The sequence below is a fragment of the Muntiacus reevesi genome, chromosome 1 (assembly GCF_963930625.1).
Source record: "Muntiacus reevesi chromosome 1, mMunRee1.1, whole genome shotgun sequence".
Classification (NCBI taxonomy): Eukaryota; Metazoa; Chordata; class Mammalia; order Artiodactyla; family Cervidae; genus Muntiacus; species Muntiacus reevesi.
The window spans coordinates 180,624,539-180,768,717 of NC_089249.1; the positions used below are offsets into that span (position 1 = coordinate 180,624,539).

At 41.7% G+C, this 144,179-nt stretch overlaps 2 protein-coding genes, 2 non-coding genes and 2 pseudogenes across 22 annotated transcripts; 3 read left to right on the forward strand and 3 right to left on the reverse strand.

Annotated features, from left to right (window-relative positions):
• Positions 1-1,829: 1,829 nt before the first annotated feature.
• On the forward strand, positions 1,830-4,252 carry LOC136155645 (tubulin alpha-1B chain pseudogene; annotated as a pseudogene).
• Positions 4,253-5,472: 1,220 nt separating this feature from the next.
• On the forward strand, positions 5,473-14,549 carry HNRNPH1 (heterogeneous nuclear ribonucleoprotein H1). Of its 11 annotated transcripts, none has more exons than XM_065917277.1 (14): positions 5,473-5,556; positions 6,015-6,170; positions 7,461-7,616; positions 7,826-7,969; positions 9,431-9,569; positions 10,517-10,695; positions 10,775-10,846; positions 10,903-11,036; positions 11,184-11,319; positions 11,700-11,759; positions 11,852-11,941; positions 12,612-12,704; positions 13,155-13,204; positions 13,795-14,549. In XM_065917277.1, the coding sequence occupies exons 2-13, from the start codon at positions 6,074-6,076 to the stop codon at positions 13,202-13,204; spliced, it is 1,350 nt and encodes a 449-aa protein (XP_065773349.1). In that variant the 5' UTR covers positions 5,473-5,556; positions 6,015-6,073; the 3' UTR covers positions 13,795-14,549. The 11 variants fall into 11 exon arrangements, with proteins under 11 accessions (XP_065773349.1, XP_065773351.1, XP_065773353.1 ...); XM_065917279.1 differs by having other exon boundaries at positions 11,852-11,911; XM_065917281.1 differs by lacking the exon at positions 11,852-11,941 and having other exon boundaries at positions 11,700-11,789.
• A 528-nt stretch (positions 14,550-15,077) lies between these two features.
• On the reverse strand, positions 15,078-80,657 carry RUFY1 (RUN and FYVE domain containing 1). 9 transcript variants are annotated; one of them, XM_065917264.1, is made up of 18 exons: positions 80,365-80,657; positions 67,365-67,538; positions 65,898-66,015; positions 61,904-62,005; positions 60,233-60,356; positions 54,458-54,519; positions 50,975-51,040; positions 48,637-48,706; positions 44,902-45,003; positions 43,924-44,040; positions 43,367-43,534; positions 31,602-31,699; positions 25,737-25,856; positions 24,942-25,071; positions 23,107-23,198; positions 20,406-20,454; positions 18,686-18,763; positions 15,078-17,807 (listed from the first exon to the last, which is right to left on the reverse strand). In XM_065917264.1, exons 1-18 carry the CDS (start codon positions 80,645-80,647, stop codon positions 17,661-17,663), a joined length of 2,100 nt encoding a protein of 699 aa, XP_065773336.1. In that variant the 5' UTR covers positions 80,648-80,657; the 3' UTR covers positions 15,078-17,660. The 9 variants fall into 9 exon arrangements, 8 of the variants coding, with proteins under 8 accessions (XP_065773336.1, XP_065773335.1, XP_065773340.1 ...); XM_065917263.1 differs by having other exon boundaries at positions 23,107-23,201; XM_065917268.1 differs by lacking the exon at positions 80,365-80,657 and adding an exon at positions 67,656-67,765 and having other exon boundaries at positions 23,107-23,201.
• LOC136155678 (keratin, type I cytoskeletal 18 pseudogene) lies at positions 27,917-30,606 on the reverse strand (annotated as a pseudogene).
• Positions 69,666-69,796, reverse strand: LOC136156479 (small nucleolar RNA SNORA11). The gene has a single exon (XR_010661027.1). It is a non-coding gene; the product is annotated as a small nucleolar RNA SNORA11 (small nucleolar RNA).
• A 45,808-nt stretch (positions 80,658-126,465) lies between the features above and the next one.
• LOC136156735 (U6 spliceosomal RNA) lies at positions 126,466-126,568 on the forward strand. Its single transcript, XR_010661219.1, has one exon. It is a non-coding gene; the product is annotated as a U6 spliceosomal RNA (small nuclear RNA).
• Positions 126,569-144,179: the final 17,611 nt, after the last annotated feature.

Sequence of the window (144,179 nt, forward strand, 5' to 3'; positions counted from 1 at the left end):
TCAGAGTGGGGTTGCCTGGTCCCCATCACGTTCTGAAGCAGTTAATGCTATGGTATTAGGAGGATGGGCGGAAACACATCCTAACGTTCTCAATCCTTACCACTCAGAAAATGGTCAAGTTTTAAAGCTACAAGTAATGTGTTTAGTATTGACAACTGAAAAGCAGAGAAGAGGAACTTCCCTGGAGGTCCAGGGGTTAAGAATCCCCCTTCCCACTGCAGGGTGCACGGGCCCAATCTCTGGCTGGGGAGCTAAGAGTCTGTGTGTGCGCAGTTCTGTGCACGGCCAAAAAAAAAAAAAAAAACAAGAAAAAGAGAGAGAGAGAGAGAAAATACATAGGAGAAGAAGAAAAAACTTACCCATGCTCCTTTCACCTAAAGTCCCTGTAAACATCTTGGATTATGTCTTTTCCATATATGTATAGTTTCTTTCCTATGCATGTGCATAATTATATTTCCAGGATGTTGAGCCATACTGTATTATTGCTTCATAAGTGAAGTTGCTCAGTCGTGTCTGACTCTTTGCGACCCCATGGACTGTAGCCTACCATGCATGCTCCTTCATCCATGGGATTTTCCAGGCAAGAGTACTGGAGTGGGTTGCCATTTCCTTCTCCAGAGTATCTTCCCAACCCAGGGATCAAACCCGGGTCTCCCGAATTGTAGGCAGATGTTTTACCCTCTGAGTCACCAGAGAAGTCTTAATAATGCATAATAATGTTTCACTGTTTTTTCCCATTCAACAAATATTGTAAATGTCTTTCCAAAAATATACTTTTAGTCACCATTTTTAATAACTGCAAAGTATTCTATTACACAGATCAGTTTTTCTCAACAATTTTTTCTCCCCAACGTGAAATATTAATAGCATAGGTACATTGTACCTCTTGTTTAGATTCTGTGGCCAAAAACCATTGTATTGACTTAGTCATATTCTCTCCTCCTCACACTCAAGAACCAATTTTGCCTCTGGTGACGATGCATGATAAAGTTGTACCAATACACCACTTGACATTTAGGTTGCTTCTAAAATTTACCTATTTCATGCTGTGATGAACATTCTTGTAAATATAAAACTGTGCAAAAGTGGAAATGGAATGTATGAGTCAAATGGGGTGTATTTTTTTTTTCAAACTTTAAACTTTTTATTTTGTATTAGGGTATAGCCGATTAACAATGTGTGGTAGTTTCAGGTGAATAGTGGAGGGACTCAGCCATATATGTATCCATTCTCCCCCAAACCCCCTCCCAAAGATGTGTATTTTTTAAAGACTTTGAATATATATTGCCAATAGCCCTCCAGTGTACCAGTCCAATGTGCATGGAATCCCACATCTTGGTGACTTCAGCCAAAATACCCTCTATTCTCCTCTAGCTCTGTTTGCAATTGAGGGCAAGCAGCATCATTCACCATGCTTGTCCCATCTGAGTCCTCTTCACACCCAGCAATAATTTTCCTTTTCAAACAAGTCCTATTGTGCCCTGCTGAAGACCTACCAAAGCCTTCCGTGTTTGGAGTTATGACCATTGCCAAGGCCTAAATGGTCTTTCAGGATTGGGCCTTGCCTACCACTGTGACCTTATCTTGGATTATCTTCTTCCTGTACTCCATTTCCTCTCCAGTTTTCTCAAACCAGTTAAAACTGGATAATGGAGTGTGTTACTTACCTTGACTCTTAGCTTGTTGGGGACGGTGACCAGGACCGGTGTCTACTTCTGTTGCCTGTTGATTCGTATCCCCCATGTGAGTGCATCTCCATCTGCGCTGGCCAGGCTGGTGTCCAGATCCACAGTGCCTGCTGGGAGCTCTACTGCCTGGAACACGGCATCCAGCCTGATGGCCAGATGCCAAGTGACAAGACGGTTGGGGGACAGGACTCCTTCAACACCTTCTTCAGTGAGACAGGTGCTGGCAAGCACGTGCCCAGAGCAGTGTTTGTAGATTTGGAATCCAGAGTCATTGATGAGGTTCGCACTGGCACCTACCGCCAGCTCTTCCACCCTGAGCAACTCATCACTGGCAAAGAAGATGCTGCCAATAGCTATACCCGAAGTTATGACACCATTGGCAAGGAAATCACTGACCTTGTCTTGGGCCGAATTTGGAAACTGACTGACCAGTGCACAGGTCTTCAGGGCTTCTCGGTTTTCCACAGCTTTGGTGGGGGGACGGGTTCTGGGCTCACCTCCCTGCTGATGGAACGTCTCTCTGTGGATCATGGCAAGAAGTCCAGGCTGGAGTTCTCCATTTACCCAGCCCCCCAGGTTTCCACAGCAGCAACTGAGCCCTACAACTCCATCCTCACCACCCACACCATCCTAGGGCACTCTGATTGTGCCTTCATGGTAGACAATCAGGCCATCCATGACATCTGTTGTAGAAATCTTGATACTGAGTGCCCAACCTACATGAATCTTAACCTCCTTCTTAGCCAGATAGTGTCCTCCATCACTGCTTCCCTGAGGTTTGATGGAATCCTGAATGTGGATCGGACAGAGTTCCAGACCAACCTGGTGCCGTATCCCCACATCCACTTCCCCCAGGCCACATCTGTCATCTCTGTCATCCCCTGTCATTCTGCTGAGAAAGCCTACCATGAACAGCTTTCTGGAGCAGAGATCACCAATGCTTGCTTTGAGCCAGCCAACCAGATGATGAAATACAACCCTCGCCATGGTAAATACATGGCTTGCTCCTCCTGTTGTACTGTGGTGATGTTGTTCCCAAAGATGTCAATGCTGCCACTGCCACCATCAAGGCCAAGCATAGCATCCAGTTTGTGGATTGGTGTTCCACTGGCTTCCAGTTCAGTTCAGTTCAGTCGCTCAGTCGTGTCCGACTCTTTGCGATCCCATGAATCGCAGCATGCCAGGCCTCCCTGTCCATCACCAACTCCCGGAGCTTAGTCAAACTCATGTCCATCGAGTCGGTGATGCCATCCAGCCATCTCATCTTCTGTCGTCCTCTTCTCCTCCTGCCCCCAATCCCTCCCAGCATCAGGGTCTTTTTTTTTTCTTTTTTCTTTTTTAATATTTATTTATTTGGCTGTACCAGATCTTAGTTGCAGCATGTGGGATCTGGTTCCCTGACCAGGGGTCGAACCTGGGTCCCCTGCATTGGGAGCACAGAATTGTAGCCACTGGACCACCAGGGAAGTCCCCAGGGTCTTTTTCAATGAGTCAACTCTTCACATGAGGTGGCCAAAGTATTGGAGTTTCAGCTTCAGCATTAGTCCTTCCAATGAACACCCAGGACTGATCTCCTTTAGGATGGACTGGTTGGATCTCCTTGCAGTCCAAGGGACTCTCAAGAGTCTTCTCCAACACCACAGTTCAAAAGCATCAATTTTTCGGTGCTCAGCTTTCTTCACAGTCCAACTCTCACATCCATACATGACCACTGGAAAAACCATAGCCTTGACCAGACGGACCTTTGTTGGCAAAGTTATGTCTCTGCTTTTTAATATGCTATCTAGGTTGGTCATAACTTTCCTTCCAAGGAGGAAGCGTCTTTTAATTTCATGGCTGCAATCACCATCTGCAGTGATTTGGAACCCAAAACAATAAAGTCTGACACTGTTTCCACTGTCTCCCCATCTATTTGCCATGAAGTGATGGGACCAGATGCCATGATCTTAGTTTCCTGAATGTTGAGCTTTAAACGAACTTTTTCACTCTCCTCTTTCACTTTCATCAAGAGGCTTTTTAGTTCCTCTTCACTTTCTGCCATAAGGGTGGTTCATCTGCAAATCTGAGGTTATTGATATTTCTCCCGGCAATCTTGATTCTAGCTTGTGCTTCTTCCAGCCCAGCGTTTCTCATGATGTACTCTGCATATAATTTAAATAAGTAGGGTAACAATATACAGCCTTGACGTACTCCTTTTCCTATTTGGAAACAGTCTGTTGGTCTATGTCCAGTTCTAACTTTTGCTTCCTGACCTGCATATAGGTTTCTCAAGAGGTTAGCATTAATTACCAGCCTCCCACTGAGGTACCTGTTGGAGACTTGGCCAAAAAAAAGTGAGCTATGTGCATGCTGAGCAACACCACAGCCATCACTGAGGCCTGGGCTTGCCTGGACCACAAGTTTGACCTGATGCATGCCAAGCATGCCTTGGTTCACTGGTACGTGGGTGAGGGCATGGAGGAAGGAGAGTTTTCTGAGGCTTGTGAGGACACGGCTGCCCTCCAGAAGGATTATGAGGTTGTGTGGATTCTGTTGAAGGAGAGGCAGAGGAAGAAGTAGAGTAATACTAATTACCATTCCTTTGAGACCTATAGCATGTCATACTCAGAGCTTCAGCATTAGCTAGCTGACAGGCATAAAAACTTTGACTACATTGTCCTCGCTTTCAACGGTGATCATGGGTTGACTTTTCCATGTGTATCTGTAAGACTCCTGTCCTGTCTCAAAAGTAGATCTTAAGAAAATACAAAAAACAAAAACCCAAAAACTGAATGCGGCTTCTACACCATTACAGGGGCGAAAACTTGTTTTACTTGTATCTACCCATGGTGGTACTCAGACAGACCTGTGCTGTGAGGGCAACTGGGATCAGACAAGGGGAGGGCTGGAGGCAACAGGAATGGTCCGTTTCTGCAGTGCTGCAGGAAATCAGGAATTATCACCAGTCTCGAACATCAAACTAGCGTCATATGAGCACACGGGGTGACCCACCTCGGGGGAAGCCATAACGGTTATCTGCTTAGTTTTGGGAAAATTAAGCGGGAACCTGCTCGAGAGAGGGAAGTCGGGCTCGCATCGGCGGCTCAACCTGCGCTCACGAGGCGCCCCACTCTCGTGCGAGCGCCCCGCCGGCTGACCCGAGGCGAGGAAGCGGGGGTCGCAGGGTGGGAGTTCGTTAGGGCAAAAGCGGGGTACGGGACTGAGGCACGGGTACGGAGACCCCGCGTGGGTCCAAGCCCCAGGCCCAACGGCGGCAGGTAAGGGGCAGTGGCGGCGCGAAGGCCTCGGATGCGCTCCGGGCGCCGCGGAGGTGGCTTCGGGTGCAGAAATATGCCGTTCCGCAGCGCCCGGTTGATCCCGGACTGAATCTAGGGAGGAGTACTGGCGGCGCGAGGGCGGGGAGCCTCTGTGCCTCCAGGTCGGTCAAGGACTGCGGATAACACGCTAGGGACACCACATCACAACCCAGAACCCGAAACTGTTACACAGTTCCTATAAAGAACTGGCCGCCGCCATTCCCCTCCCCCTTCTGACGGGTAAGTAGAGAGCAGTTTGAAGGAAGACGCACGCGCGAGAAACTAAATTAAACCGCTAAGGCTCGCTAATCGCGGTAAGGCGCAGGCGCAAAACAGCCCAGAGTGTTTAAGGAGGTGGGCGGGGCTGAACCAAATACGCATGCGAATAATAATTAGCTGGCTGGAGTGGGCCGGCTCGTAAAACTACGCATGCGTCCGAGCTCTGTGTGACGCAAGAGGGCGGTGCGGGCACCTGGGTGCGCGTGCGCAGAGCTTGTTCAAAGGGCCTTATTTAGGTTGCGCAGGCGCCCACTAGCCATTTCGTCTCTGCCGCGCCGAAGTTGTGTGAGCAGGTGAGTGTGTGTTGTTCGCTGTTTACCACCCAGCGTTGCCCGAGGCTGTCAGTTTTGCGAGGATTGCTTGTCCCTAGGTCTGTGTAGAGCGTGAGGGTCTTTGGCAAGGTGCAGGCTGCCGTTAGGAGCCAGGAATGGTTCGCCGAGTTGCGGCAGGCCGCTGAGGCCTACAGGCCGCGCCGACTCTATTGTGTGAGATGTCGGAGGAGGCGGAGCGGAAGCGACCGCCGCCATTTCCTAGCCTCCACGCTGGCGCTAGGCCGGGTTCCCCCTCGGCTTGAGGCCACGATAACTGATGCGCAGAGCAGCTTCGGGCGTCCGGCTGCTGGCAAGTGGGGCAATCGTTGTTACATTCGCCGGGGTCGGAACGTCCTCACGGGCTCGACCCATCTTGAGGCTCCGCGGGCAGTCGGGCCGTCTCGAGAGCGGAGGGCAGTTTCATTTTAACGTTTCTCCAGGTCTGACTGCCATCCCCCGTCTTGCAGTCTGATTCGACGCCAGCACCCACTAAGAGACGATGATGTTGGGCACCGAAGGCGGTGAGGGGTTCGTGGTGAAGGTCCGGGGCTTGCCTTGGTCTTGCTCTGCAGACGAAGTGCAGCGGTTTTTTTCTGGTGAGTCTGAAACAGAGGCTGGAGTTAAGCACCCGAGGCCGCAAGACGGGCGAGCGAGGAGGCGACAGCGACAACGGCGGGGCCGAGCCCGTGGCGCCCCCTAGTGGGGCGCGGGCGGCAGCTGTTCCCGTTGTCCAGCGCGCCCAGCCGGCTGCGGTTACGCAATGGAAATTGCGAAAGCCCCACCCGCCCGGCGCTCCTAGGGGGAATGCGGCCTCTGGCGGAATTTTTGTTTAATCTTTTTTAAGTATTTTTCTGTGGATGTTTTTTCTTAGAAAGGATAAATGGGGATAGACAGGATTTTCCCCGGAATCTTGGAAAAACTTGCCGAGCAGCTGATCAAATACCTTACAAATTTAACTGCTAACACTTTTCAAGTTTGGTTATTGATTTGAAAAGGGGCATTCTGTTTCGGAAAAAGAAAATATCGCTTCTTAATTTAAGACAGTTTTCCTGATCAGGATTTGGTAATTGAAGAGTTCGTGGTCGGCTCACTTTACAGTTGAGGGCACTGAAACCCAAGAAAGTTTTCTTGCCTGTGTAGCTTTTTTCCAGTATGTAGGTTTCCTTGAATGTCTGCCAGATGTCCTTGTTCTCATTATTAGTGTAAGATTAGACTGAAAGATAATATTTGGAAGAAATTTACAGGTTGAAAGGATATTTCTAGTATTGACTTACTATCTGAATTTAGTGTATGTAACGGAAAACGACATGTAAAACAAGAAGCAAGTACATTGGAAGCCACCTTGCAGTGAGCAAGACTGGGTTTGGCTTCAGCTGTGCGTTTGGAGCATTTTAGCTTGGTAACATTGATCCCCTTTCAGGTGAGTATTGGCCCTGCAGTTCGGATTTGAGCAAGAAACTGTGATGTTGCTTCTAGTAAGGTAAAACTGTCAAATACCCCGAATCAAAAGTCCAAACCAAGTGTATTCAGAAAAGACCATAAAATCACAAAGTCCAGATTGAAAAATGTGCTGAGGAGTTATTATTAAAAGTATGTTTAAGGGACACACTTGAGTAATGAGTTGGAGATAAGTTCGGTAAGAAACGGCTTTGAATATTGGATTTTCTTGATGGATTGGGAATGCATTTAGTGTAATAAGAAAGTTTGGTCATGAGAGGAAAACTGCTTAATTACTAAGACACCTTAGGAGTTAGTAATAATGTTGCTCATTCTAAGTTTTGCAAATGATTTGCTTTGTAGTGGGGGTATGTATAGGCATTTCATCTGTATCACCCAGAGGTGGTTTTTAGTTTTAAATTCTGTATTAACGGTTGTTTTCTTTCCAGACTGCAAAATTCAAAATGGGGCTCAAGGTATTCGTTTCATCTACACCAGAGAAGGCAGACCGAGTGGCGAGGCTTTTGTTGAACTTGAATCAGAAGATGAAGTCAAATTGGCCCTGAAAAAAGACAGAGAAACTATGGGACACAGATATGTTGAAGGTTTGATTTACATTGCCCTAGTAACAGTAAATAAAACATTAAACAAATAGAAATCTATCTTACCCCTTCTGAATTTTAGGTATTTGACCGCATGGAAATGGTCATCTAAGAGTTTATGGCAGCTCTTCCTAGATTATCTAAAGACCCAGGAAGTCTGAACGTTGTTCTATAAGTTTCCGAAGTTGACTAATTCTAAGCACCTCTTTCAGTATTCAAGTCAAACAACGTTGAAATGGATTGGGTGTTGAAGCATACTGGTCCAAATAGTCCTGACACGGCCAATGATGGCTTTGTACGGCTTAGAGGACTCCCCTTTGGATGTAGCAAGGAAGAAATTGTTCAGTTCTTCTCAGGTATGTAGTCGTGTTTGTTGTTGAGCAGTGAGTTCTGGCTAGCAGCTGGCAACATGTGATTGAATAGACTTAAGAGTTGAGAAGCTTAGCTATTTAAATAGGTTGTGAGTATATGCAGATGTTTTCTTCCTGGAGACCTTCAAATAATTTAAGCCCATCTTAAAGGTGGATTAATTATTTCAAAAATGCTAACTTTGCTTATATTTAGTATTGTAGTTCAGAGTAGATCTTTGAGGATTGTCCTCAACAACTTAACTACTTTCCTCACATTGCTGTTCAGCAAAATACTTCAAGTTAAAGGTAAGATCCCTTAACATTAGAATAGTATGTTAGGCTGTTGTAATTTATGGCAGGTGTCTATATTGTAAGACACAGTAGGTACTGGGGTCAGAAATGTCTCTAATGATCTCATTCTGTTTATGCAAGAAAGAAACATAGGGAAACAATTGGTTTTAGCCAGGGAATTAAACTTACTGAGAGGAAGTGTAGGTTGAATGTAGTTTTAGTATCTGAAGTACAGAAAGTGTTTTGAAATTGTTTTGGGCCTAAAGTATTTGAATGTTTAACAGAATGTTAGAGCGTATATTTTAAATATTGTTGCTTAATATTCATGATGTTATAAATTGGAATTAACAAATCCTTTCATGGTTTAGTGTAGTATGTATTAAAATTCTGACTATTAGATATGTATCAAGTCCTAATGTTTTGCCAGAATTTTTGAAATCAAGTCTATTTTTACTGTTTTTGTCTAAATTGGTGAGAATTGAATGCTATCTGTCAACATCGTTAAATATGAACATAATTTCATATCTTCTAGGAAAGTGCTTTAAGTCCTTTTTGTAAGCTTGGGAATGTATCCACGGAAAGGATTTTTCATAGACGGAATTTCCAGAAGTGAATCATACTACTGTTAGAGAATAAGAGTGCATGATTGTGCTGTGTTAGAGCAGTTGTTTGTTGAAAGCTTAGATTGTATGTTTGTCAAATGTATGACTAAGCAATGTTTCAATCTGTATATAAAATGTTTAAATATGTAATTTTTTAAAATTGAAGTTCCACTAACTTTAAAACATTGAAAAATATGAAATGAGGTAAAAGGTGTATCTTTGAATTTAGCAAAACTATTGTATTTAATGCTTGAAAATGTGTATAATTCTTGTATAATTCAACATTAAGTTGCATAGATAAATAAGTGTTCTTAATTGTTGAATTCTTAGTGCATCCTGTGTTCAAAGTTTTTTCTTGTATACCATGTCATGGGATGTGTTAAGAATTGAGCTATAGTTTGTAATAATGGAACTTCATATTACTGCAATGCTTTTTTTAAAGAGTACTTGTTGAAAGCATACCATTCACCTAAAGTTAAAATTCTGGTTTATTTAAAGCTATAAGAAGAATCATTTCTGGGCTTGTGATGTTAATATTGCCCCCCTACTGGGGTTATTTGTCCTTGGGTTGAAGGGTTGGAAATCGTGCCAAATGGGATAACATTGCCGGTGGACTTCCAGGGGAGGAGTACGGGGGAGGCCTTCGTGCAGTTTGCTTCACAGGAAATAGCTGAAAAGGCTCTAAAGAAACACAAGGAAAGAATAGGGCACAGGTGGGGATGGATGGTTGGTTGGATTTGTCACTTTTCTTATGGTAAACAATTAAATCCATATTCTCTCTGCTTAGAATCAAGGGAAAAAAATCTGATTTCATAGTCTATTTGATATTTTGCCACAATTTTCAAACTTTTGCAGTGTCAAAGTCCGATAGTACTTTGAGATTAAATTTTAGATTTAAAAATTGTCCCCAGTTAATTTGATCTACTTCACAATTTTGTAAGTTTCCTAATTAGCCCCAGTCGGTGGAGTTGAGAGACTATGGTTTTAAAAATGTTAATGCAAACCTGGCTTTAGCTGTAATAACACCCACCTAGTAAATTAATATTACCATAAGAAAATGTGATACTTTCTGATCTTGTTTTTAAAGTTGAAATGCAACAAACTTTTTCTTGCTGTATAAATATTCTGCATATGTATTAATAAGCATAGCTTTCAAGAAATTGTCACAAAAGGTTTTATTCTCTTTGCTTGTGACTATTTTTCATTGAAGCATGCGCTTACCTATGCTGATTCCTACTAAAAGCATAGGCTGGGGAATTTATTGGCGGAAGGAGATGTGTAGTGTGGGCTAGACTGTTGGTGGAGGCTGGCTTTTTAGCCCACTTGCTATACATGATGCCAATGGATTTAAGACATGAAATGTTGAAAGTTGAGTGGAATTCTTTCCCTCCTAAGACATTTACAGTGCTCCTCTCTACCCCTAAGGTTGGGCGCTCTGCCTCAGAGGAGGACATTTTTCTCCTGTAAAGTTTACGTTAAATCTTAAAATTGAGTGAATTTCTGGTCATTGCCTATTGCAAATATAAGAAATCTGGCTTTAAATATTAGTCAGTTTTATGGCTATGACTTCATTGTTTTCTTGTGTAACTAAATACCTGTATGAAATGAACTAATGTTTTCTCTCCCTTCCCCACCCCCTTCCTCATGAACAATGCTTTAGGTATATCGAAATCTTTAAGAGCAGTCGAGCTGAAGTTAGAACTCACTATGATCCACCACGAAAACTTATGGCCATGCAGCGACCAGGTCCCTATGACAGACCTGGGGCTGGCAGAGGGTATAACAGCATTGGAAGAGGAGCTGGCTTTGAAAGGATGAGGCGTGGTGCTTATGGTGGAGGTATGTGGATTCTCCAAGTGTCATGAGGTCTGTTCTTTATGAGTGTTTTCATGTAGTGATAGTACTTTTTGTCTTTCAGGTTATGGAGGCTATGATGATTATAATGGCTATAATGATGGCTATGGATTTGGGTCAGATAGATTTGGAAGAGGTAAGGTAAGAATTGAATTTCTCTTCTGAGGGATACTTACACTCTTGTTCATCTAGACCTCAATTACTGTTTTTCAGGAATGTCAGATCACAGATACGGGGATGGTGGCTCTACTTTCCAGAGCACAACAGGACACTGTGTACACATGCGGGGATTACCTTACAGAGCTACTGAGAATGACATTTATAATGTAAGTGGAGGATAGATTGATAAAATTGTCTCTTTCAGTATAGCAGTAAAAACATGGTTGTTATTCTACTTAAGTGAAGCAGCATGTTAAAATTTTGTTTCTTGTAACAAGGTTTGATTTTGATTCTTTGAAATACCTTGTATTTAGTTTTTTTCACCACTCAACCCTGTGAGAGTACATATTGAAATTGGTCCTGATGGCAGAGTAACTGGTGAAGCAGATGTCGAGTTTGCAACTCATGAAGATGCTGTGGCAGCTATGTCAAAAGACAAAGCAAATATGCGTAAGTGCGATTTAAGGATTTTGGGGTCTCTTTACAGATAGTTGTGTGACTAATGATTATAACAGGAATACTGAGGATGTGAAAATTTTTTAATCCAGTGATAGGGTTCTGTGGATCTTTAAAAAGTTCTTGGGTGGTGTGACTAAAACGAATTTGATAAGAACACTGACTTAAGGTATATGCTTGATTGACAGACTTAAGCAATATAGATGAATGCCTGACTGCTTTTTAAAACCTGCATGAAGTAAATCACCTGAGAACAAGCAGCTAGAATTTTTTTACTAAAAGTAATAAGTTCACAGATCAACTTAAAAGAAGTTAAAAGAGCTTATCTTTCTTTCACCAACAAACATTTTCAAACTTTTTTTTTCTCATTTCAGAACACAGATATGTAGAACTCTTCTTGAATTCTACAGCAGGAGCAAGCGGTGGTGCTTACGGTAGCCAAATGCTAGGAGGCATGGGTTTGTGTAAATATCACTTTAGTGTCTTTTTTTTAAGCTAACCTTGTATGCCTTTTCTCTCATTTCAGAACACAGATATGTAGAACTCTTCTTGAATTCTACAGCAGGAGCAAGCGGTGGTGCTTATGGTAGCCAAATGATGGGAGGCATGGGCTTGTGTAAATATCGTTAGTTTTTTTAAAAACCAAAACATTTATATTTATATAAGTCAATTTATATAAGTTAAGTTAATTTATATATAAGGGGTTTAGCAAAATTTAGGCAAAGAAAAGTTTTGATTTGAATAGTATGCATTAAATGTTTGTGAGTTACATAAAATGCTTAGAATAGATAAGTTGGTTTGAAGTACTTTTGGGGGAGGGGACTGTAGAAAGAAACTAGTTGAGTTGTTTAAGTATGATGTATAAGCCTAAGATATTTAGCAAAAAAGCACAGGATCAAAATAAATTGTTGGGCATAATTAGGTGTTCAGTGATACCTGTGTATTGAAACACCCTTAATATATGGAATCATGGGGGACAATCCCATTAAGTCCAATTAAGCAGTTTCATAAGGTGTTGTCAAAATGCCTCTACTACTTAAGGAAACGTGGATTCAGTCCTGCTGATGTGTATACTTTTTGACCTTGTGTTTTTTAAGTGTTTGACTAGCTCATATGATGGATAGAAAGGTAGTCTGATCATAGGTAATAGGCAGAAGGTGGTACAGTGGGTTCTAGTGATGTTAAGATCAAGACTGGAAAATAATAGATTTAGAATTACAAGCCGGGTACCACCAGGTACCACATTACATAAGAAACAAGGTTCTAATGTTCTCTTAACTTAACAGCAAACCAATCCAGTTATGGTGGCCCGGCCAGCCAGCAGCTGAGTGGTGGTTATGGAGGCGGCTATGGTGGCCAGAGCAGCATGAGTGGATATGGTAAGTGTTTTTTTAATATACTTAGAATAAGTTTCAGGCAGGTTTCTTTAGTTGGGAATGTTCAGGCTCCTTTTTTGGTAAAATTGGGTTGTTAAATGTATGTTCTTGATCCTAATATAAATATTCAAATAGCTTAATTTTCAGAATCAATCATTGGGAGGGGGAAGTATTCTATGAATTCAAAATAGTCAATATTGCAACTTTGAATAATGTTGAGCCAGAAAACATCTGCCTCCGTTTGTTAAAACATTAAAGTCGTTCTCTTTTTCTGTCTTTTTGTTAGCAGTAAATCCATGTTAGATGGAGGGAGAATTTAGAATGGTGGTTGGGTTCAAGACCGTATTTACTAGTCAGTTAACCTAGGATTGGTTTTATTAATTAATTTTTTCAGTTGGTCTAAAGAATGGTGATTTTGGTATTATAGTCTTACCCTACAAAATCCTTTTGCAGACCAAGTTTTACAGGAAAACTCCAGTGATTTTCAATCAAACATTGCATAGGTAAATATTTTCTCAAAAAATATAATTTAAATTCCCAATAGCAAATACTGATATGTTGTAATAACACTTTCTATAGCAGTCAATGGCTCTTATTTAACTCCATGGAGGCTGCCATCTTGGGCACAGTGAGTTGCCTTTAGTCCAACTCTGTTGTCTCACTTCCTGCCCACCATGAATAGGAAAAGCAAGAGATTGCCCCTGTGCTCCCTATTCATATGTGCCATCTGATGGACACATTGTGAATGTTTACGGTAAATTTTTTTAAAATGCTTTGTTTAGCTTTAAAAACAACATGAAGTAATTTTGCAATTTTTGAAAAACACTAGTTTTCCTTTAAACTTTTTTCAACGTTGATCCTGAAGCATCCAAGTAAATGGTAGCACACGAGTCTGGCAAGTTGGTACTGCAGAGAAAAGGGGTTTATTGAGACTTGTTTGGAGTCGGGAGTCCCTTTTCCCAAACATGCTTCTCGCCACTTGGACAGCAGCCCTTTGTACTCGTATACTTTTTAAACTTTTTTTGGAATGCTATATTTTAGTTGACTGCTACTGTGATACTTACCCTGACTTGTCACATTGATCTCTCTGCAGGCAGCCAAGGAGCAGTGAACAGCAGCTACTACAGTAGCGGGAGCCGAACGTCTGTGGGCGTGAACGGAATGGGAGGGATGTCTGGCATGTCCAGTATGAGTGGTGGATGGGGGATGTGATCGATCCTGATCGCTGACCTTGGTCAACGTTTTTTTAAAAGAAAAACTTAAGTTTTAACAGTTTTGCAATACAAGCTTGTGATTTATGCTTACTCTAAGTGGAAATCAGGATTGTTATAAAGACTTAAGGTTCAGTATTTTTGAACACACATTCATCTAGGATGTAACAACTAGGTTGGGTAAACTATTACTGTTAAATAATTTTCAGCTTTTCTCAAGTTAGTTCTATTGTAGGATGTACTTAAGCAGTAAGTGTATTTAGGTTAAAGCAGTTGAATTATGTTAAATGTTGCTCTTACATTACATTGAACACTGTCTGGATGCATGTTGAAAGACATGCTTTTTTGTAAAACTCAATATAGGAGCTGTGTCTACAATTAAAAGTGAAACATTTGGCATGTTTGTTAATTCTAGTTTCATTTAATAATCTCTATGGCACGTAAGTTTAAGCTTTTTTTTTTTTTAAGTTAATGGGGGAAATTTGACACACAATACCAATACTTTAGGATTTTGGTCTTGGTGTTTGTATGAAATTCTGAGGCCTTGAGTTAAATTTTTCATTGTATTGTGATTTTCCTTTTAGGTGTATTGCGCTAAGTGAAACTTGTCGAATAAATCTTCCTTTTAGAAACTGCACTTTGTCTGGTCTGTGCTTCAGTGTCATGTGGACTGTTTCTTGGTGCTTTATTGCTGCCTGGGGTGTAGGTGAACAGTGACCCGCGTCTCTGGCTGTGGCAGACAGGCTTGGCAGTTGTGGATGTTGTGTAGATGACTTCAGACTTCTCCTTCCAGTACAACTGAAGGTAAATTAAGCTTTGGGGGCCTGTGGAAGGTCTTTGTTTGGCCTGGCTGCACAGGATGTGATCTGAATTGCCTTTGACTTGCTAAGCACTTGCACAAGGCCAAGGGGGAGGCAGAAGTGTCCTCGTGCATGTCTGTGGAAGCGTTTGAGCATGGCTGAGAAAGTGCCAGAGGCAGTCTTGTGGCACCTTTTGAATCTTCTATGAGGTACCTTCTAGAAGGAGCTAGCTCATAGAGGACTTTGAAATGAGATTCAGTGTTTTATTTTTGCTTCACTCCTCAAGATCAAGTCTGCTTAGGAGCAAAATTATAAAGTATAAAACTATCAGGTACTTCTGAGAACAAACAAATGATTAGTTTAGCTCTGTAATTGAAATCTTTATTGTAGGTAAAACTCAATGGCATTTGCTAGGAAAGTAGTAAGCAATACAGGTATAGTTCTAGAATTAACCTTCAGACACTTAGCACTGGTAATTTGGGAATTTCCACTCATTCATCCTCCCTCTAATAGAAATTAAGTTTGCTGCATCGAGGTTAGAATTCAGAATTGGAGCTGTGAACATAGGCTTGTGCAGTTCAAAGCCATTTTTTTTCTTGCTGACAGTGCTGAAGGTATGATTAGTATGGTGAATGTAGAAAAACTGCTTAGAATGATAGCACTTCTTGAAGATTGCAGTTGGCAGCACTACACGAAGATATATTGAAGGACTCTGCAGATCCTCTTGCCCTTCCACATGCTCTGAAAACGGTGCATACCTTCAGTTGGGTTGGGGATACAGAAGTATTCTAATGTTATATAAATTATCTTCTGCAGGCTCAGAGAGAATTTTCTGGGGGTGTACTGTTAGAGCATTGGTGTTCTAAACCTAGTAATGCCCTTGAGATCTTTACTTGGTCTGTGTCTGGGGAGATCAAGGAGTGTTCCTTCATCCTCCCTAGTCCTTTATTTTTTTAACAACATCTTTGTTGAAGAAACTTGAAAAAACACCTAGAAACATTGTGTTTCTTGGAACACCGTACCCCATGGACCAGCGTCATCACCTGAGAGTCTGTTAGGAAAGGTCACAGTCTTCAACCTTGGTGTCATTTGTCATGATCCTTGCCCCTCCACAGTCTGCATTTAAGCTGGAGAAACACTGCCTTCTGTCTGTCCCTTGTTTGCTGCCAAACCGGAAACCGCTCCAAAGTTCAGGTGCATGATGGATATCTCAAATTCTTTCCATGCAGCGAGATACTTAGTCTCCAGCACTGGCATCCTCTGAATAATACTTGGGGCAGGGGGGCAGGGGCAGCTTTTAGAAATCAGGATGATAAAGGAAGAGCACTTGGTGTGGTAGTGGTGGGAACTGTCAGAACTGTCTTGAAGGAGGGAGGTACCCTGCCCCCCTTCTGTGTGCAGATGAGACACAGGCTGAGACGTGACTTAAGGCTCCCCAGCAAGTTGGAGTAAAAATTGGGTACACTGAAAACGGTACAAATCTAACGCTAGACCAGTTGGGTGAAGTGTGGTATGTGAACTTTGGGAAAAGCCTGGGCCCTGAATGAGGTTAAGAAAGCTGCTCAGATTAAGTTAGGGAAGAGGAGAAAGTCCCTTTTTGCTGCCATGTGCTTCCTTGGTTCAGTTCACTCAGTCGTGTCGTTGACTCTTTGCAACCCCATGGACTGTAGCCTACCAGGCTCCTCCATCCATGGGATTTTCCAGGCAATAGTACTGGGGTGGGTTGCCATTCAAAAATCTGCACTTCGGAATGAATGTAGCTTTGAAGCAGGGTACACAGTTTTGGACCTCACGTCACTGAACCTTCCATATTTCCCATCTGTAACAGGTGTGTTTAGGGGAGCAGATGTGGAATCATCCAGGCTGTGGGTGTGCCTTGTGCTAGGACAATACAGAAAGAAGAGAGCCAGGCTCTAAGCAGAGGCTGGACAGCCAAGGTCAGAACACTGGTGGGAGGTGGATGCGGGCACCGGAAAGAGGCCTTGCATGCAGAGGCCTTGCATGCAGATGGACTGACCTGTCTGGATTACAGTGCTTGTTACACCTCTGTAACCTGAAAACTCAAGGCCATTAACTGGTGGAGGGAATTTAGGGGTGTGTGTGTGCGCGTGTGTGTGCAAGCATGTGCTCAGGTGGGAATCCAGAGGAAGGCTCTGAGCCAGTTTTCCACAGCCCACAAATACCTTGAAATCCAAAATGACTGCCTGGCAGTGCTTCCCTACAGGTGCCTCCATCTGTAATTAACTACACTAACTCCCTATTAGATAAAGGAATACATTCTGAGCTTTGGCGAGATACTGCCGCTATGCCTGTTGAACTTTAACAGCTCAGCTTGTCCTTTATTCAGCTGGGCAGCAGCCTGCACCCCAGAACCCAGCAAGCTCAGGCCTCTACCTCAGGTGCAGCCACCCTCACTGAGGGCCTCTAGTCCTGAAATGGCGGTTGTCCTGGGCATCCTGTGATGCTGACATAAGCTCCTTCATTATTTATACCAGAATGAAAAATAGTTTTATTGCAGGGCTAATGATGGATATTCACAAGGGTGTGACTTTCTTGACTCAAGCAGGGAAGGCATGCTGGGGTGGTGGGGAGGAAAAGGAACTGATTACTACAACTAGTTGGGCTGTTGCAAAAGAGGTTAATGCTTTGGAAATTGAAAAATGATAATAGCAAAATCATGAAGTTACATCTGAACCAAAGCCGGTGGTGTCAAGTGAGAATGTCAATCCAGAGGAGTTGATTCCGTACAACTTGGAGAGGAGAGGCACAAGTAGCTTCCAGTCCCGTGTGCTGCGTCCAGAGGGCCCGCAGCCCGGCTTGGGAACCAACCTTCCAAGTCCCTGACTAACTCAAGACCCAGAGAGTTTGGCACTGTTCTGAGGCTGCCCACAGACATGAAGATAGTCTGGCAACTGGTCTAGAAAGCAGGCCCTGCTGAGGCCCCTGCCTTAGGAGCTGGTGGAGGAGGAGCACCGCTGAAGGAGCAGGGTGTGGCAGCTGTCACACACCCGGACTGGTCTGGGGTAGGAGGGCAGGGCCAGCTCGTTACTGGAGCACGTGTTGCAGAAGATGTGGCCACAGTTCCGGCAGTGGTGCTGGAGGATGGAAAAGAGGCAGTTACAGAATGCTGTGCTGCCTGGGTCTGCACACCCACTCTAGTTGACCAACCTTTAAAAGTTCAATACTCTAAAAATCCCTCCTCCAGAGGCTTGTGTCATTTTGAAAGGGGTTCTTCTAGACCTCGTGTTTCTACATTTCTGTTCCTGTAAAATCCATGGAGTGTTGGAGGGGGTGTCCAATGGCATGAGTAAGGTTCTTTTTCTTTGTGTTTTATTAGACTTGACAACTCTGTCAGTTGGCAGTCAATGATACGAGTGCCTGGGTATGTTCCCTGTAACTGCTGCATTCCATGGTGGTGACCCAAGGTTTCTTTAGCCTGCCACTCATGAGAAGTCCTTTAATAAAGGCTCTCTATTTTGTGTGACATCTATATCTTGCCCTGCCCAACTGGTCAATCAGGGCCTGGTCAACCTTGGACTGAAGGCTGGGCCCAAGACCTGTTCCTGGAACCTGAGGGCGGGCTACACAGGCAGAGGTAGATTCACTGGGTGCAAATGCCCTGCCCAGATCGCCACCTGGCTGCCTGTCTTAAGACTTACTGTCCATAGGTTCCCGGTAGATTCTGGTTTTGTCTAACTAGGCCAGATTCAGCTTATACACACACACCTAGACCACTTCTGCAAACAAGCAGCCCCAACTCCAAAATCACTGACAGGACTGTGGTGGAGACAAGGCCTGTGCTAATGGGCTGAGGTCCCTGAAGCGGGGTAGGCTGGGAAGTCATCTGCCGGCAGACCAGTGAGCATGAACCCAGTGCAGCGGGCCTAGTCCTACGGGCCTTCTCCAGAACCAGGGCCCAGGCAGGGTACCAGCTTAGTCCCTGGGCGAGCAAGTGGAGGGCTACCCCACATACCTTTCTCCGGGAAATGGAGAACTCCTTTTCACACTGCTTACAGTGTGTTGCTTCATCGTCTTTCAGCCAAGTATGGCCCTGAGGAAGGAAGAACACACAATCCTATTTTATGGCTTGGCTCCCGATGAGCCTTTAGCTATGTTCATCCTTCAGCCCAGCATCCACCGTCCCTAATAGCACCTGGTTTGCTTCTGAGGGACTGCCTCTTCTGCACTAGAAGTGGTCCCAGGATTGTCCCCCAACGCTGACCACAGCTGGAGCTTGTGTGCTGCAGCCTACCTGCCCTGTGGCCTCCTTGTCTCTGCAGGTTGCCAGATTCTCCATCCTCACATTAACCTGAGACTCTTCCAGTCCCTTTCACCAAGCGCCCTAGGGCTGAGGTGATTAGAATCAGGGTCTGGTGCTTCTAACTCCAACCCTGGCAGCCAGACTAGAAAATCTGTGGCAGCAGTCCCCACTGAGAAAGAAGGCCAACGTGCTGCGGAGACGGGAGGTGCTTCTCCATACACACTGACGTCCTGATTGTCAGAGCTTCATGGGGAAGCAGAGGAGGCAACTGAAGCTTAGAGAAATGCCTTTCTGGAGGTCTTTCTAAGGGAAAACAGATATGCATTTGCTTGTCTCGGACTGAGCTGTTCAAAGGTCAAGCGCCCCAGGCACTTTAATGGCGCCTTGGCTTCTGTTGACTATTGCTTTCCTGATGACACAGAGATTTGACTGGGAGGTGCAGCACAGGCCCGTCATGCTTTCAGCCTAGTGTTCCACAGCTCCAGGAAGCTCTAGGGTCCCATTTTATGACTTATCCTCCCACTAGCACTGTCAGCTGACATTTTGCGCAAACACTTGTTTATATCTGCAGGGGATAAAAACAGCTCACAGCAGTGACATCTAAGGAGCTTTTCAGTCTACAAGGGAGGATAAAATAAAACTGAATTGCAAGTCCAGGCTGCTGTTAGTTGCTGTGACAATTTGCTGCTTCTGACCTGAGGCGGCCTGGTAGTCAAGTGCCTAGAGACATAAGGGTCTCTGCTTTAGCACGTGCCACAGGGTGCCTTGGGAAGAGGCTGTGTGTACACTGCTGCCAGAGCGGGGCTGAGGCTGAGGGTCAGAAACTCCTGCCCTCTCCTACTCCACTCTCGGCCTCAGCAGGCTAGCTCAGCACCACACTGGGTCACCAGGACCACATGTTCCTGCTCTCTTAAGTGGCCTGTGCCATTCTGCCCTCCCCAGAATGGTTCAGAAACTTGGCTCAGCTGAGGGCTTAAGTAGTCCCCGGAAATGGCACAGGGCACTTTTATGGGCCAGTGTGGCCTCTAGCACCTCACCTGGAGGGAAAGGTCTTACTCTGATCATTTAAAAAAAAAAGGCAACCTGGATCTCTTTCTGCCACTTTTCATTTCCTTCATTAGGGCACCGATGATCTAGGTCTAATGTCAAACTGCAGCTGACAGCGGGGAAACCAGAACCAGAGGACCTCGGTTCCTCTAGGACCAGCTTAGTCCCTGCCGCTTGTCCGCATCACCATCTCACCATCACCAGGGCCTAGATACACAGCTCTGCGCAGCATTTTTTTTACCTGTAAATAAGTGATGGGAGCCAGGAACCAACCACATATTCTCACCTGACTGTTGTGAGAAAACCTAAGAGCATGCTAATATATTAGCGTGAGCTGACTGATAGCTACTAGTAGTGATTCTTAATAACACTAATAGTCCAGTACCTTCAGTGCCTTATTTACTTCTTTGATGTCTTCCATCTTCAGCTTTGATCTTAAAAAGAAAAGAGAGAAATTCACAGCCTCACTAAGAGGGACTTTCAAGCTCTCATGAAGTAAATCCACAATAACTTTTTGGCTTTGTGAGGGCAACAAGACTATAAGAGAGGAACGTGATAACATGAGTTCTTATAGAATAACTTGTTTCCACCTTTTTATAATCCCAGAGTCATCTCACTGTATTGGCTCATTTCTGGGTCAGTCTTGAGGCTGAGCCTCTGGACTGAATCTGGCCCAATATATAAACTATTGAGTTGCGGCAAGGATTTAAAAAGGCTTTGAAATAGCTGCAATCATTTAAAAATTGAGAATTACCTCATAAAAGCCCATGTTTCTGGCTTCTCCGAGCAACTATTCCCGCCTGTGACATGTGCGAGGAGCAGGTGCACTCCCTCATCAGGTGTGGGACCCTCATCTGTAGGCCTCTCACTAGCCCCTTTCTGGCTGCCTGCTCTCTCTAGATTGTTTGTTCTTGTTCCATTCTCATTAGTTGGTGGAAGAATAATTCCTTAGTTCTCCACATAGAAGACAGGACCGAACACGGTCTAAAATGGCAGAGTTAAAGCAGATAAAGCAAAACACTGTATATGTCAAAGCCCTTTTTTAAAAGCTGGGGTTAGCTTAAACTGTCACTGGATTGGCCTAACCTAAGTGTCAGAGAGGCAAGGCTCTGAGTCACAGGTTAGACTTCTAAGGAAGGACGAGGAAACCAAACATCAAAGCCTTTGAAAGAAAACACCCTGTGGCTTCCAGGAATGCTTGCAGAAGGGCTCCTCCCCTCCCCTGCCCGGCTACAGGGCTACAGAAGCAGGCGAGTAGACAGACAGGGCCAGAGGCTGCCTGAGATGGGCAAGGTCAAGATGGTAGTAGCCTCAACATATAAGAACTTCCCTGGGAAATACAATTTGAGAATCCAGATGTTCCCAAGATAAAACTGGGCACCTGGGTCTGCAGCTGGTGGAGGCATCTGAGAGTAGCTTTCCCGTCTCTGCGGTCCGGTGTGGGCTTGCGGGAAGAGGGGAGCGGGGAGGAAATGCGAGTCTGGCCGGCTCTGCTGACACAGCCCGGCCGGGAAGGGCACTGGCGGTGGGCTGGGCAGCAGCACTGCGAGGCTGCTAAGGGCAGGGGTGCCTTTCCAAGGCCAGAGTCTGTCTGCTTTTCCGAGGCCTCTGCCTCACTGGGAGTGTGTCTCTGACTCTGCCGTTTGTCCACGTGAAGAGGACAGGCAGGAGAAGAAAGATGGGACTAGCCCTGTGAGAAGGGGGAGGGCGCCCTGAGGATGCCTCCCTCTCCCTCTCTCTAAATGCTACCCAAATCCAAGAAGCTAGCACCACACCAGCTTCCACAGCTTCCACTGCTGGTTCTCAGCAGCCTCAGGGAGCCCTCAGAGCCGCCCGGGGCTCTGAGCGTGGGGCAGACAGCCGGCCTTGTCTGCTCTCCGAGGGCTCCCCTCAGGCGGGGCCAGCAGCACAGCACACTCCGCCTGAGAGGGACCAGTGGCCCTGAGCTGGTCTAGAAAGAGCCGGCGAATGGGAGAGGATGGCAAATGGGCAGCATCTTCACGTTAAACTCCTGAAAAGACCGCCTTCTCATCAGCCATAACATCCTTCCCTACGCTGTTGTGGGCCAGCCCGCTGCACTGCTGGAGACCTTCCAGCTTTCCAGACAGAAAACTCCCAAGTCTGCACACATGTGTGCTCCTTCAGCGGCTCTGGTTTCCTCTCCTGTGAGCTCCCGTCTCTGGTCACACTGTGCCCCGCGCCGGGCCTGCGCCGGGCTCTGCTGCTCACTGAGCCTGCACCAGACTCAGGAGGGAGCCGCGAGCCAACCTGGGATCTCTGTGGACTGACGGGAAAGAGGAAGGCTCGTTTCTCTGACAGACAGCCCTACTGGGTACCCGGGTGGGGCCAGACCCACCCGCGAGGCAGAGGAGGGAGGTAGACACTGACAGCTGGTGACTTTTCCCTTAAGCCAGTCTGAACTGGATTTCTGTCACTAGCAACCAAAAGAGCTGTGACTTGAGGAGAAAAAGCTACCCACTTCGTTTAAAAATGCAACAGTCACACAAACGGGCAAGTTACACCGTCCACGGTGTGACCTAGCAAACTGTCCAGAGCAGCGTGGCAGGACTGGGACGCCAGGAGGAGACCTGTTCAGTCAGAGGGCAGACAGCACTGCAGAGGGCGCACTCCCGCAGCATCCCTGCTGGCGGTGGACAGGTGGCCTCTGGCGAGGCGAGCATACAGGCTCCAGGGAGGGAAGCGGCGCCAGGCTTGCACCGTGGCGGGCCCACAGTCTCAGGCCACAGCACTCCCTCGAGCTAAACACACAACCCTCTATCACCCACCTGGTTCCCCTGGGACACAGACACTCAGTCTGTGACCGTAAGACTTCCGGTCACCACAAAAGGCTGTTCCCGATAAATTAATCAACCCAAGCCAGTGCTGTGTCCATGAAGCCTGACTTCCTGGGCAGGGGATCCCCCTGAACAGCTGGCACGCCTCCCTGATTGCCCTTCCCTCCTTGGACAAAAGGACACAGGCTTGGGGCTTGAGGGATGCAGTGGGCAGGCTGGCATGACTCTCTAGGGGGAGGTGGGCCTGGTGGCCCTGATGTGGGTGGTAGACAAGGGGAGTGGGTTTCTTACTGGCTGAGGTGCAGACCCATTTCCTGGAGGGCTTGTTCCTGCTCATCACAGATCTTCTGTAACTCTGCCTTCTCGTCCTGGAGCTCCCGCAACTCCTAAAACAAACAAACCAGACGCCTGACACAGAACTCAAAGTCCTTTTTTTTAAAAAAGGTTTAGTCATCACAGTGACAAGCAGGTCAGAATGTTTTTTTTTTCCTTTTTTTTATTTTTTATTTTGGTTATGTTGCATGGCATGCAGGGTCTTAGTTCCCTGACCAGGGACTGAACCTTCACCCCTCTGCTGTGGAAGCATGGAGTCTTAGCCACTGGACCACCAGTGAAGTCGCTAGAATGTTTTGTAAGAGCAAGAAACAGTTTTGTTGTATCAATCTCATTCACAACAGGGTTATTTCCAGTTTCTCTAGAATGGACAGATGGAAGGGAAGCGCTTCATGAGTGGCTCTGCAGTGTGGAATGTAGGGCAGGAAACATTCAAGACAGATCGGCACAGAGCAAAAAAAGTTTTTTCTGTTTCTGTTAAAAGACAGATTTGTATCAGGGAAAGCTAGTTTAGGAATAAATTGTTTTTTTTGGGAAGAGCTGGTCAAAATTTTCTGAAAATAAATGAGCAAGGCTGATGAAAGCCAAGATCTGGGATCTCCTACGTGGTCCTGAGGGTGGCAAGCCCTTCCAGGGGCCCTGAGCCACAGAGCGAAGCTCACTGGGCACGATGCTGGCGACTCTGTAAACTGGGGTCAGCACACCTTGGGGCCCTGAGCCACAGCGTGAAGCTCAGCAGGGACGATGCTAACGACTCTGTAAACTGGGGTGAGCACACCTTGAGGCCCTGAGCCATGGAGCGAAGCTCAGCAGGGACGATGCTGACGACTGTAAACTGGGGCTGGCGAGGGCAGAGACGAAGACCCGGAAAAGTAACTTGGGTTTTCAGGGCTGATCCCAGGGCAAGCAGTAGGGCTTACGGCCTGAGTGGTGGGCAGTGCCCACCTCAGCCACCCCTGGGCCTTCTGCCCCGGAGACCGTTTAACACGGGCTCACAAGGGCATGCTAAGACTTCCCGGTGAGGTTAGATACGCTGTTACGTTTCTTCTGCAGGGTATGTGTAATCTGAAGTGAAGGGGGAGTGTTCCATCATGCAGAACTTTCTAGAAGTTCTTTCCTCCCATCTCTGAGCTTGAGTGGCTCCTGGAAGCTCTCTCCTCACACTAGCAAGCCCCACGCTGGGCCTAGCAGGCTCTCCCATGAGGGACTCTAGCTACTTCCCAATAGAAATCAAAGGGCTTTTATCTCAGACTGCAGTGGTGCCCATTACTGTGCTCAATGAGACAAAACCCGTGTCTGGGAGCTGCCCCAGCAGCACGGGAAGGCTGCATGGGGCCGCCAAGCCCTCCCTTCCCTGCCGTCACATGCTGGGCACGCAGCCCTCCTCTCTGGCCTTGCACTGGGATGGCCCCTCACACTTCCGGGCGGTTCTGCATGGCTGGCCCTTGCTCACCACTCAGTTCTCTGCTTAACCATCACTCTTCCCAGGCCACCCTCCAGCCCGGTGTGGGGACACGCTCCTGTGTGCTCATCTTCATCGCCCTCATCACTGAATCTCTCTGGTCTGCTCGCTGGCTTATGATCTGTCTTTGCTTTTCCTCCTGAAGCAGAGGCTCTGAGGATGTGGGAACAGTGTCCCGGACCCAGAGCCGGCGAGTGCACAGCGGGGACGGACTCTGCAGCTGCAGACTGAACAGTCATGTGTGCGTCTCACTTGCTGGCTTGGGAGACTCTTGGGCAGGAGTTTCTGGAGATCTAGAAGCTCTTTTTCTACCCAAGACAGTCCATCTTACCTTTTTTAATCCTTCTACTTGTTGTAGCTCTGCTCGGAGTAAAGAGGAAGTGTCTTTCTCATGCTGTAATTCTCGCTGAAGAGCTTGTCTTTGTTCTTTTTCTGATTTCAGCTCTTTCTCTAGACTTGCGCTGTTTATGCACAGTGAACTTGAGTTAGTCTCAATGAGCGATCTTCATGGAAACGCACAATCCACAACCCAAGTCACCACATAAGAAACAGGGGATTCACAGCAATCTGAATTGTGATGTGAGCATACAGACCCTTCCACAAAGCATTGAAATAAGGCTCCCTCTCCTCCCAGGGCCATCTGCACCTCCATAAGAAAGACCAGGAACACGTCAAGGAAAGCAAGCAGAGGCACCCATTTGACAGTTACACAAACGGAAAGGGAGGAAAAGAGCAGCTAACACTTGTGGCTGCACACACAGAACCTACTACTGAGGTGGAGACATTTACTCTGCAACATGTATCCTGCTTTTCAAAGGAGCCAGCTACCAGTGGAGGATACTGGGGGGCTGGGGACAAGGAAAAAGCTACTAAGGGGTGGCAGTGAGTTTCAGTTGAATCCTGATGCCTTTCTCACCAGCTGAGTAGCCTGGGGGACTATACTGAGCCCCCATGAAGTCATTTTTCCCATTTGTGAAGCGGGGAATAGACACCGCATCTCTCCTAATCCTAATCCTAGCCTTGCAGGGGTCACCTGTGAGGTGGGACACTGTCTGCCCCACTTGGGAGATGGCCTCCCCAGTCCTCGCCACACCACGAAGCCACCTGCTGCCTCTGGGGCTCCTACCACTGCTCGTGCAGCTGGGCAAGCTGCTGCTGCAGGGCGCTGCTCCTCCCGCCGAGCTCTTGCTGCAGCTTGCGGCTCCGCTCCTCGGCCCCCTGCCTCGCCCTCTCTGAGAGCTGTAACCTACACCAAAGGGACCAAATGCTTGTAAGGAAAGGATCACTCCTCACATTGACCATATGATTTTTGCATAGCCTTGCTAGCTTTTTTTTATTTTTAAAAATTAATATATGATAAAATTGATTCCTTTGTGTGTATAATTCTATGAGTTTTTAGCATAGGCATAAATTCATGTAAGCATTACCACAATCCATTCTAACAGGTGACATAAACTATTTCCATCACCCCACAAAACGCCTTAGCACTGCCCCTTTGAGTCACACCTCTCCACCCCAAATGTTATATATTAATACACAGAATTATATTTCACAAAATCTTTTGAGACTGCCTTCTTTCTTTCAGCATATCTTTGAGATCAATCCAAGTTTTTGTGTGTATTAGTGGTCATTCCTTTTTATGGCTGGGTAGAATTTCATTGCGTAGATGTCCCGTTTATCCATTCGCTTGATGAAAGACATCTCAGTTGCTTCTAGATTTTGGCAATTATGAATAGAGATGATATAAGCATTTGTGTACAGGTTATTTTTGTGAACATGGGTTTTCACTCCTTTTGGGCAGTCAGGAATGGGATTATTGGATCACATGATAGGAGTATGTTTGGCTTTTTTCAGAGACTATTTTCCAAAGCGCATTCCCACTAGTAATGTATGAGTGTTCCGCTTGTTTTGTATCCTCACCAGCATCTGGTACTGTCATTAAAAAAATATTTAGTTGTTCTAATAGGTGTGCAGTGTCATCTCATTGTGATTTTAACATGTACTTCCCTAATGGCTAATGCTGAACAATTTTTTTAAATGAAAATATAGTTGATTTTGGAAGAAAAGTTATGACCAACCTAGATAGCATATTAAAAAGCAGAGACATTACTTTGCTGACAAAGGTCCATCTAGTCAAAGCTATGGTTTTTCCGGTGGTGATGTAGGGATGTGAGAGTTGGACTATAAAGAAAGCTGAGCATCCAAGAATTGATGCTTTTGAACTGTGGTGTTGGAGAAGACCCTTGAGAATCCCTTGGACTGCAAGGAGATCCAACCAGTCCATCCTAAAGGAAATCAGTTCTGAATATTCATTGGAAGGACTGATGCTGAAGCTGAAAGGCCAATCCTTTGGCTACCTGATGTAAAGAACTGACTCACTGGAAAAGACCCTGATACTGGGAAAGACTGAAGGCAGCAGGAGAAGGGGACAACAGAGGATGAAATGGTTGGATGGCATCACCGACTTGATGGACATGAGTTTGAGCAAGCTCCAGAAGTTGGTGATGGACAGGGAGGCCTGGCGTGCTGGAGTCCATGGGGTCGCAGAGTCGAACACAACCGAGTGACTGAACTGAACTGAACAAGATATTGAGTATAGCTCTCCCTGTACTATAAAGTAACAAAAAACCACTGTTTATCTAGTTTGAAGTGGTATATATCTGTTAATCCCATACTCCCAGTTTATCCCTCCCCCCTTTCCTATTTGGTAACCGTAAGTTTGTTTTCTGAGTCTGTTTCTGTTTTCTAAATAAGTTCATTTGTAACACTTTTTTTTTTTTTAGATTCCACATATAAGTGATATCATATATTTGTCTTTCTCTAACTTATTTTACTTGGTATGATAATTTCTAGGTTTATCCATGTTGCTGCAAGTCAATATTTCATTATTTTTTAAGACTGAGTAATATTCCATTGTATATATGTACGACATCTTCTTTATCCATTCATTAACTGATGGACATTAAGTTTGCTTCCATGTCTTGGTTATTGTAAATAGTCTGCTATGAACATTGGGGGTGCACATGTCTTTTTGAATTAGAGCTTTCATCTTTTCTGGATATATGCCCAAGATTGGGACTGCTGGATCATATGGCAACTCTACTTTTAGTTTTTAAAAAAAACCCTCCATACTGTTTTCCATAGTGGCTGCACCAATTTTTTATTTTCACCAAGCACAGGAAGGTTCCTTTTTCTCCACACCCTCTGCTGCATTTATTTGTAGACTTTCCATGTTGGCCATTCTGACTGGTTTGAAATGACACTTTATTGTAGTTTTGATTTGCATTTCTCTAATAATTAGCCATGTTGAGCGTCTTTTCATCTGTCTTCTTTGAAGACATGTTTATTTAGGTCTTCTGCTCATTTTTTTTTTTTTTAATGCACTAACATCTCAACTTTTACTGGCCTCCTGCTCCGCAGGGCATACTGCTTCTATTGATTCAATGCCTCAAAACTTCAGCGTCTGAGACTTCAGACACCACTTTGCTATCCACGAGCCTGAGGTTGGTGGTCTTCTGGATGACTTGCATAGAGTTGTTGCTGTCCAGAGCATCATCAAGACTAAAGTCTTCCCCATCTTCCAGCAGGTGCCAGGAGGTGTTGATCTCAGCCTCCAGCTTGACCTTGATGTTCAGCAGGGCCTCGTATTCCTGGGTCTGGCATTACCCCTCTGCCTCGGTCTGGGCTGGCTCTGACTCCAGGTGCAGGAGGACCCCTAAGGCCTGTTCCATCTGCATGGCATAGTGGGCCTCCACCTCCTTCAGGCTGTTTTCCAAGTTGGCCTTCAGATTTCTCATGGAGTACAGGACGATGTCCAGGGACTAGATGGTGTCTTAGCTCTGAGAAAGTCATCTCAGGAGCTCCTACCTCAGAATGTGTAAAGTGACCACTCTTTGGTGCTTTGGTGCAGATGAAGGTGCTCTCCTTCATCTGCTGGGACTAGTACTGGTCTGGCTCCTCCTGGTTCTCCTGAGCCAGCTCAATGTACAGGGCCCAATGTCTGCCATGATCTTGTTGAGGTCCTGAGGTTTGAAGGCATCCAATTCCATGGTAACCCAGAGTTGGCAGCCTGGCTTTGCAGACCCTTTACTTTTTCCTCGTGATTCTTCCTCATGAAGAGCAGCTCCTGCTTGAGAGCCTCAATCTCAGTCTCCGGCTGCAGCTGGGTGACACAGGTGCAGAGACTCAATAACCTGCAGAGTCTGTGGATGTCACTTTCAACAGATTGGCGCGTGGCCAGCTCTGTCTCATACTTGACTCTGATGTCATCAGCAGCAAGACGAGATGGGGCATTGTCAATCTGTAGAATGATGTGGGCATTGTCCACAGAATTTGGAAGAATCTGAGCCCTTAGGTCCTCAATGGTCTTCAAGTAATTCCCTCCCTCCAACGTCCCTGTCTCCTGGGAAACCTATATGCAGGTCAAGAAGCAACAGTTAGAACCAGGCATGGAACAATTGATTGGTTCCAGATCAGGAAAGGAGTGTGACAAGGTTGTATATTGTCACCCTGCTTATTTAACTTATATGCAGAATACATCATGCAAAATGCTAGGCCGGATGAATCACAAGGTGGAGTCAAGACTGCTGGGAGAAATATCAATAACCTCAGATATGCAGATGATTCCACCCTACTGGCAGAAAGTAAAGAGGAACTAAAGAGCCTCTTAAAAGAGGAGGGTGAAAAAGCTGGCTTGAAAAAGATTGAAAAAACTAAGATCATGGCATCCAGTCCCATCACTTCATGGCAAATAGAGGGGAAAAAGTTGAAACAGTGACAGCTTTTATTTTCTTGGGCTCCAAAACCACTGCGGATGGTGACCGCAGCCATGAAATTAAAAGACGCTTGCTCCTTGAAAGAAAAGCTATGACAAACCTAGACAGTGTATTAAAAAGAAGAGACACATTAATTTGCCAATAAGGATCCATATAGTCAAAGCTATGCTTTTTCTAGTAGCCATGTATGGATGTGAGAGTTGGACCATAAAGGCTAAGTACCAAAGAACTGACGCCTTTGAATGTGGTGCTGGAGAAGATTCTAGAGAGTCCCTTGGACTGCAAAGAGATCAAACCAGTCAATCCTAAAGGAAATCAGTCCTGAATATTCATTGGAAGGACTGATGCTGAAGCTGAGGCTCCAATACTTTGGCCACCTGATGCAAAGAGCAGACTCACTGGAACTGACCCTGATGCTGGGAAGAATCAAAGGCAAAAGGAGATGGGGGTAGCAGAGGGTGAGATGGTTGGACAGACAGCATCCCTGACTCAGTGGACACGAATTTGACAAACTCCAGGAAATAGTAGAGGACAGTGCTACAGCCCACAGGGCTGCAAAGAGTTGGACATGACTTATTAGCAACTGGATAACAACAATTTACATTTAAGTCTTTAAACCATTTTGAGTTTATTTTTGCATGTAGTGTGAGGGAGTGTTCTAACTTCACTGATTTACATGAGGCTGTCCAGCTTTGCCAACACTTGCTGAAGAGACCTTTTCTCTCCATTGTATATTATGGCCTCCTATGTCAAAGATTAATTGACATAGGTATGTGGGTTTATTTTTGGTCTCTTTATTCTGTCCATTGATCCATGTCTGTTTTTCTGTCAATACCATACTATTTTGACTACTATCACTTTGTACTATTGTCTGAAATCTGGAAGGTTATGCCTCCAGCTTTGTTCTTTTCCCTCAGATTGCTTTGGCAATTCTGGGTCTTTCATGGTTGCATATAAATTTTAGGATTATTTGTTGTAGTTTTATGAAAAATGTCATAGGTAATTTGATAAGGATCACATTAAGTTTATAGATTGCTTTGTGTTGTATGGTCATTTAAACTATATTACTTCTTCCAATCCAAGAACACGGGATATCTTTACATTTCCTTGAATCATCTTCAAAGTCTTTTACCTCCTTGGTTAGGTTTATCCCTAGGGTTTTTTTTTAATGTGATTTTAAAGAGCATTTTTTTTTCTTACTTTTTCTTTCTGACATTTCATAGTTAGAGTAAAGAAATCCAACAGATTTCTTGACTATCTTTTTGTGTGCTTATTTGTCCATATGTCCTATTTGATGCAGGGTCTTTTCAATCTTTCGTCCGTGTTAGACTGGATTGTTCATTGAGTTTTGAGAGTTCTTTATATATTCTGGATATGAGTCCTTTGTCAGATATGGGATTTTTATTCTCTTAGCTATATCTTCCACTGGAAAAAAGTTTTAAATTTTGAGGAAGTTCAGTTTATCAAGTTTGTCTCTTATGAACAGAGCTTTTATGTCACATCTAAGAACTCTTTGTCTAACCCAAGGCCACAAAGATTTTCTATGTTTTCTTCTGAAAGTTTTTAGTCTTAGGTTTTACATGTAGATTCATGATTCCTTTGAACTTAACTTTTGTATAAAGGTGTGGTCTAAATTGAGGTTCATATTTTGGCTTATGGATACCCAACTGTTTCCAATATCATTTATTGAAAAACCTATCCTTTCTCCATTGAAATGCCTTTGTACCTTTGTAAAAAAAAAAAACAAAAACCAGTCACCTATATTTGTATGAGTCTATTTTTTTTTTTTTTTCCTGTATTCTGATCCCTTACTGACCTGCTATTTATTTATTTAATTCTTATTTTTCGGTCACGCCGTGCAGCATGCAGGGTCTTAGTTCCTTGACCAGGGGTCAAACCTCTGCCCCTTGCAACAGAACTGCAGACTCTTATACATTAGACTGCCAGGGAAGTCCTTGACCTGATCTAAATGTGAGCTCACTGGATAGTTCTGACTCCCTGAGAAGTCAAAGTGATATAGTAGCCCAAAAGTTGAATAACTGAATACATGCTTAGGGAAAACTCGGGAATCCAGTCCCCTTTCCGGGCAAGACTAAAGACCTGAAGGAAAGTCATTCCAACATGTCTATACTTTTGAGAGAGACTCTGAGTAAGTCTCCAGGCTCAGACAATGCCTAGTACCTTCTAGGGAATATCTGCCAGGAGGAAGTGTTTACCTTTCTTCCATTTGTTTCATGTTGGACATGACTTGATTGGTTTTTTCTTCAAAAGATGTAATGACGTCATTCTTCTGTTGTAAACTGCTCTCTGCATTCTATAAAAGCAAGGAAAGAGGGTCATTTTCTGCTTCTGTCTCACCCCCCTGCCTGTTCTGGATTACAAGAGGGTTCAACTGTTCTCTTTGTACTTTTTTGATAATACTTTCAAGAGTGTTTCATTAATTGCTGCTCTTCGCTAGAGCCCTGGAAGACAAACTAGGTCAATGCATCCAGTGTCATCAACATAAAGAAGGGCAGAGCAGGAATTTCCTAGTGCCCCAATGATCAGGACTTGGCATTTTCACTGCTGTGGCCTGGGTTCAGTCCCTAGTTAGCGAATTAAGATCCCGCAAGTCATGCAGAGTGGCGAGAAAAAGGCAGAGAGGGAGGTAATGAAGCCCTGTGCTTGAACAGGCCAAGTCCCTTTTTGAAAAGGAACTTCAGAGTCAGATCTGACTCAACACTGCTGAGCCTTCTCGTGTGCCAGGCACCTCCATGAGTTCACACGAGTCCTGCAGGGTTCTCACGATGGGCATTGTGAGCCCCCACTGCTCTGAGCAAGAGAGGGAGGCTCAGAAGTTGCAAGCACCTGGGTAAAGGTCACAGCACAAGTGTGGTGCTGCTGGGTTCGTACCTACACCCATGTGACCTTCTCAGCCCAAGCTTTTACCTGTGGCAGACGCTGAGTGACCAGGCGGCCGCAAAACAAACAAGCAAACGTGTTTCTGTTTGTCTACAGGAGACACTCTTAAATACAAGGAGACAGAAAGACTGAAGACAGAAAGAAGCACTGATACATTCCTAGGAATACACAGACTGTATTTTCTGGCTTTAATGTAATAAAACTAGATGTAAGCAATGAAAGAATGGCTGAACACCTCACATCTGGAAATGGAATAGCATATTACTAAAACACACTGAGCTAAAAAAATCAGAAGAGAAATTATGAAATACTTAGAGCTGAAAGACAATGAAAACACTGCAGAATTTCATTACATTGAAGATGCATCCTAATTTTATATACCACTTTTCTTAGGAAAAAACTGCTACTTGAAATGTGTCATGACATTGACTAAAAGACGTGTCTCAATTTCCGAGATGACAGATATGAAAAATATGCTTTTTATTGGGTTGACCATTAAGGTACTTTGGTTTTTAGGTAAGAAACAAAAGACACATTTTTCAACAAGGACTTTATTGAACAATGTGCTATTTTGTTCCACTACCTTCTGCCATTTTTCAGGCAACTCCATGTTCCATCTTCCCCAAACTTTTTATCTTTTTGAGCAAAGAAGTGTTGCAGGTGCCTTTTACATTCTTCCAAGTAACTGAATTTTTTTCCATGAAGACAATTTTGTAAAGATTTAAATAAATGGAAATCCAAAGGTGCAGTGTCTGGTGAATACAATGCATGAATCAGAACTTCCCAGCCAGGGACTTCCCTGATGATCCAGTGGCTGAGAGCCCAATGAAGGGGGCCCAGGTTCGATCCTTGATCAGGGATCTAGATCCCACATGCTGCAACTAAAGATCCTGCATGCCACAATTAAGACTTGGCACAGCCAAATAAATAAATAAAACCAAACAAAACCTTATCTTTTTATTTTTAAAAGAAGAGCTTCCCAGCCAAGCTGTAACAGTTTTTGCCTGGTCATCAAAGAAACATGTGGTCTTGTGTTATCCTGATGGGAGACTATGTGTTTCCTGTCGGCTAATTCCAGACACTTTTCATCGACAGCTGTTTTCAGTTGGTCTAATTGGGAGCAGTATTTATTGGAATTAATCGTTTGGTTTTCTGGAAGGAGCTCGTAATAGGGGACTCTGTTCCAATCCCACCATATATACAACATCACCTTCTTTGGATGAAGACCTGCCTTTGGCGAGGTTGGTGGTAGTTCATTTTGCTCAGCCCACAATCTCTTCTATTCTATATTATTGTACAGTATCCACTTTTCGTTGCCCTTCACAATTTGTTTTTAAAAAGGAGTGTTTTCATTATGTTTCAGTAGCGAATGACACATGGAAATACGGTCAAGAAGGTTTATTTCGCTTAACTTATGTGGAACCCAAGCCATTAAAATGATTAACGTAACTAAGGGGGTGCAAATAATTTTCAACACTTAATTTGGATATTTTAAGTATGTCAGCTATCTCTCATGTAGTTTAACACTGTTGTCAATGGATGTCTTGATTTAATCTCTGTTGACTTCAACAGGTCTATCTGACTGGGGAGCATCATCCAGCAAGAAATCTCCAACATGAAACTTCACAAACCACTTCTCACACAACTGACCAGCACTTTCTCCACACACTGCACACACACATATTTTTGCATTTCAGTTGCATTTTTACCTTCTTTGAAATAATAAATAATAATAATATGCCAAAAATGCTTTTTTCCTTCCATCTTCAATATTAAAATAGCTTTACAAAAATTCACCAATTTTGCTGAGTTTTCTGAAAATGCAAGCCGATATGACAACTGTCATGATACAATCTAACAAAACTGTTTTGAATGAAGTTAAAGACTAAATGTTGAGAGAGCTGTCTTATGGAAAAAACCAAACAAACCTTTTGGCCTACCCAATCAATGAAATACTTTCATCAAAATTTCAGTGTTATTAAAGCAGTGAAGTGAAGTCGCTGAGTCATGTCCAACTCTTTGTGATCCCATGGACTGTAGCCCACCAGGTTCCTCTGTCCATGGGATTTACCAGGCAAGAATACTGGAGTGGATTGCCATTTCCTTCTCCAGGGGATCTTCCTGACCCAGGGATCAAACCCAGGTCTCCCACACTATAGGCAGACTCTACTGTCTGAGCCACTGGGGAAGCCTAGCTAAAACGGTACTTGTGGGCAATTTTAAACTTTTAGACTTCCCTGGTGGCTTAGACGGTAAAGTGTCTGCCTACAATGTGGGAGACCCAGGTTCGATCCCTGGGTCGGGAAGATGCTCTGGAGAAGGAAATGGCAACCCACTCCAGTATTCTTGTCTGGAAAATCCCATGGATGGAGGAGTGTGGTAGGCTACAGTCCATGGGGTCGAAAAGAGTCAGACACGACTGAGTGACTTCACTTCAAATAAAATATTTAATGAAATAAAAAAAAAACAGATGAGCTAAGTATGTATTTCAGAAGCTGAAAATGAGCCACAGAATAAATCCTAATAAATAAGAAAGAATATAATAAAAGTGAAGGTAGAGATCAATGAAATAAGAAACTATAACAGTACACAATAAGGAATATTAGAAAACAAGCCAGTTCTTTGAGAAGATTATTAGAACAGACACAGTTCTGGCAAGATTAGATAAAGAAGAAAGACAGAAAATGCAATAAGAAAACACTGAATTAAAGAGATTTAAAAATTCTGCAAAAGAATATTATAAACAATTATGAGCTAAAACACTTGAAAACCTAAATAAAATAAGACACATTTTGGGAAAAAGTATAAAATATACCAAAATTGGTCTGAGAAGAAATGGAAAATATGAATAAACCAGTAAGCATTCAATAAATTGAAATGGCAGTCATAGTCTCCTTGACCCAAAAAGCCCAGCCCAGATGAATCCTATAACATGGATGGGATTCTCAAAACTTTTGGAGAACAGATACTTGCTATCTTATAAGAGTTACTTCTAAGAAAGAGAGCAGGAAACCTTATTTTACAGTACCAGTCCAACCATGATTTTGAAGCGAAATAAGGATAGTAATAGGAAAGAAAGTTAGAGGTCTGTCTCATGTATAAATATACATATTAGCTACCTATTTAAATATGTCACAGTCAAGTAGGAATCCAAGAATATAAATCTATAAATTGCCACATAAATAAGGGCAAAAAAAAAATAAGGGAGAAAAAGAACTGTTCTATCACAATAAATAAAACATTTAATAAAGTTCAATATTTATTTATGAGAAAAATCTCTGAGCAAACAAGAAATAAAGAAGGACTTCACGGACTTCTCTGGGGGTCCAGTGGTTAAGAATCTGCCTGGAAATGCAGGAGACACGGGTTCCATCCCTGATCACAGAAACTCGCTCATGCCATGAGCAACTGAACCTGAGCGCCACACTGCTGAGCCTGTGCTCTAGAGCCCACGCACCGCAGCTGCGGAAGCCAACAAGCCCCTTGCTCCACGACGGGAAGCCACTGCAGTGAGGAGCCTGCGCTCCACCATCAGAGCAGCCTCCGCTCTATGCAGCGAGAGGGAGCCCATGCACAGTAACGTAAATAAATAAAAGAAAAAAGAACTTCTGTAATTCAGTAAAGATTATACACCAACCATCTAGTAAGCAGTACCCTTGATGCGGAAATCTTTAAAAAAAAAAAAAACAATTTTATTTATTTGTTTTTGGCTGTGCTGGGTCTCTGTTGCTGTGTGGCTTTCCTCCAGTTGTGGAGAACAGGGGCTACTCTCCAGCTGCGGGGCGCAGGCTCTAGGTGTGTAGGCGTCAGTAGTTGTGGCTCCCAGGCTCCAGTGCACAGGCTTAATGGTTATGGCACACGGGCTGAGTTGCTCCGAGGCACGTGGGGTTTTTTCCCAATCAGGGATGGAACCCGTGTTTCCTGCACTGGCGGTGGATTCTTTACCACTGAGCCACCCGGGAAGGCCTGATGGAGAAAGTTTTACATGCATTACTTTTAAGATCAGAATCACAAGTCTGCTCACTATTTCTGTTACTGTCTAATGTAGTCATGGAGGCCAGTGCTAAAAGAAACAAAAAATAATGGGTACAAGACTTGAGAGTGAAGAGACTAAATTGTCTTTATTTGCCTACAGTATGATTAATTACCACCACCAAGATCAATAGACAAACCATCAGAACTAGGTGGTGGGTGGGCGAGGCTGTCAAACACAAGATCAACCTATAAAGCACAAAAGTACTTCTCCATGTTAGTAAGACCTCACTAGAAGGTGCAGCCAAAATAAGGAAACAGCCATGCTGCCATCAAGGATGAGACAGAATCAAGGGCTCACCTGGAGAAAACGCAACTCTTATGGAACAAAAAGGAGTAAGCTTTGAATTCAACATAATTCCCACTTAAGAATTCAGCTGGAGTTTTAAAAAAGGAAGTTTATACCTTATTCTAAAATATTTATCAAGAATCAGACTACACTACAAAGTTACAGTAACCAAAGCAGCATGATGCTGGCACAAAATCAGACAGAGATCAATGGAACAGGAGAGAAAGTCCAGAAATAAACCCATGCAGTTACGGTCAATTAATTTACAGCAAAGGAGGCGAGAAAATGGAGAAAAGAACTGTCTCTTCAATAAGCGGTGCTGGGAAAGTGGGAAAGTGCACAGCTACATGTAAAAGAATGAAAATAGAACATTTCCTAACACTATATACAAAGATAAACTCAAAATGTTGTGATTAAAGATCAAGGTATAACACTGGATAGTATAACACTGGAAAACATAGGCAGAACACAGACATAAATTTTTAACATAAACACTGAGCAATATTTTTTTGGATCCACCTCCTAGAGTAATGGAAACAACAGTGAAAATAAACAAATGTGACCTAATTAAGCAATGGAAACCATAAACAAAATGAAAAGACAACCTATGGAATGGGAGAAAATATTTGCTAATGATGTGACCAACAGAGGGATTTTGAAAATATACCAACAGCCAGCTTTATCGTTGTTGTTCAGTCCCTAAGTTGTGTCTGACTCTTTGTGACCCCATGGACGGCAGCGTGCCAGGCTTCCCTGTCCTTCACTGTCTCCTGGAGTTTGCTCAAATTCATGTCCATTGAGTCAGTGATGCTATCTAACTATCTCTTCCTCTGCTGCCCCCTTCTCTTTTTGCCTTTAATCTTTCCCAGCATCAGGATCTTTTCCAATGAGTCGGCTCTTCACATCAGGTGGCCAAAGTACTGGAGCTTCAGCTTCAAGATTTATGTCTCCTCTTTGTGGCTTGCCTGTTCATATTTCTTGTCCCCTTTTCTTTTGGATTTCCTATCTTTCCCTTGTTGATGAGTAGTAATTCCATGTATAGTCTAAATATTAGTCCTTTACTGGTCTATAGATTGTAAGTATCTTTTCCTAGTCATCTACTATCCTTAAGTCCCTAGTTTTGATATAGTCTAATGTGTTGATTTTTCACATATGGTTTGCACTTTGGGGGTTTTAGAAACATTCTCATGCTTAGGTGACAAAGATATTCCACACTAGTTTACTCAACCTTTCATATTTAGGTTTGTAATGTATCAAGAGTTAACTTTTGTATATGGCATTTCCTAGGGATCCAGTGTTCTTCCAAAGAATATTCAGGGTTGATTTCCTTTAGGATTCACTGGTTTGATCTCCTTGCAGTCCAAGGGACTCTCAAGAGTCTTCTCTAGCATCACAGTTTGAAAGCATCAATTCTTTGGCACTCAGTCTTCTTTATGATCGAACTCTCACATTCGTACATGACTACTGGAAAAACCAGAGCTTTGACTAGATGGACTTTTGCCGGCAGAGCGATGTCTTTGCTTTTTAATATGCTGTCTAGGTTTGTCACAGTTTTCCTTCCAAGAAGCAAGCATCTTTTAAATTTCATGGCTGCAGTCACTATCTGTGATGATTTTGGAGTCCAAGAAAATAAAACCTGTCACTGTTTCCCCATCTATTTGCCATGAAGTGATGGGACTGAATGCCATGATCTTTGTTTTTTGAATGCTGAGTTCTTTTAAAAAAAATTAACTTATTTATTTTAATTGGAGGCTATTACTTTACAACATTGTGGTGGCTTTTGCCATACATCGACAGGAATCAGCCACAGGAAAGGGGGTTCAGGATAGGGGGACACATGTGCACCTGTGGCTGAATGTTGAGTTTTAAGCCAGCTTTTTCACTCTCCTCTTTCACTTTCATCAAGAGGCTCTTTAGTTCCTCTTCGCTTTCTGCATTAGAGTGGTATCATCTGCATATCTGAGATGCTGATATTTCTCCTGGCAATCTTGTATCCAGCTTGTGATTCATCCAGCCCAGCATTTTCCAAGATGTACTCTGCATAGAAGTGACAATACACAGCCTTGTTGTACTCCTTTCCCAATTTGGAACCAGTTATTCCATGTCAGGTTCTAACTGTGGCTTCTTGACCTGCATACAGATTTCTCAGGAGGCATGTAAGGTATTCTGCTATTCCCATCTCTTTAAGAATTTTCCAGTTTGTTGTGATCTACAAAGTCAAAGTCTTTGGCGTAGTCAATAAAGCAGATGTTTTTCTGGAATTTCCTTGCTTTCTCTATGATCCAATGAATGTTGGCAATTTGATCTTTGGTTCCTCTGTCTTTTCTAAACCTGGCTTCTACATCTGGAAGTTCTTGATTCACGTACTGCTGAAACCAAGCTTCATGGATTTTGAGCATAACCTTACTAGCATGTGAAATGAGCACAACTGACTGGCAGTTTGAATATTCTTTGGAATTGCCTTTCTTTGAGATTGGAATGAAAACTGATCTTTTCCAGTCTTGTGGCCAGTGCTGACATATTGAGTACAACACTTTAACAGCATCATCTTTTAGGATTGTAAATAGCTCAGCTGGAATTCCATCACCTCCACTAGCTTTGTTTGTAGTGCTAAGGCCCACTTGACTTCATACTCCAGGATGTCTGGCTTTAGGTTAGTGACCACACCATTATGGTTATCCTGGTCAAGAAGATCTTTTCTGTATTCTTGCCACCTCTTCTTAACCTCTTCTGGCTCTATTAGGTCCTTACTGTTTCTGTCCTTTATTGTGCCTATCCTTGCATGAAATATTCCCTTGATATCTCCAATTTTCATGAAGAGTTCTTTAATCTTTCCCATTCTGTTGTTTTCCTCTACTTCTTTGCATTGTTTATTGAAGAAAGTCTTCTTATCTCTTCTTGATATACAAAAAACTTACATAGCTTAAGATCAAAAAACCATACAACCCAATCAAAAAATGGGCAGAAGACCTAATTAGACATCTGTATGTCTCTGGAAGACATACAGATGGCCAACAGGCACATGAAAAGATGCTCAACACAGCTAATTATAGAGAAATGCAAATAAAAACTGCAGTGAAGAATTACCTCACACTAGTCAGAATGGTCATCATCAAAAAGTCTACAAATAGTAAACGCTGGAGAGGATGTGGAGAAAAGGGAACCGCCTGCACTGTTGCTGGGAATGTAAATTGGTACAGATGCTGGAAAACAATATGGAGATTCCTTAAAAAACTAAAAATAGAGTTACTGTAAGATCTAGCAATTCCATTCCTGGGCACATATCTAGAAAAGATGAAAGGTCTAATTCAAAAAGATATATGTTCACTGTAGCACTATGTACAACAGCCATGGTGTGGAAGCAACCTAAATATCTACTGACAGATGAATGGATAAAGAAGATATGGTGAGTATAAATATGTGTGTGTGTGTATATAAATGTGTGTGTATACGTGTGTGTATATATATAAAAATGTGTGTGTATACACGTATGTGTGTATATATATGTGTATGTGTATATGTATGTGTGTATGTGTGTGTATATGTGTGTGTATATGTGCGTGTGTGTATGTGTGTGTGTACATATATATAAATATGTGTGTGTATATGTGTGTGTGTGTATATATATGTGTGTATATGTGTGTATGTGTATGTGTGTATATATATGTGTGTGTATATGTATGTATGTGTGTGTATCTGTATATATATATAAATATGTGCATGTGTATATATATATGTGTGTGTGTGAATATATGTGTGTGTATATGTGTATGTGTGTGTATATATATGTGTGTGTGTGTATATGTGTGTATATGTGTGTGTGTGTATATGTGTGTGTGTGTCTGTATACACAGTGCATACTGACACACATACAATGGAACACGGCTGTTGTTTAGTTGCTGAGTCGTGTCTGACTCTTTGCATCCCCACGGACTGCAGCCCTCCAGGCTCCTCTGTCCATGGGATTTCCCAGGCAAGAACACTGGAGTGGGTAGCCATTTCCTTCTCCAGGGGTCTTCCTGACCCCGGCATCAGACCTGAGTCTCCTGCATTGGCAGGTGGATTCTTTACCACTAAGTCACCAGGGAAGCCCTACAGAGCCATAAAAAGAAAGAAATAATGCCGTCTGTAGGAATATGGATGGACCTGGAGATTATCACTCTAAGTGAAGTAAGTCAGCCAAATACAAATATCATACCACTTATATCTAAAAAAATGATACAAATGAACTTATTTACAATACAGAAACAGAGTCAGACTTGGAGAAAAAACTTATGGTTACCAAAGGGAAATTTATGGTTAACAGATACATATCACTATATATAAAATAGATAAAGACCTACTATATAGCATAGGGAACTATATCCAATAATTTATAATAATCTATAATAGAAAAGAATCTGAAAAAGAATCATTTTATACCAGAAACTAACACAACATTGTGAATTAACTATACTTCAGTTGAGAAGAAGATCAAAAAGAACAAACATTTATAAATAGATAAGTCAATCGGAAAATGAAGAGAGAAAGCAGGGGTAAACATGGGCAGGCTTGACCAACGTTCTGGGCTGAATCATGTCCCTCCCAAACCTGTTATGTTGAAGTCTTAACCCCCAGTATGACCCAGAACCTCATTTGGAAGCAGGGTCACTAACTACAGACATAATTAATTAAGATGAAGTCACAATGGAGTTGGGTGGGCTCCCAATACAATATGACTGGTGTCCTTATACAAAGGGGAGATGTGGACAGAGGCATGCACATGCTGTGTGAAGATGGAAGGCAGAGATGGGGTGGTAACTCCTTCAAGTGAAGGAAGCCCCAAAACTGACAGCAAGCACCAGAAGCTAGGAGAGACGGCTGGGACTGATGTTCTCACAAGCCTCAGAGGACACCACCCCTGCCAATGCCTGACGCTGAGACTCCTGGTCTCCAGCACTGTGAGGTGGTAAATTCTTGTTAAGCCACTCAGCTTGTGATGTTCTATTGCAGAAGCCAGAGCAAACTCACAGAACCAACCAGACAATAAAACCCACCACAAAGCTATGGCAATTAAAATACACAAACCCTCAAGCAGAATAGAGACCTCAGAGAGAGTTCCATTTATTTACGTAGGAACTTGGCACATGATGAAGGCGGCACCACATGCCAACAAGCGACCCTGAAGCAGTTTACTACATGGACAAAAAGAACACTGAATCCCTGGGTAATGCCATATACAAAGGCTAACTCTTGATAACAGTACAAACCTAATGTGAGAGGTTGAGACAACTAGTGTGGACTATCTCTGACACCCAGGCATGAGAAAGTTTCTAATACAAAACCTCCAAAATGCAAAGAAAGAAAGTGAAAGTGGAAGTCGCTCAGTCATGTCCAACTCTTTGTGACCACACGGACTATACAGTCCATGGAATTCTCCAGGCCAGAATACTGGAGTGGGTAGCCTTTCCCTTCTCCAGGGGATCTTCCCAACCCAGGTTTCCCGCATTTCAGACAGATTCTTTACCAGCTGAGCCACAAGGGAAGCCCAAGAATACTGAAGCGGATAGCCTATCCCTTCTCCAGTGGATCTTCTGGACCTAGGAATAGAACCAGGGTCTCCTGCATTGTAGGTGGATTCTTTACCAACCAAGCTATCAGGGAAGCCCCCAAAGTGCAAACCATATTTGAAAAATCAACACATTATCGACTACATCAAAACTAGGGACTTAAGGATAGTAGATGACTAGGAGAAGATACTTACAACCTGTAGACCAGTAAAGGACTAATATTTACACTATACATGACTACTCATCAACAAGGAAAAGAGAAAACCCAAAAGAAATAAAGGACAAAACATATGAACAGATAAGCCACAAAGAGGAAGCATAAATGGCTAACTGCCATATTAAAGGATGCTCAAACTCATTAGACTGAGAAATGAATATTAAAACAATTGTACACTCACTCACAGTACAGGTACCACACGCCACAGCTGGAGGGAGTGTATGTTGGTGCAGCCCTTCTGGAAAGCAGTGTGGCTGGAAGAGAGAAGCGTCTGGCTGGGAGGACGCTATGATTATATCTGCCAGAGAGATTCTCCCAGGTCTCAAAGGGAGATGGGTACACTACTTGCCAGGGTGTGGCTTGTGCTAGCATAGTGGAAGAAAATCGTTTGTCCGTCACTGGGCAAGAAAATGCAGTGGGCACACACATTGGGAAGCTAACCTGTATTAAGAAGCCAACAGCAGATAAGTATGCAGATGAACGTCATGCCGAGGCAGAAAAAGGAACAGGAGATCCACGGCATGATACCACTGATGGAAACTAAAATTTGTATCTCAAAATGATACACATTTTAGAATGATAAATACAAATGAAAAGATCAACACTTTCGAATGCTGGGCTATAGGAAAGAGGATGGCAGTGGGATGGGGGATAAAAGGAAATAAGAAAACAAGAGGGATGTTTTTTATAGTGCCCTGACCAGGGATGTAAGTGTCAACTCAACCTTCTGCATCTGAAGCCCAGAGGGAGAAAGAGTGTGAAGCCGGAATTCCAGCAGCACTAGAGGGAGGTGGGGGTGGGCCTTCCTGGGGAATCCAACCACGCTGTGCTGACTCTGCAGACAGGGGTTTGGCGATGCCACAGCAGATGTCATGAGCCTTGCGAGTTACGGCCAACATGAAGTCAAACTGCCACTTGCCCAAACTTGGAAGACGGAATCCATGCCCACTGTGTCAGGGCTTTGTGTGATGTGGACACAGAGCCAATTCCCACCTGGACTTTGTGAAACATCTGTAAATTAATGGCTTTGACTTCCTCCAGCTGCTGGCGCAGGGCGACCAGAGTGTCCTGCTTCTCATGGGTGTCCTTTTCTAGTAGCTTCATTGCAATTTCCATTTCGGTTTTCATTCCAATTTGTAACTCCAGTTCTTTTTCTAATTCCTTAAAGGATATTAACAAAGAGAATATTATTAAAGTAGATCAGAGAAATGAACTTAACTGATAGTGTATTTTGGGCAGTGCTGAACATACGAAGGTCAGAATAGGTTAGGGAGATGCAGACAAGTCTGTCTGGAGCACAGCTAGATTTAATTTTACCCCTTTTCTCATTTTACAATAAACACTGGCTCAGCATCAAGTCAACAGAAAGTAGGTAGATGGCAATGAGGAATACTCCAGGAATACTTTTTTAACATGTTAAAAGCCTTATTTCCATAAAACTAATTTGTTTTAAAGAAGGTTGAAGCATGCATCTGCAAAGTGCTGATAGAAGCTAGCTTTCAGGGAATGAACTGGGGAATCTTTCTGATGACTCAGGCTCACACACTCACCAAACGGGCTTTCCTCTCCTCCTTCAGCTGCTTCCACACATCATTGTACATTTCATCCAGACCTTGCCGAGTCTGCTTGTAAGTCTCCAGTTCAATTTTTGTATCTTGTTTTGTTATCTGTGATCAAACAAGAGCACCATAGGAATGGTTTGCTTACAGAAGCAAGCTAACTACTGAGTTGTTCAATTACAATGTATTTTAACACATTATTGACTGGGGAATTATTGCAGAAACTATTGCCTGTGACTGGTGATTTGTTATGTAAGTGAATAACGAAACACTCTGGTCAATAATGTTCAGGTAACAAAAGATGTATTAATACATCCCTGGTCAATAAGTTGCTAAAATATACCAAATAAATGTTTTAAAAAGTAGCACAATTCCTAATTTCTATTTTCTAAAATAATAATAGGGAAAAGTTAAAATTTTAAAGATATCTTAATATGTTTGAACTTGAAGGATGAAAGCAAACTAATAGATTTTTGAAAAGGTGGGCTCAGAAACAATTTAATTTTCTTTAAAACAGAAAAGTCGTTCTGAGTGGGAAAGGTCCACATTCAGTATTTATCTAGCATAATTTTTAGCACTGGGTAAATTTCGAGATGAATCAGATACAGTCTCTACCCTCAAGTCATTGGGTGAGACAACCGCAAGTCAGTGGTTCTACAAAACAGCAAATGGATTCTATGATGGAGGGAAACGCAGCGAGTGATGAGAGCACATGAGGAGAAGGGCCCAGGCCTCCGGACGGGCACTGGGACAGCATCACAGAGGACTGAGCCCACCAGAGAAGCTGAGGGGCGGACAGCAACTTTCACTTACAAAGGCCTAGAGGCACTTGGGAAACCCCAAGTGGTCCAGGCGGCCTGAGAGGGGCATTAGGGTACCAAGGCGTCTTTGAAACAGAGCATCTTTGCATTTTTCGAGCTTGAAGTCTGTGATGGACATGCCTGAGTGCCTGCAAGGCCTATTTCTCACCTCTACGCTTTTTTCGCTTTTCTCACGAATTAATTCATTTTGTTCTCTTAATTGTTGCTGTTCTTCTTGGAGTGAACAAATTCGGTCTGTTGCAGCTGAAAGCTTATTAAGAAAGATTTTTATATTTCTTAACATCAAAATGAATCTTACTGCTCAAATTAAAAGCTAACATTTAGCATCCTCGAAATTGACAATGCATTTTTACATATGTGAAATTTTGTTTTTAATCCTTGTTTTGAATTAGGTAATACAGTCACAAAATCCCAAAGATAAAAAAACATAGTAAAATCTCTCTCCCACCCTTGCCCCTAGTGATCTCTGCCCTTCCCAGATACTCTTTCACAAAAACGACAATATACCATCTATTTCACATGGGCAAAGATTTATGGACACAAAATATTAGAAACAGCCTGAATGTCGAATACTAGAAATGGTTTAACAAATCAAGTTAAAGCAAAAAAAAGAAACAAGTAGTTATTAAAATATTTATAAAAACTTTTAATGACTTGAGAACATACTTATGATATAATAAAATAAAGCAGGTTATAGAGTATGTTCTCATGTCTAGTTTAAAAAAAACCAGCAACTGGACTTCCCTGGTGGGGGTTAGGATTTGGTGCTCCCAATGAAGGGGACATGGTTTTGATCCCTGGTTGGGGAACTAAGATCCCACATGCCACACGGTGTGGCCTAAAACAAAACAAAACAACCCCCCCCCGACTTAAAAATGCTTAAGAAGAAAATCAAAAGCAAACAAACAAACAAAACTTAGGAAGAGATGGGGACGTTATATACCAAGTGTTAAAAATAGCTGTCATTTAACCAAGGGATTATGCGTTTCCTGCCCGCCCCCCCCACCCCAATTCTTTTTAGTTTTTCTAGCCAATGAGAAAAAGCATATCTTATCACTAGAGAGATAATTAAACAATCTGGGAGTGGAATCACAACCAAACCAGTAAAGATGTGCCTGAGGAAAACATCTTCCTTGCCTTGAATGAGTTACCATAGTTCAGGGAAAAGCATCTAGGAGCAGGTGCCTTCATGGACCCGCTGAGGAGAGACCAGCAGGAAAGACAAGATAGAGGAGTAACGCCCCAACCAACTTGTCCTTATCCAGCCTGTGAACCAGCCTTGAGACAGAAGGTGAGGCTGGGTAGGGAGAAAGAAGCAAGACGTGTGCCCTTGGTGTGTGGCTATGCTCTTAGCACCATTCACGAACAGGGCCCTGAAGCCTTCTCTTGCTCAGGCCTAGGTCCACGCGGACTCAGAAGCCAGGACTGAGGTTTCTGAACAAACTTCTGTGCCCAAGCTAAAAATTAAGGCTTGAAAGGAGGCGCTAGTTGCTACAAGGGAAGAAGCAGGCAAAAACCAAAAGCTAATTCCAGTCCTACCCTCAGAGGACAGAGAGCACACCCTGGGTGAGAGGCGTACTTCTCTCTAAAGCACATTTTCTATTACAACTGTTTGCTTTTGAAGAAAAAATAACCCAGTTGGTTCAGTTTCAAAAGCTAAATTAGACATTCATTCAAAGTGTGCCAACTCCCCTCAGAGTGGGAGAAAATATTCACAAACAAAGTAACTAATAAGGGATTAATCTCCAAAATATACAAACAACTCATGCAGCTCAGTATTAAAAAAAAAAAATCCAATCAACAGATTGGTAGAAGATCTAAACAGACATTTCTCCAAAGACATACAGATGGCCAAAAAGCACATGAAAAGATGCTTAACATCACTAATTATTAGAGAAAGGCAAATCAAAACTACAGTAAGATATCACCAGTCAGAATGGCCATCATAAAAAACCTACAAACCATAAACACTAGAGAGGGTGTGGATAAAAGGAAACCCTTATGCTGTGGGTGGGAATGTAAACTGGTACAGCCACTGTGGAGAACAGTATAGAAATTCCTTAAAAAAAAGGAACTATTACTAGAGCTACCATGACCCAGCAATCCCACGCCTGGGCATGTAAGCAGAGAGAGCAACAATGTGAAGATTCATGTACCCCAGTGTTCACTGCAGCATTACTTACAAGGGCCAGGACACAGAGGCAACCTAAATGTTCATCAGCAGAGGAATGGGTAAAGACGTGGTGCATATATATATATATAATGGAATAAAAAAGAATGAAATGATGTCAATTTGCAGAAACATGGATGGGCCTAGAGATGGTCGTATCGAGTGAAGGAAGTCAGACAGAGAAGGACAAATATCATATGATATTGTTTATATGTGGAAACTAAAAAACGGGTACAAATGAACTTCTATACGAAGTGGAGAAAGAGTTACAGATGTGGAAAACAATCTCATGGTTACCAGGAGTAAAAGGAGGGAGGAAAGGGATACACTGGAAGATTGAGACTAACATATGCACACGACCATATATAAAACGTGTAACTAATAAGGACCTACTGTATAGCACAGGGAACTCTCCTCAATACTATGCAATGGTCTATATGGGAGAAGAATATAGAAGAGTGGATGTATGTATTTATATAACTAATTCACTTTGCTGTACCCCTGAAAGTAACTTAACATTATAAACCAACTACACTTCAATAAAAATGACTTAAAAACCCTAAAACTAAAACAACAACAACAAAAACAAATCATGACACCTCATCTGGGAGAACAAAGAGTGAATCTGCTTGTTCTAAAATCAGCTAAGGTCTCTTTGAGGGCCTCCACACGCCAAGTGTCAGGCAAGGCACATTTATATGGTATTAACCTAATTTAATCTTTACAACACTATTGTAAGGTATGAATTATCACCCAGTTTGGAGATGAGGAAAGTGAGGCCCAAAGGCCCACTCCATCCCCAGGGGAATTGGAGTGCTTCAGTTCTAAGTGTGATGAAGTTTCTCCTGTGATGCTCATCTTTGAGTTTCTACCTCCTCTCACAAATCTGAGCTCCTCTCCTGAAAGTTGTTCCGGTCATGGCCCTGAGAAGAGTGTAGCAAGTCTGCAGTGAGCCTTAAACTGGAGTCCTTACTAACAGGCGTGCTCTGCGACTCTCCTTCTGGCCGTGACCTGCCCCGCACCACGGGGCGGCCGTCCTCTGGCCCCTCTCAGAGTCCCTCCTTCCCAGGGAGAGCTGGGGGGGCCCGAGCAGCCAGGGACCGCTACCTGTGGGTGTGCAACCCCCCTCCTGCTAGCAGGAGACAAGATGTGTCCACCAAGCAGCCTGCCGGGCACGGGCAGCAAGCCTTCTTCCTCGGCCTCAGCCCTCCTTCTTCCTGTCCTTTCATTCTCTCTCTCCCTAGTGAGAAAGCAGAGAAAGACCACACTGTGGGGAGACCGGTTCCACGCTCCTGCGAGGCCGAAACACCAGAGGGGCGGGCAAGGGTGCTTCCACCCCATGGCAGAGCCTGCGCCCTCTGGACAGCAGGGAGACAGACCACACCACAGGACAGGCGGTAAGAGAGGAAGGGAGCAGCACGTTCATAAGCGGACCTGCACCTGTTTCCTGCTGGACCACTGCAAGGTGAGGAAGCCTGAGTCACTGAGAACCGGCTCGGGATCAGCTGCACTGACTCTCGGCAGCCCTGGCCAGGGCAGATCATAGACACGCTGAGGGCGCGAAATTCTGAGAATGCCTGCCCTGCGTGCAGCTCAGCCTGAGGTCAGCACTTCCCTCTCTGACCAGTGAGCAGCTCTGTTCAGATGTACCAACCACACCATTTCTCTTAGCCTCAGGTCATTGTAGTTCAAGCATTTCGGTAAGGCACAAACCTCTTCTTGGAGCTTTGAATTAGTCTTTTCCAAGCCATCTATCTTGGTTTGAAGATCCCCAACTGTGCAGCTGTAAAACGGAAAATATTAAGTAAATGTGAACTTATGAAGGTTGTCTTCCCAATTTGTAAACAATGAGAATGGAGATTTCCAGATTTCCTGTATGAAATGCAGAGTCAAAGGGTTTCCAATTAACTCATAGATGAGGATTCTAAATATATATGTACATTAATTGAAAAGTTTTCAATGTTTTCTTCCCCAAAGATGTTACCCATTTGTTTTTTAGCCAACTGGAAAGAAAACAGAGTTTCTCCCAACACAATAGATGGGAACCAAAATGCCCTGGTAGTCATACATCTAAAGTAATATTCATAACAAGATATTGGTACTTTTGGGTAGTAGGATCAAAGTTGATTTTTAAATATTTTTTACACTTTGTCCCATTTTTCACATACTCTTTAAGTAACATGCTCTACTTTCATACTGAAAAATACACAAAAAACTAGTGTAGACTTGATAAACAACAACAATAATAGTAGTAATTTCCTTTCTGGACGATGTACCAGGCTCTCTTTTGTTCTAAGCATTTTAAATGCATCAACTTATCTAATCCTCTCCACAATTCTGTGAGGTAAATTTTATTGTTAATCTGTATTACAGATGAGGAAACCATAACTTTACATTGAAAAAGTCACTAAGTTCATACCCCTATGAACCCAGGGAGTCTGGCTCTAGAACCTGCACTTTTAGGCAATAGACCCTACTACCAAAAACTGGTGTTTTTTGCCATTGAGGGGGGTACCAAGAAACAAATCTTTCAAGGCTAAGGAAACAAGGTTCAAGAATTGGGTGGGAGAAAGATAAAAATACAAACTGACACAAAACGAAAAAGACAACAAAACAAAAGATATGGAAGGAATTACAAGTTTAAAGAGTATGGCATTTTCAATTCTGTGCTGACTATATAACTCACAAGGTATCAATAAAATTGCTATTTTTTCCTTAGAAAAACACAAATTACCAAACAAGATACATCCTCAAGAGGAGAAAAGCTAGATGAACTAACAACTAAGGAAAGACTGAAAAGCCGGCAAAGTGTTGCCTCTACACACGCTTGGAACTTCACATTTTCAAGGAGTTCATGAACCAGAAGGTGTTCCCAGGCACAGAAATAAGGCAAAGCTTTCTGATTCATTTTGTGAGGCTGCATAACCTTGAGACTATGCCAGAGGGAAAACTATGGAACAGTTACATTAGATTATGCCTTAAGAGAATGATTAAATCATTAAAGCTGTGATCAGGTAGTTTATCCCTGTGGAAAAAATACATTTAGTAAACTATATCATGTCAATAGATTAAGGGATAAAAGTCAAGATTAACTTAATGAATGCTAAAAGGCATTTGATAAAATTCAACATATATTTCTTACAAAAGTTCTCAATAAACAAGGAATGAATTAAGAATCTCTCTCTCAAAACAGTAGTCAGCATCATATCTCAGAGAGCTCAGAAGTGCACTTCCTTAGGTATGTTCTTTTTTTTTTTCTCATTTATTTTTATTAGTTGGAGGCTAATTACTTTACAATATTGTAGTGGTTTTTGTCATACATTGACATGAATCAGCCATGGATTTACATGTATTCCCCACTTAGGTATGTTTTAAAGAACACGCCAGATCCTTTGCCTGTTTCAATGGCTTTGGGGGTCACAGAGGCTGCTCCCATAGAGCACTACTAATGTGCACAGTAAATTTTCTAAAGGGGTTGAGGGTTCAGAGAGAGAAGTATATCTCCCAAAAATGTTAGGCTGAGAATCTCATCCACTCCCCTCAACACCTGCAACAACTAGAGTTTCATGACACACAGGAGCAGCTTTCCAATTAAAAAGAAAACTCAAGATAAAGATACCTGCTTTCAAAAAAAAAGAAAAAACACTAGATATTAAATCTCTACTGAATTGCTTTTGAAGGTCTAACCCAGTGGTTTTCAACTCCTTTTCCTGCTCAGCACACTGGAGGGATGTGTGCTGATTCCCAGCAGCAACAGTGCTTTCTAGGCAGTGATTTCCAACTAAGTTGCTGTAGGCTGGGGGGTGGAGAGTCAGGTTTCATGCATTACTCTCTGAGTTGCATAACTACACAGAACAAAGGACCAAAGGATTCCCCAAAGCTCTTTATCAAGAAATCATACTTCTACAGCCTGTACACATGAGCACTGAATGACAATCTTTCTTCCTGATTAGGAAAAAAGTTAGTTATAAATATATGGCAACTCAAAAAAGATCCATGAGGCAACTATTGGGCACTGAGAATGAACACTGGAAAAAGAAGGGAGTCGTACCTTAAGTGCCGGTTAAGTTCTTCCACGTAATTTTTTTGATCAAGGACATCTGTGATTCTTTCATGCCTTTAAAAAAGAGGATAAAAATAGAGAAATTCTTTTTTGCAACGAATATTTTAAAATTTATTTATTTGGCTGCGTTTGGTCTTTTTGATACAGCATGTGGACTCCAGTTGTGGCACACGGGCTTGGCTGCTTCCTGACATGTAGGACCTTAGTTCCCTGACCAAGGATTGAACCTGTGTCCCCTGCATTACAAGAGGGATTATTTCTACCACTGGGATACCAGGCAAGTTCCAAGGAATTCCTTTTACTCAGGGTTAATGCTTTGTAATTGTCCCCCAACCTTCCAGTCACCTTGTAGGAGTACCAATGTCATTAATGCCATCGGGAGGCCAACAGACAGTCAGAGTGTAGTAATGTCTACATGGTCCTGAGTGAACCAGCAGGGCATGGGAAGACATGGAACACACTGGAAACGCTGCCCAGGAAGGGTCCTCCCTACAGATGCTCCTCCCACCTCACCCCTAGCATTTGAGAATGCCACCAGGATGCAAGGTGGAAACAGCAGAATCCATGTGTAAATGGCTCCTGAGGTAGGAGATGAAGCAGCCCTTGGTATACTGAAGGAAAAGAAGTTGGCTCATAAAAGATCACAAGACTCTTCAAAACACAAAGCTGATTAGTCTGGGTTTGAAAAAAAAGACACTGGGAATTTCTTGGTGGTCCTGTGATTAGGACTCTGCTTCAATGCCAAGGGGGTGGGTTCAATTCTTGGTTAGGGAACTAAGATCCCAAAGTCCACGCAGTGTGACAAACAAAACAACAACAGCAGCAAACTTCATATATATTTATATACATAAAAGACTTCAACATTTTAAAGTTAGCCTCCCCCCAGCAATTTCTTTACATACACATGTACATAAATGACATTATTCAACCCACACTCATGCCACAGGTGCTGGATTTGTTGGTCAGTATAGTTTTTTTTTAACCTTTCTGCCCTCACATAGCTTTCCCAGGTGACACATACTGACAGCTTGTTGAGTAGCCTCTGTGCATATAATCATAATATCTATCTATATTTTTATATAGAGTATATGCAATTAAAATATAAAAGAGACTTGGAAGGTTTTAGAAATGGAATATATATACTTCTCAGTATTATACTTTTCTCACTCAATAATACCTGTGGAAATCCCTCTAAATCTACTATACACTGGGTAAAATCTGCTTTTTCTCATGTCTATATAATATACCACAGTGTGGAATATTTTGCATGTTCCACAATTCATTCAATTACAGATGACCCTAAGTATCCACAGGGGACAGGTGGGTACCAAACCTCTGTGGATAGCAAAATCTGCAACTGCTCAAGTCTCTCATACAAATGGGATAGCACTGCTGACCCTCTGTATCTGTGGGTTCAACATCCTCAGGTATGAAAGGCTGACTGCATTCCCTTAAAGGTGGATAATCAGCTCATTTCCAGTTCTTTTCGACATTAAGAATATATTTTTAATTCCAAGTGAGCAAATGTTAGTACTTGGTACTTTGGGTGCATGCCTTCCTTGGTAAGGTGCACTGCCAGGATGCTGAGACCAGAAGAGTCCTCAATACGAAGACATGTGAAAGACAACAGATGTAGAATATTCAAACACAGCCCAAGGCTTTACAGTGAAACTCCCTCCCACACTTGTGTTCAGGTCTATGTGCCTCTCTAGAAGTGATCCATGTATATGGAAGTACAACATATAAATACAAGTATTATGTCTTCTTTATTATAACATAAATTTTAGCATGTTATATACATTGTTTGCTTTTTTTTTCTTTTCTGTCTCTTTTTTCAGGGTAACTTCTTTTAATGTTCTTGTTAACAAGGATGAGGTAGTTACATGCAGCATGAAAAGATATCCAAGACACACTGTGATCCAAGAGTAAGTCTAGTGGCAACTTAAATATGTAATAGTGCTTTTCCATTTACATCCAAACAAATCATAAAGCAAATTACACTACCAACAAATATACATTTGCAAGCCATTAAAAAAAAAAAAGACTAGGAAGGAGTCATGCATGAGTAGCTTCCTCTGAAGGAGGAGGCAGGGAGTGGGACTGAGATGGAGACTGGGGGATAGTGTGAATGGGGAAATTGCCCTTGCACTCTCTATTCTTCCTCAGAGCATAATTCCTCAAACAATGGGAACAGTAACATATTATCATTGTAATTAAAAACAGCTAAATAAAAACTAAAATTTCAAACAATGCAAAAACAAAAGTAGTATTCTTTGTCAGCAGTTACACGAAAGGATGCTCAACATCATTAATCATCAGGAAATGCAAAACAAAACCGCAGTATGGTAATACCTCATACCTGTTAGAATGGTTATCACCGAAAAGATAAGAAAGAATAAGTGTCGGCCAGGAAATAGAAAAGAGAACCCTTGTGGAGTGCTGGTGGAATGTAAATTAGTGCAGCCACTATGGAAAACAGCATGTCAGTTTCTCAAAAAATTAAAAATAGAACTACTAAATGACTCAGCAATTTCACTTCTGGGTATTTACCCAAATAAAGTGAAAACTAACATGAATATGTATATGCACCCCCATAATTCACTGCATCATTACTTATAAGAGCCAAGATAGAGCAACAACCTTCCTGATAGCTCAGTTGGTAAAGAATCTGCCTGCAGTGCAGAAGACCTGGTTTGATTCCCAGGTTGGGAAGATCCACTGGAGAAGGGATAGACTACCCACTCCAGTACTCTTGCCTGGAGAATTCCATGGACTATATTTTCCATGGGGTTGCAAGAAGTCAGACACAACTGAGCGACTTTCACTTCACTCCTTTATAGCAACAACCTAAGTGTCCATCAATGGATGAATGAAGAAAATGTGGTATATTTATATAATAAAATACTATTCATCCACAAAAAAAAATCCTACCATTTCTGACATGAGTGTATTTGAGGGCATTATGCTAAGTGAAATAAGTAAAACAATGAAAGACAAATACCTTATGATCTTACTTATATGTGGAATCTAAAACAAACAAACACAGAACCAAACTCAAAGATACAAGGACTGGTGGTGGTTGCCAGAGGTTGGGGAGTGGGGGAGAAGGTGAATGGGGTCATAAGGTACAAACTTCCAGATATAAAATAAAGGAGGCTTAGTGATGCAATGTGCAGCATGATGACTATAGTTAATAGCAAAACTGCATATTTGAAAGTTGCTAAGACAGTAGATTCTAAAAGCTCTTGTCACAAGAAAAAAATTCTTTTGTAACTATGTTAAGGTCATGGATGTACACTAGATGTACTGTGGTGATCACTTTACAATATACACAAATATCATATTATTATGTTGCACACCTGAAAATAATGTAATGTTTTATGTCAATTACACCTCAATTTTTAAAAAAGTAGCATTCTTTGCTAGAATTTCATTAAAATCATGAAGAGCAGCATACAATGCAGAACTTACTCTTTGCCGCCATCTAGATCCTGCACATCTTTAATGTAGAGAGAAAAATCGATCACTCCAACCTGATTGAAAGAAAATGGACCAGTTTAAATGAAAGATAATTTCCCCACTTTCCACAAACCTTACTATCTTTAAAATCCATGGTGTTTATACTCCTATATCCTTCCTAAACAGTCAGTTAGATGGATCAGCTTAAAGTATCAATTAAGCAAACAAACCGAAAGAAAAATAACCCCATCATCTTCTAGAAGAAAAACTTACTAAAAATCAGAATTCAAGGGAATATTCTGAAGTTTTACCACTTAGTAATGATTAGTTTTTCTGTCTTTATTCAACAATCAAATTGTTGACAAAAATCAACAAAGTTCTTTGGGTACAAAGTAATAAAAAAAAAAAAAAGAGAGAGACCTGGATCTTTAAAGTGGTGACCTCAAGCCAGTCAGGATGGCTGCTATCCAAAAGTCTATAAGCAATAAATGCTGGAGAGGGTGTGGAGAAAAGGGAACCCTCTTACACTGTTGGTGGGAATGCAAACTAGTACAGCCACTATGGAGAACAGTGTGGAGATTTCTTAAAAAACTGGAAATAGAACTGCCATATGACCCAGCAATACCACTTCTAGGCATACACACTGAGGAATCCAGATCTGAAAGAGACACGTGCACCCCAATGTTCATCGCAGCAGTGTTTATAATAGCCAGGACATGGAAGCAACCCAGATGCCCATCAGCAGATGAATGGATAAGGAAGCTGTGGTACATATACACCATGGAATATTACTCAGCCGTTAAAAAGAATTCATTTGAATCAGTTCTAATGAGATGGATGAAACTGGAGCCCATTATACAGAGTGAAGTAAGCCAGAAAGATAAAGAACATTACAGTATACTAGCACATATATACGGAATTTAGATAGATGGTGGCGATAACCCTATATGCAAAACAGAAAAAGAGACACAGAAGTACAGAACAGACTTTTGAACTCTGGGGGAGAACGTGAGGGTGGGATGTTTTGAAAGAACAGCATGTATATTATCTATGGTGAAACGGACCACCAGCCCAGGTGGGATACATGAGTCAGGTGCTCGGGCCTGGTGCACTGGGAGGACCCTGAGGAGTCGGGTGGGGAGGGAGGTGGGAGGGGGGATCGGGATGGGGAATACGTGTAACTATATGACTGATTCATGTCAATGTATGACAAAACCCACTGAAATGTTGTAAAGTGATTGGCCTCCAACTAATAAAATAATATTTAAAAAAAAAAAAAAAGAAAGAAAAAAAAAAAAATAAAGTGGTGACCTCAACTGATAACTCTGACTCCTTCTTTCCCCAAGTTGGGGTAAAAAGGTCCAGTCAGTATTTCAGGGAAAATTCCCTGCTATAGGAAACTAGGGAGGTCCAAGATCCCTCAACATCTCAAAGTTAGGCGCTTTGTCCAGAAATAAAGCACTTGAGAGAGAGTGAATGAGAGCCCTAGCCTGCCACCATTGACTCCAGTGAAAGTGAAGCCATTCCTTTGAAATACAGGATAATTGGGTCCATCAATACAGAAATATTTAAATCAGTCACATTATAGCCATATTGCAGAACCGTATGCAACCATAACAAAGAACGCAGGGAATGAAAATGTAATGAAATGAAGAAAGCTCCAGGATAAAATTTTAAGTCAAAGAATACTATGTACAGCATTAACTCCTTATAGTAACCCCACTTATGTTAAAAACCAAAGCTATATGACGTATATATACATATATATATGTATATATACGTCTTTTGCAACTTCTCTGTCGTGCCTCCCACCAATCTCTATTCCCAACCCTTGAACCTGGGTGGCCTCACTACCTGTCTTAATGAGCAGAAAGCAGCAGGAAGGAGGCTGTGAATTTTGCAGCTAGGTTAACAAAGGCAGTACATGCTTCGTCCTGGCTGTCTCCCTTGGGCACATGCTTCTGAAGTTCTGAGCTTCTGTGGGGAAAGTCTGGCTACCTTGAGGTGCCATGTTGGAGACCATGTGGAGAGACCAGATGCAGACGGAGATGCCCAGGAAACCCCTGCTGCTCCAGCGCCTGCTCACTGACCTCAACTCAGAGGGCAGTGAGCACGTGCCTTTGGCTACTCCAGTCCTAGCCACCAACTGCCTGTAATCACAGGTGTGTTTCAGAATCAACTTGCTGAGCTCAGCTAACCATCAACTATGAGTGGTTGCTATTTTTAATGTGACTTAATTTGTAACAGTGCAATAGAAAGCCAGAAAAGATTTAGTCAAAAACAAAAACCTATGTATACATAAATGCATAGAGAAAGTAGTCCCTCAAGCTTTTACATTACCTGCGGGGACAAAAGTGGGACTGAAGGGGGAGGAGAAAAGGGAAGCTTGAATTTCACTTTTCGCATTACATGCTTCTATAATCGCTTAATTTTTTCCAACAAGCATGTACTTCTTCTATAATACAAAAAGAGTAAAAAAAAAATATATATACATTTGACTGGAAAAAAGGAAACAACAGAAGAATGAGAAAGAATTAATATCCAAAGTAGAAATTAATGGACTAGAAGACAGATAAAGTCCTCCTCCCAAAGCAGAAGTGATGAATAAAGAGCAAGATTTGGGTTTTGAGCTCAACACAGTAGACAAACTCTATCATGTGCACAATATTACAATTTGGAAAAGTGAGATTTTAAAAAGCTGCAAGAAAATACTCTCATGCAACTAACAGAGGAGATCTGAATGAAATAAATGATTTCTGGAAAAATATAAATGACTTAAGGTTTTTATAAGGCTTAGGAAACCAACAAATTGATCAAAGCTATGCAAAAAATAAAAGTGGTCAAAGTATGCAGATCATAAAAAGCTGAAATGGTTATACCAGCAAGTTTTAACAAACATTTAAAGAAAAATAATTCTTGCTATAACAAACTTTTGTAGAAAATAAGAATGAAAAGAGTATTATCCAACTTATTTTATGAGGTTATACAATCCTGACACTGAAAAGTTACAAAGACGGTATAGAAAAGGAAGATTCAGACAAGTGTAACCTGTAAGTGGAAACACAAAAATCTCAAATAAACCACAGATATTAAGTCTAGGAGTACACTAAAAGTATACATACAATGACCAAGTAAGATTTATTTTAAGAATGCAGGAATAATATCACAATAGGAAGCCCAAGAATTAATGCAATTATAATTATGGGCTAAAAATGGATATGACATCTCAACAGATGCCAAAAAGTGTTGGATAGCATTCAATATTCATTTTTAAAAATTAATTATTTTAATTGGAGGCTAATTACTTGACAATATTGAGATGGTTTTTGTCATAGGGTTTGGGACGGGGGCATACATGTACACCTGTGGCTGATACATGTCAATATTCATTTTTAAATAAAAATGCAAAGTTAGAAGAGAACAGCACTTTCTAACATGAGAAGAGGACCTCTCAGATAGCAACAGTAAACACTCATGCTTCACAGTGACATGTAAGAGGCATTATGTTGATGACAAGAATAGGCCAGGGGCTCAATCACATCTATTATTTAATAAAAATCCCAGACAAATTTTTATTTTGGAATCTGACAAAATAAATGATGTTCAAGGTCATTTGGCAGAATGGAAAATGGACAGCCTCAACTAAATCTGAAAAAGTGGTATAATAAAGTAGGTAGGAGGTGAACTGCCAGAGCATGAAGCACACTATATGGCTTTGGTAGTTAAAAGACTATTTTACTAGTATAGAAATAAAAAGATCCAGAGACTAAATAGAGAGCCTACCAATAAGCCTCTGAGTATAATGGATATTTCAACACATGATAAAGGCAGAATTTCAAATTAGTAGGCAAAATAATAATATTTGATACATGACATTGAGAAAACTGGTTTACTACTGTACTTATATAAGAAATCTGGATTTCTACTTCATACTATGTCAAAAAGAATGACAGGCAGATTATTTAAATGTAAACACATACATGTGATTTAAAAATTAAGTTAATTTTTAGATGAGGAAGGACCTTCTAGGTACGACAGTTTAGAAGGTATAGAGGAAAAGTCTAATAAACAAGACTGCATAGAAAAAAATAAAATGGTCTATAGGGAAAACGAACCCTGAGAGAGAAGAAAAAAAATTTTATAACAAATATTCTGACAAATGGTAAATATCCTTATCTATAATAAAGGGGTGGAAAAAGATGGAATACTCAAAAAAATGGACAAAGGATATGAACAGGTGAACCACCAATGGCTTGTTTAATGTTTGTAATACAACATGAAAAATCTTGTATAATATTTATAATAAAACATGAAAAAAAAAAACAAAACTCCATCATCCTAGTTCTCAAAAACACGAATTTGAGATGAAGAGTTTTTTCTGTCTGATTGAAAAAGACCAAGAACGCTCACATGCTTTCACAACACTCATGCAGAACTTGTGCAGTCTGACACAGCAATCTCAAGTCTTATCCTAAGAAAATAAACAGACAAGACTAAAAAACAAGTATCATGTGCAGTCTGACACAGCAATCTCAAGTCTTATCCTAAGAAAACAAACAGACAAGACTAAAAAACAAGTATAAGGATATTTATAACACTGTCATTATAACATGAAAACGACTTACATTAATAAGTATTGGTTAGGGAGGGACAATCAAGGAGGGGATATACATATTTTATATATATAATTATATGTATATATATATAATTATGACTGATTTGTGTTGTCGTATGGCAGAAAACAACACACCATTGTAAAGCAATTATTTTTCAATTAAAAAAAAAGTATTGGTTAAATAAATTATGGTATATTCATAAAATGGATGACCACATGGTCATTTAAAAATGGTTTATATCTCTTGACATCAAGAGTTATGTGGAACACATTGTTAAATAAAGAAATTGCAGAATGGTGTTTTTGGAATAATCACATTTTGGTTTAATGAAAAAAGAAAGCTCCAAACGTCTGTCTCTGAGATACAAAGACACACTCACACACACACATTCTCTCTCACACCTTTTATTCAAGTGGTGGAAGGATATATCCCAAAATGTAACACTGAATCAGCTGTTTCTATGTAACAGGACAATATATGATACTTTGTTTCTTTTCAAAAAAACTTCTTCATATTTTTTGAAAAACATTCAACAGGCCAAAACAAGAAAACTACTGGGGAGAAAAAAAAGCTGATGTGGTCACTGAGTGATTGGGGAAGCTTCAGGTTCATGTCCAAACATGCAGTGGGGAGAAGGCGGGGCAGCAGCCCAGCCACAGTTCCTGAAGTGGGGTGGAGGTTAGGACCCGGCAGAGTGTCTGGATTTACAGCCTCCACCACCTCGAGCTTAGGCCTCAGCCCTGGCTACTGGCTCCCATGCAGGAGGAAAAGCCCATCACGAGAAGGCTGTCTCCAACAAGGGGCACTCCGCACCTCATGGCCTGAAAATCCTGCTCAGTTTTACGATCTGACTTTCCAAATCTCTCCTGAGTCTGTTTTCCCACTCCTCATGCAGACTTGTCTGCCCCAGACTTCCTGACTTACCAGGAAGTCAATAACGCTTAATGTTTGCTTAATCTCTGTTCGAGTCATTGTGCCTTTGCCTGAGCTATTTTTCGCTCTTCCCCGAGACTTTTGCCAGTGTTCCAGCTTTGGTCCAGCACAGCACCCTGCATGGCCCTTTGCCAGACACCCCCTGCCATCTGCCCCTTCCTGCACACGTCTGCAGATCCAGTGTAAAATCCCTGGCCCAAATAAGGCGTTTGATCTAGAGTCAAAACTCCCGTCTTACCTGAGAATCCAAGTCTTCTCCTTTTAAGCAGAGGTTGGCATCCAGCACATTGAGTCCCACCAGCAGACCAACAATCACCGTCCCTTCTTCCTCCATCATCAACGCCTCAGGCTCATAGAACTCACTGCAAGAGATGGATTCCACAGGAGCACCTTCACCACCCTTCCGCTGGACCTATCCTGCCGCCTCAGCTCTGGGCTCGTGGCCTGGCCGCCAGTTTCACCAGGAGCCATCTGCCTTTTAATCCCTCTCACTTTAAGTTCTATGATCTCTCCTCTGGCCTCTCCTCTCTTCCTGGGGCTTAGAGTGGACCCCTCCCACCTCTGGTCTAAGGCTCACGTCTCTGGTTGGACCTGGACCCCAGCTCTTCTCATTAGGCCCCTGTGTTCCTAAATGCCACTCTGTCCCTCTTGTCCACCTGGCTGCGTCTTTCGTCTTCCTACGTGAATAGTTCTACACTCGCATTCATGTCAACATGAAGTGCTATCCCGCGATCCCCACCGCGCCCCGGCCCAGAACATCACTCTTCCTTCTCCCCTGCGTCCCGGGGAACACTGCCTGCTTTGACTGCCTTTTCTCCCCCTCCCCTTGGCCATGTGTAGCGAGGCTCCATCCGTCACCGCTCTGGTCACCAGTGATTAGCTAATACAACCAGCGTGTGTGTGAGTGCATAAGAACTTGTTATCCTCAGAATTAGTTGTTTATCTATTTGTTATCATTTTATTTTTGGCAGTGAGCCACGTGGGATCTTAGTTCCTAGACCAGGGATGGAAGCTGTGCCCTCTGTAAGTGTGAAGTCTTCACCACTGGACCACGAGGGCAGTCCTAGAGCTAGTTGTTTAGAACAAAATCCGTACCTCTAAGTTATTCAGTGTAACATTCAGAGAAGAGTACAAGGTATGTAAATTATTTGAAATCAGTATCTATTATGAAAACATTTGTTCAGTAATAAGCCATGACTTGAAAACAAACGAAAATTCTGGATGATAAGCCATACTGTAAAAGATATTTTTGTTTCAGTTTGATAACAGTATTAGCTCTATAAAGATTTTTTCCTCATAAATTCTCATATCATAGAGAAAATTCCTCTTATAATGATTTCTTTTGTCTATAAAGTTATAAAAAATGAACCCAGTCATAAATTTCCGAGATAGTTTGTCTTTACTGATGCTAAGAGATATAAAAGTTTACAAACTGAATATGCAATCCTAAAATAGGTAATCTAGGTATGTTCTCTTATAAAAAGCAGGGTTTTATAATTTAAAATTGCCCACTGAATCTAGTTCAAGTCATTTTCCCCGTATTATCACCCAATCAAATACTATTTTGTTGAAACTTAATGGAGTATGCTGTCAGTTACCTGATCTTAGGTATTTTTGAAGAATTATCTTCAAAATGAAAATATTAATCTTCATTCATAGACTTTCAGACACCAGTGCTCAAAAAATAAAATTCTGCTATTTTAAAAGTAAGTCACAGAATAATTACACTTCATAATAATCTGAATAAAAACTGTACAGGCTTGTTCAGGTTTTTGTGTTAACATCTTACAGAGAAACATGAATGAACCATTTGGCCAAGTCAATACATTCTTATTTTAATTCCTAATGATGTACAAAACTCCGTTCTAATTACGAAGCAAAAACTAAGCGAAGATAGGTGATGAAATACCTCAAGAGATTTTTATTGTCTACAAGCACTTTCAGATAATCTGCCAGTTTCTTCTGCATGAGTGCAAGATAAAGCCAAGCTCTGCCCCTTCCCACAGCTGTCCTGTAATTCAAACAGAGGATCAGACTATTAAAGCGTAACAACAAAAACAAAGGGAAAAAAGCCAACTTAGCCAAGGAGAAATATATTCACACACACACACACACACACACACACACACACACACACCCCACGCCTATGAATGCAAAGCTGCCCTGGGGTTGCGGGAACACACTGGGAAGGCTGAGGAAATGGCTCACTGAATTCTTTTCGGGACTATTTGAAGCCTGTATCACAGGCATATGTTTCCCTCCCTCCCCCTCAAAAACAACAACAACAACAACAAAACCAGCATAAAAATTTAAGCCAGAAACATCTGTTTTCTGGAACAAGTTAGATAAAACTCTGCATGTATTCATAAATTTCACAGGAAGCCAGGAAATATCAGGTTAGATTGTATCATGGATAAACATTCTTTCAAAAGATGAATATAGAACACAGTTATTAAAGTACTGAACTCACAAGATTTCTAAGGCATTACCTCGAAATTTACTACGTCAAGTTTATTTTTGACACAGTAAAATGCACACAACATGAAGTTTACCCCCTCATCCATTTTTAAGTGTACTGTTTAGTAGTGTTAGGACATTCACGTGGCTCTGCAACCAGTTTCAAAGGTGCAATTTTGAAAAAGATCTGTTTTAAAAGAAAAAAAAGCCTCCCAAATATAGACCTAGCACTGTGTAAGGAAAAAAAGATACTGTTCTAAGCAGAGTAACTGCATTTGTAATATCCAAGAGAGTATCAGATGTACTGCTATAATCAATGTCTGCCTCAAAGGGCTGGAAGGCACCCAACTTAACATAACAGGCTTTGGATTCCCTCCACCTTTCAACAAATGTGAAGCCAGAGTAAAAGAAGAAAAGAAATAGGAAAAAAAAAGACATATGATATTGGCATGATAGGAAAAATGGACACTGACATGTTCTGCTTGGTGGGAGTACAAACTGGTACAATTCTTCCAGCAGGCAATTTAATGCCTGCAGGTTATCAAAATCCTACATCTAGCAATATAAGGAACTAGTTGAAGATGTACACAAAGGTGTATGTTGGGGATGGCCAGCACTGCAGTTTGGACAACGACAATTTGAAGACAATCGCAAAGCTCAAAGTGGGAGGGGCTATGTGCTTGTTTCAAAAGCACAGTTGGGGATGAATAAATAGTCTACTACTAAATGGGAAAAAAGCTACAGTATGCACAGCTTGATACTTAATGTTTTCCCCAGTTCTCCTTCTTTGTTCATTAATATACTGCTCCTAGTTTAGGTTCACTTCCGAAACATTTTTCTGCATTGGAAATAAATGTTCTTATTTTTCTTCCCTTCTTACAAAAAGATTAGTATGCTACATATGCCATTTTGCAACTTGCTTATTCTACTGAATATCTGTCATTTTGAAATTCTTTCTGTACACAGGGAATTTCCTGTTCATTTTTTCATAGCTTTAAAGTGTTTCACTATTGGACTGTGCCATGATTTATTTACCTAGTTTTTAATCTAGGCCATTTCTAATCTTCTGCTGTTACGAATAATGCTGCAACAGCTATTTCTGTACATGTGTCATTTTCACATGTTAGGTTTATGAGATAAAACTCCTAGAAGTAGAATTACTGGGTCAAAAGGTAGATGCACTGGTGGTTTTGGTGGTTAGTGCTAAACTGTCTTCCAAGAGGAGTGCAATAGTGATGCCCCTGGGGGAGGCAAAGGTGAATTAAAATAGAATCTTCTCTATTTGTCTGTCTGACTTTGTACTGAAAGGATCTACAAGGATACTGACCAAGATATTAATTGTAGTTTTGTTTTTTTCTGAGTAGTAAGCTAATAGAAGCATCTTTGTTGCTTGTTCTTGTTTCCTAATTAAAAATTATGTAATAAGAAAAAAGATCATTTTTAATTTCCAAAAAAGGAGAGAACCTTGTCTGTTGTCTGGGTTTAAATGCCAATACGTGAAATTGTATTTGTTGTGTAACAGTATGCTTAATAATAAACTATGATATGAAAACAGTGAAAAGTTCTGGGTACTGGGCCACACTGTAAAAGATATTTTTATCTCAATTAGACAGGGAAATTAAACTCCAGAGAGATGACTCTCAGGACACAAAGTCTGTCCTGCAAGTTTTCAAACTATCTTAGAGCAGTCTCTACTCTCCAAAAAATGCTAATCATAACTTCCAAAATACCATAGAAATTTTAGAACTTTTGCTCCTGTTTAATGAAATAGTAAAAACACTGCAGATCTTTATGGAGCAAAGCCAGTAAGTCTTTTCTCACATGGCTCCCAAAAAAGCTACTACTCCAGAGGCATCAAGAAGAGGGAGCTACTCTGTATTTCCTTTTTGGCAAAGGGAGGATTTTGATACTTAAACTCCTTACTTGTTTAGCATCCACTGGGTTAATGAGGGAACAGGAGCAGTGAGATCTGCTGACAAGAAGCTCTTTGTTAGCATAACAAGACTTCAAAAATGCCCCTGTGCCTAACTGGAAATAGAAGCGTGAGTGCAGGAGAAGGCAGAACCCTGTTCCATCCAATCAGACCACCCAAGGACAGGGGCTCTTGATGGAGTGAGCTGGCTGGAAGGGATGGACAATAGGACTACATATAGAACTGAGGAAACAAGGCAGAAGATGTGGGAGGCTCGTAAAAGTGAAAAGTGAAAGGGTTAGTTGCTCAGTCATGTCCAACTCTTCGCGACCCTATGGACTGTAGTCTGCCAGGGTCTTTGCCCACGCAATTTTCCAGGCAAGAATACTAGAGTCGGTATCCATTTCCTTCTCCAGGGGATCTTCCCGACCCAGGGATCAAACCCACATCTCCTGTATCGCAGGCAGATTCTTTACGGTCTGAGCCACCATGGAAGCCCAGGAAGATCATGGCTGGTCAGGGGCAGCGGGGGGGGGGAGTGTCAGCAGATGCGTATGTGAGAGTCTGTCCCCTGCTACAGGCTTTCACCAGGAAGATCACGGCTGGGCAGGGGGCAGCGGGGGGCGGGGGGTGGTGTCAGCAGATGAGTATGTGAGAGTCTGTCCCCTGCTACAGGTTTTCACCAGGAAGATCATGGCTGGGCAGGGGCAGCGGGGGAGTGTCAGCAGATGAATGTATGAACGTCTGTCCCCTGCTACAGGCGTCCACCTTAGGTGGCACAGGCCCATAGGACTGGACTCAGATCAAGGACAGGAGGCTTCAGTCCCATGAACGCAGGGGGCTGAGCAGCGAATGAGTCTGGCAAGATGCAGCGGGCTTCAGAGGCCAGGAGACCTGCGCTCTCTTCCCGGTTCCACCACTCAGCTGCCAAGGGACCTTGGGCAGGTTACCCAACCACTCTGAGCCTCAGTTTCTGCACTTGCAGATGGGAACACCAACAGCTTAGCTCCTAGGGATTTGTGGAGGATGAAAGTAAATAATGAAATCTCCTTAGCACAATGCCTGGCACTTGGCAGGGCCTTAGTCAGTGGTGGTGGTTATTGTAATTACCCTAAAATGGAATGGGCTGGCTCTGCAGGAGAAGGTCAAAGGGAGTCTGGACAGTTAAGTTCCTCGTGGAAGACTGCAGGGGGCTCTTTTGTACAGACCTCAGAATCTCCTTCTTCTCCTGTAACTGCTCTTGCAGTGACAATATCTTTTCATTACAGAACCTTGTACGACAAGCAGGAATCACTGTCCTCATTTTAAACAAAAGGAAACTGAGGCTCAGAGTGGGGCAAATTTTGCTCAAGTTTATGTGGAGATTGAGCAGCAGAGCTGAGACTAAAGTCTAAGTAAAGTGTGGCTTGTGCTACAGTTTGTTCTAAATTAGAAGATGCTTTATTAGCAAGGAATTGAGAAATAGATAAATACAAGGGAGTTTTTTTTTTTTTTTTTTTTAAACATCAAATTGATGTAACTACTTCTCACTCACTTTAATTCTGGTAGATTTCTGACACTAGTGGCTATATCTGATGCTTCTGGACAAAGTTTCTCCACCAGCTCCAAAGGACCAAAGAAAGATTTATTTTGGCCAATAAAACTCTTCTTAACTAAAAGGGAAAACAGAAGTATTATTCATAAGAACAGTTTGCAAAACGTCTTCAGGGGCCCTCAGTCTCTCTCCCAAAAGCCAAATGAAAGCTATGGAGCTGCACTGCTTACTCCTTCTGATTCAGTCATGGGGACTAGGAGAAGCCAAGTACCAAATGAGCTCTCCCTGCTTCTGATGACAGGGTTTCTCTGCCATACCCAATATGCTCCCTCAAGTATTTATTGCCCACAAAATAAAACAAGTGCTCAAATAATTATCTATGAAATCCTTGCCCTTTCTCCTTCTTACTTGATGCCAAAGTCAATTCTTGATTGACTTTGTCAAATCATCATCACCATCCCTCATCTGAACTGCTGCAATAACCTCCTAATGGGTTTCCTTACTGCTAATATTGTTACCACCCCACCTTTCTAATCTGTTCTCCACATAGGTGAAAGTTGTTTTTTTTTTAAATGTAGGTTAGATCTTATTTTTCCATTGCTGAAAATCCTCCAAATACTCATGAAATAAAATCCAACTCCTAACTTGACCTTTAAAGGCTGACGTGATTCAGCCCATCCCAACTACCCTGATGTCCCCTCCTCCTGCTTGGCATGCCTCACTTACCTGGTGTCTTCAAACCAAGGTTGGTCCCACTCAAGACCTCTGCACCTGTTTTGTTTTTCTAGAAAGGCTCTTGCCCCAAAACCTTTGTATAGTTGACTCCTTCTCTCCTTTAGCTCTCAGCTTATATTTCAGTCCCCAGAAAGACATTCCCCTCTTACCCTAACTGGAAAGATTTTCCCCTTGATTCTCTATCTTTTAACCAATTTTGTACCCCTGAATTAGTAGCGTTTTACAACTATTTTGCTTCTGAATTTGTTGTCTTGTCTCCTCTCTAGAACTGTGCCGTCCAAGGTAGTCACTAGCCACAAGTGGTACTGAAATGTAGCCAGTGCAATTGAGATGTGCTGTAAGTGTAAAATAAAATACACAGTGGATCTTTAAGCCTCAGTTTAAAAAAGAATGTAAAATATCTCATTAATAAGGTTTATACTGACTACATATGTCAAAATAATACTATTTTGGCTATATTGGGTCCAATAAAATAAATTACTAAAACTTCACGTGTTTCTGTCTGCTTTTTAAAAGCGTGGCTACTAGAACATTAGAAATCACACATGTGGCTTGCGTGGCATTTCTATTGGACAGCGCTGCTCTAGAATGTCATGTCTTGTGGGCAGGGATCTTGCTTGTTTCGCGCACAGTTCCCAGCACCCAGAACAATGTTTGGCATTGAAGATGCTGAGCGAAGTTAGCCTGAATTTTCACGCCTCCGAAGCCCCCCGCCCCGCCGCCGCGGCTCACCTCTCAGCCCATGTTTGAGGCAATGCTCCATCACTACAAAGAACTGCTGCAGGGGGGCATGATCTGCATCCAGGCTGCGGCCCAGGCTCAGGGCGGACTGTAGCAAGACCTTGATGCTGAGTTTCATCATGTGCATCAGGTTGACGCGCTCCTCCATCATCTGGCACTTGGAAACTGTAGAGTGGAAGCAGGGACACCTTCGTTAGCGCACTGAATGGAGTCCCGCGTGAGGAGGCTAGACGCAGAACAAGGAAGGGAAGACCCGTCAGCCGGTCTGCTCTGAGCACTCACGTGCGGATTAACTGGAGTTCTCAGCCAACCGGCCCCTAACCTCGGGAGGTCACAGCCTCACCCTGGCAGCTGAGGCCGTGGCTCAGACCCCGAAGGCCTCTCCCAGGTAGCTCCGCGCGTTGCTACGGCGACGGCCCTACCAGCACTCACTGCGATTGGTGTCTCCCACGCCCTTATTCCATTTTCGACCAATGGAACGACGCATACTCCAGAAAGCCTTGCCCCAAGCTAGAAGGCTTGCTGGGAAAATGCGCCATCCCCTCTCGTTCCTATTGGAGGAGTCCAGCTCGAGGCCTCGCCCCCAGAGCGCGCGGGCGCCATTTTGACTTCTCTGCCGGGAGGGAGGTAGCGGCTTCCGGGCTTGCTTGGAGCGGGCGGTATACTAGCCAGAGGGATTCCTAACCCAGTTGTTTGGTCTGTGAGTGCCACCTGGAGCATTCGGGGAAGCAGCCATTCCATGGTACAGGGCTCAAATTCTCGTTGCCCGTCTTTCGTACACAATTAGTGGACTGTTATGAGTTTCACACTTCTTTTGTAAGGTAAAACCGTTAGAATAAAATGAATTTAGCTGAGTTTACACTTAAACTCCATTAATGTAGCTTTGAGAGTAAAAGTCTGTAATCAATATCAGATATCTATGACAAAATTTTTTAGGTTAATTTGTGCTTTTATCTGCCAGTATAAATTCAGTGAGCTGCAAACTTTTTTTAAATCTAAAAAATACATTTTACATTACAGTCCAACAAATACGCATATATTATGTTGTTTAGTCGCTAAATTGTGTCAGACTTTTCTGCGACCACCGCATGGACTCCTGAGTTAATTTTTTGGGGAGGGGGCCGGGGGAGAATTTTTTTTTTTTTAAGCAGTTGTAGGTTTCCAACAAAATTGACAGGAAAGTACAGAAATTCCCTTCCCTCACATGCATCTAGAGAAGGCAACAGCACCTGGAGTGCTGGTACTCTTGCCTGGAAAATCCCATGTACGGAGGAGCCTGGTAGGCTGTAGTTCATGGTGTGGCAAAGAGTCAGACATGACTGAGCGAGTTCACTTTTCACGCCTTGGTGAAGGAAATGACAACCCACTCCAGTGTTCTTGCTTGGAGAATCCCAGGGACAGAGCCTGGTGGGCTGCAGTCGATGGGGTCGCATAGAGTTGGACACGACTGAAGTGACTTAGCAGCAGCAGCAGCACATGCATCAGTTCAGTCGCTCAGTCCTGTCTGACTCTTTGCAACCCCATGCACCGCAGCACGCCAGGCCTCCCTGTCCATCACCAACTCCCGGAGTTTACCCAAACTCATGTCCAGTTGAGTCAGTGATGCCATCCAACCACCTCATCCTCTGCCTCCTGCCTTCAGTCTTTCCCAGCATCAGGGTCTTTTCAAATGAGTCAGTTCTTTGCATCAGGTGGCCAAAGTATTGGAGTTTCAGCTTCAACATCAGTCCTTCCAATGAACATGCATAGTGGTTATCAAGACTGGAACTTTTTTTTTTTAAATAAGGATGAGCTGCATTGACACATGATGACCAAGGTCCCAGTTCATCCTCTGTGTTCACTGATGAAGTAAGTAGTATTGCACCTTCTATGGGTTTGGACCAAAGCATGATATACGCATCATTATAACGTCATTCATTACATGAATCACATTCAAATATTTGAATGTCATTCAAATAATGACATTCATTATTTATGAGCATTTTCACTGCTCATAAAAACTTCTGTATTCTGTGTATGCATCTCCCTGCTAACTCCAGGCAACCACTGATCTTTTTATTGTCTCCAGAGTTTTGCCTTTTCCAGAATGGCATTTAGTTGGAATCTATTTTTCTTTTTTACTTTCTCCTTGACAGGTTCAAAGCCTCTTTAAGACCACTCATGGCCGACCCATGCATGGACCAGATGGGCTCTAGGTGGCAAGCTCCCTGACTAAGTACCACAGCTCTTCTTCCAATATTGAGCCCTGTCCCACTGGTCCTGCCCAGTAGCCACATGGAGGTGAACAAGGACACAGTTTGGATACTTGTTCATTGAAACACCAGAAGTTTTGTGCCTCTTGTCACAGTGAACCCAGATTCCTGTCTGGTGGGTTGTAAACAGATGAGTCATTTATTTAGACCCTCTTGCTATATGCTCAACCCAATCCATGACAAATTCTTACCAAGTGACCTCTCAAGCCCAGGAAACTGTCACTCTGGAAATTAAAACTATTATAGACCTTCAAACTATAACCTAGTTCCAGCAGGAAAAATAAGCCCTTGTTGGTACACCCCTCTCTCTGCACAAGTGCCACCTTTTGGTCTTTTAAATGTTTGCCCCTTGGACTGAAGGATGGAGTGGGGAGTGTTTTGTTTGTTTACCAGTTGTTCGTTATATATGTTAAGCAGATTTTCATGTTTATTGTTTCCTAGTATTCTTTCTATGACTTGTGTGTTAAATCTTTTAACTTTCTTGATTTGTTTGCTTTTGTCTTAAGGGTCTGTGTATTGTGGATAGTAATCCTTTGTTTACCTGATTTCTTTCATCAGCAATAATTACTACGGATATATAGTTAAAAAAGCATATATGTGTATAGCTTAATTGAAAATAATGTTATTATGACTATGAATTTATAATTCAAGTATTAAGTAAATATGAATGAGACTCGAGACAGCCTGGGACTGAAAATTCTAAATTCTCAGCAAAACCCAAGAAGACAGCTACTGGGAAAGAAAAACTGGTCTAAATATTTCATCTTGGTTTTGGAAAAAGAAAAGTTGATTTTTTAAAAAAAATGGATTTTAAGTAAAGCATCTGGGTGGGAATGGTATATTTTAAATATTGAGAGACTCCTATGTATTATTTATAAATTTGAAAAGTTTAATGAGATGGGTGATTGGGTGCAATCTCAAAAAGACAGAATGATCTTTTTTCGTTTCCAAGGCAAACCATTCAATATCACAGTAATCCAAGTTGATGCTCCAGCCACTCATGCTGAAGAAGCTGAAGTTGAACGGTTCTGTGGTGACCTATAAGACCTTCTAGAACTAATGCCAAAAAAAAAGATGTCCTTTTCATCATAAGAGACTGGGATGAAAAAGAAGAAAGTCAAGAGACACCTGGAGTAACAGGCAAGGTTGGCCTTGGAGTACAAAATGAAGCACCAAAAAGGCTAACAGAGTTTTGCCAAGAGAACTCACTGGTCATAGCAAAAACCCTCTTCCAACAACACAAGAGATGACTCTACATATGGACATCACCAGGGGGACAAAAATGAAATCAGACTGATTATATTCTTTGCAGCAAAAGATGGAGAAACTCTATACAATCAGCAAGAACAAGACTGGGAGCTGACTGTGGCTTAGATCATGAACTCCTTATTGCCAAATTCAGACTTTAATTGAAGAAAGTAGGGAAAACTACTAGACCATTCATGTATGACCTAAATCAAATCCCTTACGATTATACAGTGGAAGTGACAAATAGATTCAAGGGATTAGATCTGATAGACAGAGTGCCTGAAGAACTATGGATGGAGGATCATGACATTGTACAGGAAGCAGTAATCAAAACCATCTCTAAGGGAAAAAATGAAAAAGGCAAAATCGTTGTTTGAGGAGGCCTTATAAATAGCTGAGGAAAGAAGAGAAGTGAAAGGCAAAGGAGAAATGGAATGATACATCTATCTGAATGTAGATTTCCAAATATTAGCAAGGAGAGATACGAAAGCCTTCCTCAGTGATCAATGCAAAGAAATAGAGGAAAACAATAGAATGGGAAAGACTAGAGATCTTTTCAAGACAATAAGAGATACCAAGGGAACATTTCATGCAAAGATGGACACAATTAAGGACAGAAATGGTATGGACCTAACAGAAACAGAAGATACTAAGAAGAGGTGGCAAGAATATACAGAAGAAATATACAAAAAAGATCTTAATGACCCAGATAACCACGATGGTGTGATCACTCACCTAGAGCCAGACATCCTGGAGTTCGAAGTCAAGTGGGCCTTAGGAAGCATCACTATGAACAAAGCTAGTGGAGGTGATGGTTCCAGCTGAGCTATTTCAAATCCTAAAAGATGATATTGTGAAAGTGTGGCACTCAATACGTTAGCAAATTTGGAAAACTAGGCAGTGGCCACAGGACTGGAAAAGGTCAGTTTTCATTCCAATCCCTAAGAAAGGCAATGCCAAAGAATGTTCAAACTACTGCACAACTGCACTCATCTCACACGCTAGTAAAGTAATGCTCAAAATTCTCCAAGCCAGGCTTTAACAGTAACATGAACCAAGTACTTGCAGATGTTCAAGCTGGATTTAGAAAAGGCAGAGGAACCAGAGATCAAACTGCCAACATCTGTTGAATAACTGTAAAAGCAAGAGAGTTCCAGAAAAACATCTACTTTTGCTTTATTGACTACACTAAAGCCTTTGGCTGTGTGGATCACAACAAACTGTGGAAAATTCTTCAAGAGATGGGAATACCAGACCCCTGACCTGCCTCCTGAGAAATCTGTATGCAGGTCAAGAAGCAACAGTTAGAACCAGACATGGAACAACAGACTGGTTCAAGATTTGGAAAGGAGTACATCAAGGCTGTATATTGTCACAGTGCTTATTTAACGTCTATGCAGAGTACGTCATGCAACATGTTGGGCTGGATGAAGCACAAGCTGGAATCAAGATTTCCAGAAGAATTACCTATAATCTCAGATATGCAGATGACACCACCCTTAGGGCAGAAAGCGAAGAAGAACTAAAGAGCCTCTTGATGAAAGTGAAAGAGGAGTGTGAAAAGGCTGGCTTAAAACTCAACATTCAGAAAACTCAGATCATGGCATCTGGTTCCATCACTTCATGGCAAATAGGTGGGGAAACAATGGAAACAGTGAGAGACTTTATTTTCTTGGGCTCAGAATCACTGCAGATGGTGACTGCAGCCATGAAAAACACTTGCTCCTTGGAAGAAAAGCTATGACCAACCTAGACAGCATGTTAAAAAGCAGAGACATTACTTTACTGACAAAGGTTTGTCTAGTCAAAGCTATGGTCTTTATGTAGTCATGTATGGATGAGAGAGTTGGACCATAAAGAAAGTTGAGCATCAAAGACTTGATGCTGTTGAACTCTGTTGCTGGAGAAGACTCTTGAGAGTCCCTTGGCCTGCAAGGAGATCATCCCAGTCAATCCTAAAGTAAATCAGTCCTGAATATTCATTGGAAGGTCTGATGTTGAAGCTGAAGTACTTTGGCCACCTGATTCAAAGAACTGACTCATTGGAAAAAAACCCTGATGCCAGGAAAGATGGAAGGCAGGAGGAGGGGACTACAGAGGATGAGATGGTTGGATGGCATCATCGACTCAATGGACATGAGTTTGAGCAAGCTCCGGGAGTTGGTGATGGACAGGGAAGCCTGGCGTGCTGCTTTCCATGGTGTTGCAGAGTCAGACTTGACTGAGCATCTGAACTGAACTGATCCTTAAAGAAGATACCAATCCCTGGCTATAAATGAAGTCTAGTGGTCTTCGAATGGGAATAAATATGCAAGAAGTCCTGCAGAGGGCTAGGCAGGTCCAGATATTTTGAGGAAATTGATTTTTAGATCCTCAAGTTTCACAGGCACTCTTTCTTTTCCCACTCTACAGAAGAATCACAGTTCACTCCTTGTCCCATATCTTCCTCCTGAGGCACTGACTTGAGGTACAGAAAGTACCACATACCAGATAGGGGTGAAGCTTCCTTTGATGATTAATCAAATCACCAAAAACATGAAGAGATTCCAGTCTCTCATTTGCTGAACTTAGTTAAAGAAACTTGATCTTGGGGGAGAGGAGTGGTTTCTACCTGTCTGTTGGGTATCCTGAATTTACAAAGTTAAAAAAAATTTTATCTACAAGTAAAAATATATGTAATTGTTTTTGGTTGGTCTCAATACTTATTCCTTGGATGTGCCATTAACTTGATGGACATGTTCTATAAATCAAACGAGCCAAACTGCAGCCCTTGAAGAACATGTACACTAACTCTTTTTTATTAATTCTGGCCATATCTTGGCATGTGAAACCCTAGTTCCCTGATCAGGGATCAAACCCATGTCCCCTGTGGTGGAAGTGCTCAGTCTGAACTACTGGATCACCAGCGAATTTCCTAAACTCTTTATGTCCAAACATAATGTATTGACAAGATGTAATTAAGTAAGCAATGTTTAGATGTCTCCAACCATTTTGAGTGTCTAGGTTAAACAAAGTGAAAGAATTATAAGGCATAATTATCATTTGATAGGTCTCGGTAAAGCCTTTTTTGGAGAACTTCCCAGAAAGAGAAATATCTTTCACGTTTTCAAGAAAGGTGATTTTCATTCAAACAAAATGAAAATCTGAACAAAAAATTTTTTGATAAAAAAAAAAAAATGTTTTTAAATCAATGCGATTTGTGGCATATAACTTAGAAGGAGTTCCAAGACCTGAATAACATTACTATAACAAAGCTATCCATTTTATATCCGAGTTACTTTATTGTACAGGAGAAATTAACACAACATTGTAAATCAACTGTACTTAAATAAAATCTTTTTAAATGTTTGGTAGAATTTACCAATGGGGGGAAAACAAACCAACCTGTCCAGTTCTGTTTTTTATTTATATGAGTCAGAGTTCTCAAGAATCACATCTATAAAAAAACCAAAAAATGGGAATAAAATTGATGCTGAGTTCCATCACATTTACTTCAGTAAATCATGTATATTCATCTGCATTTTTTAAATTAAAAAACCCAACAACACCATTCAGTTCATTAAGAGAATTAATTCCAAGAAAAATTTATGTATAATTACTTATAAAATCATATTTATATCCCTTTAATCAACTTAGCATTACTAATAATTTTAATGGTAATTCATTATAGAAGAAAAAAATTTTTATACACTCAGAGCTTTAGTCAGAAGAAAAGTTTATTATACTTTAATTAACATTTTTTTTTCCTGAGATGTATGATAGGATGACCAATAAAAAAATTTAAAACATACATTAAGTGGATTGGAAATTCAAGGAATAAAAGGGAAAAATGTAAAATTTACAAATATTAAATAATTTTATTATTTATTTTATTAACAAGGTGGATGGTAGAGTTATCAAGTTGTTAAGGTATTTATCACTTGATACACTTAAAATAATGATACAGTGGTTTTATTTTAAAAAGTCAATTTTTACAATAAACCAAAAAGCTTATTGAAAATTATGATGAATTTTATGTATCAACTTTAAAAGTTGAAGATTTTTTTTAGGGGGTCATGTGAACAAAAAATGTGAAGACTAGTGTTTCAGGAAGTGGCTCCTGCAGTCATTCTTGGGAACACAGTAGTGTTTTGCAGCCATCTCATCCATGCCCAAGTTAGGTTAGTCACCAATTCCCATTCGAGCTCAATTTAGAGTCTTGGAAAATTTGATTGGAAGGACCTTCAAGTTGTTTCATTTCTCCATATTACTAGCTTTGTGACCTTGGGTAAGCTATTTACATCTCTAAGCTTCGTTAATAATAGTTCAACCCAGCACACAGACTATCATAAAATTCTACACTTACTGAATTGCCTAGTAAATGGTCTGATCAGGGATCTCGACCTTGAATGTTACAGAGGGGCTGGGCCTATAACATAAGAGTGACCCAGTGAGAGGAAAAGCTGGAGAAGACATACAGACACCTTCTTGCTAGAGGAATGCTAACTGATCATGTGTGCCAGATGGGAGTTAGGAGAAACTGGTGATCTGGATTTTTAATAGAAAACCTGGTAATTGGCTTAAAAAAAAAAAACAAAAAACACATTAAATGCTTTTACACTGTGCAGGAAAGGAGAAAAAAATGCAGCTACCAGCACAAACATCTCAAAGGGCTGCCAGTTTGTTGTAACCTTTGGTATAGAGAATAAACATTCAGGAGAGTGGGCTCTACAGATTTTTTTTTGGGGGGGGGGGTTCTGAATTAAAGAGAAACTAGATTCTTTATAAATTTGAGTTTTACTTTTGATTAGCCCTTTGGTGTCTCAAAAGATCTTGTAATACAATATGGTGTTACACTGTACTGACAAGAAAACCATTTTACACTTTCCTAATTTTCACTTATCATCTCAATGGCTAACTTAAGGAGTTCAGCAATATGCAATGAAAAAGGCATTGTACTTCATTTTGGAAGGAGGCATATTACTTTGTGCAGTGAAGCTCTCACACATGGAAAATAAAATTTGCCACTGGAAGATAACAGAGAAAGGTATAATGCCACTTACTTAATGGCAAATATGTATCTAAATATTTTTAAAATTAAAGAGTGACTTCTTCAGTGAGTTTTGCTATTCATCCTTTAGAAAAAGAATACCCCCAAATCAAACAACTACAGAGAATGCAATCATTGTGGCAAGCTGCGCTACCAGACCCCATGTGGGCTAATATTTTAATACAAGTCACTTCATGACATTCCACAGCATCTTCCTTACACCTGGATCACCACAAAAACTATCTGGCAAGAGTGATTCTCATATTCAGTCTCTGCTCCTTCACTGTTCCCTCTGAACAATCTCTGACCTCACTTCTTTTGTAAGCAGATAAGCAGATCAAAGGAAAAGAAATGAAATGAGCCAGCCCTGGCTGGAATGGAATGATCTTCTGACCTGATTTTCTGAGGCCTCTGCAGAGCATGCTACCTGGCGTTCAGTTCCTTTCCCCCATTCCCACTCCTGCTCTATCTGATGACTTCAAATCTGGCTTACCATTGGGAAACTGGTCACATAGCTCATACCAGCTGTTCCCCACCCTTTTGCCCTCAGGAAGCCATGCTAACAATTTTTGCCAGATTTGAGTGGCAGTTGTTTACTTAACTGACTAATTAAAAAAATCCATATGTATATATTACAGCATATTACTTACAACATTATTTAAAAACATCAAGGCATTGAGGTGATGTAACTAAGCACTGGCTTGAGAGGTAGCTTGTCTTAGTTCAAGTTCCGGCTCTGCCATTTCTAAGTAACTTGGTCAATTTACTTTTTAATTCAGCCTCCCTCTTTATAAACAAGGAATAATAATGGTACCTATCACATGGGGCAGGCTACACGAGTGGAGGCATGAAGTCCACCCCTCCTTCCCATGGCCCTGAGGGACTGCAATTTCCTGCAGGGATGCAGTCCCCATACGGTTGGGTGAGTGAGAAGTCCCTGCCCAATTCCTGCCTAATGTGCTGTGGTGCTGCCAGCCTGTGGCAGGCCAGTGGACACCTGGCCCTGCCCTGAGAGTCAAACGGCACATCGCAACCCTCCCTGGGGCAGCGTGGTCATGTAGTATAGCAGGGATAGGCAGGGAGAAGCCCGAGAGAAGTCCAAGGGGACCAGGGTGGCAGAGGCCCTGTCCCACGGAGACAGGGGGAGACGGGACCACACAGGAGCCCAGCTCCAAGGCCCCACACCTGGTCCTCTGTCCCATCAGACTGCACTTCACACAAATCTAAAGATAAGAGTTTCTATCGTGGGCACTTCTGAGGGTCTGGCCCGGCACAGTCATACTGATTAAAGCCTGCACCTCATGAACATCATGAAGCCAGTTCAGCTATCACGTAGGATTACTGTCAAGATGAAATGAACTAACGTATGTACAGATTTAAGACTAATTTCTGGCACCTATGAAGCACATAAGTGCTGGTTATTATTTATAGCGTTACCATAAATAGAAAAGTATTTTTCAAATATTTGTTCAACAAATATTGTTCTGTGCTAGGCACAGTTCTAGGCATTGGCACATTTCCTCACCAAACAGCTAACATTATTTGCTTACTAACAAGCCTGTAAGAAGACCTCGAGCCTTGACTCTCTGGACTGAACACCAGTGGGTAGGCATACCGTCAATACGTGTCTAAAGGTGGCAATTTAGTGGGAACTAGATTCCTGAGTTGAATAGGTTCCTTCATTACCTTCTAGTCCTACTTTCTATTGCCAGAGAAATACTGTTTCCTATTTCAAAAGAAGTGAGATTTTAAACTTTATCAGTCTTAGCCATTGAAACTATCACAATTCACTATCTGTGCTTTCTACATCAAATATACATTGGCTAGGATGGAATCAAGAAACCTCAAAGGCACACCATAAGACTTCTTAGAGAATACTTCACAGTCTTTAGTGAGCTCTGCCCCATAGTACTATGATGAAATGTTCTCAGTTCACAATCCAATGCAGTAGACACTTAGCTACATGTAGATTACTGAGCACTTAAAATGTGGCTCTTGTGACTGAGGAACTAAATTTTTAACCGTTAAACATCACATGTGGGTAGTGGCTATTGTATTGGTTGGCAGAGCTCTAAATATTTGGCTTTACAGGGCTTTCTAAGTCACACTCTATCAATCATTTAATGTTTCCACTCTTACTCATGTGCTGAAACTATTCTAGATGACAAAGGCTTAAAAGAGTTGCCTATAAGAGATCATTGAGGGCAATAAGAACTTTGTGAATCACAAAATTCCTATTTTACAGACTGGAAAATGTGATGACTTGCCTGTATCACACAGCTTGGTTGTAGTGGTCACCTGGAATTAGAATGGGAAAGACTAGAGATCTCCTCAAGAAAATTAGAGATACTAAGGGAACATCTCATGCAAAGATGGACACAATTAAGGACACAATTAAGGTATGGATCTAACAGAAGCAGAAGATATTAAGAAGAGGTGGCAAGCATACATAGAAGAACTATACAAAAAGATCTTCATGACCCAGATGATCACGATGGTGTGATCACTCACCTAGAGCCAGACATCCTGGAATGTGAAGTCAAGTGGGCCTTAGGAAGCATCACTGAACAAAGCTAGTGGAGGTGATGGAATTCCAGGTGAGCTATTTCAAATCCTAAAAGATGAGGCTGTGAAAGTGCTGCACTCAATATGCCAGCAAATTTGGAAAACTCAGCAGTGGCCACTGGACTAGAAAAGGTCAGTTTTCATCCAAATCCCAAAGAAAGGCAATGCCAAAGAATGTTCAAACTACTGCACAATTGCACTCATCTCACATGCTAATAAAGTAATGCTCAAAATTCTCCAAGCCAGGCTTTAACAGTAACATGAACCAAGTACTTGCAGATGTTCAAACTGGATTTAGAAAAGGCAGAGGAACCAGAGATCAAACTGCCAACATCGTTGAATAATCCCCAAAGCAAGAGAGTTCCAGAAAAACATCTACTTTTGCTTTATTGACTATGCCAAAGCCTTTGGCTGTGTGGATCACAACAAACTGTGGAAAATTCTGAAAGAGGTGGGAATACCAGACCACCTTACCTGCCTCCTGAGAAATCTGTATGCAGGTCAAGAAGCAACAGTTAGAACTGGACATGGAACAACGGACTGGTTCCAAATTGGGCAAGGAGTACGTCAAGGATGTATACTGTCACCCTGCTTAGTTAACTTATATGTAGAGTACATCATGAGAAACGCTGGGCTAGAAGAAGCACAAGCTGGAATCAAGATTGCTGGGAGAAATATCAATAGCCTCAGATACATAGATGACTCCACCCTTATGGCAGAAAGCGAAGAAGCACTAAAGAGCCTCTTGATCAAAGTGAAAGGAGAGTGAAAAAGTTGGCTTAACTAAGATCATGGCATCCAGTCCCATTACTTCATGGCAAATAGATGGGGAAACAATGGAAACAGTGAGAGACTTTATTTTGGGGGGCTCCAAAATCACTGCAGATGGTGATTGCAGCCATGAAATTAAAAGACACTTACTCCTTGGAAGGAAGGCTATGACCAACCTAGACAGCACATTAAAAAGCAGAGACATTAGTTTACTGACAAAGGTCCGTCTAGTCAAGGCTATGGTTTTTCCAGTAGTCACATATGGATGTGAGAGTTGGACTATAAAGAAAGCTGAGCACCGAAGAACTGATGCCTTTGAACTGTGGTGTTTGAGAAGATTCTTGGGAGTCCCTTGGACTGCAAGGAGATCAAACCATTCAATCCTAAAGGAAATCAGTCCTGAATATTCATTGGAAGGACTGATGTTGAAGCTGAAACTCCAATACTTCAGCCACGTGATGTGAAGAACCGACTCACTGGAAAAGACCCTGATGCTGGGAAAGATGGAAGGCGGAAGGAAAAGGGGACGACAGAGGATGAGATGTTTGGATGGCCTTACCGACGCGATGGACATGAGTTTGAGTAAACGGAGTTGGTGATGGACAGGGAGGCCTGGCCTGCTGCAGTCCACGGGGTCGCAAAGACTCCGACACGACCGAGCGACTGAACTGAACTGGAACCCTTACCCTCTAAACTTCACTTGGTTTTCTGACTCCACGGTGAGTCGGTATGCGCCATCAACAACTGGAGATGTGAGCTGGGATGGAAGTTTGAGATTTAAAGCAGAGAAAAGTACAGTTTCATATCCTAAGTAAGTCCTTTAAAAATAAATAAGGACTAACTAAGCTTAAACCCGTCCATTTTTTAGTATAAAGTTCACCAATGACAGTTAAGAAGGCTGTCTGGGGCACACCACAGGAAGTGAAACTGCTCCAATCTCAGGCCACCCACGCCCAGGTATTTATCGTGACTCCGACACACGGTGTAAAGAAAACCGACGAGTAGTTAGGCGTGTTAACAACCTGTCTAACAAGCTGAGTCAGTTAAACAGTCTTGCCAGCCTGGCACCCACGGCAAAACAACCACCTGTGTAACCGAAAGCTCCCGCAGCGCGCCCAGAGCCTACCTGCGCGCGCCGCGTCCTCCGCGCCGCCTTCCGCACCGCCCAGGCCCGCGGCCGCGCGCAGCGCGCTCCCGCAGCTTGCCGACAGGGTGCCTGTGGCCCTCCGCGCCAGGGTCAGGATGGGTGCGGACCAGCCTTCCGTCGCCGCCCGCGACTTCGCCGCCCTCCGCAGTTCGCCGGGGCCCGGCACCTGGCTCCGGTCCACGACCTCAAACTCTTCTCCCGGCTCCGGCCCCGGCTCCTGCTCGGGCCGGCAGCCGTCGTCCCCGTCAGCCATTTTGGCCATGTCACGTGCCCCCGGCGGGCGCCGGACTGGGCGCTGGCGGGCGCGCGGGAGGGCGCTTTTACGCCCTCGCTGCTCGGTTTCGTGTTCGCGCCGGCTTTGCTTCCTCTTTACAGTTCTCTCCTCTCTTTCAGTTTAGAAAAGCTCGGGAAGGCGCGAGTCATAAAACAAGCCTCTACGTTCTCATCAGCTGGGAGGACTTGTTTCCGTTCAAGTTCCTCTTGGGTTTTCTCTCTGTTTCGTGGTGCCTCCTATCTGCCTTAAAACGGAGCCCAAAGGGCCGTAGTTTGTGACAGAATTCCCTCTTTTAAATTTTCATTTCATATTTTACTTATACTTAGCCATTATTCTGCGGTAGTTTTCGGAACAAGCCCTAAAACAGCGAGTAAGGAAACTCTGGAACAGTTAAGGCAGGAAGGCAGGACTTAAAAAAAAAATTAACCGAAAACTGACAGATCGGCAGTGTTCTTTCGAACACACTGGTGGAATGGGAAGCAGAAGGTCCGGTTGTTTTTGCTCAGTTGGTTAGTCGTGTCTGACTTTTTGCAAACCCATGGATTGCAGGACACCAGGTTTCCCTGTTCTTTACTGTCGCCCGGGGTTTGCTCGAACTCTTGTTCATTGAGTCACTCGATGCCATCTAACCATCTCATCCTCTGTCATCCCCTTCTCCTGCCTTCAATCTTTCCTAGCGTAGGAGTCTTTACCAATGAGTCAGCTGTTCCCATCAGGCGGCCAAAGTATTGGAGCTTCAGCATCAGTCCTTCTTATGAATGTTCAGGGTTCAGTGCCTTTAGGTCTGACTGGTTTGATAACCTTGCTGTCCAAAAGACTCTCAAAAGTCTTCTCCAACACCACAGTTCAAAACCATCAATTCTTCAGCACTCAGCCTTCTTTATGGTCCAACTCTCACATCCATACTTGACTACTGGAAGAACCACAGCTTTGACTATATGGGCCTTTGTTGGCAAAGTGATGTCTCCACTTTTTAATATGCTTTCTAGGTTAATAGTAGCTCTTCTTTCAAGGAGCAGGCGTCTTTTAATTTCATGGCTGCAGTCACCATCTGCAGTTGCTTTGGAGCCCAAGAAAATAAAGTCTCGCTGCTTTCAGTTTTCTCTCTTGTATTTGCCATTAAGTGATAGGACTCGATGCCATGATCTTAGTTTTTTGAATGTTGAGTTTTAAGCCAACATTTTGGCTTAAAAAGAGAAAGAGCCAACTCTCCTCTTTCACCCTCAGCAAAGGGCTCTTTATTTATTTTTTTTTTCTTTTTCTTTTTTTTTAATTTTTCAGTGGGTTTTGTCATACATTGATGTGAATCAGCCATAGAGTTACACGAATTTCCCATCCTGGTCTCCCATCCCACCTCCCTCTCCACCCGATTCCTCTGGATCTTCCCAGCCCAACAGGCCCGAGCACTTGACTCATGCCTCCCACCTGGGCTGGTGGTCTGTTTCACCACTGATAATATACATGCTGTTCCTTCGAAACATCCCACCCTCCCCTTCTCCCACAGAGTTCAAAAGTCTGTTCTGTACTTCTGCGTCTCTTCTTCTGCCCTGCATATAGGGCCATCGTTACCATCTTTCTAAATTCCGTATATATGTGTTAGTATGCTGTAATGTTCTTTATCTTTCTGGCTCACCTCACTCTGTATAATGGGCTCCAGTTTCATCCATCTCATTAGAACTGATTCAAATGAATTCTTTTTAACGGCTGAGTAATATTCCATGGTGTATATGTACCACAGCTTCCTTATCCATTCATCTGCTGATGGGCATCTAGGTTGCTTCCATGTCCTGGCTATTATAAACAGTGCTGCGATGAACATTGGGGTGCACGTGTCTCTTTCAGATCTGGATTCCTCAGTGTGTATGCCCAGAAGTGGTATTGCTGGGTCATATGGCAGTTCTAATTCCAGTTTTTAAAGAAATCTCCACACTGTTCTCCATAGCGGCTGTACTAGTTTGCATTCCCACCAACAGTGTAAGAGGGTTCCCTTTTCTCCACACCCTCTCCAGCATTTATTGCTTGTAGACTTTTGGATAGCAGCCATCCTGACTGGTGTGTAATGGTACCTCATTGTGGTTTTGATTTGCATTTCTCTGATAATGAGTGATGTTGAGCATCTTTTCATGTGTTTGTTAGCCATCTGTATGTCTTCTTTGGAGAAATGTCTGTTTAGTTCTTTGGCCCATTTTTTGGTTGGGTCATTTATTTTTCTGGAATTGAGCTTCAGGAGTTGCTTGTATATTTTTGATATTAATCCTTTGTCTGTTGCTTCGTTTGCTATTATTTTCTCCCAATCTGAGGGCTGTCTTCTCACCTTGCTTATAGTTTCCTTTGTTGTGCAGAAGCTTTTAATTTTCATTAGGTCCCATTTGTTTATTTTTGCTTTTATTTCCAATATTCTGGGAGGTGGGTCATAGAGGATCTTGCTGTGATTTATGTCAGAAAGTGTTTTGCCTATGTTCTCCTCTAGGAGTTTTATAGTTTCTGGTCTTACATTTAGACCTTTAATCCATTTTGAGTTTATTTTTGTGTGTGGTGTTAGAAAGTGTTCTAGTTTCATTCTTTTACAAGGGTGCATTTTCCCCAGCACCACTTGTTAAAGAGGTTGTCTTTTTTCCCATTGTATATTCTTGCCTCCTTTGTCGAAGATAAGTTGTCTATAGGTTTGTGGTTTTATCTCTGGGCTTTCTATTCTGTTCCATTGATCTATATTTCTGTCTTTGTGCCGGTACCATACTGTCTTGATGACTGTGGCTTTGTAGTATAGTCTGAAGTCAGGCAGGTTGATTCCTCCAGTTCCATTCTTCTTTCTCAAGATTACTTTGGCTATTCGAGGTTTTTTTGTATTTCTATACAAATTGTGAAATTATTTGTTCTAGTTCTGTGAAAAATACCATTGGTAGCTTGATAGGGATTGCATTGAATCTATAGATTGCTTTGGGTAGTATAGCCATTTTGACAATATTGATTCTTCCAATCCATGAACATGGTGTATTTCTCCATCTGTTTGTGTCCTCTTTGATTTCTTTCATCAGTGTTTTATAGTTTTCTATGTATAGGTCTTTTGTTTCTTTAGGTAGATATACTCCTAAGTATTTTATTCTTTTTGTTCCAATGGTGAATGGTATTGTTTCCTTAATTTCTCTTTCTGTTTTCTCATTGTTAGTGTATAGGAATGCAAGGGATTTCTGTGTGTTAATTTTATATCCTGCAACTTTACTATATTTGTTGATTAGCTCTAGTAATTTTCTGGTAAAGTCTTTATGGTTTTCTATGTAGAGGATCATGTCATCTGCGAACAGCGAGAGTTTCACTTCTTCTTTTCCTATCTGGATTCCTTTTACTTCTTTTTCTGCTCTGATTGCTGTGGCCAAAACTTCCAACACTATGTTGAATAGTAGTGGTGAGAGTGGGCATCCTTGTCTTGTTCCTGATTTCAGGGGAAATGCTTTCAATTTTTCACCATTGAGGGTAATGCTTGCTGTGGGTTTGTCATATATAGCTTTTATTTTTTTTTTTTTTTAATTTTTTTTTTTAAATATTATTTTATTAGTTGGAGGCCAATCACTTTATAACATTTCAGTGGGTTTTGTCATACATTGACATGAATCAGCCATATAGTTACACGTATTCCCCATCCCGATCCCCCCTCCCACCTCCCTCCCCACCCGACTCCTCAGGGTCCTCCCAGTGCACCAGGCAAGAGCACCTGACTCATGCATCCCACCTGGGCTGGTGGTCCGTTTCACCATAGATAGTATACATGCTGTTCTTTCAAAGCACCCCACCCTCACGTTCTCCCCCAGAGTTCAAAAGTCTGTTCTGTACTTCTGTGTCTCTTTTTCTGTTTTGCATATAGGGTTATCGCCACCATCTATCTAAATTCCGTATATATGTGTTAGTATACTGTAATGTTCTTTATCTTTCTGGCTTACTTCACTCTGTATAATGGGCTCCAGTTTCATCCATCTCATTAGAACTGATTCAAATGAATTCTTTTTAACGGCTGAGTAATATTCCATGGTGTATATGTACCACAGCTTCCTTATCCATTCATCTGTTGATGGGCATCTGGGTTGCTTCCATGTCCTGGCTATTATAAACAGTGCTGCGATGAACATTGGGGTGCACGTGTCTCTTTCAGATCTGGATTCCTCAGTGTGTATGCCTAGAAGTGGTATTGCTGGGTCATATGGCAGTTCTAATTCCAGTTTTTAAAGAAATCTCCACACTGTTTTCCATAGTGGCTGTACTAGTTTGCATTCCCACCAACAGTGTAAGAGGGTTCCCTTTTCTCCACACCCTCTCCAGCATTTATTGCTTGTAGACTTTTGGATAGCAGCCATCCTGACTGGCGTGTAATGGTACCTCATTGTGGTTTTGATTTGCATTTCTCTGATGATGAGTGATGTTGAGCATCTTTTCATGTGTTTGTTAGCCATCTGTATGTCTTCTTTGGAGAAATGTCTGTTTAGTTCTTTGGCCCATTTTTTGATTGGGTCGTTTATTTTTCTGGAATTGAGCTTCAGGAGTTGCTTGTATATTTTTGAGATTAATCCTTTGTCTGTTTCCTCATTTGTTATTATTTTCTCCCAATCTGAGGGCTGTCTTTTCACCTTACTTATAGTTTCCTTTGTTGTGCAAAAGCTTTTAATTTTCATTAGGTCCCATTTGTTTATTTTTGCTTTTATTTCAAATATTCTGGGAGGTGGGTCATAGAAGATCTTGCTGTGATTTATGTCGGAGAGTGTTTTGCCTATGTTCTCCTCTAGGAGTTTTATAGTTTCTGGTCTTACATTTAGATCTTTAATCCATTTTGAGTTTATTTTTGTGTATGTTGTTAGAAAGTATTCTAGTTTCATTCTTTTACAAGTGGTTGACCAGTTTTCCCAGCACCACTTGTTAAAGAGATTGTCTTTTTTCCATTGTATATCCTTGCCTCCTTTGTCAAAGATGAGGTGTCCATAGGTTCGTGGATTTATCTCTGGGCTTTCTATTCTGTTCCATTGATCTATATTTCTGTCTTTGTGCCAGTACCATACTGTCTTGATGACTGTGGCTTTGTAGTAGAGTCTGAAGTCAGGCAGGTTGATTCCTCCAGTTCCTTTCTTCTTTCTCAAGATTACTTTGGCTATTCGAGGTTTTTTGTATTTCCATACAAATTGTGAAATTATTTGTTCTAGTTCTGTGAAAAATACCGTTGGTAGCTTGATAGGGATTGCATTGAATCTATAGATTGCTTTGGGTAGAATAGCCATTTTGACAATATTGATTCTTCCAATCCATGAACACGGTATGTTTCTCCATCTGTTTGTGTCCTCTTTGATTTCTTTCATCAGTGTTTTATAGTTTTCTATGTATAGGTCTTTTGTTTCTTTAGGTAGATATACTCCTAAGTATTTTATTCTTTTTGTTCCAATGGTGAATGGTATTGTTTCCTTAATTTCTCTTTCTGTTTTCTCATTGTTAGTGTATAGGAATGCAAGGGATTTCTGTGTGTTAATTTTATATCCTGCAACTTTACTATATTTGTTGATTAGCTCTAGTAATTTTCTGGTAAAGTCTTTATGGTTTTCTATGTAGAGGATCATGTCATCTGCGAACAGCGAGAGTTTCACTTCTTCTTTTCCTATCTGGATTCCTTTTACTTCTTTTTCTGCTCTGATTGCTGTGGCCAAAACTTCCAACACTATGTTGAATAGTAGTGGTGAGAGTGGGCATCCTTGTCTTGTTCCTGATTTCAGGGGAAATGCTTTCAATTTTTCACCATTGAGGGTAATGCTTGCTGTGGGTTTGTCATATATAGCTTTTATTATGTTGAGGTATGTTCCTTCTATTCCTGCTTTCTGGAGAGTTTTTATCATAAATGGATGTTGAATTTTGTCAAAGAATTTTTCTGCATCTATTGAGATAATCATATGGCTTTTATCTTCCAATTTGTTAATGTGGTGTATTACATTGATTGATTTGCAGATATTAAAGAATCGTTGCATTCCTGGGATAAAGCCCACTTGGTCATGGTGTATGATTTTTTTAATATGTTGTTGGATTCTGTTTGCTAGAATTTTGTTAAGGATTTTTGCCTCTATGTTCATCAGTGATATTGGCTTGTAGTTTTCTTTTTTTGTGGCATCTTTGTCTGGTTTTGGAATTAGGGTGATGGTGGCCTCATAGAATGAGTTTGGAAGTTTACCTTCTTCTGCAATTTTCTGGAAGAGTTTGAGTAAGATAGGTGTTAGCTCTTCTCTAAATTTTTGGTAGAATTCAGCTGTGAAGCCATCTGGTCCTGGGCTTTTGTTTGCTGGAAGATTTCTGATTACAGTTTTGATTTCCTTGCTTGTGATGGTTCTGTTAAGATCTTCTATTTCTTTCTGGTTCATTATTGGAAGGTTATTTGGCTCCCCTTTCATTTTGCTTGTATCTCTTTGCATGTACATAGAATTCAAGTTAGTTGGCCCAAAGTGGTAAAGTAATTATCCTGTTTATCATGCTATTCATCTTTCTGGATATTTTGGTGGGATATCTCATAGGAAAAAATAAGTCATTTTGCCCATCTAAGCTCACTCTTCACTTTTCATATGTTTTATTTTATTTATTTATTTATTTTTTAGTTCTACCACTTTATTGCTACTAACCCATCTCCCTCTACCCTCGTGCACACATGCTCAGTCATGTAACCCCATGGACTGCAGCCCACCAGGCTCCTCTGTCCATGGTCTTTTCCAGGCAAGAATACTGGAATGAGTTGCCATTTCCTTCGCCATCATATGTTTTAAATTTACTATTTTTTCCCAACGATTCTATTTTGAAGCTCCTATTGGATCAGCAGCATTAGTTTTCTTTTCTGCTGATCTTATATGTCAGTGGCTTTGTGTGGGATTGGCTGGGACTTTAGTATCACTTTTGTTTACTCCGTGAAATCTTGCATTGTGTGCAGATTTATAGCTTCACTGTACAATTGATTTGCATTGTAGACATCTGACAACCAGCCAGAGACTGGCTAGCCATTGGCTCAATACATGAGGTATGATACTCTGGGGTTCAGCAGTAAGTGAGCTTTGAGCAGGGATGGATTTTATAAGTGGTAATACTAGTATACTCAATAGTAAATATTTTAACATTTTAAAGACTTCTGCTTTCCTGAATGGTCTTGTAACTACAGGGACTTGGGTAAAATACGCTACGATGATAAGTTGAATCGTAGAACTTGTGGTGGTTGGTTGTAACTGAATGAGATGTAAGTACTGTTGCTGAGCTGGCATCAAAGTATGACAGTTTAAAGGGTAACCAACTGAAAGGAAAGCTTGTCTTCCTACTCACAGTACTTCTGACACTAACTGCCTGGAGTTAGTGTGGATCCTACAGGGTGAGGGCTCAGTCCCACAAGAGTGTCCCCTCCTATGGCTGATTCATGTTGATGTTTCACAGAAAACAAGAAAATTCTGTAGAGCAATTATCCTTCCATTAAAAAATAGAAATAAAAAAAGACTGTCCCCTCAATTCAGAGGCCAATCTAGGCCTCCAGTGAAAATGAGTCCCCCTAAAACTGAATTCCTTTACCGAGTTTATGATTAATCTCTCTATCCAAAACTTTATTCCCTTTCTTGTCCCCTCTGACCTCAGTCCTATGCTAACTGAACCCTCATCAACCAGAGTCAGATGACTAAAGTTGCTCTTGTCAATAATATTGTTGAAGTACTAAAATTGCTATTTTAGATATCATCATTAATGTAAAAACTCAGGTTGTTTCTCCAGGGCAATATGAGCTCACAGACTCCTGAGCCATGGACCACACATGGCTAGTGATATCCTGACCTCTGAAATTATTATTAAGAATTGTCACAAGATAATGTTTAAACACACCTTCTTTGTTCTTCCCTTTAAAAAACACCCCCAACCCAAAGATGGGGTTGGAGTAGATCTGGGGCTCGTCTTCCACTCCCTTGCTTGATGCCCTGCAAATACACTCTCACTTTCCTGCAGACACTTGCCGTTAGGGTTTGGCTGTCTCTGCTGCGGGCACAGGAGCCCTTGTTTAGTGACAGAAGTACTTCTAACTGACCGGCCATCAGTAAGCTGTTCTTACTAACACCTCCTCGGGTTTCATAACTTGCTGGGATGAACTCATGGAACTCAGGACAGTGCCTTACTTAACTATTCCTCTTTGTGGTGATGATGTAGCTACGAAACCAGTGGAAATCAAATGAAAGAGATGCGTGGGGCAGCATGCATGGGAAGAGGTTTGGAGCTTCCGTGCTCTCTGGGTGCATCACCCTGTCAGCACTTAATGTGAACCCTGTCGCTTAGGGTTTTAGTGGAAATTCAGTTAGATAGGTATGATTGATTATTAACCATTGGTGATTGAACTCAATCTCCAACCTCTTACCCCTCCCAGGAGGTGGGGGTGGGATAGGCATGTAATTTCCAACTCTCTAATCACAGGTTTGGTTCCTCTGGCAACCAACTGTTATCCTCCAAGAGTCACCTTATTAGCATAAACTCAGGTATGGTTGAAATGGGCTTTTTAGAAATAACAAAAGATGTTCCCATCTCTCTTTCACTCAGGAAATTACAAATTTTGGGAACTCTGTTCTGGGGACCAGGAGCAGAGTATCAAATGTGTCTTTCTTATTATGCAAGACAGTTATTCTAGGAAACTAATCTTGTATTAATTTAAAAATAAATTGTTGTTGTTTAGTCACCAAGTCCTGTCCAACTCTTTGAGATCCCATGGACTGTAGCCCCCTAGGCTCCTCTGTCCATGGAATTTATTTCCCAGGCTAGAATACTGGAGTGAGTTGCCATTTCTTTCTCCAAGGGATCTTCCTGATCAGGGATCGAACCTACATCTCCTGCATTGGCAGTCAGATTCTTTACTGAGGCAACGTGGTGCTAGTGGTAAAGAACCTGCCTGACAATGCAGGAGACATAAGAGACACAGGTTCCATCCCTGGGTTGGGAGACGATCCCCTGGAGGATGGCATGGCAACCCACTCATGTATTCTTGCCTGGAGAATCCATGGACAGACGAGCCTGGTGGGCTACAGTCCACAGGATCGCAAAGAGTCAGACACAACTGAAGTGACTTAACATGCAGCATATCTTTGTGTATTTGTCTCCATAATAACTTTCTGGGAATGGAAGTTTTGGGTCAAAATGGTAACATTAAAAAAAGATCTTGGGACTTCCTTGGTAGTCCAGTGGTTAAGAATCCACCTGCCAATGCATGGGACATGAGTTCGATCCCTGGTCTGGGAAGATCTCATATGTCTCGGGGCAACTAAACCCATGCATCACAAGTACTGAGCCCACACTCTGTAACTAAGGAAGCTCGTAGACCCTAGAGCTTGTGTTTTGCAACAAGAGAAGCCTCTGCATGAGAAACCCGCGCACTGCAACTAGAGAGTAGCTGGCATGCAACAACAAAGAACTAGCACAGCCAAAAATAAATGAAGAAAGAAAGAAATAAAATCTTGATTTGTAGTAGATGGCCAGATGAAGACTGTACACTTCTATCAACAAGTTATAAAAATGTTCACTTTCCTCCATCTTTCCAACACTAGATATTATCAACCTTTAGAGATGTGGGCCAATTTGATAAGTGACAAAGAGCCCTCCTTTTGTTTCATTTCTTTGTCTATTAGTATAGGTGTTTATTAGTATAGTATAGTATATTATTTTTGCTAAATAAATGCTGATTTTGTTAACAGGCTCAACCCTAGGTGGGATACTGATGTTTATTACCTCCCTGGCAGCTAGGTGTGCCATGTAGCATAATTCTGACCAGTGAACTGTAACTAGTGTATTGGGGCTTTTGGGAAGTCTTTTGCTTTTCCTGATAAGTGGAAAGCCATATAACATTTACCAGGTCTATCTATGTGTTCAGAACCTGATGGTCCACTTCCTTTTCCTTTTCTCCCTGCTTTGAATGTAGACACAATGCCTGGAGGTATGGCAGCCATTCTGGCATCATAATGTGACAAGCATGAGGGTAAATAGCTCTGTTTAGTAAGTAAAGTCGCTCAGTCATGTCCGACTCTTTGTGACCCCATGGACTGTAGCCTACCAGGCTCCTCTGTCCATGGGATTTTCCAGGCAAGACTACTGGAGTGGGTTGCCATTTCCTTCTCCAGGGGATCTTCCCAACCCATGGATCGAACCTGGGTCTCCAGCATTGCAGACAGATGCTTTACCGTCTGAGCCACGTCTAAGCCACAGTAAATGGCTTACTTTCATCTTGCAGCTGAAAGTATTCCTAAGTGATGTGCTGGGTGAACCTGAACTTCATTTTGTGTGCTAGTTGCACAGTGTATTTACTGCTGTATGATAGTATTTGGTTTGTCTGTCTGGCTCCTCTCTACAGTGGGAGCTCCTTGAAAAAAGGGGCCACCTGACAATAACACTCACTTCTGTATGGCAGAGAAGACACAGATTGAGTGTTCATTAAGTATGTTTGGAAGGGATGTATGATATCTAATTATATATGCAGATTGTTTTAGAATGGAGTGCTCAGGATGGATGTTTACTCTTTCAGGTAGATGGATGCTCCCGGTCATTTCCTGAACAGGCACTCTCAAACTCTCTGGTCTTTGTACTCCTTTATCAGTTTGAGAGATTCTCATCCCTAAAGCTGTGCTTCCTAATCTTCTTATATCATGAATCACTCAGAACATGATAATGTTTGTTGTAGAACACTGCAGTGTAAATGAATTGCAGTGTAAATGTAAAAGATTTCTTGCTGCAGAAGTAGTACTTGGGGAGTCTTGCTTCCTCAGACTTCACTGGGTCACCCCTGGGCCAAGCATATAAGCATCTCTGAACAGCTAACTGCCGAGTAGCCTTATTAGTCTGGAAGTTCTGCTCTGCCCTGCGGAGAGGTGGAGTCTTTTCTACTTCCCAGTAGGGAATATCATGAATACTTTTAAATTTATGCTGAAAGACGCACATGACTATGTAACAAGTATCAGTGTTTGGCTCCATCTAGTGGTCTAAAATGGATTTGGGTTCCTAACAATCCAGGATTTGACAAGTTGCGTCAATCTATTCTTGTTGCTGTTCAGTCACTAAGTCGTGTCTGACCCTTGGCAACCCCATGAACTACTGCACGCCAGGTTTCCTTGTCCTTCACTATGTCCTGGAGCTTCAAACTCAAGTTCGTTGAGTCACTTGATGTCATCCAACCATCTCATCCTCTGTCCACCCCCTTCTACTGCTGCCTTCAATCTTTCCCAGTATCAGTCTTTCCCAATGAGTCTGCCCTTTGGATCAGGTGGCCAAAGTACTGGAGCTTCAACTTCAGCATCAGTCCCTTCAATGAATATTCAGGACTGATTTCCTTTAGGATTGACTGGTTGGATCTCCTTGCAGTCCAAGGGACTCCCAAGAGTCTTTTCCAGCATCACAGTTCTAAAGCATCGATTCTTCCGTGCTCAGCCTTCTTTATGGTTTAGCTCTCACATCCATCCATACATGACCACTGGAAAAACCATAGCTTTGACTATATGGACTTTGTTGGCAAACTGGTATCTCTACTTTTGAATATGCTGTCTAGGTTTGTCATAGCTCTTCTTCCAAGAAGTAAGTGTCTTTTAACTTCGTGGCTGCAGTCACTATCTGCAGTGATTTTGTAGCCTAAGAAAATAAAATTTTTCACTATTTCCCCATCTATTTGCCATGAAGTGATGGGACCAGGTGCCACGATCTTCATTTTTTGAATATTGAGTTTTAAGCCAGACTTTTTCACTTCCCCCTTTCACCTTCTTCAAGAGGCTCTTTAGTTCCTCTTTGCTTTCTGCCATTAAAGTGGTATCTGCATATCTGAAGTTGTTGATATTTCTCCCGGCATTCTCGATTTCAGCTTGTGATTCATCCAGCCCACATTTTGCATGATGTACTCTGCATATATGTTAAGTAAGCAGGATAACAATATACAGCTTTGTCGTACTTCTCCTTTCCCAATTTTGAACCAGTCCATTGTTCCATGTCTGGTTCTAGCTGTTGCTTCTTGTCTTGTATACAAGTTTCTTAGGAGGGGGCTTCCCTTGTGGCTCAGTTGGTAAAGAATCCACCTGCAATGTGGGAGACCTGGGTTCGATCCCTGGGTTGGTAAGACCCCCTGGAGAAGGGATAGGCTACCCACTCCAGTATTCTTGGGCTTCCCTTGTGGCTCAGCTGGTAAAGAATCTGTCTGCAATGCGGGAGACCTGGGTTTGATCTCTAGGTTGGGAAAATCTGCTGGTGAAGGGAAAGGCTACTCACTCCAGTATTCTGGCCTGGAGAATTCCATGGACTGTGTAGTCCATGGGGTTGCAAAGAGTGTGGCATGACTGAGTGACTTTCACTTCTTAGGAGGCAGGTAAAGTGATCTGGTATTCTCATATCTTTAAGAATTTTCCACAGTTTGTTGTGATCCACACAGTCAAAGACTTTAGTGTTGTCTGTGAAGCAGAAGTAGAATTTTTTTTTTATTTTGAATTCCATTCCAAAAGGAAGGGAATTGCTTTTTCTGTGATTCAGCGGATGCTGGTAGTTTGATTTCTGGTTCCTCTGCCTTTTCTAAATCCAGCTTGTACACCTGGAAGTTCTCGGTTCACATACTGCTGAAGACTAGCTTGAAGCATTTTGAGCATAACCTTGCTAGCATGTGAAAAGAGTGCAATTGTACAGTAATTTGAACACTGATATTGCCTTTCTTTGGGATTGGAATGAAAACTGACTTTTCCAGTCATGTGGCCACTGCTGAGTTTTCCAAATTTGCTGACATATTGAGTGCAACACTTTCACAGCATCATCTTTTAGGATTTGAAATAGCTCAGCTGGAAGGGTTATGGAGGCACACATAATTTTCTTTCTTTCTTTATTTTTCCTTTCCTCTTTTCCTTCCAAGATCCCTCTCTCTTCCTTCCCTCTCTCCCTTACTCTTCTCTTTCTTTTCATTTCCATTATGGTTGGAGAACAGATGTGTTATGATATTGAATTTTTGGAATTATTTGGAATTATTAAAGTGTACTTTAAGGTGCAATAAAATGTTTAAATCTTATAAATGTTCTGAATTACATAATTACATAATTCTGTTTATTGTGGATATAGACACATACATATAAATTAAAAAAACATTTTGTAGGTCTTCCATATCTCTGCTTATTGTTTTATCTGCTGCATTTATTGGTTCCAAGAGAGATGTTAAAATTATTGATCTAGCTATTACTCCCTACAGTTCTATCAGTTTCTGAGAATGTATTATTTCTCTTAAAATTTCTTCCAGTTGTGGCTTTCTCCCTAGAGAAAAAATTAAGTTGATTTTGCATACATATTTCAAGCTTTGTATTATATACCTTAAACTAATACACTGTTATATATCAATAATATCTCAATACTGCTGGAAAATTTTCATTCCTTTCTATGGTGCAATAGTGTCTCTTCATCAGCTTTCATCTCAACAGAGTTTTACACTGCTCTGATACCACCTCACAATCTGTAACACCCATTGTTTAACCACAGGTTTCTAGGGGAACATGGTGTTCCAAGGAAATGGGTGGATTCTTCTGGGGGATGGAGTAAAAATCTCTACTCCAACATGCCTTCTCATTGCAACTTCTGCCTTTACTTGAGTTTTAATCTTTTCAGCGCTTTCTTGGGGATTATTTTTTTGTGGGGATGGTTATTTCTTGGTATTCGTGTTTCCTTCTCCATTCTTGGGAGCAAGTCTGCAGCCTTGGTTTGCCAACTTGGCAGGAAGTAGGGCTGTGTGGCCTCTGCATTTCATTTTTAAAATTCCAATTTTATATTTTATTTTTTAATTTCAGTTTTACTGATATATAATTGACATAGTCCATTGTATAAATTTAAGGTATCCAGTGTGATAACTTGACTTACATATATTGCAAATAACTAACATGATAAGTTTACTTAACATCCATCATTTTGTATAGATACAAGAAAAAAAGGAAAAAAAATTTTTTCTTGTGATGAAAACTTTTGTCAGTTTTCAAATAGATTACACAGCAGTGTAAACTAATCATCATGTTGCATATTTCATCCCCAGTGGATTTTGAATTATGATTTGAAAGGTCATTCTTCCACCTAGTGGGCACTTTTAACCTGACAACTCGTATTCCACTTTTCTGGGAATGGTTTCACATTATTTCTTTGATAAACCTGTCTGCTTAATTTTCTTGGATTTCTCTTTCTGGAACTTATATTATTCTTTTATTTTATGTCTTTGCGGTTTTTTTTTAACTCCCCCCGCCCCCCCCATCTCAAGATTCTAAACACTTACTCCTATATTTTGCTTTAGTAGTATTACAGTTTTATTCTTTATATTGATATATTGATCTGTATGGAACTTATTTTGGTGTCTGATAGAATACTTAACTTCTGATAGGAACTTAAGTTCTCCCGCAAATGTTAGCCATTTATTCAAACACTGTTTATTCAATAGCCTATCTTTCCTCCACTTACTTGAAATGTAAAATATTGATTTCTTAGTATGTTGTGATATCTTTTTACTTTATTCTTTTATTAATTATTCACCTATCAATTGACCCTCTTGAATTTTCTAGGTAGGCAATCACATCTTTTGCAAAACAGAGTCAGTTTTTTTTCCCCTTTTTAAAGATTTATGTCTTTGTCTTTTGCTCCTATTATTACTGATTGATTGCTTTAGACTATGGCATTAGATTCTTGTTATAGATTTGTGGGGAGACATTTTTTAATTTATTTTTTTTCATTTTTTAAAAATTTCATGAAGTTAAATAAGCTTCTTTCTCTTCTTCAGCTTTAAAATAAAATCAGGAATGGTATCAAACATTATAAAATGCTTTATAGACACAGGCTGCTTTACACCACTTCACTTTTACAAAGACTTACCTTAATAAGACCTGTTTTTAACCTATTTTTAGGGTAGGAGTAGAGAGGAACATGTAGAGAATGACTTGTGGACACAGAAGGGGAAGGAGAGGGTAGGACAAGTCGGGAGAGTAGCACTGAAATATATACAGTGTGTGTGTATAGAGTGCTCAGGTGTGTCCGATTCTTTGCCACCCCATGTCCTGTAGCCCGCCAGGCTCCTGTGTCCTTGCAGTTTTCCAGGTGAAAATACCATGTGTAAAATGGATAGCTAGTGGGAAGCCCAGCTTGGCGCTCTGTGGTGGCATAGAGGGGTGAGAGGCTCAGGAAGGAGGGGCTATGGACACACACACACACACACACACACACACACACACACACATATATGTACACACACTTACGGCTGATTCAAGTTGTTGTGTGGCAGAAACCAACACAGCAGTGTGAAACAAGTATTTTTATTCAGTTAAAAAAAAAGACTTGTTTTTGCTTTGAACTGAAAGAAATCTGAAGAGGATTTTTGCTTTTACAAAAAAGGCAAGAAGCTAAAACAGCATTCAGCTTTTTTTTGGTAGCCAGATGAGTCTGTATAGAGGCAGCTGAATCCCATAGGGTGGCCCCGCCCAACTCCTTCCCTGGGAACCGCTTGGCACCTCAGCAAGGAGCTGCTGAAGCTGTGAACCATGTCTGTGAGCATCTGTGCTTTATCTAGATGTATTTCGTGTGTCCTTTAGCAAGATGTATTCTGAGGTAATCACTTCTAGCTTTATTGCCCTTTTTCAGTTTTACAAAATTTCATAGGAACGCTCTACTTTTGGATAGTGGGAGAAACGTGTTTATCAAGATAGTAGTGAAATTTTTCTCACTAATCTGTTAATGTGGTAAGAAAATTTCTACTGTTGAACCATTCTTATATTCTTGAAATAAGTTCCACTAATATGATATTATTATTCTTTTAATAGAATGCTGGATTCTATTTACTGATATTTTATTTAGAAAAATTGCATTTGACTTATAAGGAGTTTTTTTTCTCCTTTCCCATTCTTTTTCCTTTCTTCCTGTCTTCCTTTCTTCCTTCCTCACTTCTTTCTTTCCATATTCTCTTACTTCTTCCCTCCTTCCATGTTTCTTCCTTTTAAAAAATATTCTAGTTTGTGTAATTTTGATGTCATGGTTATGGCAGCTGCCAAGAATATTGTGGTCAGGGAAAGCAAATTCATACACCAAATCTATGTCTGTCTCTGTTAGGACAAATTGCTGTCCCCTTAATGATAGACGTGCCCAGTGTAATCACCTGGAGTGGGCTGATCCCCTTCATGATAGAAGTGCCCAGTGGAATCACCTGGAGTGGGCTGATCCCCTTCATGGTAGAAGTGCCCAGTGGAATCACCTGGAGTGGGCTGATCCCCTTCATGACAGAAGTGCCCAGTGTGAGCACCTGGAGTGAGCTGATGTCCTTCATGATAGAAGTGTCCAGTGTGAGCACCTGGAGTGAGCCAAAGCCCTTCATGATAGAAGTGCCCATTGTGATCACTTGGAGTGGACTCATCCCCTTCATGATGGAAGTGTCCAGTGTGAGCACCTGGAGTGGACTCATTCCCTTCATGATAGAAGTGTCTAGTGTGAGCACCTGGAGTGAGCTGATCCCCTTCATGATAGAGGTGCCCAGTGTGATCACCTGGAGTGGGCTGATCCGCTTCATGACAGAAGTGCCCAGTGTGACCACCTGGAGTGAGCTGATCCCCTTCATGACAGAAGTGCCCATTGTGATCACCTGTAGTGGGCTGATCCCCTTCATGACAGAAGTGTCCAGTGTGATCACCTGTAGTGGACTCATCCCCTTTATGACAGAAGTGTCCAGTGTGATCACCTGTAGTGGACTCATCCCCTTTATGACAGAAGTGTCCAGTGTGATCACCTGGAGTGGACTCATTCCCTTCATAATGGAAGTGTCCAGTGTGATCACCTGGAGTGAGTGAGCTGATGCCCTTTATGACAGAAGTGTCCAGTGTGATCATCTGGAGTGGACTCATTCCCTTCATGATGGAAGTGTCCAGTGTGATCACCTGGAGTGAGTTAGCCAATGCTCTTTATGATAGAAGTGCCCAGTGTGAGCACCTGGAGTGAGCTGATCCTCTTCATAATGGAAATGTCCAGTGTGATCACCTGAAATGGGCTGATCCCCTTCATGACAGAAGTGCCCAGTGTGATCACCTGGAGTGGGCTTAGTGGTCTTCCTGGGAACTGGTACCATCACTGCATCTGCCTTTGACAGGGGAGACACTCAGCAGCGGCTGTGGCCAGAGCGACCTCTATGAAGGAAAGTCCACAAAAAACCTCCGTCTTGTTTCCGTGGCCACTTTGTACCTAGACTTAATGAACAAGCACTGGGAGATTGGGGAAGAGGCTGACTGACATTTATGAGAACATTCTCTTCAGGAGATCGATGCTGTCTTCTAGGTAGTCTACTTCTTTCCAAGTCCTAGACCAGCTGGCCAATCTATTAGCTACTGCATGTGAACCCCTGTAGACCCACATCACAGGCCATCCTTCCTTCCATACAACACGGACCACCAGATGTCTTGTCTGAAGTTCCGTCTTTGGGAAGATCTCCAAATACTGTTTTCTAGGGTTTCTAGGGTTTTCCCTGAGTCGTTGTCCACTTTAGACTGGTGCTGGCATATTGCACTTTTTTCTCTTCAGTTTATGGCCATAGGGAATACCCATGAGATCACAGAACAGTGGCAGGCCTGGCAGCAAAGCAGTAGGGGCAGGTCCTGTGGAATCTGACACACACACACAGGTAATTTACTTGGGCCTTCTGGAACCACTCAGACCTTTCTAGGATGTACCTCTTACATGTCATAATGAAATGCTTCTGAACACATCCAATTTTTTGATTTGGTGGTTCATATAACGCCCAGTTCCTAATGGGCAGTTTAGTAAAATTATTTCACAAAGCAGGTTATGGTTTTAATTCGATGTCTCATTCATCAGTATTCCCTGTATACATTGTCTTCTCTTGTCTTGAGGTCACTGTTCTGATTTAATTTTCATGTTTGTGAGACTATTCTTGAGTTATTTCCTTAGAAAGGACATGTTTATGGTAGACTGTATGAGAAATGCATTAGAAGTATGGTTATCTTTGGCAAATAGCCTGTTCTTTCTTTCTGGAAGCTCCTAAGATTTTCTTTTGATAATCACAATTCAAAAATTTTACAGGAAATGTCATATTTATGACCTTAAAAAATTAACTCTGCTTGGTACTTAGCTTGGCATTTTCAATCAGAAAATTCAAGTCTTTTTTTTCAGGTAAGGAAAGTTTTCATGTATTATATCTTATATTATTACTTTCTCTACTGTTCCTTTCTTTCATTTGGGAACTATTATTATTCACTCTTTTTTTCTCCATGCTTATTTTCTTGTCATGAATATGTGTTTGTGATATTATTTATTTATGTATTTACTAACAAACATTTTTGAGCACCTGCTCTATGCCCAAATTCAGGCACTTGGGTTACATCATGAATAACACAAAGAACCCTACTTGCAAAGAGCTTGTATTTTAGTGAGAAGAGATAGATGATAAAGAAGTAAATTCCATAATATATTGGAAGATGATGATTACTAAAGAAGAGACAAGTAGGGTAGGGCAAGAAGAGTTGGGAGTGGTATTAATAATATAGGGATGATCTTCAGTTTTAAATGGGTTGTTCAGGGAAGGCCTCTTGAGAAGGTGAGAATTAGTAAAACAAGGTGAAGGAGTGAGCCTTGCAGGAGCTGGGGAAGAACATTCTAGGAGGCAGCTAGTGCAAAGGCCCTGAGAAGGGAGTGTACCGTGTGTGTTGGTGAAGAGCAAGAATGCTGGTGTGACTGGTACAGAGTGGATATGGAGGTTCTGATGGACAACAAAACCTATAGGGTCTTATAGACCACAGCAAGGACTTTGGATTTACTCTGGCTAAAATGGGAAACCATTGTAGGGTATTGAGACAGAAGAATAACTTGATCTGATTTATTATAAAAGGGGGAGAGGGTCAGGGGAAGGATGAAATAGAGGGTTGGAGTTAGCAGATATGAGTTATTCTATGTAAAACAGATAAGCAATAAGGTCTTATTGTATAGCACAGAGAATTATACTCGATATCCTGTGATAAACCGTAATGGGGAGGAATCTGAAAACCAATGTGTGTATATATGACTGAGTCACTTTGCCGTACAGCAGAAATTTATACAACATTGTAAACCAGCTATGCTTCAATAAGATAAAAATGTTTTAGTATAGTTTCATAAAAAATAAGAAGATCTCTCTGGCTAACCTGTTAGGCATAGATTGTATAGGTATCAATTTTATAGGAATAGATTGTAGAGGCAGAAGTGGGAGAACTAATTGGAAGTGATTCTTTAACAACGAGTGTGATAGTGGCTGGGATCGGGGTGGTAGCAGTGGAGTTTGGTAGCAGTGGACTATAATGGCTAGCAGAGTTTCCACCAGCTGAAATGAGGAATGCTATGAGAGTAAAATCAATAATTTGGCTTGGGATATATTAAGTTTGAGAAGTCTAATGTTTCAAGTGGAGATATTGGGTAGGTAGTTGGATATTTGAGTCTAAAGTCCAGGAGACAAATTTGTCAAAATCTATAAATTTGGGAGTAACTAGCATATGTAGTTAAGTAGTTAAAGATATAAAACTGGATGAGGTAACTGTATTGGTCAGAATAGATGAGGCTTCTGCCTTGGTAACAAATATCTCCCAAATCCAAGCAATGGATACACAGATGTTTGCTCAATGATATGAAGCTTGATACAGGTCTGGGCTCATTTCCAGGGCATCTGTCTTTTATAGAGTGATTCAGCGAACAGGCGGCTTTGGTTTTTTGGTCCCACACATCAACACGAGGAATTCTCTAAATAGCTACAGCAGGAGAAAAGACAACTGGAAAATTTTATGCCAGGCTTTGCTGGAAGTGACCTGTCTCTTCTACTCCGTCTATTGGCCAAAACTAGTTACATATGGTCTTCTAGTTGCTGGAAAGGAGTGGGAGGGGCTGTGGATGTCATCAGGGAAGCCAGGTAGTTAGAGGGGAAAAGAAGGTCATGGAGGGGAAGGGGAGCTAGTAAAGGAGACAGAGAAGAAATGTTCAGGAGATGAAAGAAATTCCAGGAGATGGTATCCTGGAACCCAAGAATGAAAATGTTACAAGGATGGGAAGGTGGTCATGCTGGAACAGTGAGATGAGGACAGGCCATGGGATCTATATGGAAATGATCTGTAACCTTGAGGAGAGCAATTTATTACTGTCACATGTAAAAGCCTGATTGAAGTGAGTTAAAGAGAGATGGTGGATGGAGAAGAATTTGAGACAAGTATAGACAAGAAATGGGACCGATGTTGGCAGGAGAAGTAAGTTCGAGACTAGGGTGTTTTGAAGACTTCCCTGGCAGTCCAGTGGTTAACACTGCATGGTTCTACTGCAGGGGGCATGTGTTTGATCCCTAGTTGGGGGACTATGATCCCCCAAGCAGTACTGTGTGGCCAAAAAAACAAAACCAAAAACAAAATTGCAGTGGTTTTTGAAAAAAAATTATTTTAATTGGAGGATAATTGGTTTACAATATTCCATTGGTTTCTGCCATATATCAACATGAATCAGCCATAGGTAATGTATGTCCCCTCTCTCCTGAACCTCTGTTCCACCTCCCACCTGATCCCACCCCTCTGGGTTGTCACAGAGCCCCAGATTTGAACTCCCTGCATGACACAGCAAATTTCCGCTGACTATCTAATTTTACATATGGTGAAAGTGAAAGTTGCTCAGTCGTGTTCGATTCTTTGTGACCACGTGGACTGTGCAGTCCATGGAATTCTCCAGGCCAGAATACTGGAGTGGGTAGCCTTGCCCTTCTCCAGGGGATCTTGCCAACCCAGGAATCAAACTGGGGTCTCCTGCATTGCAGGTGAATTCTTTACCAACCGAGCTACCAGGGAAGCCCCTTACATATGGTAATGTATATGTTTCAATGCTACTGTCTCAGTTGGTCCCATCCGCTCCTTCCGTGCTGTGTCCACAAGTCTTTTCTCTATGTTTGTAAGACTAGGGTGTTTTTGCTTGTTCTTTTCAGCTGGGAGAGGTAACAGCATTGTTATATACAGTTGAAGAAGATCCAGCAGAATGAAAGAATGAAGGCTGATGATGTAGCAGAGAGAGAGCAATGTTGTTGGAGCAGGACCCTTGCATCGGTTAGGAGGGACTGGCTGTGGATGGCAGCTTGGACAACCCATCTTAGGTTGTGGGTGGAAGGTAGAAAAGGTTGACAGACTCTGGTGGAAGGGGGCTGGCAAAGGCAGAATTCTGGGGGTTTGCGATGAGAGAGGAAAGTGAGAAACAGCTTCTGGAGACTGGGGAGTGGACAGATGAGGGAAGTACATGACCTGGGCAGGACAAACTGCCTCTTGAGGTTCACAGTCAGGGATTGGAGTAAAGCCCATCCATGCGACTTGTGATTTTCCCAGCTATCTTCTGCTGGAGAGTTGGATTTAACATGGTTAAGGTTTCATTAAGAGAGTTCCAGGACATTTGGGGCAGAAGTTTGGGGTGTGTGTGTGGGGGTCATAATTATGATAATGCTGGAACACCCATTTTGTTTTTCATTACCTCTATTGAATTTTTATAATTTGAATTTATTTATTTATTTATTTTTCCTTTTTTTTTCATTTATTTTTATTAGTTGGAGGCTAATTACCTTATAATATTGTAGTGGTTTTTGCCATACATTGACATGAATCAGCCATGGATTTACATGTGTTCCCCATCCCAATCCCCCCTCCCACCTCCCTCCCCATCCCATCCCTCGGGTCTTCCCAGTGCACCAGCCCTGAGCATTTGTCTCATGCATCCAACCTGGGCTGGTTATAATTTGAATTTATGTATATATGTTCTGTATGTATATAGAATAAAAACTGTATTAAAAATAAAATACACAAATATATAAAATGTAAAATTATAACAAAAATCTAAAAAAGTAATTGTAATGAGAGCTCTTAAGGAGGGCCAGGAAGATATTACTAAGGAACAGTAAGAAAGAACAAAGATCTTGGGCTCTATCTGTACCAAATCTGCATCTGCCTTCTCTCTCCCTGTCTGTCTGTATAGGCATGTCTCCTTAAGGGTTCTCATTACAGTGTTTCTTGTGGTGCTCTCAGCGCTGCTTTCGTTTCCTTTCTGAAGTCTGCCTCTGCTGGGGCCACCTCCTCCGATGGTTGGCCTCTGTCCCTCAAGTACCGGGTCCTGTGAATCAGTGCTCTCACCGTGATCCTGGGCCAGGGCATTCGCGTCCCTTGGGAGCTCGGTGGGAATGCAGATGCTCAGGTTTTGCTGGAGACCCCCTGAGTCAAATATTTGGAGGCAGGGCCCAGGAACATGTATGTTTACTAGCTCCTCAGGCATTCTGTTGAGAACTGGTGTTTATATCCCTGTGGTCTTTGCTTTCCCACTCATGTGAGGGACGTGGGCCCCTCCAGACCTGAGCTGGTAAGATTCGGGGGCCCTTGCCCAACCGCACTGGGCAGTTGGCATGAGGCATGAGAGCAAGTCCTTCCTTCCCTGGGGCTGTGGGGACAAGAGACTGGTGAGCGAGCTGGCCAACAGAGGTTTGGCTTCGCATTTCTCTACTTCTCCATATGTGTGTTTTGGGTTGAATCAGCACCCAGCCAGTCCTGTGCATATTAATTACCATTCTTACCTCACCATGGTCCTTGTGGGCTCTCTCGCGCCTCTCCCTGTCTCAGGGAGGAAGGGAGGATGCTGAGATCTCAGACCCAGACAGAACACAAAGACAGCCAAGTTTCTAAATGGACTAACTTACAACCAAGGAAAAACTAATTGGAAAATCATGGTATTTTTGATTTGCTTAGGCAAATCCTGAAAGACTCATCTAAGCATTTTTTCTGCATGAAGAGCTGAATGGGGAAGATTGCATGTTGATGTAGGAGCTGAGAGATGAGTCCACCGGCTGGGAGCCTGGCAGGGCTGTGGGTGGGCTGCGTGTGAGCACGGAAGGCCTGCAGACTGCAGGGTACCAGCACCTCGGCACGTCAGGGCTTGGGGCAGGGAGCTTGGGTGAGCAGCCTGGATCTCTTGAGAGAGAACCCCAGGGACTTTCTCAGCAGTGACAAAAGCACAGAGTGCCTTCCCTCCCAGCAGGTGGCCAAGGCTGGGGGAGGGCTTCCGTGGATGCAGGTGGGCACCGATGCTCGTCCATCACGTGCTGTCTGGGAGGATGCTGGTGGAGCTGAGGCCTTGCAGCCAGGGATCCACCCAAGAAAAGGGGGGCAGGGCGGGATAAATCTGCCTGAAGTGTCCGAGGGACCAAAGATGGGACCGAGTTTTCCTTCAGGAGGCTAGAAGAAACTGTACAGAAACTGAATTAGAAATTCAGATTGGAGAATTCCCTGGTAGTTCAGTGGTTAAGACATGTGCTTGCACTGCTGTGGACCCAGATTTGACCCCTGGTTGGGAGATCCCACAAGCCGTGCAAGGTGGCAAAAAAAAAAAAAAAAAAAAAAATTCAGACTGCATTATGAAAAATAGAGAGCTAGTTTCTGAACATGTGATTTTGAGGCTGAAAATTTGTATTTGTTACATTTATACTTGAATGTGAAAATATGCACAGTACCTGCCATACAATTGGTGCCCAGTAGGTGCTAGTTAATGTCCTTTCAATTTTTCATGTAGCCTACATATGTGCCCACACACCAGTGGAAAGGGTAACGGAGCAGAGAAAATGCCCCAGTGATGCTGTCATACTATTTTCATTTGGAAATTTGTTTGCCTTTTAACAGGCTGCTGCTGCTGCTAAGTCGCTTCAGTCATGTCCAACTCTGTGCGACCCCATAGACGGCAGCCCACCAGGCTCCCCCGTCCCTGGGATTCTCCAGGCAAGAACACTGGAGTGGGTTGCCATTTCCTTCTCCAGTGCATAAAAGTGAAAAGTGAAAGTGAACTCGCTCAGTTATATCCGACTCGTAGCTCATGTCCGACTCGTAGCCACCCCATGGACTGCAGCCTGCCAGGCTCTTCCGTCCATGGGATTCTCCAGGCAAGAGTACTGGAGTGGGGTGCCATTGCCTTCGTCTTTTAATATATTTTGGATCATATCATATATAGATGATTTTTACAACTTAGAAGCAATCATTAGTACAGATGATTAAATTCCAAGTTGAACAGCAGACTGAATCCTAGGTCCACCACTCACTAGGTGTGGAACCTTGAGCAAGTACTTTACCTCCAAGAGTCTTCCTTGTCAATGAAGATAATGCCTGATTCATGAAGCTGGTGGACACCAATGAATGTCTCTTGAGGGCTTACACCTGCCTGGAGCTGTGCTAGGCAATTTAATAGGTGTTTTTAAAATGTTGAGCAATCAGTCCAGGGCTCAGTGCATATGCCAAAGACAGTGAAAGAGCAGCTAGCTGTTCTCTCATGTTCACATACCACACACACAACACACGCATATGCACCACAAACACACAGTATGGGCACTGCAGCAGTACACACTGCAGGCATACCTTCCACACACATACTTACCATATACATGGTGTATTCATATGCACAGGCACCACACACATGCGTGTCACACACAGACACCTAGACATACAATACATGCACAACACACGGGCAATACATGCACACATGCCACAACCTCACATGTACCACATACCACCCACCCCCACATTTGTGTCGCTTGCATGCTCAGTACACTGCATCACACACATGACCTATGTGAACACGTACCTGCACACACACTCCACACACAATGCATACACATGTGCGGTGACCAGTACTTGCAATAATTAGACATACCACCAGGTGGCATCGTGACACTTTTATTTGGGCGTTTTTACTTGTCTGTATAGTAGTTCTCCAAGTGTAGCCAAGACTATTTTCATAATACTACTAAGATGTCATTTGCCTTTTTTCACTCTTTCTCCCAGGAGTATACAGTGGAGTTTTCAGGAGACTACATGATGTATGACATGGCAGCAGATTGAAGGCTGAAGTAGATCTGAGAATCCAGCTGTCATCTGCAAAGCCAGACTTTAAAGAGATTTGTAAACGTAAGACAATATCACGACATTTTTAGAAGATGCAGTTAATTTTCATAAAACTTATTTTATATTAACATGCACTAGGTTTATTAACGCTATTTTAAAATGAATAAATATCTCAAGATCTCCTCAGTTTCACTATCTAATACCGTTAAAATTGATAGATATAAACTCACATAACAAAAGTTATTTTCGGGGTCTGCGATATAGTTTTTTAAGAGTATCCTGAGGCAGAAACATTTGAAATCACTGTTTTATATATAATCACATATCCACAGATGCATTTCAAAGTTTTTCTTTTTTTTGTCTTTATTAAATTTGTTACAACACTGCCCTTTTATGTTATGGTTTTTTGGCCTAGTGGGATGGGGGATCTTAGCTCTTTGGCCAGGGATCGAACCCACACTCCTGCATTGGAAGGCAAAGTTCCAACCACTGGACCACCAGGGAAGTCCCAAGGATTTTCTTTTATTATAAATTTGTAAAGAACCAAAATGTTACAGAGAAGAGGAAAATCACTTTTAAAAGTACATATTTCATTTTTCATTACCAATAAAAAATAAATTCCATCCGTATGTATGGTATGGGTGTGGTCAGTTGTGTCCGACTCTTTGCAGCCCCATGGACTGCAGCCCGTCGGCTCCTCTGTCCATGGGATTTCCCAGGCAAGAATAGCTTGCCATTTCTTCCTTCAGGGAGTCTTCCTGACCCAGGGATTGAACCCATGTCTCCAGGGTCTCCTGCTCTACAGGCAGCTTCTTTACTGCTGAGCCACCTGTGAAGTCCCTAAATTCCATACATTGTTTCCCAAATGTTCTCATTGTTTTGTGATAGAAGACACAAGCATTTTAACAACAAAACTCCCTGAGAGTCACACTCATGACAGTGCCAAAGTAAATCACAAAATTATACAAGCTAAAGTCTTATGCAAGAGAACCATGAGTTATTTGCTCTGCTGGCTGTGTTGGGAAAGTCTGCTCATGGGCAGACCCGGTGTGGGCTGGTCCAGGGTGTGGCCAAGAGACCAGAGACAATCGCTACTGATGTCTTGCCATGTTTTGTCCCAGTGTTTCTGCACATATTTCTGCACAGTTGGGTGTTTTGAGCATAAACTCAGAGTCCCAGGTTGTGTCAGCCAAGTCCTGTTTTGTTCACATTGCTGTGTGTAGGTGGCAGCTCGGAGCCTTCACCTGTGCATGCTGCCGCCCGGGACCCGGGTTGGCCCTGCCCCTCAGCACCTTTATGGGCCTTACTTCAATGACCCGGCTGCCTCCAAGGTGTCCCTTGTGGGTTCTGGCTAAGGTGTGTCCCCAAGTGTCTCTACCTTCGAACAGCAGCCCTCAGCCCTCCCACCCGGGCCCCTCTTGGCCTCTGGGCTATGGCGGGGGTCTCCCATCCTGCGAGGGGCCACGGCCTTGTGGTGCCCTGCTCCTGCTCCTCTGGCCTTCGCTCGCTCTGCCCTCTCAGGTCAGGGACACCACCGTCACCGGCTGCTCCGCTGACACTATTTTCAGACGCTGTGTGGGCCCCCGTGTGTCCACTTCTTTCATACTTGTAGTAGGGCCAGCTCCCAGGATCTTCCCATGCATCTCCCTCCAGTGACAGATGACAAAAACCTGCACGGTCCACATTCCCTTCTCACATGGGAAGGACTGCTGGAACTATAAACTTACAAAAGACTCTTGGCGAGCCAAGATGGGAAGGGGGTTCATTGAACAGAGCAGCCTGTGAGGCAGGCCCTCCCCTGCCTCCCCAGGGCCCATGGGGCTCCAGGCAGGACTCCCCCAGAGCGCTCAGGGCCTCTGCTACTTCTGCGTGCCAGCAATCATGCCCTGTTTTTCCCTCTGCTCACTTGCCTTCTTCAGCCTCCTTCCCATGCAGCAGATATGTTTCGATGCACTTCTTTCCCATGATTCGTCTGGGCCCTCAGAAATATCTAGAGGTGTGCCCAGACCCTGAGCCCGTGAAAAGTGTTCCAGAGTCTTCCTGAGAGTGCCAAGCTTTGTCTACCTGCAGCCCGCTGAGTGTTGGGGGCTGTCCAACTCCACAGATGGGCCTTTCTGTCCCTCAGCTTCAGCCGGATAGCATATCCAACTCCACACGTATATATTTTAAAACTGAGGTATAGTTCAGTCAAATGCACACACCTTAAGTGTATTTAGATCAATGATTTTTGACAAATATTTGCATATCTGTGTGACCAACACCCCAATCAAGTTATAGAACATTGTTATCACCTTTGAAAAAATCCTGCCTGTCCTTTTCCACTCTGTCTCCCTTCTGCCCCCATCTTGCTCCCCAAGCAAACACTATTTTGATTTCTGTTCCAAAAGATTAGCCTTTTTTTTTTTTCCCTAGTCTTGAACTCCATATTTACAGATCATTAAGTACACACTCTTTTGGATTTCATTTTATCTCAAAACACAATTTTAAGGTTATTCTTTGTTTTTACTTGTATTAGTAAACCATTCCTTTTTAAAACTGTAAAGTAGCGTTCCACTGTATTGTTGTTACTGCTGTTTAGTCGCTCATTGGTGTCCGGCTCTTTTGCAACCCCATGGATTGTAGCCCGCCAGGCTCTTCTGTCAGTGGAATTTTCCAGGCAAGCATACTGGAGAGGGTTGCCATTTCCTTCTTCAGGGGATCTTCCAACCCAGGGACTGAACCTGCATCTCTTGTGTCTCCTGCGCTGGCTGGCAGATTCTTTACCACTGAGCCACCAGGGGAACCCATTCCACAATTTACTTATTCATTTTCTTGTTGATGAACTTTTGAGTTGTTTTCAATTTTTCTATTATGGATAAAGTTGCAATAAACATTCTTGCACAAGAATTTGTGTGGACACATGTTTCCTTTCTCTTGGGTCAATATGTAAGGGTGGAATTGCTGGGTCATAAGGTAAGAGATGGCTTCCCAGGTGGCACTAGTGGTCAATTTATTTCATCAATGTCTTATACTTTTCAAGGCCTTTTACTTCCTTCGATAGGTCTATTCCTAGGTATTCCCAGGGATACAAGGATTTTCAATACCCACAAATCAGCTTATATGATACACCACATTAACAAATTGAAGAATAAGAAGCATATAATCATCACAATAGATGCAGAAAGACTTTTGACAAAATTCACGATAAAAACTTTCCAGAAGGTGAGCATAGAGGAAACACACCTCAAAATAATAAAGACTACATATAACAAGTTCACAGCTCACATTACACCCAATCTGAGATGCAACGTGTGCCTGCTAAGTCACTTCAGTGTCTGAGTCTGCGATCCTATGAACTACAGGCCTACCAGGCTCCTCTGTCCATGGGATTCTCCAGGCAAAAATACTGGAGTGGGTTGCCAAGCCCTCTTCTAGAGGATCTTCTCCACCCAGGGATTGAACCCGCATCTCTTATGTCTCTTGCATTGGCAAGCGGGTTCTTTACCACTAGCACCACCTGGGAAGCCCTAACACTATACCCAATGGTGAAAAACTAAAGGCATTCCTTCTAAGATCAAGAAAAGGACAAGGATGCCTACTTTTACCCCTTTAATTCAACATAGTTTTGGAAGTCCTAGCCATGGCAATCAGGGAAGAAAAAGAAATAAAAGCAGCCTAAATTAGAAAGGTAGAAGAAAAACTGTCATTCTTTGAAGATGACATGATACTGTACACAGAAAATCCCAAAGGTATCAGAAAACTGAAAAATTCATCAGTGAATTTGGTAAACAATAAATAAATAAAACAATAAATTAAATTAGTAAACAAATTTGGTGCATTTCTATACACTAACAATGATTTATCAGAAACAGAAATGATAGAAACAGCCTCATTTACCGTTGCATCAAAAAGAATAAAATTATTGTGTGTTTTAAAATGGCTGCATAATATTCCAGAGTGTGAGTGAATTGCATACTTTCTTTTGGCTATTTTAAGCAGTACAGCATGAAGGTTAGAACCATGGGTCCTGGAACCAGCAGTCCAGGTTTGAAGGGAAAGTGCTGGACTGCTGGTTCCAGGGCCCATGGTCCTAACCTCCATGTTATACTGTCTACAGCAGAAACTAACAAATATACTCCAATTAAAGAAAAAAAAATGCATGTGGAAACCTTAGTGGGATAATTGCAGTAAATGTTTCTTTTTTCTTTTGTTATAAACCACATTACCATCTTGCACAAAGCTTTTTTCTTTATTTAAGATTACTCTTTTAGGATCAATATTCAGAAGTGAAATTACTGGGTCAGTAGATGTGAGCATTTTTAAGAATCTTAACATCTATGCCCAAATTGCTTTCTAAAAGGATCCATTTACCCTCCCACCAGCAGTATATGAGAGTGTCCTTGTTACCACAATGTTCCTGAGAAGTGGTGACTTTTTACTATAATGGAATATTGTATCTACAGTGGGAGAAGTCATGTTAATAGGCAGTGACTCACGGCGGAGCCTGGTGGGCTGCCGTCCACGGGGTCGCACAGAGTCGAACACGACTGAAGCGACTTAGCAGCAGCAGCAGCAGAAGTCACTCCTTACATTTGCTGCAGTGACACCTAACACCTACCCAGCATTAGGTATTGCCACAGTGCATAACAAAACATCCATATATGTCAATGACATACAGTAATACGTATTTAGTTTTTACTCATGAGTTTGTGGGGCTTCCCAGGTGGTAAAGAACCCTTGTACCAATGCAGGGGACCTAAGAGATGTGGGTTCAATCCCTGCGTTGGGAAGATCCCCTGGAGGAGGGCTTGGCAACCCACTCCAGTATTCTTGCCTGGAGAATTCCATGGATGGAGGATCCTGGTGCGTTACAGTCCATAGGGTCGCAAAGAGTTGGACACGACTGAAGCGGCTTAGCACCTGCTGTCTATGACCTTAGGCGCCATGAGCTTGCAAGCTGCCTGGTGGGACTCCATTTCATGCCTTCTGGGACTCTGACCCACCTCCTGGCACTAGCAGGGTCATGTTCATCTCTGGGTGGTGGCCGGGTCTGAGAGAGGGCACACTTGACCACTCAAACATATTTCAAATTTTTCTTGTGTCATAGCTGGTAATGTATCATTGAGTGAGCCCGAAGTCCATGGGAAATCCCAGAGGGGTGGGAAAGTGCCTCTCACATGGAGACTGTGACAAAGGTGTGGGTGCAGGGAGAGAAGAACTGGGGAAATATTTCCGTCTACCACTCCTTGCATCCTGTTGTTACAAGTTAAAGGAAGCTTCTTTATTGGATTTAAAGGGATAAAGGAGAGGTTTCTTTTAAGCTTAATATGCTGATATGTTAATAATGTATGTTAGTGATTTTGGAAATTTTTCATGCTCAGCAACTCAATACTCTTTAAGAGAACCTGTCAGGATACAACTTTTCCTGTACAGTTCCTGATAATATATGATTTCTCTACCATCTCAGGTAGCTCTCCACCTACTATGATCTGATTTACTGAAAAGTATATGTGACAATTTAAATCAGTATCTTCATTGTACTCCTCACCTTGCTTCTGGCCTTGAGTTAATTCAATGACAAACTTTATAAACACAGTCATTAGCTTAAAAAAAAGCAAAACTGGTTTATTAGTCCAACTATTTAGTGAATCTGAACAATTTATTAAAAATACATATTTGAGCTATTTTTATAGAATATGGTAGTTATAATAGGTTGTTTTGTTAAAAAAGATCTGTTCTTGCAGTCAGACAGTATATACACTTTGAGAATAATTTCACTTCTTTCTCTCCTAGCTGCTCCCATTAACCCCACAACCAGTTCCTTACCACAGTGAGTTCACTGAGATTTTAATTCCATATTGAAATTTAACTTTTTGTTAAAACTAGTGCACCAACACTAAGTTTTTACTTTACCTCTTCCTCCATTATTTATTGGGTTCTATATCTTCCACTTTCTTTGATTCTTTGGGTACCACTTTCTTTGATACATGGTATGAACTGACACATGCATGGAGATGTCTTTATTTAGCATCCCCACTTGAATGCTAGTTTGGCTGGGTATTAGATTCTAGGTTAAAAATGTTTTTTCCTTCAGATGATTAGAGAAATTGCCCTACTATCTTCTAGCATTCAGGGTAATGGAGGTGTCTGATGTCAAACTGCACTCAATGTGAAAGTGCTGCACTCAATATGCCAGCAAATTTGGAAAACTCAGCAGTGGCCACAGAACTGGAAAAGGTCAGTTTTCATTCTAATTCCTAAGAAAGGCAATGCCAAGGAATGCTCAAACTACTGCACAATCGCACTCATCTCACATGCTAGCAAAGTAATGCTCAAAATTCTTCAAGCTAAGCTTCAACAGTATGTGAACTAAGAAATTCCAGATGTTCCAACTGGATTTAGAAAAGGCAGAGGAATTAGAGGTCAAGTTGCCAACATCCACTGGATCATCAAAAAAGCAAGAGAGTTCCAGAAAAACATCTATTTCTGCTTTATTGGCAATGCCAAAGCCTTTGACTATACCAAAGCCTTTGATGGTGTGGATCACAATAAACTGTGGAAAATTCTGAAAGAGATGGGAATACCAGACTACCTGACCTGCTTCTTGTGAAATCTGTATGCAGGTCAGGAAGCAACAGTTAGAACTGGACATGGAACAACAGACTGGTTCCAAATAGGAAAAGGAGTACATCAAGGCTGTATACTGTTACCCTGCTTATTTAACTAATATGCAGAGTACATCATGAAAAATGCTGGGCTGGATGAAGCACAAGCTGGGATCAAGATTGCTGGAAGAAATACCAATAACCTCAGATATGCAGATGACACCATCCTTATGGCAGAAAGTGAAGAAGAACTAAAGAGTCTCTTGATGAAAGTGAAAGAGGAGAGTGAAAAAGTTGGCTTAAAGCTGAACATTCAGAAAACTAAGATCATGGCATCTGGTCCCATCACTTCATGGCCAATAGATTGAGAAACAGCCGAAACAGTGGCAGACTTTATTTTCTTGGGCTCCAAAATCACTGCAGATGGTGACTGTAGCCATGAAATAAAAAGATGCTTACTCCTAGGAAGGAAAGATGTGACCAACCTAGACAGCTTGTTAAAAAGTAGAGACATTACTTTGCCAACAAAGGTCAGTTTAGTCAAGGCTATGGTTTTTCCCAGTAGTCATGTGGGGATGTGAGAGTTGGACTATAAAGAAAGCTGAGCACCGAAGAACTGATGCTTTTGAACTGTGATGTTGGAGAAGACTCTTGAGAGTCCCTTGGACTGCAAGGAGATCCAACCAGTCCATCCTAAAGGAGATTAGTCCTGGGTGTTCATTGGAAGGACTGATGTTGAAGCTGAAACTCCAATACTTTGGCTACCTGATGCAGAGAGCTGACTCATTTGAAAAGACCCTGATGCTGGGAAAGATTGAGGACAGGAGATTAAGGGGACGACAGAGGATGAGATGGTTGGCTGGTATCACCGACTCAATGGACATGGGTTTGGGTGGACTCTGGGAGTTGGTGATGGGCAGGGAGGCCTGGTGTGCTGCAGTCCATGGGGTCACAAAGAGTCAGACATGACTGAGCAACTGAGCTGAACTGAACTGATGTCAAGCTATTTTTCATTGTATTGGGATAACTTATTTTCTCTCTTTTGAAGCTAGTAGTGTTTTCCTTTCACCCTTGGTGTTCCAAAACTTTACCGCAATATGTCTAGATTTTTGAAATTCAATTTTATTTTTCATTCACTCTGCTTAGCACTCAGTGAACCCTATTAGTCTGAAGACTAACATCTTTCTTCAGCTCTGGAATTGTCACCCACCATTCCATTATTTCTTTGAGTATTTCTTCACTTCCACTTTACATGTTCTTTCCTTTTGGAACTCCTGTTACACACACACTGGAACTTCTGGGTCTACTTTCCATATCTCATGACTCATATTTTCTATTTCTTTGTTCTTCAAACTTAGCTTTAGGAGAATTCCTTGTTTTGATCTTCATGTCACTAGTTTCCCTGACGTGTGTTATTCTGATAATGCCTTATTTTTGAAGTTAATCTTCAGTTTTTGCTATATATTTGCAATTAATTTTTATGGGTAAAATATCCCCTCATCTCTCTGAAAATAGAAATTCTAGTTACTGTAATTATTATTAAGAAATAATTTATTTGTTTATGACTATGCTGGGTCTTCGTTGCAGTGTGGGCTTTTCTCTAGTTGTGGAGAGTGGGGGCTATACTTTCCTTACTGCAAAGTGCAGACTTCTTAATGTGGTGGCTTCTCTTGTTGTTTCCAAGCTCTAGAGCACAGGCTCAACAGCTGTGGTCCAGGGGCATGCTCCAAGGCATGTGGATCCTTCCCAGAGCAGGGATCGGACCTGTGTCTCGTGCACTGGCAGGCGGAGTCTTTACCAGAGAAGTCCTATAATGTCTTTGTGTCCTCTATTAATTGGTTGTAGTTCTTCTATGCTATGTTTGATTTTATCATGGTGTTGATTTTTCTCAAGAGTTTGGAGATTCTTGGTTACCATTATGTACTTCTTTTTCCTTTCCTTTTCTCCCCCCTCTGTTTTTTTGCTTCTGTTAATTAAATAAGTCTTTTCTGTCATTTATAGGATTTTGATTAGGAAGGAGGTCAAATGGGGGTGCTTGATCTTCCATCTGGGTCTGATCTGCATTTTTAGCAAAGCAACTAAGTTTGGAAGTTTGAAACTAGAGACACTAGGGCTGAGAGATTTCTCAGTGTAAATATATTTCAGCAGAGTTAATGAAAACTTGGAGTGCTTACAAAGTTGGATATATTACATGTGTGACAAATTATATATAAACCAGATTTCATTTCCTGTTTTTTTTTTTTTTTTTGTTTTAATCAGCAATGGAAAAATGGCAAGAGACCTGAATCTCCTATGTTCTAGCTATACATTTTAAGGGATAATATATATTTGAACATTTTCAGCATTTGCTGTTAAAATGAATAAACCTTTGCAGGAAATTCCCCCCCCCCACAAGCATAAGTTCTAGCCAGCAATGAGCCCCTCGTTGGCTACAGCCCAGGTTTTGTTCAGAGGGCCTGCCGGCCGCAGGCTGCTGCTGTTAGCAACCGCAGAGCCATCTTTCTCACTTGTCTCTCATCACTATGGTGATTCTTGTTAAATAAAGTGAACAGTCCTGATCGTGTGCACTGCTACCTTATTTCGTGTATTATCTGTGGCTGTCAGTTTCTACAAACAGCCGCCATCTACCCAATAAATACTTGTGAATGCCTACTATGAGCTTGGACCTAGAGACACAAATAGGACAAAATGCTTTCCCTCAAGGGAAGAAAATGCAAAATCCGTAGATTTCATGGATCATCCAGTAAGTGGAGCCCAACTTGATACATTTTTGTGGTTCCTGAATTTAAATATGCTTTGTTTGTGTAGGAATAATCCTTTAAAAATCATGTCTAATTTCAAACAGGAGATAACTTATAGGGTTCAAAAATCAAAATGACATGAAAAGTTATCCCCATTCACACTCTTTCCTCATCTCCCACTCCCCTAGGTAAACTTTTTTTTAAAAAAAATTAGATTCTTGTTTCTACTAGTGTTTCCTTATGCATTATGTATGGATACATATTTAGATTTTTCTCTTCTTAACAAGGGTGACATGCAATATATTTACCAATATACCCTGGAGATCCTTTCATATTGGTCCATAAAGATCTCCCTTATTATCTTTCACAGCTCTAGGTAGTCCCCTTGGTTGATATATCATAGTACATTAACGAGTCCCCTATTGAGGGACACTTGGGAAGTTTTCAATCTTTTGCCATTACAATGAACACCCCAATTAATAATCTTGTGTCTGTCATTTGTATGTATGCAGGAGTATTTGCAGAATTGATTTCCATAAGTGATACTGGTGCATTAAAATGTACTTTCATCTATACTTTTGGTAGGTTTTGCCAGCTGTCCCTTTAGAGCTTTACATCTTTAGTCCCTTTACATCTTTCCCTCTCTCAACAATGTCTGAGAGCACCTCTTTCTCCTGGGTAAGACTATGTCTGATCTTTTCTTGTCTTCTCAGTTAAGTCGCTTGGTTATGTCCAACTCTTTGCAAGTCCATGGACTGCAGCACACCAGGCTTTCCTGTCCATCACCAACTCCTGGAGCTTGCTCAAACTCATGTCCATTAAGTTGGTGATGGCAGCCAACCATCTCATCCTCTGTCGTCCCATTCTCCTCCGGCCTTCAATCTTTCCCAGCATCAGAGTCTTTTCCAATGAGTCAGTTCTTCGCATTAGGTGGCCAAAGTATTGGAGTTTCAGCTTCAGCACCAGTCTTTCCAATGATTATTCAGGACTGATTTCCTTTAGGATGGACTGGCTGGATCTCCTTGCAGTCCGAAGGACTCTCAAGAGTCTTCTCAAATACCACAGTTCAAAAGCATTAATTTTTCAGTGCTCAGCTTTCTTTATGGTCCGCCTCTCACATCCATACATGGCTACTGAAAAAGCCATAGCTTTGGACTAGATGGACATTTGTCGGCAAAGTACCATCTCTGCTTCTTAATATGCTGTCTAGGTTGGTCATACCTTTGCTTTGAAGGAGCAAGTGTCTTTTAATTTCATGGCTGCAGTCACCATCTGCAGTGATTTTGGAGCTCAAGAAAATAAAATCTGTCACTGTTTCCATTGTTTCCCCATCTGTTTGCCATGAAGTGATGGGACTGGATGCCATGATCTTAGTTTTCTGAATGTTGAGTTTTAAGCTCACTTTTTCACTCTCCTCTTTCACATTCATCAAGAGGCTCTTTAGTTCCTTTTCACTTTTTCCCATAAGGGTGGTGTCATCTGCATATCTGAGGTTATTGTTATTTTTCTTGGCAGTCTTGATTCCAGCTTGTGCTTCAACCAGCCTGGCATTTCGCATGATGTACTCTGTATATAAGTTAAATAAACAGGGAGACAATATACAGCCTTGACATGCTTCTTCCCCAACTTGGAACCAGTCCATTGTTTCATGTCTTGTTCTAACTGTTGCTGCTTGAGCTGCATACAGGTTTCTCAGGAGGCAGGTAAGGTGGTCTGGTATCCCCAGCTCTTTAAGAAATTTCCACAGTTTGCTGTGATCCACACAGTCAAAGATTTTAGCATAGTCAGTGAAACAGAAGTAGATGTTTTTCTGGAATTCTCTTGCTTTTTCTATGATCCAAGGGATGTTGATCTCCAATTCCTCTGTCTTTTCTAAATCCAGTTTGAACATCTGGAATTTTTAAGTTCACATACTGTTGAAGCTTAGCTTGAAGAATTTTGAGCATTACTTTGCTAACATGTGAGATGAGTGCAACTGTGTGGTAGTTTGAGCATTCTTTGGCATTGCCTTCCTTTGGGATTGGAACGAAAACTGACCTTTTCCAGTCCTGTGGCCACTGCTGAGTTTTCCAAATTTGCTGGCATATTGAGTGTAGTATTTTCACAGCATCATCTTTTAGATTTGAAATAAATCAACTGGAATTCCATCACCTCCACTAGCTTTGTTCATAGTGATGCTTCCTAAGGCCCACTTGACTTCACACTCCAGGATGTCTGGCTCTAAGTGAGTGATCACACCATCATGGTTATCTGGGTCATTAAGATCTTTTTTGTATAGTTCTTCCGTGTATTCTTGCCACCTCTTCTTCTTTTTTTTTTTTCCCACTTCTTTTTAATATCTTCTGCTTCTGTTAGGTCCATACCATTTCTGTCCTTTATTGTACCCATCTTTGCATGAAATGTTTCTTTGATATCTCTAATTTTCTTGAAAAGATCTCTAGTTTTTCCCATTCTATTGTTGTCCTCTATTTCTTTGCATTGATCCCTGGGAAGACTTTCTTATGTCTCTCCTTGCTATTCTTTGGAACTCTGCATTCAGATGGGTATATCTTTCCTTTTCTCCTTTTCCTTTAGTTTCTCTTCTTTTCTCAGCTATTTGTAAGGGCAAGACCATGTCTAGTCCTTTCATGTCTTCCAGTACCAAATAATGCTTGTAGATTTCCCCCTTTCCCTCACAGTGTTGTCTTTTTCTCCAGTATTGTGCAAGTCTCTTTTAGCAGAAGCTTCTTATAGGCGCTTATAAGTAGACAGAGTGTTACATTTACTGTGTGGTGCACCAGATGAAGAATTGTTGAAGGAAACCCAGAATATTTAAGGGATGATGTGGAATGCAGGTGGCTGGGGTCCAGGTTCAAGCTGCTGAGTAGTGTGAGGAAAGCTCAGGGACAGACTGTGAAGAACTTGGTCTGCCAGATACCCAAAGATTTGGATTTTTCCTGCAGGCACCAGGCAGCCATTGAAAGTTTCACAGTAGAGGGAGAAGATGGTCAGAGCCATGTCAAGGCAGATTGATTCCAGTGGCCTCAGGATGGGAAGAGACTAAAGAGTGCAATATTTAATTCTTACATGTACCTGCTGTGGCTTGCTATGGTAAGAAATGTGTAATATTGCTATTCACCAATTGTGTGTTATATTACATGCAGCGGTTTGGGGGAGAATTTCCTTAGCCAGAAGGGGTAATTTCTCCATTGGCTTTCTGACTGGAAGAGGGGAGGGGTCAGTCTCCTTTTGGCCCCTCAAATGTTGTCCTCATCATTGTCATTCAGCTCACAGTAACTGAAACACCAGTGCCTTTAAGCTCACAGAGCAGCTGCTGCCTTTGAGCTGAGGTTTCTTATCTACTGTTCTTTTGATATTACTTCCCGGGGAGAGGCGGTCCCGCTGGGGCAAGCCCTCCTTCCAGACATCAGGAGAGAGAGTGTCACACCACGAAAGGGAGGCACGCTTCCCATGGTTTCATTCAGTTGTGTTCTATCCAGCGAGTGGCCTTGCCGAACTGTCACCTGCCTGGTGAGGGCGCGAGGGGCAGTGACGCCGTGTGTGGTTTCCATGGCAGTGGGTTCCTGAGGCCTGCTGTGGCCCGCCAGGCTGCTGGTTCACTCCCGCTCCACACGGGCTCAACTGCTTTGCTGTTGGCAGCCGCCCTGTTCGCTCCTCTTAGCTCCTGGAGCTTTAGAATTTCCTTTGTTACTGCCTTTATGAGTCTGGTCTCTGTGTGAGAGAACTACAAGTTCTGAGCTTATAAAAAGTGCAACTTCGTCTCTGAGCAATGGAATGGCAGGAATTCAGAATGCGAGGGTGGAAAAGTACTGGGAGATGGACCTCTCTGAAAGGAGGCTGGAACTCCGAGGTGAGGCCGATGCTGAGGCCTGAGCTTCCTGTGAAGTGTCGTGGGAGGATGCACTCCATGGCAGAAAGAGTCCTCCCCAAAGGGTCACGGGATCCTCCTCCCAGATGTCATTGGCACACAGGTTGTTAGAATCAAGATTCTGTCCATCTTAGTTTCATCTGATCTCTTCATTTAATTAACTTTAGGGAATTTCCTGGCTGTCCAGTGGTCAGGACTCTGCCCTTCCACCGCAGCGGGCCTGTGTTCAATCTTCAAGGGCTTCAGTCTGCAAAGGTAAAGGCTAAATTTACCTTCAGAAGACTATGTGTTACAGTTACTTGCTGACAGAAATGTCTGCTCAATCATTGTCCATAACTTTTCAGTGAGGACACAGTATCACATGATTACTAGAAATTCGAGGTCACGGAAGGGAAATGAAGGATCTTAAACAGAGAAGGACGTTAAAGTCAGGCGCAAGTTCATGCCTGCTATTTTAGCAAGTGCTTCTGGTTTTCCTGTTGGCTGTGTTTCCTGATGCTGCGTCTTCAGCCCTGTGGTGTTGGGGACCAGCCAGCTTCACAGGCCGGGACCCTGTGGGCTCTGCCCATCAAGAACACCCGGCTCTGGGCTCTGCCTTGAGGGCAAGTCCTGGTGAACCAGGCTTATCTCCAAGTTAATACTTAGAAGAGTTTCATGGCAGGAAAGGAGACAAAGGCTTGAGGTAAGGGATGAGACTCTGGTTTGGGAAATGAAGATTCTTTGGATGGGTTCTATCCAAAACAGTCATGATGGCAACAACAGCAGGGGCTGCCGGGATGTGGTGTTCTTCTAACTGTTTAAGGCTCTGAAAAAGTGGTCCCGAAACCACATTTTCTTCTAGAACATACTGAAGAATCGCTGAACAGAACATATTTCAGTATCAAGTCCTACTGGAAAACAAAAAAGTTAAACTCAATTTAAGCCCCCAAATGAGTCAAAGCAATTTATTTAGTTTTCTTCAGGAACGAAATATTCTTTGTCCTAAATCATCTGCAGTTAAGTCATACACAAAGAGAATGAAATTCCCTTTAGTAACCCCCTAAGCTAATTAAATGCATTTCTTTGGTTCCATATCATGAGCAACAAAAGGGAAAGGAAAGAAGGGAAGAGCAAGTAAATTAGTCCATGTGATGACTCCTTGGTTAGATATGTTTTTCAGCACTTACTGTGGTACTTGACTCTGAAAAAGGAGCTGAGTGAAGCCAGCCCAAACCCTTACCACCAGGGGTGGATTTGCTTGGGATTCAGGGAGGCAGGCAAAGAGTCAGGTGATAGTCCAAGGCTTGGCAACTTGGGCTTGGCTCACTGGAGTAGCTGGGGAGTGGGAGAATTGAAGACAAGGCGCAGAGGTGAGAGAGGGAGGCCCACTCCAGGTGTGGAAGCGAGGCCGAAGAGGGTTTCTCAGAGGACTCTGGCTGGTGAGTGAATGAGGAAGGGGAAGTTGTCGTGGGTGCAGGGAGTCCAGTGAGGCAACTACTGCCAGAGCCAGAGGGAGAAGAGGCTGGAGTGGGGTTGGAGGGCTGGGCAGAGACTTATGCTCCTCTGCTCTCTCCTTCCACCCAGCTGGCTGCATACAGGAGGAGCAGGAGGGAGGAGTCAGCTCACACCCCAGGGCTTCTGACCTGGGGAGCTGCCAGGCAGGCCGCCGTCCATCAGGATAGGATCATGGCGGCGTGCCTGGGCGGGCTTGATGGTGGGGCAGAGGCAGCAAGAGTAATGAGCTTGAGCTTAATTAATGGTATTAGGTACTGTACCAGTCAGGGTTCTGCCAGAGAAACAAAATCAGAAAGATATTAGAGAGAGAGGTCGATTTATTGCAAGGCTTACGTGTAGGGCTGCCGAGGCTGGTTGAAAATCCGCAGGGCAGGCTGTGAGGAAGTGCGGGCTGGGACCATCAAGGAGGAGTCCATGCTGCATCCACAGGCAGAGCTTCTTCCTCAGGGAATCCTCAGTTTTGCTCTGAAGACCTTCATCTGACGGGATGAGGCCCATCCAGGTTACCAAGGATGATCTCCTTTCCTCAGTCTCTAAAGAGTGTAGAGATAAATCCTACCTGCAAACTATCTTCACAGTGATATCTCAGTTAGTGTTGGGCTGAATAACTGAATACTACAGCTGAGCCGCCAGGACTTCCCTGGTGGCTCAGACGGTAAAATGTCTGCCTACAGTGCGGGAGACCTGGGTTCGATCCCTGAGTTGGGAAGATGCTCTGGAGAAGGAAATTCCAGTACTCTTGCCTGGAAAATCCCATGGACTGAGGAGTGTGCTAGGCTATAGCCCATGGGGTTGCAAACAGTCGGTTACGACTTCACTTTTTCAGTTTCACAACTAAGCCAATTTGGTATATAACACTAACCTTCATGGATAGAAAACCACAGAATCGTAAAATATTCAAGTAGTAGGGAATGAGTAAAGGAAAAATGGTATTCCTCCCATCCCAAACTCCTGGAACTTCTCCCCAGAGGAAGGAAATCATAGTTAAGGGTTCCTGTGTCTTCATTCAGATGGATGAGGGACCTGGGCAGGAAATAGGGGTTTTTTAGCATTTGGGTAGGATGCAAAGCCATAGGGCTGGGTGGGAGCACCCAAGGAGAGTGTGAAAGTCACACAGGAAGAGAAGGGCAGACTCTGAGGATACCACAGATGGGGACTTGGCAGGCAAGAAACAAGAGAGGGGGCATATGGAGCCTTGTCCTACAGAATCCCAACCAGCTTATGCATGGTGAGTGAGTCCAGAGCAAGCCCCCAAGAACTCAGGCTGGGTGAGCAGCAGACGAACAGACAGCAGAACCCTGGGGAGGATGGCCTTCTTTGTCTCTGGTCTGGCAGGAGGAAGCACCTTACCCTAGCCTACCCTTGTGGCTGTGGCCCTGTGCTGAGGGAGGAGGGAGTCAAAGCTTTCTCTCCATGCTGCTGAGAGCAGAGATCAAGGGTTCTTGGTGTTTTGCTTAGGGTTCACCTTAGTGAGTTCTTAGTTGAGCAGAGGCAGTCCTGGAGACTCATTTGGGATTGTGTGCAGGAATTTGAGGATAAGAGGCTGGTACTGTGGGAGGAGAGAGGAGCAGACCCAGCCCTGGCAAGAGGAAGTGTGAGGAGGAAAGATGACCAGGAGCCCTTCGCAGGCTTTTGCAGACAATGCGATTTTGCTGCTCTGTTCTGTTGTAAACCTGGAGGGGCAGCGTGAGCACGGACCGACGACATGTTTACTTACTGTGCTTTACCCTGCAGAACCTGATGCTAGCTCTTGATTGCTAGCATCAGAACTGAACTGCGGGATTGCACTCTGGCTTAACGACCCCAGTGCAAATGTGGAATGAAGCATGCATGCAAAGGGGCAGCAGCCTCTGTTCCTTGGTGAGAGCCATGGTGTCATGGCCCAGGGCGCCCCCACACCACTGGTGGGATAGCTCCCTGTGTCCTCTCATAGGAGCCGTGACCAAGGCTGAGTCGTCTGGTGAGAAAACCCCTTGGAAACCTGGGAAGGACTCAGGCAGCAGTTTGGCAGCGGTTTAGTTACAGACCTTCACACTTACTGTCCTAAAAACCTTGTAGAACAATGAGTACCCTGAACTTTCCTCCATATCTCAGTAACAACATGAAACGGCACCTTTGGTGAATCTAGGAGACAGAGGAAAGCTCCAAGCCTAAATTACATTTAACTACAGTCCAAAGCTCTCACGGTAGACTGGCAGAGAAGAAGGGGGAGTGGGGAAGAGTCTAACGAGAACTTCCTAGAAGAAGGTCTTACCCTGAGGAGGAGCTCCTGTAAAAGAGATTGAAAATCAGTTGGAGGAAGTTGAGAGAAGATATAGATGGGCCTGGAGGGGGTCTAGATGTGGCCAGCCTAGGAGTAACTGCTTTGGGAAAAGAGTGGGTCCCTGGAAGGCAGACTCAGTGTCCCTTGGAGACAGCATTTACTGATAAAGGAACTGAAGATGCTTAGAGGTTGGGAAGAAACCTGTCTGTAGTTTAGTTTGCTCTCCTTTTCCCACTGTTTTGAGGTAGACCATTAGGTCACTGATAGGATCTTTCTTCTCTGTTAATAAAGGTGATAGTAACTATAAATTTTCCTCTAAGCACTGTTTAGTTGCATAGCATAGTTGTGGTATGTTGTATCTTCATTTTTATTCATCTCAAAATATTTTCTGATTTTCCTTTTGACTCCTTCTTTGACCCATTTCTTGTCTAGGAGTGTGTTGTTTAGTTGTCATGTATTTGTGAGATTTGGGGAGCCCTTCTATGCTGGTGGCCTGACTCTGCAGAGGGTCGGTGAAAGAAACTGTCCTTTGTAGTCACAGAGGAGGGAGCCCCAGTACTACCAACATTCAGGATTGCCCACTAATAGCTGGTCCAAGAAAATAGAACTCACCTAAATATCAGTGACATAATAGGTATTACAGCACATTTATAAGAATATCATAAGAAAAATAGTGAAAAGGAAAAACAGAATTATTCTGCATATGAAGAAAATATACCAGAAAAATGTTGCTAAATGTGGGGGAAAATTGTAACCTAACCTTTCAACATATATTGATAATAATAATAGCTCAGTGAAGTAGTTGCAGCTTTGAAGAAAGACCACGAAGCAGAAATTTAAGACCTTAGGAAAGAAAGAGCTAAACAAAAGGAAGATGGTCAGTGAACTATTAGGTCTTGGTAGAAATTAGGAGAGAAACAGAAGAAAATACAAGATCAGAAATGAACACTAAATTAAAAGGAGCTTGAAGGAGAATAGAGTGGAAAGCACAATACCGCATATAGAGGTTATCAGGGAGGAAAGAACCTGAAACAGCAATAAGGGAATGAAACAGATTAGAGAATCAGTAAAAACTGTGAAAGACTTTGAAAGGAGGTATCTTCAATGGAAAACTATGCTTTGGAGTGGAATGGAAAACTAAACACCACTTTCTGGATTATCCCCTCCTGGGTCTGCACCTTTGTGCTATTTTATAATTTTGTAAATTGTAAACGGGGCTTCTCCGGTAGCTCAGTGGTAAAGAATCCACCTGCAGGGCATAAGGTGCAGGAGATGTGGGTTTGATCCCTGGGTTGGGAAGATCCCCTGGAGGAGGAAATGGCAACCTGCTCCAGTATTCTTGCTGGGAAAATCCCATGGACAGAGGAACCAGGCAGGCAATAATCCATAGGGTCACAAAGAGTTTGACAGGACTGAACGACTGAACATACACACACACGCAAATTGTAAATAACCAATAGCAATGAAAGTGATTTCTTGCTTTTTTTTTTTGATGTGGACCATTTAATAAAAGTCTTTATTGAATTTGTTACAATCTTGCTTCTGTTTTATGTTTTGTTTTCTTGGCTGTGAGGCATGTGAGATCTTAGCTCCTTGACCAGCTGCATTGGAAGGCAAAGTCTTAACCACTGGGATGACAGGGAAGTCCCCAATGCAAATGATTTCAATCTTATTTATGCAAATTAATTATTTATGATGGAAGGAACAATTGACTCCCTATTTTTGTAGGCAGAATAATGCACCCTGCAAAATGTCCATGTCCTAATCCTGGTAACCTATGAATATGTTACTTTACATGGCCAAAAGGTGTTTGAAAATGTGATAAGCTAATGATCTTGAGATGGGGAGAGTCTCTTGACTTATCCAGGAGGGTCCAATGTAATCACAAGGATCCTTTTACCAGTAGGGTCAGTGTTAGAGAAGATGTGACAATGGAAGCTGAGGTTGGAGTGATGCTTTCATGAACCAAAGAATGAAGGCAATCTCTTGAAGCTGGAAAAGGCAGGAAACAGATTCTCCCCTAGAACCTCCAGGAGGAAACAGACCTGAACACCCATTTTAGATTTCCGACCTCTAGAATTGTAAGGTAATGAATTTGTTGTTTTAACCCAGTAAATTTGTGATTGCAGCAATAAGACACTAATACACCCCCCAAAATGTCAATTTATTTATATCTATTTGTAGATTCATTTTACGCTCTGTGTATGTCTCTACCCTTTGAATTCTCCTTTAAACTGGTTGCAACATCTTATTGATTTGTCATTAATCAATGAATTAAATATTTTGTATTTGCTTATTTTATATTTTATGAATTCATGATTTCACTCTTTTAAATAAGTAATTTTTGACAATGTTGCTAAGACCATTTAATAGGGAAAGAGCAATCTTTTCAATAGTGCTGTGAAATGATGCTGGGAAAACTAGCTATCAACATGCAAAAGAATGAACTGTACCCTTATCTAACATCATATGCAAAAATTAAGTGAAAATGGATAAAACACCTAAGTGTAAGAATTAAAACTGTAAAACACTTTTTTATTTTATTTTTTTGTCCATGTGGCTTGCAGGATTTCAGTTCTCTGACCAGAAACTGAACCAGACCACAGCAGTGGAAGGGCAGAATCCTAAACACTAGACCACTAGGAAGCTGCCAACTATAGAACTCAGATGAAAACATTGGGGAAATTTTCATGACACTGGATTTGGTAATGATTTCTTGGATATGACTCCAAAGGCAGAAAAAGAAACCAAATGGCCAAATTAGATTTCATCAGAGTTAAAAACTTTTATGCCTCAAAGAATACCACCAACAAAGTAAAAAAGTGGGATAAAATATTTGCAAACACCTATTTGATATAAAGTTGATATCCAAAGTATATGGAGAATTCCTAAAATTCAATAACAAAATCCCCAAACAAGCCAATTCAAAAAAAGCAAAAGGCTTGAATGGACATTTATCAAAGGAAGATATATAAATGTCTAGTAAGCACTTGGAGAGATGCTTAATATCAGTAATCAAGAGGAAATGCAAACACAAATCACAATGAGATATCACTTCACACTTATCAGAATGGTTATGATAAAATAGAAAACAAGTGTTGGTATGGACATGGAGAAAATGCAACCATTGTGCATTACTAGTAGGAATGTAAATCAGATTTGACTATATTTAAAAAGAATCTTCCACCCTGCTTCTGGAAAGATGGAGCAGATATACTTTTTCCTAGTCCTCCTGTTAAGTACAACTAAAACTCCTGGAAGTTGTGTATAAAATGAACACAAGAAGACTCTGAAAGGTAGCGAGGTAAAAGCCGACAAAGTAAAAGACTCAACAAAGCCTGCCGTCTGTGGTCACAGGACCAGAAAGATACACCTAGCAAGACAGAACACTTTAGACAATAACCACTCCACTTCAACCAGACTCCACAGAAAAAAATGATGGCCCCACCCGTTTGTGTCAGCAAAGGCTGTGAGGAGTGTCGTGTGTATGCCGTCACCTCAGCTGTGCCCAAATCTTTGCGACCCTTTGGCCTATAATCCTGTGTCCACGAGACTCCCGAGGCCTGAATATTGGAGTGGGTCTCCACGCCCTTCTCCAGAGGGTCTAGACTTCTGTGATTGCCATGCTATAAAGAGGTAGCTCAATTGATGCCCCCATTAGTAGGGTGCTGGCAGAGGAACCAAGTGAGGAACCAAGACTTCTATACTTGTTGGGTGAGGAACAAAACATCGCCAACTATGAATATGCTTGAAACAAATGAAAAAATAGGATGTCTCAGCAAAGAAATAGAAGATATAAAGAACTTTGATAAATTTTATACCTAAAATATTTTATACCTAAATGCACAGTAACAACAAAAAAAAAACCTCAAAAAATGGCCTAAGAGCAGGATGGAGAGGATAGGGGAAAGAATCAATTAAATCAGTTCACTTAAAGATAGAATGATATGGTGCTTGCTTTAGCAACATATATACTAAAATTGGAATAATACAGGGAAGATTAGCACAGCCCATGCACAAGGATGATGTGCAAATTTGAGAAGTGTTCCATATTTAAAAAAAAGGATGAAATATATTATCCAATTGAAATAACGGTGAGAAAATAAAGTGGTGAAAAAAAGAATAGGACTTCAGAGACATGTGGGACTCTAACAGAGATCTAAAACTTATGCCATCAGAGTCCCAGGAAAGGAGAAGGCATAGGACTTAAAAATATTTGAAGAAATAATGGCTGAAAGATTCTTAAATTTGGCAAACAACAACAACAACAAGCAAACAAACAAAAACAAAACACCTGAATGTACAATAAGAAATGGATTGGACTCAAAGGTAAACCTGAAGAAATCCGTGTCAATACACATCAGAGTCAAATATTTAAAAGCTAAAGACAAATTAAAAAAACTTTGAAAGTAGCTAAAGAGAAAATGTGGGGAAACCTTCAGGGAAAAACAGTTAAAATTATAGCAAATTTCTCACCAGAAACTATGGAGACTAGAAGGAAGTGGTACGGTATTGTTTCAAATGCTGAAAAAAATGACTGTCAACTAAGAATTGTGTCAGGCCCATGAAAATATGTTTCAGGAATGAAGGGAAAATCAAGATATTCACAGTTGAAGGAAAACTAAGAGAATTTGTTGCCAGCAGATCTACCATAAAAGAATGGCTAAGGTAGTTCCTCAAACAGAAAGGAAATAACAGAAGAGGAATCTTGGAACATCAGAAAAGAACAATGTAGATAAATACAGAAAAGAACAAAAATGTAGATAAATACAATAGACTTTCCTTCTTGAGTTTTCCAAATTATTTTTGATGATTGAAGTAAAAATTATGACACTGTCTAATGTGGGGCTCAGTGTTTATAGAGGTAATATTGAAGACAACTATAAACAGTGTAAGGTAAACGAACTTTAAAGGATGTAAGTGTTCTTCCCTTCACTCAAACTGGTAACAAGGCAACAACATTCAGCTCAGTTCAGTTCAGCTCAGTCCTGTCCAACTCTTTGCGACCCCATGAACTGTAGCACATCAGGCTTCCCTGTCCACCATAAACTCCTGGAGCTTACTCAACCTCATGTCCATCACGTAGGTGATGCCATCCAACCATCTCATCCTCTATCGTCCTCTTCTCTTCCTGCCTTCAATCTTTACCAGCATCAGGGTCTTTTCCAATGAGTATGAGTCAGTTCTTCACATCAGGTGGCCAAAGTATTGGAGTTTCAGTTTCAGCATCAGTCCTTCCAATGAATATTCAGGATTGATTTCCTTTAGGATTGACTGGTTGGATCTCCTTGAGAGTCCAAGAGACTCTCAAGAGTCTTTTCCAACACCACAATTCAAACATCAGTTCTTTGGCTCTCAGCTTTCTTTATAGTCCAACTCTGACATCCATACAAAACTACTGGGAAAAACCATAGCTTTGACTAGGCAGACCTTTGTCGGCAAAGAAACGTCTCTGCTTTTTAATATGCTGTCTAGGTTGGTCATAGCCTTTCTTCCAAGGAGCAAGTGATTTTTAATTTCACAGCTGCAGTCAACATCTGCAGTGATTTTGGAGCCCCCCCAAATAAAGTCTGTCACTGTTTCCATTGTTTCCCCATCTATTAGCCACGAAATGACGGGACCACATGCCATGATCTTAGTTTTCTGAATGTTGAGGGGTTTTTTTTGAATGTTGAGTTTTAAGCCAACTTTTTCACTCTCCTCTTTCACTTTCATCAAGAGGTTCTTTAATTCTTCTTCACTTTCTGCTATAAGGGTGGTGTCATCTACATATCTGAGGTCATTGATATTTCTCCTGGCAATCTTGAGTCCAGCTTGTGCTTCATCCAACCTGGCGTTTCACATGATGAACTCTGCATATAAGATAAATAAGCAGGGTGACAATATACAGCCTTGATGTACTCCTTTCCTGATTTGGAACCAGTTTATTGTTCCAAGCCCAGTTCTAACTGTTGCTTCTTGACCTGTATACAGATTTATCAGGAAGCAGGTATGGTGGTCTGGTATTCCCATCTCTTTGTGAATTCCCACAGCTTGTTGTGATCCACACAGTCAAAGGCTTTGGTGTAGTCAATAAAGCAGAAATAGATGTTTTTCTGGAACTCTCTTGTTTATTTGATGATCCAGTGGATGTTGACAATTTGATCTCTGGTTCCTCTGCCTTTTCTAAATCCAACTTGAACATCTGGAAGTTCATGGTTCATGTATTGTTGAAGCCTGGCTTGGAGAATTTTGAGCATTATTTTGCTAGCATGTGAGATGAGTGCAGCTGTGTGGTAATTTGAACATTCTTTGGCATTGCCTTTCTTGGGAATTGGAATGAAAACTGACCTTTTCCAGCCCTGTGGCCACTACTGAGTTTTCCAAATTTGCTGGCATATTGAGTGCAGCACTTTCATAGCATCATCCTTTAGTATTTGAAATAGCTCAACTGGAATTCCGTCACCTCCACTAGCTTTGTTTGTAGTGATGCTTCCTAAGGCCCAGTTGACTTCACATTCCAGGATGTCTGGCTCTAGGTGAGCGATCACACCATTGTGGTTATCTGGATCATTAAGATCTTTTTTGTATAGTTCTTCTGTGTATTCTTGCCACCTCTTCTTAATATCTTCTACTTGCTTGGTCCATACCATTTCTGTCCTTTATTGTGCTCATCTTTGCATGAAATGTTTCCTTGATATCTCTAATTTTCTTGAAGAGATCTCTAGTTTTTCCCATTCTATTGTTTTCCTCTATTGGAGGAAAACATTGATCGCTTTGCATTGATCACTGAGGAAGTCTTTCTTATCTCTCCTGGCTATTCTTTGGAACTCTGCTTTCAAATGGGTATATCTTTCCTTTTCTCCTTTGCCTTTAGTTTCTCTTCTTTTCTCAACTATTTGTAAGGCCTCTTCAGACAACCATTTTGCCTTTTTGTATTTCTTTTTCTTGGGGATGGTCTTGATCACTGTCTCTTGTACAATATCATGAACCTCCAACCATAGTTCTTCAGACACTCTGTCTATCAGATCTAATCCCTTAAATCTATTTCTCACTTCCACTGAATAAGCATTAAGAAATTTGATTTCAGTCATACCTAAATGGTCTAGTGATTTTCCCTACTTTCTTCAATTAAAGGAGTTCATGGCAATAAGGAGTTCATGATCTGAGCCACAGTCAACTCCCAGTCTTGTTTCTGCTGACTGTATAGAGCTTCTCCATCTTTGGCTGCAAAGAATATAATCAGTGTGATTTCAGTAATGACCATCTGGTGACGTCCATGTGTAGCATCTTCTCTTGTGTTTTTGGAAGAGGGTATTTGCTATGACCAGTGCATTCTCTTGGCAAAACTCTGCTAGCCTTTGACCTGCTTCATTTTGTACTCCAAGGCCAAATATGCGTGTTACTCCAGGTATCTCTTGACTTCTTACTATTGCATTCCAGTCCCCTATAATGAAAAGGCCATTTTTTTTTGGATAGTAGTTCTAGAAGGTCTTGTAGGTCTTCATAGAACCATTCAACTCCAGCTTCTTCAGCACTACTGGTCAGAGCTTAGACTTGGATTCCTGTGATATTGAAAGGTTTGCCTTGGAAATGAACAGAATTCATTCTGTCGTTTTTGAGATTGCATCCAAGTGCTGCATTTCAGATTCTTTCGTTGACTGTGATGGTCACTCCATGTTTTCTTTTTTTTCAGTTTTATTTATTTATTTACTTTACAATATTGTTTTGCCATACACTGACATGAATCCACCATGGGTGTACATACTCCATGTTTTCTAAGGGATTCTTGCCCACAGTAGTAGCTGTAATGGACATCTGAGTTAAATTCACCCATTCAAGTTCATTTTAGTTCACTGATTCCTAAAATGTTAGACTGTATAAATTATGTACATATAATGTAATACAGCAACCACCAAAGTGCTATACAAAAATATGCATTCAAAGACCTTTGAGATATGTCAAGTGGAATTCTAAAAAAAGTCCCAGTAACCCAAAGGAAAGTGGGAATAAGAAAACAGAAATGAACACCAGAGAGAATAAGAAGAAAATATAAAACGGCAGACTTAAGCCCAGCATGTAAACATTTACATTAAATATAAATAGTCTAAATATATCAACTACAAGGCAGAGATAGGCAAACTGGATTAAAAAACATGACCCAACTATGCATTGTTTACAAGAAACTTATAATGCTTATTATGATATAGTTGAAAGTAAAAGGGTAAAAAATATATACTATGCAAACATTAATTAAAAATACAAGATTGGCTATATTTATATTAAATAATATAGACTTCAGAGTGAATAAAATTATCAGGGACAGAGAGAGAAATCATGTGATGGTAATAAAGCTAATCCACCAAAAAAAGGACCAATCTGTCAAGAAGACATATCATAATAAACACATGAAAAGATGCTCTTTAATAGGGAAATGCAAATCAAAACTATAATGAGATATCACCTCACCACCAATCAGAATAGCCATCATCAAAAAATCTACAAACAATAAATGCTGGAGAGGGTGCGGAGAAAAGGAAACCCCATTGCACTGATGGTGGGAATGTAAATTGATATAGCCATTACAGAATACAGTATGGAGATTTCTTTCAAAACTAGGAATAAAACTACCATATGACCCAACACTCCCACTACTAGGCATGTACCCTGAGAGAACAATAATTGAAAAAGACACATGTACCCCACTGTTCATTGCAGCACTAATCACGATAGCTAGGACATGGAAGCAACGTACATGTCCATCGACAGATGAATGGATAAAGAAGCTGTGGTACAGATATACAATGGAATATTACTCAGCCATAAAAAGGAACGCATATGAGTCAGTGCTAATGAGATGGATGAACCTAGAGCTTATTATTCAGAGTGAAGTAACTAAAAAAAGAGAGAAGCAAATATTGCATATTAATGCATATATATATATAGAATCTAGAAAGATGGTACTGATGAGCCTATTTGTAGGGTAACAGTGGGTATGAAGATATAGAGAACAGACCTATAGACACGGTATAGTGGGTAGGAAGGAGAGGGTGGGACGAATGGAAAGAGTAGCATGGAAACATATACATTAACATATGTAAAATAGATAGCCAATGGGAATTTGCTATATGACTCAAGGAACTCAAAGCTGGGCTCTGAGACCACCTAGATGGATGGGATAGGGTGGGAGGTGGGAGGGGGAAAAAAAGCAAAGGCCAATATTATAAGAATCTGCATAGATGTGGGGGAATCTAGTGGGAATCCAGGTGGGGAATCATGTGAATAAAACATTGGTGCTGGGAGAATCTTGTCCCAGTGGGAAACTTCAGAGACATTTGACAGGGACAGAAAGAACCTGAGAGAGAAGGATGGAATCCAGACCAGAGTGGTAGAGATAGCTTGTGTCATAGTGGAATGTCAACACAAATGCTTTTTTCCAAACTTCATCAGTGGAGAGTGAGCACTTTGATTTTCTAGATGAACTGAATTTTTCTGAAAGTCCCTTTCGGAAAATGGCCATTTGAACCCCTCCAACAGACCCTTTCTCAGCGTGCAAACTTTTGGAACTCCTCCACCACAAATGCTTCATATAGTAAAGTTGAGAATTAATTAGAAAAGGAAAGAATTTCTCAAGTCAAAACACATGTCTCACAACCTATTATAGCATTAAGATTAGCATTAAAGAAAGTTGGAAACTGTAACATTTTAAGCACAATTTATAAGTCAGATTTCCTGTGTGGCACTCTCAGATAATAAATGCTTTTCCTTCAAGTTGAAAAAAAGAGAAGAGATATCAGTCCTAAATGTATATGCATTAAACAGCAAAACTGTAAAATATGCAGAGCAGAAACTGAAAAAGTGGAAAGAATAGACAACTCCACAATTATAGAGACTTCAACACCCCTCCTCAACAATTAATAGAACAATTTGACAGAAAAGCATTAAAGATATAGAAGGATTCAGTAACACCATCAATCAACAAGATCTAACTGGCATTTATACAACATCTCACAGCAACAACAGCAGAATCTCTTCTCAAGCACCCACAGATTATATAACAAGACAGACCACTTCTGTGTCATAAAACAAACCAAAGCAAGTATAAAATAACTGAAATCATGCAGTGTGTTCCCCAACTATGCTGGAATCAAACTAGAGATCAGTAACAGAAGAATAACAGGAAAATCTCCAAATAGAAACTAAACAATACACTTCTAAATAATCCCTGGATTAAAGAGGAAATCTTAAAGCAAATTAAAAAGTACATTAGAAATGAAAATATAGCATCAACATTTGTGGCACCCTGCTAAAGGACTACTGGAAATAAGTTTGTAGCACTGAATGCTTGCATCAGTAAAGAGGGAAAGTCTCAAGTCAACAGTCTAAGTTTTCACTCAAGAACTTAGAACAACAAAAATCCAAAGCAAAAGTCTGTTCTGTACATCTGTGTCTCTTTCGGGTGGAGAGGGAGGTGGGAGGGGGGATTGGGATGGGGAATACATGTAAATCCATGGCTGATTCATGTCAATGTATGACAAAAACCACTACAATATTGTAAAGTAATTAGCCTCCAACTAATAAAAATAAATGGAAAAAAAAATCCAAAGCAAGCGGAATGAAGGAAATAATAGAGACAAGATCTGAAATCAGTGAAGTTGAAAACAGGAAAACAACAGAGGGAATCAATTAACAAAAAGCTAGATCTTTGAAAAGATTAATAAAATGGACAAAGCATTAGCAGGGCTGACAAAGAAAAAAAGAGAGCTGACACATATTAGTAATATTGCTAATACCAAGAATAAAACAGACCCTGCAGACACTGAAGGAATGGAAGGGGAATACTGTGAACAACTGCACACATACACTTGACAACGTACATGACATGGATCACTTCTATGAAAACACAAATTCCACACTAACCCAATATGAAAGAGTTAATTTAATTAACTCTATCACTATTAACTTCCCAGGTGACGCTAGTAGCAAAGAATCTGCCTGCCAACACAGGATACATAAGAGAAGTGGGTCTGATCCCTGGATTGAGACAATACCCTAGAGAAGGAAATGGCAACCCACTCCAGTATTCTTGCCTGGAGAATCCCATGTTCAGAGGAGCCTGGTGGGCTACGATCCATGGAGTTACAAAGACTTGGACACAACTGAAGTAACTTAGCGCACAGCACACCACTATTAACAAAATTTAGTTTAAAATTAAAGAACTCCCCCAAAGGAGATCTCTGGGACCGTGATTTCCCTCCTGGATTCTATCAAACATTTAAAAAAATTAACACTCATTTTATACAACCTCTTCCAGGAAACAGAGGAGGGAAAAATATTTCCTAACTCATTAATGAAGTCAGTGTTACCCTGAAGCAAAGACCGGGCCAAACAAATAAAATAAAGAAAAAGAAGAACCTAAAGACTAATATATACATTGTTCATGCATATAGACATAATGTGTTAATTATACTCCCTCATGCATATAGATGCAACAATTCTTTTTTCTCTGCTAATTTAGTTTTATTTTAAAATTTCAACTTTATTGAGGTATAATTGACATTAGAATTATAAGATATTTCAAAAACTCTTAACAAAACATTAGCAAATAGAATTCAGCAATATATAAAACCAATTATACTCCATGACCACGTGAAGTTTGTTCCAAGGATGCAAGATTGGTTCAACATTCAAAAATCAATTAATATTAAAAATCAATTAATGTAATTAATTGTAATGAATTAATATTAATAACATTTATTATTAAATTTAACAATAACAAATAATATTGAACTCAATCAATGTAATTAATGTAATTAATATGCTATATCCACAAAATTACATGATCATATCAATGATATAGAAAAGCATTTGGCACATTTTAACATCTATTCATGATAAAAACTCCTAGTTGGCTAGAGATAGAGGAGAACTTCTTCAACATGATAAAGAACATTTACAAAAATCCTATAGCTAACATCGTGCTCAATGGTGAAAGATTAGATCTTTCCTCCTTAAAATCAGGAATAGGCAAGGATGTCTGCTCTCACTACTGCTATTCAATATATTATCAGAAGTTCTAGCTATGCAAGTCAACTATGTTAAATAAAATGTATACCATTGGAAGGGCTTCCTTGGTAGCTCAGTGGTAGAGAATCCACCTGCAATGCAGGAGAGGCAAGAGATATGTGTTTGATCCCTGGGTTGGAAAGATCCTTTGGAGGAGGAAATGGCAACCCATTCCAGTATTCTTGCCTGGAAAATCCCACAGACAGTGGAGTCTGGTGGGCTGTAGTCCATGGGATTGCAAAAGAATCAGACATGACTTAGCAACTAAACAATAACAACATACTATCGGAAAGGAAGAAATAAAACCGTTTCTATCTGTAGACAACATTTAGGGACTACATAGAAAATCTGAAGTAGTCTGCAAAACCCTCTAAGTGATTTCAGCAAGGTTATAGAATGCAAAGTCTACTGTGTTTTTACAAACTAGCAGTGAACATGTGGGCATTGTAATTAAAATTCAACATTATTTATAATCACTTAAAAAAAATACTCAGGTGTAAATCTAACAAAATGTGCAGGATTCAAGTGCTGAAAACTACAGGATGCTGACCAGAGGCACCAAAGAGGATCTATATTTTTTTTAAAAAATTAATCTTTATTGGAGTGTAGTTGCTTTACAATGTCCTGTTAGTCTCTGTGGGACAGGAGAGTGAATCAGCTCTCTATGCATATGATCACCTCTGTTTGGGATTTCCTTCCTATCTCGGTCATTACAGAGCAGAGAGTAGAGCTCCATGTGGTATACAGTCAGTTCTATTTTATACACAGTATTGTGTGTGTGTGTGTGTGTGTATATATATATATATATATATATATATATATATATATATATATCAACCCCAATTTCCCAAGTCATCCCCACCCTCTCTTTCCCAATGGTATCTGTATGTTTGTCTGACTCTTTGCAACCCCATGGACTATACAGTCCATGGAATTCTCCAGGCCAGAATACTGGAGTGGGTAGCCTCTCCCTTCTCCAGGGGATCTTCCCAATCCAGGGATCAAACCCAGGTCTCCTGCATTGCAGGTGGATTCTTTACCAGCTGAGCCACAAGGGAAGCCCATGTTTGTTTTCTACATCTGTGTAAATAAATGGAGAGACAGAACATGTTCATGAATTAGAATATTCAACATAACAAAGATATTAGTTCTCCTTAAACTGATATATAGGTTTAATCAGTTGTTATAAAAATCTCAGTAAGATATTTTTTAGATATAGGCAAGATTATTCTTAAATTTATATGGAAAGGAGCAGAAACTAGAATAGCTAATGACAATTTTGACAAAGAAGAATAAAGAGGGAGGAATCACCCCTTTTTTAAGACTTATAACTAAAGTAATCAAGACTGTATTGTATTGGTGGAGGGATTAATGAAACAAAATGGACAATCCAGAAGTTCAGTTCAGTTCAGTCACCCAGTCATGTCTGACTCTTTGCAACCCCCATGAACCGCAGCACGCCAGGCCTCCCTGTCCATCGCCAACTCCCAGAGTTCACCCAAACTCATGTCCATTGAGTTGGTGATGCCATCCAACCATTTCATCCTTTGTCGTCCCCTTCTCCTCCTGCCCTCAATCTTTCCCAGCACCAGGGTCTTTTCAAATGAGTCAGCTCTCTGCATCAGGTGGCCAAAGTATTGGAGTTTCAGCTTCAGCATCAGTCCTTCAAATGAACATTCAGGGCTGATCTCCTTTAGGATGGACTGGTTGGATCTCCTTGCAGTCCAAGGGACTCTCAGAAGTCTTCTCAACACCACAGTTCAGAAACATCAATTCTTCGGTGCTCAGCTTTCTTTATAGTCCAACTCTCACATTCATACATGACCACTGGAAAAACCATGGCCTTGACTAGATGGACCTTTGTTGACAAAGTAATGTCTCTGCTTTTTAATATGCTGTCTAGTTGGTCATAACTTTCCTTCCAAGGAGTAAGCGTCTTTTAATTTCATGGCTGCAACCACCATCTGCAGTAATTTTGGAGCCCAGAGGAATAAAGTCAGCCACTGTTTCCACTGTTTCCCCATCTATTTCCCATGAAGTGATGGGACCAGATGCCATGATCTTCATTTTCTGAATGTTGAGTTTTAAGACAACTTTTTCACTCTCTTCTTTCACTTTCATCAAGAGGCTCTTTAATTCTTCTTCACTTTCTGCCATAAGGGTGGTGTCATCTGCATATTTGAGGTTATTGATATTTCTCCCAGCAATCTTGATTCCAGCTTGTGCTTCATCCAGCCCAGCATTTCTCATGATGTACTCTGCATATAAGTTAAATAATCAGGGTGACAATATACAGCCTTGATGTACTCCTTTTCCTGTTTGGAACCAGTCTGTTGTTCCATGTCCAGTTCTAGCTGTTGCTTCCTGACCTGCATACAGATTTCTCAAGAGGCAGGTCAGGTGGTCTGGTATTCCCTTCTCTTTCAGAATTTTCCACAGTTTGAGAGGAGCTGAACAGGATGAGAGGAGCTATCCCACATCCAAGGTAAGTAGCAGTGGCTGAGCTTTGCTGGAGCAGCTGTGAAGAGATATCCATGTCCAAGGTAAGAGAAACTGAAGTAAGATGGTAGGCTCTGAGAGAGGGCATCAGAGGGCAGACAGACTGAAACCACAATCACAGACAACTAGCCAATCTGATCACATGGACCACAGCCTTGTCTAACTCAATGAAATCCAGAAGTAGCCCCAAGCAAGTATGGCCAACTGATTATGAACAGAAGTGCAAAAGCAGTTAGACAGAGGAAAGATAGATTTTCAACAGAGTGCTAGAACAATGGGCATCCATAGGCAAAAAAAGTTCATAGACATAAATCTTACACTTTACATGAAAATTCACTCAGGATGAATTAGAGAATTAATTATAAACTGTAAAACTATACAGCTCTCACAACATAACATCTAGAAAAATCTCAAAGGCCTAGTTCTTGGTAAAGATTTCTTAGACATGGCACTAGAAGTATAATCTGTTAAAAAGAAGAGATAATCCTTGACATTCTCTGGTTTCAGATTCTGGGAGTTAGAATTTGGGCATATCTTTTTGTAAGCCACTATTTGACCCCTTGCAGATGGAAAAAGCAGATGAGTGGTTGCTGGGGTTAAGTATGGTGGTATGAGGGCAGTGGGTCATGACAATGAGAAAGAAGCTCTAGCAGATCTTTGGGTTGATGGGCAAGTTTTGTGCCTTGATTGTGGTAGTGGTTACATGAATCTCTACACATGATAAAATGACACATGTGATACCAGTGTCAATTTTCCTGACTTTGATGTTTATTGGTTTTGATATTTTCTGGTTTTGTTGCTTTTTGATGTTAATGTAAGATCTTATTACTGGGAGAAACCAGGTGATGAGTCCAAGGAGAATTTGTATTATGATTGCCACTTCCTGTGATTATGTAATTGTTTCAAAATAAAATATTAAAAACACTATACACATATACATAAATATTAGCAAAATCAAAAGACAAATGATAAACTGGCAAAAATATTTCTAATTAATTTTGCAAAAGGATAATGTATCCAACATAGGTGTAGATGACAGATGGTCTTGAAAGATGCTCCCACCAGTTCTTATGTTTCCCGTACCCCATCCCACTCCCCCAAGTCAGAGGTAGAGTCTATCTCCTATCCTTTGAATCTGACCTGTGACTTTCTCTGACTAAGACAATGCAGAAGTGGTGTTTTGTGACTTCTGAAGTCACGCCATAAGAGGACTCTAAGCTTGTTTCCTCCTTCATGAAAAATTAACCATGATGCAAGAAGGCTGGCTTCCTTGAGACCCTCATGTTGTAAAGAAGCTCAACCCAGCCAGCCACTGGGGAGCCCACCTAGGGGTGACAGACGCATGAGACAAGTAAGTGATGCCTTCTTGGGCTGCCCAGCTTCTTGGACTGTCAGCTGCCCGATGAATGCAGCCATGTAAGCTCACTCCTCTGCACACTTTAGATGCCCATTGCAAGTCCAGATTATCACCTGTGCTTCTAATCCACTGGTTATAGATTAGAGGTTCCAATGACTCACCTCCTTGGGTTTGCAGAGCTTCTATACTTTCTCTGAGCAAATTCTCCCAAATTCTCCACGTGTTCACCTACCTGGAAACGCTCCAAACCCTGTTTTTTTTTTCTTTTTTTTTTTGTAGAGGCTTCATTGATTGCATACATAGGCATCATGCCTACAAAGGCATGAGTAAATAAATCAGACCATTGGCAATTGTTCCAGCTTCTTGGAACTGGAGCTGAGAATTCTCACACACACACTCCCACATGCATACTTATTTTCACACACACTCGCATATTCACACACACACAGGCACATGTTTGATTCTCCTGGCAGTCAACCACATCCTAAGGTGAGGGGCTAAAATCACCTCAACATAACAAAAGACACTTTTGTTGACTCTCATCACTTAGAAATTCCAAGGGTTTTAGGAGTTCTGTGCCAGAAATTTGGGCCAAATTCATATACTTTTTTGGAGAAGGCAATGGCACCCCACTCCAGTACTCTTGCCTGGAGAATCCCATGGACGGAGGTGCCTGGTAGGCTGCAGTCCATGAGGTCGCTAAGAGTCGGACACGACTGAGCAACTTCACTTTCAATTTTCACTTTCATGCATTGGAGAAGGAAATGGCAACCCACTTCAGTATTCTTGCCTGGAGAATCCCAGGGATGGGGGAGCCCGGTGGGCTGCCGTCTATGGTGTCGCACAGAATCGGACACGACTGAGGCGACTTAGCAGCAGCAGCATATACTTTTTATCATAAAGCGTAGGCTTCCCTGGTAGCTCAGATGGTAAAGAACTTGCCTGCAATTCAGGAGACCGAGGTTTGATCCCCATTTCAGGAAGATCCCCTGGAGAAGGGAATGGCAACCCACTCCAGTATTCTTGCCTGGAGAATTCCATGGACAGACCATGGGGTGGCAGAGAGTTGGACACAACTGAGCCCCTAACACTTTCACATGCCACACATAGCAATAGATAACCTAGACAGAGTGTTCTCTTCTGTATGAAGAAGACCAAGAACCCAACAGAAAAATGGGCCAGGAAATAATGGTTCATACAGAAAGAAATGATCTTTAAATATCATGAGATGCAAATCTCACTCATAAGAAAGATGCAAATTGAACTCCACTTAGACACCATTTCTCACATGTTAGATTGGCAAAAATCACAAAAGAAAGGACATAGTTGGTGTGGCTGTAAAGAAATAGATTTGGTGGTGAATAATGTAAACCTGTACAGCCCTTGTGGACAGCAGTTGGCATTTATCCTCTGACCCAGCAATCCCACCTCTGGGACTCTACAGACAGAAAGTCACAGGTATGACATAACCCATGAACTATTGCATTGTTTACAATGGTAAAAGGCTGGAAAGAAGCTGAAGGTCTGTCAAGAGGGAAGTGCTTAAATAAACAGGAACTATCACTGTAGAAGGGCTTCCTTGGTGGCTCAGATGGTAAAGAGTCTGCCTGCAATGTGGGAGACCTGGGTTTGATTACTGGGTTAGGAAGATCCCTGGAGAAGGAAATGGCTACCCACTCCATTATTCTTGCCTGGAGAATCCCATGGAGCCTGGTGAACTACAGTCCATGGAGTCACAAAGAATCAGACATGACTGAGTGACTAACACACACACATCACTGTAGGAAAGAAGGAGGATGTGTTGTAGGATATACTAAATGAAAAAGAAAGGTGCACAATACTGTGGAAATTATGTCATCTTTCTCCAAGGAAAGGATGGAAAACAGGAATAAATATATTTGCATTTCCTTGTGTTTGGATAAAGAAATATAGAAAAATAAACAGAAAACTAATGAAATGATTACCTATAAAGAGGGGGTGGGAGTTAGAATTCCCTGCAAATGTTTTTATACCTGTTTTATACCTCTGAATGTTCTTTTGACTTTTGAATCAATGTAAACATATAACATAATAAAAGCGAATTCACGTGGTAAGGAGGGAGTTGGAGTGGGAAATGACTATTGATGTGCTTGAAGTCTTTCTTAATGTTGAGGTGTTCTAAAATTAGATGATGGTGATGGTTGAATAAACCTGTGAATATGTTAAAAGCCACTGAACTTTAATACTTTACATGGTGAATTTTATGCTGTGAAACATATCTTGATAAAGTTGGAAAAAAGGGCACACATGAACACAAAAATTTTCAGGAATGAAGAGAAGATAGACTCAAGATAAAGCTAAGATTAAAATAACAGTAGGAAAATAATATGGATGACTCAATGTCCTTAAACACAGAACTTCCTAAGAATAGCTAGAAAATTAAACAACAATGGCTGAAGGAGAACGAAAAAACCTGATAATATTTAAAGAAACGGAATTATCAGTAAACAATCCTTCATAAATGAAACAACAGACTGTGGCAAGTTTAAGATAAGTTTGAAGATCATTTCAGTCTTATGTAAAGTCTTCTGAAAAAATACTCTCCAATTCGCTTTTTAATACAAAAAATAACCTAGATACTAAAACTAGACAAAATTAGGAGAAAAGTAAATCATAGGCCAATCTACTCCTGAATATGGGTACAAAATCTTTCTAAGTAAAATATCAACAAACTGAATCAAAGCAACATATATAAAGATATAAACATGTCAAAGTTGTAATATTTCAGAAACTCAATGTAACATTAGAAAGTCTACTAGTGACTTCAACACATTAATAGGCTGAGGGAGAAAATACTGATAGTGAAATTGCTCAGTCGTGTCCAACGGTTTGCGACCCCAAGGACTATATAGTTCATGGAATTCTCCAGGTCAGAATATTAGAGTGGGTAGCCTTTCACTTCTCTAGGGCATCTTCCCAACCCAGGCATTGAACCCAATCTCCCATATTGCAGGCGAATCCTTTACCGGCTGAGCAAATAATATTCTCAATAAATGCAGATGAAGAATTTCATAAAATTCAAAAGCTGCTCATGATTAAAAAAAAAAAAACCAAATGAACTTTTGGCAAATTAGAAGTAGAAGTTACATATTATAATCTGTGGCAAACATCATACTCCAGGGTGAAAGGCTACAGTAATTCTTAGCCAATCAGAAATAAGATCGGATACCCAACTGTGCTCTTTAAATACAATATTGTCCTGTAGGTCCAAGACAATGTAGACAAAGAAGAAAAACAAATTCAATATACAAGGATTAGAAAAAAGGAAACCATATAGTAATTGGTGTCTGATGATATGCTTGTATAAATAGACCCCCTCCCTCCATTTACAAACAGAAGACAGGAATCAATAAGGTAGTATAAGACTACCAGGATTTGAAAAGGTCCATTTTCATTCCAATCCCAAAGAAAGGCAATGCCAAAGAATGTTCAAACTATCATACAATTGCACTCATCTCACATGTTAGAAAAGCAATGTTCAAAATTCTCCAAGCTAGGCTTCAACAGACGTGAACCGAGAAATTCTGGATGTTCAAGCTGGATTTAGAAAAGGCAGAGGAACCAGAGATCAAGTTGCCAGCATCCATTGGATCATAGACAAAGCAAGAGAATTCCAGAAAAACATCTACTTCTGCTTCACTGACTACGCTAAAGCCTTTGAATGTGTGGATCACAACAAACTGGAAAATTCTGAAAGAGATGGGAATACCAGATCACCTTACCTGCCCCCTGAGTATGCAGATGACACCACCCTTATGGCAGAAAGTGAAGAGGAACTGAAGAGCCTCATGATGAAAGTGAAAGAGGAGAGTGAAAAAGCTGGCTTAAAACTCAACATTCAGAAAATGAAGATCATGACATCTGGTTCCATCACTTCATGGCAAATAGATGGAGGCACAATGGAAACAGTGTTAGGCTTTATTTTTTTGGGCTCCAAAATCACTGCAGATGGTGACTGCAGCCATGAAATGAGAAGATGCTCATTCCTTGGAAGCAAAGGTACGACCAACCTAGAGAGCATATTAAAAAGCAGAGATATTACTTTGCCAACAAAGGCCTGTCTAGTCAAAGCTATGGTTTTTCCAGTAGTCATGTATGGATGTGCAAGTTGGATCATAAAAAAGGCTGAGTGCCAAAGAATTGATGCTTTTGAACTGTGGTGTTGGAGAAGACTTTAGAGAGTCTCTTGGATTGCAAGGAGATCAAACCATTCAATCCTAAAGGAAATCAGTCCTGAATATTCATTGGAAGAACTGGTGATGAAGCTGAAGCTCCAATACTTTGGCTACTTGATGCAATGAAATGACTCATTGGAAAACACCCTGATGCTGGGTAAGATTAAAGGAAGGAGGAGAAGGGGATGACAGAGATGAGAAGACAGAGATGAGAAGGCTGGATGGCATCACTGATTCAATGGACATGAGTTTGAGCAAGCTCCAGGGGTTGGTGATGGACAGGGAAGCCTGGTGTGCTGCAGTCCATGGGGTTGCAAAGCAATGGACATGACAGAATGACTGAACTGAACCAATAGCAAGCTGCTTGATATATAATCAATAAAATAGCCAATTGCATTTGTACACTCCAAAAACAATGAAAATAAATAAATTTACTAAAGCAACAAAAATATGGGTTTCCTAACAATAAAATCAGCAAATATTTTGCAAGGGACTTCTAAATGTCATAGCTGTAACAGCCTTGGGTCCAATTCAAGCATGACAATGGGAGAGAGAAAAGGAGGAACCAGAGCCTGGCATCTCAGACACAGCCTTCTGCTGTGGACTTCTCTGGAGCCAACCTCCAAGATAGAGTCAGAATGTCTTGAGTTAAAGAGAATATTAAGCAGAGAGTATAGGCAGCTGCCCAGACTATCCTAATATCTGCATCACTTCATCCTCTTTTCCTAGTTGCAGCTGGTGACATTGACCCAGAAGGGCCATCTCCAGCCATATCTGGACCACTCTCCCTCACCAGACAAGCCTTCCCTGTCCAAGGGCAATAATGGGCTTGGGCGGCCAGCCCAACATGTTCCAGCCTCATGCTTCTGCACATATTTTTTAAAATTTTATTTTTTGATGGAGGATAATTTTTACAATGTTGTGTTGATTTCTGCAATACAATGACATGAATCAGCTGTAAGTATATGTATACCTCCTTCCTCTTGAAACTCCCACCCAACTCACCCTCTCCATTCCACCCCTTCTAGGTCATCACAGAGCACTGGGCTGAGCTCCGTGTGTTATACAGCAGTTTCACATTAGTTATCTATTTTACACATAGTGGTGTATATAAGTCTGTGCTACTCTCTCAATTTATCCCTTCCTTCCCCCACAGTATCCAAGTCCATCCTTTACTTCTGCATTTCTCTTCCAGCCCTACAAATAGGTTCATCAGTACCATTTTCTATATTCCATATACATGCGTTAATATCTGTTTTTCTCTTTCTGACTTTTTTCATTCTGTATAACAGGCTCTAGTGTATCCATCTCACTAGAGCTGACTCATATTCGTTCCTTTTTATGGATGAGTAAAACACTGTATATATGTACCACAGCTTCTTCATCCATTCACCTGTAAATGAACATCTAGGTTGATTCCATGTCCTGGATATTGTAAATAGTGCTGCAATGAACATTGGGATACATGTGTCTTTTTGAGTTATGGTTTTCTCATTTGTATGTGTGTGTGCGTGAGCCAGTTTTTTGCCTGAATTGAATTGTTTTTTCAAACT

Coding starts and splice junctions, on each gene's coding strand:
- HNRNPH1 (XM_065917272.1), top strand. CDS start 6,074: ATGATGTTGGGCACCGAAGGCGGTGAGGGGTTCGTGGTGAAGGTCCGG. Junction 6,171..7,460: donor AGTGCAGCGGTTTTTTTCTG/GTGAGTCTGAAA, acceptor TTTTCTTTCCAG/ACTGCAAAATTCAAAATGGG. Junction 12,705..13,794: donor GAGCAGCATGAGTGGATATG/GTAAGTGTTTTT, acceptor ATCTCTCTGCAG/GCAGCCAAGGAGCAGTGAAC.
- RUFY1 (XM_065917263.1), bottom strand. CDS start 80,647: ATGGCCAAAATGGCTGACGGGGACGACGGCTGCCGGCCCGAGCAGGAG. Junction 51,041..54,457: donor GATCTAGATGGCGGCAAAGA/GTAAGTTCTGCA, acceptor TCTTTTTTAAAG/GCATGAAAGAATCACAGATG. Junction 45,004..48,636: donor ATTCAAAGCTCCAAGAAGAG/GTTTGTGCCTTA, acceptor TTTCTTAATAAG/CTTTCAGCTGCAACAGACCG.